This window comes from Chrysochloris asiatica, unplaced genomic scaffold (assembly GCF_000296735.1).
Source record: "Chrysochloris asiatica unplaced genomic scaffold, ChrAsi1.0 scaffold00113, whole genome shotgun sequence".
Lineage (NCBI taxonomy): Eukaryota > Metazoa > Chordata > Mammalia > Afrosoricida > Chrysochloridae > Chrysochloris > Chrysochloris asiatica.
The window spans coordinates 3,092,700-3,201,251 of record NW_006408631.1 but is presented as its reverse complement, the minus strand read 5'-3'; the positions used below and the strand labels follow the sequence as shown (position 1 = coordinate 3,201,251).

General features: G+C 38.9%; 1 protein-coding gene across 2 annotated transcripts; it reads left to right on the top strand.

Moving 5' to 3' along the window:
* Positions 1-2,838: 2,838 nt before the first annotated feature.
* Positions 2,839-82,307, top strand: GMPS (guanine monphosphate synthase). Of its 2 annotated transcripts, XM_006867951.1 has the most exons (16): positions 2,839-3,199; positions 28,830-29,011; positions 35,412-35,526; positions 45,296-45,393; positions 50,946-51,049; positions 54,256-54,449; positions 54,679-54,844; positions 56,816-56,967; positions 57,429-57,602; positions 64,080-64,185; positions 67,179-67,294; positions 69,797-69,922; positions 75,065-75,180; positions 78,950-79,080; positions 80,821-80,993; positions 82,186-82,307. In XM_006867951.1, the coding sequence occupies exons 1-16, from the start codon at positions 3,173-3,175 to the stop codon at positions 82,285-82,287; spliced, it is 2,082 nt and encodes a 693-aa protein (XP_006868013.1). In that variant the 5' UTR covers positions 2,839-3,172; the 3' UTR covers positions 82,288-82,307. The 2 variants fall into 2 exon arrangements, with proteins under 2 accessions (XP_006868013.1, XP_006868014.1); XM_006867952.1 differs by lacking the exons at positions 28,830-29,011; positions 35,412-35,526 and having other exon boundaries at positions 2,964-3,199; positions 82,186-82,304.
* The last annotated feature ends 26,245 nt before the right edge of the window (positions 82,308-108,552 follow it).

Sequence of the window (108,552 nt, the reverse complement as noted above, 5' to 3'; positions counted from 1 at the left end):
ACAGGGTTTCCGAGGGTGTAAATCTTTACGGGAGTAGAAAGCCTCATCTTTCTCCCGTGGAGCCGCTGGTAGTTTCGTACCTCTGACCTTAAGGTTTGCAGCCTGATTCATAACCACTACGCTACCAGAGCTCCTTTTAGAGGAGGTAGAACAAGGGATATCATTGGTGACACCAGACAGATTTTGGCTGATGTCTCTGAAAGCAGAGAATACCAGAAAGAATTTATTTGTGCTTTATTGACTATACAAAGGCATTCAAATGTGTGGATCATAACAAACTATGGATAACATTGCTAAGTATGGGCATTTGAGAACACTTAATTATGCCATGAGGAACCTGTACATAGACCAAGAAACAATCATTCAAACAGAATAAGGGAATACCGAATTGTTAAAAATCTGGAAAGCTGTGCTCCGGGACTGTATTCTTTCACTATACTTATTAAACCTGTATGCTTAACAAATAATTTGAGAAGCTGGATTATATGAAGAACATGACATCAGCATTAGAGGAAGAATCATTAACAATATGAACAAGATACAACCTTGCTTGCTGAAACCTGAGGAGTTGAAGTATTTACTGATGATCAAAGACTATACAGTCTTCAGTATGAATTGTACCTCAATGTAAAGAAAACGATAATCCTCACAATTAGACCAATAAATAACATCATGATAAATGGCGAAAATATTGAAGTTATCAATGATTTCATTTTACTTGGATCCACAATCAACACTCATGGAAACAACAGTCAAGAAATCAAATGTGGTATTATAATAGGCAAATCTGCTGTATAAGACTTTTTAAAGTGTTAGATAGCAAAGATGTTACTTTAAGGTCACCTTACTTAAGTGTTGGTATTTTCAATAGCCTCATATGCATCTGAAAGCTGGACAATGAATAAGGAAGAAGACAGAAAAGAATCAATGCTTTTGAGTTATGGTGTTGGTGAAGAATATAGAATATACTATGAACTGCCAGAAGAACAAACAAATCCGTTTTGGAAGAAGAATAATGTATTACTATGGACATGTTGTCAGGAAGGACCAGGCCCTGGAGAAGGATGCATCATGCTTGGGAGAGTGGATTGTTAGTGGATAAATGGAAGACCCTCCAGAAGATGAACTGACACAGTGGCAAGAACAATGAAATGGGGTCAAACATAGTAACACTTGTGAGTTTGGGCAGGACCAGGCAGTGTTTAGTTCCACTGTACATACAAGGGACCGCCGTCAGAACTCTACTCTATGGCACCTAACAAAACAACAACATGGTGCGTTGTTAGGGAAGCCAAGTTTCAATGACAAAAGTTCCAGGAAATGGATTTACTGTATTAAGAATCCATGATAAATATCAGCAACTACTGTTGTTAAGTGCTGTCCAGTTGATTCTGACCCTGTATAAGGTTTCCGAGAAGCGCTTGGTGGGTTTGAACTGCTGACCTTGTGGTTCAAACCGGCTTGGGGTCCAGTGCTCATCCACACAAGGACTCCAGTGACTACTACAATGTATTTAAATGAGGCATTATTTGATACACAAAAGTTTTAGCCAATCCATAATGCTGGCACATCACATTCTAATTTGTGGTGTATGTTGAGGTAAGTTGAGTCTTTCTTATTGGTTACTACCTGTTCTCTGGATTGTTCATACAGCCCTACTAGGAGAATCCACTATCCATGGCTTTGGATGATTCAAGTATCAGTATTTCAACTCAAAAAAAGGTAAGTCATATACTTTCTTTAAATCTGAGTCGTGTTAGGGCCTTGAGCCTTTTGTTCACGAACTATTTTATTAATAAATCGTCAGTCATTTTCCAGATTGGTTACCTTCTATACAGAGGGGTACATTATCGCACTGAACCTCAGTTTCCTCATTTGTAACTTCAGTTCTACCTCATTACATTCACCGGATTGGTTGGAAATTTTCAAAGAGTTGTCTCAGTCTGGCTCTTTAATTTTTAGAGTGAAGCAAATGGTAACGGTATTATAACAAAATACTTTCAAAAGACTTTTTTTTTTTTTTTTAACATGAAGCTGGTTCAACTGTTAAAATTTATAAGTACATTTTATACTCTCTTCCTTGATTTAGACCTTAAAGTGACCATGTTCAATGTAAAGTCTCGTCTTGATGGGGTGCCAAAATGCTGGAGAAACTGCACACCCTTCCCCAAATACAGTGCTTTGTAAACAGAATTTTAGGACCAGTCCAGAGCCAGCTTCCCACTTCCAAACCTCTTATTAGAAATTTACCTGTGTGGCGCGCTAGGATCAGCACTCAACTGCGAACCACAGGGTTAATGGTTCAAACCCACCAGCTGCTCCTTGGAAACCTTAAACAGGGTGGCTATGAGTCGGAACCGACTCGAGGGCACTTAGCAATAACAACAAGTAATAAAATCCCATACTGACTTCCCTTGAGTTGTGACTATTAAACTGAAAAGCCACTTGGGCCTTCCCCGTGTCCTCTAACCTAAGATGAAGCTGTGCCACCAGCTAAGAGCTCCCACAGCGTTTTGCTGAGAGGAGGCCGCTCTTCAGCAGCGTCAGCCAACCTTTCAGCGCTGATAGCTTTCAGGCGGGCCAATAGCGAACTACCTCCGGCTCGGTGGCGGGGGCGGGGTCGGACGCCTTGCGCCCCTCCAGTTAACGGCGGACTGCCCCTTGTGGGGCGGGGTGCGTACAGCTGGGTAGAGCGCCCAAGTCTCGCTCGCTCTCTCTTTTTTTTTTTTTTTTTTAAAACGGGCGGGCCTGCTGGAGGCGGGGCGAGGCAGATTTCTTTTCTCGAGGGCGGGTCTCGGCAACGGGGGCGGGGCCGAACGCTGCGGGCCCCTCCTCCCTAGGGCGGGCTTGTTTGGCGGTCGCGTTGGCCGCGGCGGGGGTTGCAGAGGCTCGACTCTAGCAGAACGGGCTCTGGCTCCTCCCAGTGGCCGGCAGGGGCGGAAGCAGGAGGCGGGGGCAGCGTGCGCGCTGCTGGTCTCCTCTCCCGCGGCGCTGGGGCTCGCGCTCCGCGGCTACTGCTGGTCTCGGCGCTTCCCTGGCGGCCCGCTCCTTCCTTCTCCCGCCTGTTCCTCGATCAGGCCTCCCTCTGAGCCCCGGTCGGCGGTGGCGATCCCGTCAGCTCCCTCCCGCCCCGTCTTATACTCTCAGCACCGCCACCCCGACCCCTTCCTCGATGGCTCTGTGCAACGGAGACTCCAAGGTCAGTCTCTGGCTGGGGTTGGGGGAAGTAGATCACCTCTCCACCTCCCGGGGGAGGCGAGACTATGGGCCCGAGGAGCCACTGCACGGGGCTCACTCCGGCCCCCACCCCCAGCCCGTCACGTCAGCGAAGCCCTGCGGCCCGGGCAGCGGCATGTTGGAGAGTCCCTGGTCGGGGCCTGTGACTTGTGTTTTCCTCGGGAGCGGGTGCTTTGTTGATTTTTGTCTGCGTGCGGGGGTTCCTGCGCTCGCCAGGCTACGGGCGTCGGGGAGGGCGTCAGCTCCGGGCCGCCGAGCCGCTGGCCCCCGCCTGCCCCGCGCTGCTATCGGGCGCCGAGCCCGCGGAGAGCGGCCGGAAGGTAGGGGTAGGAAGACGAACGGGTTTCTGTGTGTGTGGGCTTCCTCACCTTTCACTCCGTTTCTCTAGGAGGCAGGTCCTTTCGTGGAGACCTCGGGGCCCGCGGCAAGCAGGGCCTCGTGCAGAGCGGCCGAGCTCGCGTCTTCCCGCCACCCCATTTCCCGCCCGCCCCACGGCGCGGCCCTGTTTGCCTCTCCATGTCAGCCTTGGGGTCCATGGCGGCCCACGTGCCTGCCTGTAACTCCATTCCTGGTCAGCACCCTTCGCGAGGGTCGCTCTCCCCACCCCTCTCTTTTCCTGGGGGAAACGGTCAGTGAGAGTGTGCCCAGGCCCCGCCCCCAGCTCTTCGGAACGTGCTGGTTTTCGGGGGCACCTGCTAGCCGGCTCGGGGGACCCTTCCCGACGTGAGCCGCTGCCACCTCGCCTCTGGAGGAGTCGGGAGCCCGGGGGTGCTGGAAAAGTTGCCAAATTGAAGTGCAGAGTGGAGAGAGCACGTTTGGACTTCTGTTGGCGCTTCCCGTCGCTTTTTTTCCTTTAGCTCCTTCCCATGTCCGGGTTGTGAGACATCTTGCTTTCACGTCTATATGAACGTTTTCGTTGGTCTGGAATTTTTTTCAGATTCTCTTAAAGTCAGTTTTGTCTTAGGGAAACGGCACGGTTTTGAGTTGCGATTTACATGAGCAAGGCGTCTTCTTTTTACATTGTTTTTGGCCCGGCTTTAGGAAAGTACTTCATCAAATTTCATTCCGGTGTGTGGAACTAAGGTGTGTTAAGTCAGATGGTAGTGCCGTATTCAGGCAGGATTTTAATAGTCTCTTAAAAGGTGGTTACCATGTGTCACGTCCTAGTGCGTTCTCTCTGGGAAAGTTTGCTTATTACATGGTAAGCTTTCCAGTTGTTAAGTGTCGTCAAGTCGAATCTGACCTATAGCGACCCTGTATAGGGTTTTCAAGGAGCAGCTGGTGAGCTTGAACCGCTGACCTTGCAATTCAAACGGCTTTGCAGTCCAGCGCATTAGCCCATAGTATTTATTAAACAAGATGTATTCTTGTTCACATACTCTTTTTAACTGAAGAAACCGACGCTCAGATCAGTTGGAGTTCTTTCTCAGGATTAGAAAGCTTGAAACTTGCTGACCTCATACAAACTAATGTACACTTCAGTGTATAGCTCTTTCTTGCACTGTACTTGTGAAACTTTTTTCTTTTCCCTTTAATTTTGAGCCTTAAACTCATTGGAGAGATTCATTTTAGTGCTTTCCAAGTCATCGTAGAGGACACAACTATGGTATTTGGAGAACTCAAAACTTAATTTACAGACTTTGAAAATAAGTGGGCATTTGAGTGTTTTCATAAATTGAAGTGACAGAAAATACAACATTCAGTTGCCAAATTTATCTGTCAGGCATCTATATAGCATACAATTTTTTCCTAGGAGGTACTTTTTGTTTTTGTTTGATTGATTTGGAATATTTAAGAGAAACTTGGTAAATTTGATACATTTGAGCCTTAGGTTAATTGCTGGTCAATTTCATTTTCTTTCACGGTCCTTTATGTTTTCTAGAACAAGTCAGCATGTTTTTTGACGATGCAAACAATTAGATGTTGACCAAGTTCTGCCTTCCCTGAGATATTCTGATTAGGGTTTTTTATTCAGGTGGTGGTTGTTGTTAAGTGCTGTCCATCAGTTCCAACCCATAGAGACCCTGTATAGGGTTTCCTAGGAGTCACTGGTGAGCGGGAACCTCCAACCTTGAGGTTCAAACGGACTTTGCAGTACAGTGCGTACACCCACCGCGCCACACCAGCACTGGGGGGTTTATAATGGTGTTGTATAAATAATTGCATATGATAATTACAGAACCTTTTGTGGATTCTAATACTGCTAACATTTTAAGTTTCCTGTTGTTAATTGCCCTGGAGTCAGTTCAAACTCATAGCCTCCCTGTTTAGGTTTCCTAGGAGTGACTGGTGGGCTTGAACAGCCAGCCTTGTGGTTAGCAGACCAATGCCAACTACAGCATCACTAAATTAAAACTTTTGAATTGAGTGGAAATATAACACGCTATTTTTATTTGGCTATTTTGGATCCTTTTGTGATAAACTTCTAGTAAATTTTCTTAAAAGGTCAAAGTTGTGTTTTTTTGTTTTGCCTCTGATTTTGTACTAGCTGTTGAGGTATCCATCTAGAATGGAAGAACTGCTACAAACAAAAGGGCTGATTTTTTTTGTATTATGTTTTTTAAGTTGGAAGGTCTTAGAAATTCTTTAAAAACTGCAGATGACTTTGCCTTTAGTGTGGGTTAACTTGTCAATTAAGAAAAATTGTTTTAGAATTAAAAAAAAAAATGTTCCAAGTACTTGGTGCATTTCTAAAGGCTGTTTAATGGATTATATTCCAAAGACTGCAATTTGATGTAATTAATAATAATTTGCTATGAACAATAACATTTTCCTTTGGTGGTGTGGTACTTAAAATCTTTTTGTGACACTTTCTAACCAAATACTTCTCAGAGGCTCAAAATGAATGAGGGCTTCAGGATTGATAGCAGAATTTTGAAGTACTTTGTGAATCAACAAAAAGTAATTGTTTCATAGAATTTTGAGTCCTGCAAGGAGCTCTGGTAGCGTAGTGGTTATGATTCGGGCTGCGAACTTTAAGGCCAGCAGTTCGAAACTACCAGCTGCTCTGCGGGAAAAAGATGAGGCGTTTTGCTCCTGTAAAGATTTACAGTCTCGGAAACCCTGTACAGGGTCGCTATGGGTCAGAACCGTCTCGACGGCACTTAGCAACAACAACAACATAAGATAAATCTGGGTTATTTAGGATATTTTCAGTGCTTGAACTGTGGCACAGAGATATTTTGGTGTCTAAAATAAATATTTGCAAGTATTTTCTCTGATACTGTGGGTTGTCTGTTTACTTATTTGTGTTCTTTGACGCACAAAAACTTTTATTTTTTGTTTGTTTTCAACATACTGTGTTCAAGGTGGAAATTTACACAGCAAATTAAGTTTCCAATCAATAATTCATACATAAATCGATCCATGACAGTGGTTGCAATCCTGCGATGTGTCAACATTCTCTATTTCCTCCCTGGGGTTCCTTGCTTCCTACCCTCTGATTTTACCTGTCCTTCCCGGCCTTCTCATCTTTGGTTTTGAGAAAACGTTGCCCTTTTGGTCTCTTTTGCCATTTCCTGTGTATAATGGTGCTGTGGGTTAGGCATTGATCTGTTAACTTCAGAGTCACCAGTTCAAACTCACCAGCAGCTCTGCAGGAGAAAGATCAAGCTGTCTGCTCCTGTAAAGAGTTACAGTCTTGGAAACCCTATATTGGGTTGCAGTGAGTTGGAACTGAGTCTGTTACAGTGGGTTTAGTGGGTTTTTTCAGGGCAGTTGTCTTCGGGGTTTCCTACAGTTCGTTTCTGACCAGTCTAGTCTGTTAAGTTTTTTTTTACTTGAATTTTGTTATACACGTTTTACTCATCGTATCTGGGAACTCGTAGTGTTGTTGGTTACAAATCAGGCTGCAAACCGCAAGATCAGCAGTTCGAATCTACCAGCTGTTCCGCAGTAGAAAGATGAGGCTTTCTGCTCCGGTAAAGATTTACAGCTGTTTGAACTGCAAGGTCGATAGTTCAGGCTTACCAGCTGCTCCTTGGAAACTCTATACAGGGCGCTATGGGTCAGAACCGACTCCACGGCACTTAACAACAACATATATGTATTGTTGTTGTTGTTGTTAAGTGCCGTGGAGTCGGTTCTGATTCATAGTGACCCTGCACAGGGTTTCCAAGGCTGTAAATCTTTATGGGAGCAGAACTCCTCATTTTTCTCCCGGGGAACCTCTGATAGTTTTGAACTGCTGACCTTGAGGATGGCAGCCCGAATCGTAACCACTACGCTTCCAGAACTCCATATATATATGTATGTGTGTGTATATATATATATATATATATATATATATGTTGTTGTTATGTGCTGTGGAGTCGGTTCCGACACATAGTGACCCTATACAGGGTTTCCAAGGCTGTAAATCTTTACGGGAGCAGAACGCCTCATCTTTCTCCCGTAGAACAGCTGGTAGTTTCGAACTGCTGACCCTGAGGTTCGCAGCCCAATTCGTAACCACTATGCTGCCATATACATATACACGTATATATTCACATGCAGCATTGAGAGTAACAACATGATAAATGAAGAAAACAACATGATAAAAGAAAACAACACGATAACAACATGATAAATGAAGAAAAAAAAATGAAGTCAAAGACTTCATTTTGACAATTAGGGAAGCATCTGTCAAGAAATCAAATGATGTATATTGCATTTGGCAAATCTGCAAAAGACATCTTTAAAGTGTTCAAGAGCAAAGATAATCAGTTTTAGAACTAAGGTGCATCTGGCCCAAGCACTGGCATTTTCAATAAATTCATAGGTATGTGAAAGTTGAGCAGTGAACAAGGAAGGTTATAGAAGAATTAATGCATTTGAATTATGGTTTTGAAGAATAGTGAAAGTATGTACTTATAGAAGAACAAATAAATCTATCTTGGAAGAAATACAGCCAGGATGCTTCTTGGAAATCAGGAGAGTGAGACTTTTTGTCTCTTGTACTCTGAACATATCATGAAGGACCAGTTCTTGGAAAAGGACATCATGCTTGGTAAAACTTGGAGGGTCAGGGAAGATCCCCAACAAGATGGATAGACACTGGCAGCAAAAGTGAGCTCAAAGGCAACAACTGTGATAGTGGTGCAGGGCCAGCAGGTAGTGTTTTATTCTGTTGTACAGAGTCAGCACTGACTCAGTTGCACTTGACAACAACATATAGAAATATCCACTACCATACCTATATAGGAGTCCTGGTGTGGCACTGGACTGCAAGGTCGGTTTGAATCACAAGGTCAGCAGTTCAAGCTCACCAGCTGCTCCTTGGAAACCCTATATAGGATCCATATGAGTAGGAACAGATTCCATGGCACAACAATACCTGTATATAGGAGTCCAGGGTGGATAAGCACTGGACCACAAGGTCGGCAGTTCAAATTCACCAGCTGCTCTTTGGAAACCCTATACAAGGGTCACTGAGTCGGAAATGACTTGACGCTACTTAACAACAACAAACGCACACGCACACATATACACACATATCTGGTAGCATAGTGGTTACGAATCAGGCTGCTAATGTCATGGTCAGCAGTTCTAAACTACTAACTGTTCTGCGGGAGAAAGATGAGACTTTCTGCTCCCGTAAAGATTTATAGCCTCAGAAACCCTGTACAGGGTCACTATGGGTCAGAACCGACTCCACGGCACTTAACAACAATATCTTTCTCCCGCAGAATAGCTGGTAGTTTCAAACTGTTGACGTTGAGGTTCACAGCCCGATTCGTAATCACTGCGCTACCAGAGCTCCATATATATGTATACATATGTGTATACGTATGTGTGTCTGTGTATTGGGGTTCTGGTGTAGCACTGTGGGCTAATGCATCAGATTGCAAAGTCGTTTGAGTTGCAAGGTCAGTGGTTCAAGCTCACCAGCTGCTCCTTGGAAATCCTATACAGGGTTGCTATGGGTCGGAATCGACTCAATGGCACTTAACAACAGTACATATATGCATGCAGGTGTAGTCCCATAAGACCTCTCTCACCTATTTAGCATACACATATACCTATGTATTTGTTGACAGGTTACTGTTTGTTATTACTATTGATTCAGGATTGTATATGTTATAGCATTTACTGCACCATCCTCACATTTATTGTTATATGTGAACCTGTTGTTGCAGCCACTGTGTCAGTACATCCTATTGTGGGGTGGGGGTGGGAGAAGCTTTCCTCTTTTTCACTTACCCTCTACCTTGCCAAGCACGTTGCTCTTTTTCAGGGACTGATCTCTTCAGATAACATGTACAAAATATAGGAGGTAAAGTCTCACATCATTGATTCTAAGGAGCATTCTGATTGTACTTCTTCCAAAACAGATTATTTGTTCTTTTGGCGGTCCATGGTGCTTTCAGTATTCTTCACCAACACCATAATTCAAATGCATAAATTCTTCAATCTTCCTTTCATTGCCCAGCTTTCATATGCATGAGGCCACTGAAAATACCGTGTTTGGGTCAAGTGTGCCTTAGTCCTCAAAATTGGCATTTTTTCTCTTTTAACATTAAAAAAGTCTTTTGTAGCACTTGCCCAATGCTATACATTGTCATTTGATTTTTTTATTGTCGTTTTCAGGAGCATTGGTTGTGGATCCAACTAAAACAAAATCCTTGACAACTGCAATCTTTTTTCCGTTGATATTGATGTTCTTTGTTGGTCCGGTTGTGAGGATTTTTGTTTTCTTTACATTGTGTTGTAATCCATACTCAAGATTGGGTATTCTGTGGTCTTCTGGTCTTCAGCAGCAAGTGCTTCAGAACCTTTTGACTATCTGTAAGCAATGTTGTATCATTTGCATATCATAGGTGGTTAATGAGCCTTCCTTCAATCCTGTTGCCCCATTCTTCTTCATATAGTCAGGCTTCATTTATTTTGCTCAGCATGCAGATTGAATATTGTGAAAGACTACAACTCTGGCACACACCTTTCCTGATTTTAAACCATTCAGTATCCTCTTAATTCTGTTTGAACTACTGCCTCTTGGTCTATGTACAAGTTACTCATTGGCATAATTAAGTGTTGGAATTCCTATTCTTTGCAGTGTCTTCTGTAGTGTCTTATGATCCACACATTTCAATGTCTTTGCATAGCAATAAAACACCAATATCTTTATGGTATTCTTTGCTTTCAGTCAAGATCTATCTCATGTCAGCAGTGTTCCATATCCTTTACTGAATTGGTCTTGCATTTCTGGCAGGTCGCTGGCAATATGCTACTGTAACCATTTTTGAATTACTTTCACCAAAATTTTACTTGCATGTGCTATTAATGATGTTGTTTGGAAATATCTGCATTCTGTTGTGCCACCGTTTTTGGAATGGGCACAAATATGAATCTCTTTTCAGTTAGCTGGGCAGGTAGGTAGGTGTCTTCCAAATTTCTTGGTATAGACGAGTGAGTGCCTCCAGTGCTGCATCAGTTTGTTGAAATATTGTAGTTGGTATTCCTTCAGTTTCTGGAGACTTGTGGTTTTTTTTTGCTAATGCCTTCAATATAGCTTGGACTTCTTCTAACACCATCAGTTCTTGGTCACATACTACCTTCTGAAATTGTTGATACCTTTTTTGTGCTGTGATTCTGTGTATTCCTTCCAACTTCATTTGATGCTGTGTCATACATTATTTTGCACTTTGTTGTTGTTGTTAGTGCCTTCGAATAGTGACCCTGTACAAGGTTTCCATGGGCAGCTGGTGCGTTTGAACTGCTGACCTTTTTGTTCGAAGTCCAGTGCTGTTCCTACAGTGTCATACCAGGAGTAGTCCATTTTGCTTACTTGTTGATGTGGTTCAAACTGACTGTGCAGTCCAGTGCATTAACCCACAGCACCACACCTGGATGCTGTAGAATCCTTTGCCCACAGATTCCTTTAATATTCAGTGTAAAGCTTGATTTTTTTCTTCAGTGTTTTCATTTTGAGAAATGCTGAATGTACTTTTTCCTTTTGGTGTTCTAAGTCCAGGACTTTGCACGTTTCATTATATACTTGACTTTGTCTTCTTGAGCTGCCCTTTGAAATTTTCTGTTCAGCTCTTTTACTCTATCATATCTCTTCCCTATGTATTGGTTGCTACAAGTTTCAGAGTCTCTTCTGACATCCATTTTGGTTTTTTATTTCTTTCCTGTCTTTTAAATGACCTTTTGCTTTCTTTATGCGTAACACTCTTTTAAAAAGGTTTTTATTGTGTGAAAGTTTACAGGGCAGATCATAAGTTTTATATTCAATAAATCATACATCTTGTTTCATTACAATGATTATAATCTCCTCCATGTACCATCAGTTAACAGTATTTCTCTCTATTCACTTTAGCTCTTTTTAAAACAAAACAAAAACCACTCAGGCATGTATGATAATTTACATCACCGAAGGGCACATTCTGCAAGTCTGCCTCCTGGCTGCCAGCATTTAGTCCCTCTCTTTCCATGAATCTAGAGTCCTCAGGTGCTCCCTCTCTCCATGTCCCCATCTCTGCCTCCATCTCTGGTATTGCTGCTTCTCTGGATAGGGTCCTGCATTCTGCTTGTGCTCTTCTCTCTTGATGGTCCTAGGGTCCTTTATTTCTGAACTGTAAGATTAACTACTCCCCACTCCCCTGTTTTTGTTCCAAAACTTCTACCTTTACAATTGCAACACTCAGTTAGTCACAGTTACTCACTATTGAGTCATAAGATTTCCATCCCCATCTCTTTGAACCCGACCCATCTAGACAAGATGAAAATGATTCAGTGGGGACTCCTTTTTGCTGTTGTTGTTGCTGCTGCCGTAAAGTTGATTCCGACCCATAGCGACCCTGGACAGAGTTTCCGAGCCTGTAAATCTTTACGGGAGCAGAAAGCCTCATCTTTACGGCTGGTAGTTTCAAACTGCTGACCTTAAGGTTCACAGCCCGATTCGTAACCACTGCTCCCCTTTGAAACCTTATACTTTGAAACCAATCACTTTGTGCCTTTTGCACCCCCTCTTTTTAGGTAGCCAGTGTCTAAGTTGCTCATCCCTATCTACCCTGTGTACAGAGGGGATAGCATTGATACTTGATGTGAAGACTGTTTCCCTCTCTGTTGTTATTTAGAGTTACTACCTCCATGAATATAAGTCAAGATCATCAAATTGTAGCAATTTACCCTCATTTCCTTTATCAAAAACTGTTCTTTTTTTTCTTTTTTTATCTTCTTTAGTCAAGTTCTGATTATCAGTCTATAGAGGCTAGGTCAATCGAGGCTAGGTCAAATGGGTGCTATCTGCAACTTTGGGCGTTCTTTTGTGCCTCCTCTCACTTCATATCAGCTGGATGCTTCACTCTCAGCTTTAGTCCTCTGTGGCTATGTCCTTGTCTATAGGTTCAGGTGTCCTCAGGTCTCACCACACTTTGGACCAACCAGCCCTTCCTCTTCCCTCTCTCATTTCCAGGTCAACGGGGGTCTGTGGAACGTGACATCAGCCCATTTCTTCACTGCCGCCTTTTCCTGTCTTCTACACACCAGTAGACCAGTGTGGTAGTCAGCAAGCTTACATGCCTGCTCATGTGTTCCTTTTGAGTTTCAGTCTTAGAGGGGAGTTTGTCCTGAAGGGACTTGATTGCTTGCCTTGATGGCTTCCCGGCAAACAAATTGCTTGTTCTTGTAGCCAGTCATACTGCCATTTTTGTATTGGATTTTTCTTTGATGATCTTTCTTTGAAGATGAATCTTCTGTCACTTTAGCTGTTTCACGCTGGTCTGCTAGTCCTTTCTAGTGGGAATGTCCCACCTCAGAAGGTTTTGGATGGGACTCAGGATTCCACCTAAGGTCTTATACACTACAAAGGCTTCACAAGAGGCCTATTTCACTGGGCAAGTTCTAGAACCCCTTTTAAGTATTCCAATCAGTTATAGGCAGAAGATGGGCTTACAAGCTCTCTGTAATCATGTTTCCTGACATTCCTTTCTATCCCACTCAGGTTTCCTTTTTACAATAGTAGGCAAGGGAAACCAATGTACATAAGATGGTCATGCATCTTATATTATTTCCCCTCTTCAAACTATGCCTTGATCTCTGTATCACAGAACTCTGTTGTTCCAAGGTTGAGCATGCATTACTATTTACCTCTGTCCCATTTAGCCCATGCAAACCTGTCTCAGTGTTCCCGTATCTACCTCGTTCTCCCGCCCCCTGCCCCTTCTTGTGTACTGCTCTCCCCAACCCCCGAACTATGTATATATAAGGCTCTTGATACCATCTCACAACTACTCTTGTTTTGTCATTAGTGTTCAGTACATTAAGTCTACTTGAGATGGTCTCTGAATTCAAATGGGACATATTAATGGTCGGTGTTTGGTTCTCTTACACTTGATTTAATTTTCTTCAGCTTCTACCTGAACTTGCATATGAGCAATTATGGTCTGTTTAAGTCTGCCCTGCCTTGCTTTGGCTGATGATATAGAGTGTCTCTATCATCTCTTCCCACAGATATAGTTAATTTGATTTCTGTGTACTCCCTTTGGTGAGGTCTACGCAAAGAACCTTTTATGTTGCTGAAGGAAAGTATTTGCAATGAAAAAGTCATTGACCTTGAAATATTCTGTCATGTAATCCCCAACATAATTTCTATCACCAAGGTTATATTCTCCAGCTATGGATCCCTCTTTTTTGTTTCCAACTTTCACAATCCAGTGAGTCGCAAGTAATTATCAGTGTATTTTGATTGCATGTTTATTTTCATACTGTAGAAGTTGGTAGAATTCTTCAGTTTCTTCATCATCGGCTATTCCTGAAATGAAGACTTAACTACTTCCCGTTTTTAGTTGCTTCATTGCTGTATCTTCATTTCTGCATTGCCCCTAATTACACTCACAAGTAGACCCAGGTGGTCACCAACGAGCATACAGCTCACCAGTTCCCTTTAACTTTCAGCCTTGGTGGTGGTGTGCCTTGGAGTCAATTCCGACTCATACCGACCCTGTACAGGGTTTCCGAGGCTCCTTACAGGAGCAGAAAGCCTCATCTTTCTCCCACGGAGTAGCTGGTGGTTTCTAACTGCTGACCTTGAGGTTATCAACCCGATTTGTAACCACTACGTTACCAGAGCTACTACCAGAGCCCCTACTTTCAATCTTGTTGTTGAGTTGATACCAACTTACAGCAACCCTATGCACAACAGAACGAAACTCTGCCGGATCATGGGCCAACCTTACAGTTGTTGCTGCTGTTTCCATGAGTGTTGATAGTTGACCCAAGAAGAATGAAGTCCTTGACAGCTTCAATTTGTTTTCTTCATTGATAAAAATGTTGAATCTTAGAAGGGATTTTATTAAATGTTTATAAAATGTTTCAGTCTGAGGGGAAAGCAGCTTCTGCAATCGCATGTAGCCTATGTCAGGTGGCCAAGGTCTACAGGAATTCACCCTGCCAAAGGCCCAAGATCATATGCACATTTGTTGTTGTTAGGTGCCATAGAGTCCGTACCGACTTGTAGAGACCCTATGTACAACAAAACGAAACACTGCCCTATCCTGGGCCAACCTCACAATTGTTGCCACGCTTCAGTCCATTGATGCTGACACTTTGCCAATCCATCTCACTGTGGGTCTTCCTCTTTCTCTCTGACCCTCTCTACCTTACCACACATGATAGATATCCTTCTCCAGCGACTGGTCCCTCCTGACAATATGTCCAAAGTATGAGAGATGAAGTGTGGCCGTCCTGGCCTCCAAGGAGCACTCTGGCTGCACTTCTTCCAACATAGATCTGTTTGGTCTTTTGGCAGCCCATGGCACTTTCAGTATTGTCCTCCAACACCATAATTCAAAAACGTCAATTCTTCTGTAACAACAGTTTTAGATTCGAGAGTGTCATAGCAGCTCTTGATCTGTTGAAGAAACCGAGGCCACTTGGAGAGGTGAAGCAGAGTTTCAGATTTTATTAAGCTGGCTGGCTCAGAGGAGCTAATTTTTCCAGATTCTGAGTGCTGAATAAAGGGCACTGCAGACTTATATGGGGTCAGAATCGGGGAAGGATTAGGTTACGGACCTGTTTGAAGACAGTTGGGAAACCAGAGGATTGGTCCTACTAAGTAACCTGATTAACATTCTAGCTTGACTCCTGGGAGGAGAAGGCAGTGAATGTTTTTACCTTTTCCTGTTCACTTCTGTGGTATTTCCTTATTTACTGTTCAGCTTTCGCATGCATATGAGGTTATTGAAAATACCATAGCTTGGGGTCAGGTGCACCTTAGTCTTCAAGCTGACATCTTTGCTCTTCAACGCTTTAAAAAGTTCTTGTGCAGCAGAGTTTCCTAATGTAATGGGTCATTTGATTTCTTGACTGCTGCTTCCATGAGTGTTATATAGTTGATCCAAGAAGAATGAAGTCCTTGACAACTTCAATTTTTTTCTTCATTGATTAGAATGTTGAGCCTTAGAAGGGATTTTATTTGATGGGCCAACTTTTCTTGGCTTGTTACTTTCAAAGAAAACAGCTTGCTTGAATCTCAAAAATAACCCAAACATTCTGGCTGTTTTTTCTCTGCTTTCTTTCAGTTATGAATCTCCTGTTCTCCTAGTACTTCTGGGTTGGTCTGCAGATTTTTTCAAATGCAATTGTTCCAACTCTGAAGGCTCTGGGTAGGGCTCAGGATTCCACCTAAGGCCCTGTGCTCCCCAAAGGCTTAAAGCAAGAAGTCCATTTTTTCCAGGCAATTCTAACTCCCCTTTTAAGAAAAAAAAAAGTCAGGCTTACAAAGTCTCTGTAATCATAATTTCTAATATTCATTTCTATCATACGTGTATGTCTGTTTTGCAATAATGTTAAGTGTCATTGAGTCAGTTCTGACCCATAGCAACCCTATTGTATAGGGTTTCTGAGGAGCAGGAGAAATCACAATAAAACTTTTAAAACATTCAAGTGCAGTCTTTGTTTTCCTTTGAGTTAATACTATTTATGTGCTAAAAAATGGAAGAAATGAGGAGGTACGAGAGTTGAACAGAAAATTTCAAAGGTCAGGTCCAGAAGACAAAGTCAAATACTACCACAAAATGTGCAAAGATCTGGGGGTCAGAAAACTAAAAAGGAAGAATGCGCTCAGCATTTCTTAAGCTGGAGGAGCTGAAGAAAAAATTCAAACCTCGACTTCCGTTATTGAAGGATTCTCTGGGCAAATTATTGACTGATGCAGAAAGCATCAGAAGAAGACGGAAGGAATACTCAGAGTCACTATACCAAAAGGAAATGGTTGATGTTCAGCCATTCCAACAAGTAGCACATGATCAATAGCCAATGATACTGAAGGAGGAAGTCCAAGGTGCTTTGAAGGAATTGACAAAGAGCAAGGCTATAGGAATTGATGGAATCAGAATTGAAATATTTGAAGAAAGACGGCACTGGAGGCACTCACTCATGTATGCCAAGAAATTTGGAAGACAACTATCTAGCCGACTGATTGGAAGAGATGCGTATTTGTGCCCATTCCAAAGAGAGGTGGCTCAGTGGAATGCGGAAATCATTGGACAATATCTTGAGCTCTGGTAGCATAGTGGTTAGGAATCGGGCTGTGAACCGCAAGGTCAGCAGTTCGAAACTACCAGCTATTCCACGAGAGAAAGATGAGGCTTTCTGCTCTCGTAAAGATTTTACAGCCTCTGAAACCCTGTACAGGGTCACTATGAGTCGGAACCGACTTCATAGCATATAACAACAACAAATCCCATGCTAGTAAAGTTTTACTAAATGTAATACAGAAACGGCTGTAGCCATACCTTGACAGGGAACTTCCAGAAGTTCAAGCTGGATTCAAAAGAGGTCGTGGAATGAGGGATATCATTACTGATGTCCGATGGATATTGGCTGAAAGAGAATACCAGAAAGATGTTTTACTTGTGCTTTACTGACTATGCAAAGGCTTTCGATTGTATGGATCATGACAAGCTATGGACAACATTGTGAAGTATGAGTATTCCGAAACACTTAATTGTGCTCATGAGGAATCTACATGGACCAAGAGGCAGTTGTACGAACAGAACATGGGAACATTGAATGGTTAAAAATTGAGAACGGTGTGAGACAAGGTTATATTCTTTGACCATACTTATTCAAGCTGTATGCTGAGGAAATAATCCGAGAAGCTGGGTTCTATGAAATACGTGGCATCAGGATTAGAGGAAGACTCATTAACAACCTGTGACATGTAGATGATACAACCTTGCTTGCTGAAAGTGAAGTGGACTTAAAATATTTACTGATGAAGATGGAACAACACAACCTTTGGTATGGATTACATCTCAATGTAAAGAAAACAAAAATATTCACCGCGGGACCAGTAAACAACATTCTTTTCAATGGAGAAAAGATTGAAATTGTCAAGGACATCCTTCTTCTTGAATCAACTTGTTGCGAAAATCTTGAAGAGCAAAGTTATTGCATGAGGCCAGAGTGTCAGCTCAAGCCCAAATCACTCTGAGCCCCCCAAGTAAGGAGGGGAACAGGGTTTTATACAAAAACACAGAGTGGTTAAAACAGACTTGTCTTGTTACCTGTTGTGGAAAATTCCAGCAGACCCTTATCCTGTAAGTGGGAGTAAATCCACCAATAAACCCTTATCTTGTTTGTATGGATGGGCTAAGTTTTTATCCTGTTTTTCAGGTGTCCTTGGGTCATTCTGACCTGCACTGTATTTCTGTAAGAAGTTTCTTATTTTTCCATAGGGTGTGGTGGTGGGGTGATTGGGGGGGGGGGGCAGGGTGAGATGGGGCTGAAATAACTAAGTGGATATCTAGTTTAAATGAGGGCTGTTAGTTATGCTATAACAAACTGTCACACTCATGGAAGCAGCAGTCAAGAAATCAGACGATGTATTGCATTGGGCAAAAAAACTGCTGCACAAGACCTTTTTAAAGTGTTGAAGAGCAAAGATGTCAGATTGAGGACTAAGGTGTGCTTGACCCAAGCCATGGTATTTTCAATAAACTCATATGCTTGTAAAAGCTGGTCAGTGAATAAGAAAGACGGTAGTGTAGGACCAAAGAGAAGAATCCATTTCGTATATAAGCTTTAGCACGTCCTCTAGCTCCAAGAAAATAATATATAGCCAGGCAGCTCAAGGCCAGAGGCCAGATGTTTTCCTTTATCCTAGCCTAAGAACAAAGACGACCAGTCCTGACCAATTAAACTGTAACATCTCATAGTTTGCCAATTGTTAACCAATCCAAAGATTGTAAAGCTGAGAAACCTGAGCTGTTTAAAAAACTCTATAAAAACCTTGCAGACAAAAGTTTGGGGCTCTTTCCCTATTCCGCTGCGTCAGATAAGGTTAGAGACCTGGCTCGAGCTTGAATAAACAACCCTTATGTTTTTACATTGGTGACGGTTCCTGGGTGGTCATTGGGGACCCTGAATTCTGGGCATAACAGAAGAATTGATGCATTTGAGTTATGGTGTTGGAGGAGAATATTGGAAGTGCCATGGGCTGCCCATAGAACCAACAGATCTTTGTTGGAAGAAGTGCAGCCAGAGTGCTCCTTGGAGGCCAGGATGGCCACACTTCATCTCTCATACTTTGGACATATTGTCAGGAGGGACCAGTCGCTGGAGAAGAATATCATATGTGGTAAGATGGAGAGGGTCAGAGAGAAAGAGGAAGACCCCCAGCGAGATGGATTGGCAAAGTGTCAGCATCAATGGGCTGAAGCGTGGCAACAATTGTGAGGTTGGCCCAGGAACGGGCAGTGTTTCGTTCTGTTGTATATAGGGTCTCTATGAGTCGGTATTGACTCGTTATGGCACCTAACAACAGCAGTAACAACAACAAATGTGCATATAATCTTTGGCCTTTGGCAGGGTGAATTTCTGTAGACCTTGGCCACCTGACATAGACTACATGCGATTGCAGAAGCTGCTTTCCCCGCAGACTGAAACATTTTATCCCATTCTCCTTTATTGTTTCTTTTATAGAATGAGTGCTGCCATGAGTCTGGAGCCCTTGCAACGAATCCTTTTCCTGATGCCAACTGCAGAAACCATGTGGGGACCATGTGTGACTTCCTCTTACTTCATGAGGGGGAAAGGGAATCAAATTCAAAATCAGCCCAAGGTTCATTCCAATAAAGCCTGGGCAGACATGCCTCTTCCCTATATCAGTGCCTTTAAAATTAGTCAGACTTGAGTATCAGTTTAGAAAGCTTATTCCTGTGATTTTGCGTCTCTGGAACCCCACTCTCTCAGTACCACATGTCTTAGGCTGGGTTTTCTAAAGCAAAACCAGTGAAACATACATGTGTGGTGTGGGCACTGTAGGATATGTCCTGGATTGAAAGGTGGTTTGAGTGGCAAGCTGTTCAAAGTTATGTTCTCCTTGGGAAACCGTATACAGGATTGCAGTGAGTCAATTTCTGCAGAGAAGTCAGTTGAGATTTTCATAGGGATTGCATTGAATTTGTAGATCAATTTGGGGAACATCACCATCTTAAAAATATTAAGTCTTCCAATCCATGACCCATGATGTCTTTTAAAATTCTGACAACAATTCAAATGTCATTTTTATAAAGTATTATACATATATTTGTACATTCTGGTAAAATTTATTTCTGTTTTATTTTTTCAAATGGTAAGTGGGATTGGTTTCTTAATTTAATTTTTGAGTTGTTCATTGCAAGTGTATTGAAATACAGTTGAGTTTTGTATATTGGCCCTATATCTTGAAAGCTTGCTGAAGTTATTTCTTCTTTTTTTTTTTTTCTTCTTCTCCTTTTTCAACCTGGAATCTTGGTGTGGCACCTGTAGGATAAGCACTGGACCACAACAGGGTTGGAAACCCTATATGGGGTCACTGTGGGTTGCAATTGACTTGACAGCACTTAACATCAACAACCTGGTGTGGAGCTGTAGGATAAACATTAGAGACAGACTACAAGGCCAGCTTGAACCACAGGTCAACAGTTAAGAACTCACCAGCTGCTCCTCAAAAACCCTACAGTGGGTTGCTAAGAGTCAGAACCAACTTGAGAGCACTTAAAAACAACAATATTGTCTTTTTATTGTATTCTTTAGAGTTCCCTTTACCTGTATAGGATTTCCAAGGCTGTAATTCTTCATGGGAGCATAAAGCCTTATCTTTCTTCCGAAGAACAGCTGGTAATTTTGAACTGTTGTCTTTAAGGTTAGCAGCCCGACTTGTAACCACTATAGTACCTGTCTCACCGATTGACTTGTTGTTATGTGCCATGGAGTCGGTTCCAACTCATAGTGACCCTGTACAGAGTTTCCGAGGCTGTAAATCTTTCTCACGTGGAACAGCTGGTAGTTTAGAACTGCTGACCGTGAGATTAGCAGCCTGATTCGTAACCACTGTGCTACCAGAGCTCCTTAGTACTTGAGTATTTAACCATTTGCATCATCTCCAAAACAAACAAAACCAAATCACACCACACCTACTGCCATAGTCTATTCAGACTATGTATAGGATTTTCAAGATATTAAATCTTTATAGAGCAGGCAGCCTAATCTTTCTCCCAAAGAGCTTGAACTGCCAACCTTGAGTTGCAGCCCAAGATCTAACCCACAGTGCTACCAGGGCTCTTTTTTTTTGCATTACCTATTGTTGTAAGGAGTTCTAGTAGCGTAGTGGTTACGAATCGGGCTGCTAATCTTGGAAAGCCAATGCAGGGTCACTTTGAGTTGGAACCAACTCCATGGCACATGTTGTTAAGTGTCCTCAAGTAATTTCTGACTCCTAGTGAGGGTTTTCAAAGAGCAGCTAGTAGGTTTGAACTGCTGACCTTGTAGTTTGAATTCCATTGCTTATCCTACAGCACCACACCGGGAGACTTTGTAAATAACCTAGAGAATCCTAATTATAATTATGTTAAGTGTTGTTGGTTGAGTTGGTTCCTACTCATAGTGACCCTGAATAGTGTTTCTGAGAAGCAGCTAGTGGGTTTGAACTGCTGACCTTGTGATTGGCAGTCTGGATCTGGTTTGCTAGTGCTGCTGCACCAGGAGTCCAATTATGATACTGGATACGTTTTTGTTTGTTATTAGATGCCGCCTTATCAGGTTGAAGTATTTTTTTAATTGTAAAAAATCATTTATATACATACACATACATACACACATACGTATATATGTATATATATATCATGATATTTGACAAGTTAACATTTTAACCAAATTTACATGCATAATTGTGATAAAAATGATAATCTTGTGCAACCATCATCAGTCTCTGTTGCCAAGTTTTTATCACCATAAGTGGATACTTAATTCTTCCTAAATGCTATCTCCTTTCCTTCTTCCCTAGACCCCTAATAAAGTTTGGTCTTTACACAATTGCCTGTTCTAGATATTTTATAAATTGGTTCATAAAATATTCTTTTGTTGTTGACTACTACTTCACTCTGCAGGTTTTCAAGGTTCATCCACGTTGTATCAGGAGTTTGTTTCTGTTTATGACTAATATTTCACGTATGAATATACCACATTTTGTTTACTCATTCATCATTTAAGGGACATTTAGGCTGCTTTCACCTTTTGGATATTTGTGAACAGTGCTACAATGAACATTTGTATACATATGTTTGTGTTATTGCTTTCAAGTCATTTGGGTAAATAAAAACCTACAAATGGAATTGTAAGGCTACATGGTTAACTTCTTGAGGAATCATCAGATTGAGGAATCATCAGGGAGCAACAAAATATGGGAGGAAGAGTGGGATGGATGGAATTTTCTCAACAGCACTTAATGACAACATACGTTGTAGTTGTTATGTGCCATGGAGTTCTCTGACTCATAGCGACCCTGTACAAGGTTTCCAAGGCTATAAATCTTTGCGGGAGCAGAAAGCCTCATCATTCTCCCGTGGAACAGTTGGTAGTTTCAAACTGCTGGCAGTGAGATTAGTAGCCAGATTTGTAACCACTACGCTAAGGACAACATATATATATATATATACCACAAATATATTAGTTTGAAAGAGGATATTTGTACATGGATAACCACAGGGAGGAAGCAGGACAACTGTTGTTGCTTGGAGGGGATTGTAGTCATTGAAATGAAACAAAGTGTATAATTTGTTGAATGTGAAACTGATGAGCTTGTCTAGAAACCAACTCAATTCACAGCAAAAAAAAAAAAAAAAATGGGTGAAAAACCTTTTTACAATAGTTGTACCATATTGCACTCCTACCAACAGTGGATCCTGGTATGGCACTGTAGGATCACAAGGTGGTGGTTCAAAACCACCAGCCATTGCTATGAGTAGGAACCGATTTGATGACAGTTAACAACAACCAACAATGGAGGAAGGTTCTACTGAATATTTTTATAATGGGATGTTGAATTTTGTCATAGACTTTTTTTGTGTCTAATGAGATGAGCCTATGTTTTTGCCACTTGATCTGTTGGCAATTTTTATATTTATATTTTATATTAAACCAACTTGCACTACTGAGGTAAATCTCAGTTAATGGTATTTAGTTTTTTTCTTTAATGTTGCTGGATTTGGCTTGCTGATTTTTTTTTTTTAAGAATATTCATCTCTATTCAGAAGAGATATTGGTCACAATACAAATGGAAAGTCTCTCAGGACAACTAAAGGTCAATATTAAAAAAAAAACAGCGACAAAACTTGAAATAAACTATGAGGAGTTTAATGAACAGAATTAATCAGACTAAACATATTTCAGAACTTTTAGTATTTTAATAGTATATTAACAGTTATTACTGAATGTTTGTTGTTAAGTGCCATCGAGTCGATTCCGACCCATAGTGACCCTGCATAGGTTTTCCAAGGAGCAGCTGGTGAATTTGAACCTCCTGCCTTGCATTTCAAATTGACCTTGTGGTGTAGTACATTAACTCACAGTGTCACACCAGGACTCTAGATTTGGCATATAGGCTGGCATAAAATGATAGTAGTATTCTTCAGTTGGCTAATGCTTTTTATTGAATGGGAAAGCCAACTATAATAAAGCTTAGAGGAATTTAAAGATCATGAGGTAAAGAGCTTGTACTTGATTGTTTTTTTAGCTAGCAGTGCCAAATTTTCTTATTTTAATTTTAGAACAGGTGACATAATTATAGTATTGTATCAACCAAAAACATATTGCCTGAATTTTTCTAGAAAGTTGTATTTTAGATTAATTAAAACACAAATTACAAAATGTTTCAAAATTGATGTTAGAAATTGTGACCCTGGGCTGAATTGATTTTTCCCTCCAATTTGAAGAGAAAGCCGATACTGATTTGTGGCTTTATAATCTTACCAAGTGTTCTTATTGTACAGAGCAAACCCATTAGAACTAGACTTAGTTTACCTGAAAAGATGGAATTCCTCTGGTGCTTTTATGGTTTTGGTGTATATATATGTTTGTATTTGTTGTGGGGAGGTGAGGGTGACTGGCTGTCTGAAATGGCTGCTAAAAACTAGTATCAGAGTCTTTAATCCAGACTGAATTGTTTTTAAAATTTACTGATTTAGATAGTAAATCAGACTGTTCATTATGCTCAGGAATGCTGCCCACTTAAAATTGAAAGATGCTATTGGCATCTTACAGTAGGTAAGATAGAATAGGATTTGGAATGACTTTGAAGGAACCATGAGAAACAAGGCTAATCAGAAGTATAAATTCACTTCCCCTTAAGGTTCATAGTTAATATTTCAGGTTTCTTCATTGTGAATTTTTTTTTGATGATAGATATGATTTTATGGTACTGTTCATTCATACTTGGTGGTACAAAGGGTCATGGTATAAACAAAATTCTTATGAAATTAAAAAATATTCTTGGAATTGGTTGTGATATAATATTTTATACAATAGAAGCTGACATTTTGTCAATTGAAACAGAAGGTGTATAGTTATAAAAAGTATGTGTAAATGGTTTACCAGACTGCTAAATTTGAATGTTAAAAAAGGTACCTAGTAGTATGCTATTGTTCGGTGTGGTGTAGCCCGACTCGTAGCAATCCATTGTACAGCAGAACAATGTACTACCCAGTCCTGCAGCATCGTCACAATTGTTATATTTGAACTCATTGTTACAGTCACTGGGTCAATCCATCTCATTGAGCTTCTTCCTCTTTTTCATTGAACCTCTACTTTACAAAGCATGACGTCCTTCTCCAGGTACTAGTCTGTCCTGATAACATGTCCAAAGTTTCATTGTGAATTTTTGACATAAATACTTCTTGAGCTTAGCAGAAGGTGTCAACTGAAAGATTTCAGATAATAACCAGAACTAAGTCCTTCATAAAGTTTTAAAATAGGCTGCTGACAAAAGTGTGAAGGATTACGCTTGTCCAGTCACACCATTAGGTATAGCAAGTATGTCAGTTTGTCATACTGTGGTGGCTTTTATGTTGCTGTAGTGCTGGAAGCTATGCCACTGGGATTTTAAATACTAGCAGGGTCACTCATGGTGGACAAGTTTCAATGAAGCTTTCAGACTGAGACAGATTAGGAAGAAGAGGCAGACTACTTCTGAATGCTTAGCCCCTGAAAACCTTATGAAATATCAGTGGACATGGTCAGGTATAATGCTGAAAGAGGTGCCTCTTAGGTTGGAAGGCACTTAAAATACTACTAGGGAAGAGCTGACATCTCAAAGTAAGAGTTGTTAGTGCCGTCGAGTCGATTACAACTCATAGTGACCTAGTAAAGGGTTTCCAAGGAGCAGTTGGTGAGCTTGAACCGGTGACCTTCCGGTTCAAACCGACTTTGCAGTCCAACACATAACCCATGATATGGATGGAGCAAAGCTTTCGGAGCTTTCATTTGCTGATGGGGCACAGCTGATGGAATGTATGAAGTATGAATCTAGAAAAATTGGAAGTTGGCAAAATGCAATGCAATGCATAAAGATAGATATCCTAGGAATTAGTGAGCTGAAATAGACTAGTATTAGCTAGTTTGAATCTGACAGTCATATGGTTTACTATGTCAGAAATGAACAAATTCAAGAAGAATGCATAGCAGTCATCATCAAAAAGAACATTTCAAGATCTATCTTCCTGAAGTACAATGCTATCTGTGATAGTATATTATAAATATGCCTACAAGGAAGACCACTCTCCTAGTGTTATAAAGTAGGATAAACACTGGATTGCTAACCACAGGGTCAGTGGTTCAAACCACCAGCTGCTCCTTGGAAACCCCATAACAGGGTCTCTATGAGTTGGAACCGACTCCATAGCACTTAATAATAACAACAAAAACAAGGAAGACCAGTTAATACCACTATTATTAAAATTTATGCACAAACCATGGAAGCCAGTAATGATGAAATAGAAGAATATTAAATATTACCAACTTATTTAGTTTGAAATAGATCAAACATGCAATCAAGATGTGTTATTAATTGGTGATGGGAATGTGAAGGTTGGGAATAAAGAGGAAGGATCAGTAGTTGGAAAACAGCATTGGTGATTGAACTGATGCTGGAGATGGCATGATAGAATTTTATAAGACCAATATATCTGCATTGAAAATACTTTTTTAAAAAGCTTTTAATGTTTCATTGAAGTGATTACAATCCCCAACATGCATCATTCAACAGTATTTGCTTCTAATTCCCTCTTTTTTTTTTTTTTTTTTTAAATTAATGTATACTAAAACATTCAGGAATATACAATCATTTAAACAACCCAAGGACACATTCTACAAGCCTGCCTCCTGCCCTCCTGTGCACACAGCCTTTCTCTTTCCTGAGAATAGAATCCTCAGCTGCTCTATCGCTCCATGTCCTCATCTCTGTCTCCATTTTTGGTGTTGCTGCTTTGGTGAATAGAGTCCCACATTCTGCTCACGCACTTCTCCCTTGGTGGTCCTAGGGTCTTCTTTTCCTGGAATGTTCAATTAAACTACTCTCCCCTTTATGGTAGCAAATACCTTTCTTAAATAATATAAAAAATGACTATACATATGAACCTCACCAGATGAAGAATCAAATGGACTACATCTGTGGGAAGAGACAGTGAAAAAGTTCAGTATCGTACGCCAAAACAAGTCTAGGGACTTACTATTGCACAATCAATTGCTCACATTCAAGCTCAGGCTGAAGCTTAAAAAAAAATGGGAAAAAAATTTCACGAGATCTAACACATGATCCTTAAGCATACCCCATCTGAATTTAGAGACCATCTCAAAAACAGATTTGATGCTATACTCTCCAGACACTAATGTTGCTGTGGTTATACTTGGATTTAGCAAAAATTATGAAGTTGATGTTTTTGAGTCCTCGAAATTTATACAATATTGTGATGTTAAGTGCCATCGAGTCGGTTCCGACCCATAGCGACCCTGTACAGGGTTTCCGAGGGTGTGAATCTTTACGGGAGTAGAAAGCCTCATCTTTCTCCCGGGAAGCGGCTGGTAGTTTCGAACCGCTGACCTTAAGGTTCGCAGCCCGATAGGGAATGTGTGTATATGTGTGTGTGATAAGACTAATGGCAGTTTTGAAAGGAGACTGCTTTCGTATTTCTTGTACTAATAACATTCTCTAAGCTGCGTGTGTGTTTGATTCGATTTTTCCAGATTGTTGAATAGCCAGCCATATGATTAAAACTTTCCTTTTTGTGATTTGAGTGTTTCTGGCCTGTGGTTAGGTCACTTTTATAAACCTCATTTGTAGTTAGCTACCATTATTGCATTTTCTTTATGGTGGGTGGTTGTAGTGATAATGGTATCTTAGGCAAGGTCTGCAGTTCATTCATTTTTAGTAGGTAAATGGAGATGGACGAAAAGAGTTGGCTACTTAAGTATGAAAAGGTAAGTTTTACATCTAGAGAAAAAAATCACCTGTAGTCTCATCACTCAGTTCATTTACAGTCATACATACTTTTCTTTTTCATATGTGTGCATATGAACCTTGAAGTTCAAATGGCTTTGCAGTCTGGCGCATTAACCCACAGCACCACACCAAGACTCCATATATATATTTTTATATATGGTGGTGGTTATGTGCCGTGGAGTGTGTGTGTGTGTATGTATGTATGTATGTATGTATGTATGTATGTATGTGTGTATATATATCTATATATATATCCATCTATCTATCTATCTATCTATCTATCTATCTATCTATCTATCTATCTATCTGTCTATCTAGAGCTCTGGTAGTGAAGTGGTTACGAATTGGGCTGTGAACTGCAAGGTAAGCAGTTCGAAACTACCAGCTGCTCCACGGGAGAAAGATGAGGCTTTCTGCTCCCGTAAAGATTTACAGCCTCGGAAACCCTGTTCAGGGTCTCTATGGGTCAGAACCGACTCGATGGCACTTAACAACAATAACTATCTATCTATTTTTTTTTTTTTTCCCTCTCTCTCTCTTTATTCACTATTGTGTCACATGAATGCTATCCCCATCTCCTTTCATCAGCTCCTCGGAGACAGATTGGATATTAATCAATGGAGATTCTACCTTCCTCTGCACCCTCTTGATCTAGGCTCCCTCTTGAAAGCTTGTAAGCTAGTCACTTCTTGCCTTTGTAGCACCCCCATTTTGGGTAGCCAGTGTCCAAGTTTCCCATCCCTGCTTACCCTGTATATTGAGGGGGTGAACATATATTTAAAAAAATTTTCATTATGAACTTAAAATTTAAAATAATAAAACAAAATAGACTAATTTTGTATGGTATACTTCTCCAACTTCTGTGATTCAGTAATACACGACCAGCTTTGTTTGATTTATACACACCTCGTGTGGCACCGTGGGTTAATGTGCTGGACTGCAAGGTCGTTTTGAATTGCAGCTTCGGCAGTTCAAACTCAACAGTTGCTCCTTGGAAACCCTATACAGGGATGCTATGAGTTGGAACAGACTCGATGGTACTTAATAACAACACTCCCTCTTGCATTATTTTGAAGCCTGTTCCAAGTAAATTTTTCAACACCCATAATTTAAAATTTTATATTTTGTCAAATTGTTTTAAAGAAAAGTTATCAGTGTACATGACGGGAGAAACAAAAATCGGTGGGTTTGGATTAGATGAATATGTTTTATCATTTTCCTCAGATAGTAGAAAAAGTTCAGTATGGTCAATTTGTAGTGGGATAAGCACTGGACTGCCAGTCACAGGGTCTGCAGTTCAGACCCCTTAGCATGATTGGAAACCCTATACATGATTGCTATGAGTTGGAACCAATTGGACGACACTTAACAGCAATAGCAAAAATAAAACATTTAGTGTCCTCATTAGTACTTCTCTTTTGGGACTGTATGAGAGTAGGACAGCTGTATAATTTATTGTCTGAACTGGGACACTTTCAGGATTGAAAGGGGACACTATTAATAATGCCAGATTAGCAGGTATAAACCAGGAATCTCTTTTGGGAAAATTAGTTCATATGTTCATTCTGTTAATTAGGTAATGCACATGTACTACTCAGTACCACATATATGGTTCTGTCTGTCTATATAACTAACCTAGTCAATAAATGGTAGTGCTTATTGAATTAATTGTTTAACTATGTGGGTATATATTAACATCTTCCTTTTGAAAGGAGTGTTTTGAATTGGTAACTTAAAAAGTCCTAAGTTAATACTCTTTGTTTCTATGGTTTGAGAGTAAATAGTAATCTATTATTAAAAAAAAAAATTCTGAGTTTCATAATTAAGAACCTATTTGTTGGATTATTTTCAGCTGGAAAATGCTGGCGGAGACCTTAAGGATGGCCTTCATCACTATGAAGGAGCTGTTGTCATTCTGGATGCTGGTGCTCAGTATGGGAAAGTCATAGACCGAAGAGTGAGGGAGCTGTTTGTGCAGTCTGAAATCTTCCCTTTGGAAACACCAGCATTTGCTATCAAAGAGCAAGGGTTCCGGTAGGCTTTACACAAAAATTTTTTGAACACACTAAGCTTAAATTATGTGTTATTTTATTATTTATTTGCTTGAATACTGAATTTTTTGTGTGAAAGTAAGCTATTTAACTGTGAATGTAAGAAATTGCTCCTGGGCTCTAATTTAAAAAAAAAAAGAAGAAAGAAATGGAACCTGTCACTTCAGAAAGTTACCATAATTTTAATTGAATAGCAATAAGAACTTAATATTTGAGTATTTTGCATATTTACTGGAGTTATATATAGCTATTAATTATCATTTAATTCATTCATCCCATAGCTTTCAATCAAAAGAAAATATACAGGAACTTCAGTTGTTATTTTTAAGTGTTGTTGAGTTGGTTCCAGCTCATAGTGACCCTGTATAGGGTTTCTGAGGAATAGCTGCTGGGTTTGAACTGCTGGCTGACTTTGTGGTTTGCAGTCCATTGCTGATCCTAAAGTGCCACACCAGGAGTCCATGACTGGGAAGCAAGAGACTTACCTTAACATAGAATTTTCCTAATTCCACAGCCTGTGGTTTTAGAACAAGTCAAAATAGTAACCAGTATATGCAGAGGTGGTTCTTTTAACAGACATTTCTGATGAAAGCTCTATCTTCTCATGGAATTCATGTTCTTTATTTAAGATGCTTAGCAGAAATAAGCAACTTCAGTTTCTATCTTTAACTGACTTTTTTTTTTATGTTTTTTTGTGAATTATGTATTAGTTTTTACATGGGAGAACATTAGCTTTACATTCATCCTATCGTATATCGTTTCATTGCCATGGTTACATTCTCCTCCATGCATCATCAACCAACCAAAGGGTATACCCTACAAGCCTGTCTCCCTCTCTGGGTCTAGAGTCCCTGGCCACTCCATCTCTCCACATCATCATCTCTGCCTCCATCTCTGCGTCACTGCTTCTCTGGGTAGGGTCTCGCACTCCGCTCTTCTCCCTTGATGGTTCTAGGGACTTCCGCTCCTGGACTGCAGAGTCAATCACTCCCCTCCTTTTGCTACAAAATGTCCACCTTTACATTTCCAACCCTCGCAGTCAGTTCTGATAACAATTATTCACCATTGTACCAAAAGGGACCTATCCCATCTCCTTTCATTAGCTCCGCCCAGACTACAGATTGGATACTACTCAATGGAGATTCTACCTTCCTCTTTAACTGACTCTTGAACCCTAATTTTAGACATGCTCTCTGATAGCGTAGTGGTTACGAGTCAGGCTGCTAACCTCAAGATCAGCAGTTCGAAGGTACCAGCTGTTCCATGGGAGAAAGATGAGGCGTTCTACTCTTATGAAGAATCACAGCCTCAGAAAGCCTGTGCAGGGTTGCTATGAGAGTATAGTTTTTTGTTTTTGTTTATTTTTTTATAAAACTGAACTTTTTTCCCATTGGAAAAATAAATGTAAAAGAAATTTTCTCGAGTTCATACACATACATTTTATTCTATAATTTCTTTGTTCTGAAATACAGTAAATTGGAAACGAAAAAAAAGTTCAAAATGAACTGTGTTCTAGTTTAGGATGGAATCCTGGTGTGGCAGTATAGGATATGAACTGGACTGCTAACTGCAAGGTCAGTGGTTCAAACCCACCAGCTGCTTCCTTTAAAAACCCAAACTCACAGGGTCAGTATGAGTTGAAACTCATTTCAGTACTCCTTTCTGCAGCATTTTAACAATCAAAACACCAACAGTTTTAAGATTAACATAAAAATAGTTGTCTCTTAAATAGAGCAGCTGAGGACTCTGGATCATGGAAAGAGAAAGGCTGTGTGCTGCCAGCCAGGTGCTGGTGGCCAGGAGGCAGGCTTGCAGAATGTGACCTTTGTTTATTTAAATTATTGTATATTCCTGAATGTTTTGTGTACATCCCCAAAATAAAAAAAAACAGAGGGAATAGAAAGAAGCAAATACTGTTGAACGATGATGCACAGAGGAGACTGTAATCATTGCAATGAAATGATTAGTGTAAAACTGATGTTCCCCCATGTAAATTATCACTCAGTTTACAATAAAAACTTCCAAAAAAACAAAAAAGTTGTCTCTTAAAATATAGAATTCTAGAGTAGGATGTGTGCCACTATTGTTTACTCAGTTCATCTGTTTTGATTCACTAGTGAGAACCAACCTTAGAAGGATCAAGGAACTGTGAAAGGAATCTGATCTTTGTCAAATCCAAACTCTACCATCCTCCCCTATCCCCCAAAGAAACAAATGCCAGTCAAACAAACAAACAAAAAAACCCTAGAAAACTAACCCCCTTGAATATTTCAGCACAGGTAGTCAAATAACTTGGTAGTGGAAGTCCGTTTTTTTAAATTTATGGGGTTTTTTTGGTCACTTTGCTTGTACCTGATCCAGTTTCTAAGCCCTGCTTGAGCCTACAATTTCATTTCTGTAGTAAGGGAGTAGAGGCAGTTCCTTTATTATGAACTTTTCATTCTTAAATCTTTAAATATAATTTGTATGTAAGTTGGAACACTTCGGTACAGTTCATATCTAATACTAACTAAATGGTTGTCTTTGAATTAATTTATGGTATAGAGAAAGTTGATTTGATCCATTAAGTCCATAGTTAAAACTCACCAGCTGCTCCTTGGAAACCATATACAGCGTCACTATTAGTAGAAATTGACTCAGCAGCACTTAACAATAACAGCATGACTTTCTATATGGAGTCATGATGTGGTGCTACACGTTAACATGCTGGACTTGCAAGATCGGTGGTTTAAATTTACCAGTTGCTCCCCTGAAACCCTATACAGGCTTGCTAGGAGTTGAAACTGATTTGATGGCACTTATCAACAGTTAGCTTTCCATGGGAACCTTGCTGGCTCAGTACTTAAAGCACTCTACTGCTAATAGAAAGGTGGCGGTCCAAACCCATCAGTCACCCTGTGGAAGAAAGATGTTCCAGTCAACTTCATAAATATTACAGCCTTGGAAACCTTATGGGGCAGTTCTACTCTGCCCTGCAGTGTTGCTGTGAGTCGGAATCGAATTGACAGAAAATAACAACAATTATTCAGTTTCACGCACCCACTAAAGCCAGTAATGATGAAGTTGAAGAATATTGCCAACTTTTTCAGTCTGAAGTTGATCATACATTTAGTCAAGATGTGTTGATAATTCCTGGTGGTTGGAATGTAAAGGTTTGAAACAGAAGGATTAGTAGTTGGCAAATACAGCCTTCATATTGAAAATGATGCTGGGGATCACATGATAGAATTTTGCAAGACCAGTGACTTATTCATTGCCAGTAGCTTTTTAAAACAACATAAAAAATGACTAGACACATGGACCTCACTAAATGGAATACACAGAATTAAAATTGACTACATTTGTGGGAAGTTGTTGTTGTTGTTAGGTCCCATTGAGTCAATACCGACTCATAGCAAAGAGACGGGCGAACAACTCCATATCATCAGCCAAGAGCTGGTCAAGGGCAGATTATGGATCAGACTGTCAGTTGCTCATGTGCAAGTTCAGACTGATGATGAAGAAAATTAAACCAATTCCACGAGAGCCAAAATATGACCATGAACATACCCCACCTGGATTTAGAGATCATCTCAAGCACAGATTTGATGAATTAGACACTAATAACTGAAGACTAGAAGAGCTGTGGGATGGATTTATCTGTCAAGAAATCATATCTGTTGCACAAGACCTCTTTAAAATGTTAAAGAACAAAGCTGTCATTTTGAAGTCCAAGATGCACCTGACACAAGCCATGGTATTTCTAGTAGCTTCGTATGTATGTGAAAGTTGGGCAATGAATAAGGAAGATCATAGAAGAATTGATGCAGTTGAGCTGTGTTGGAGAGGAGTATTAGAAATATCATGCACTGCCAGAAGAATACAAGAACAAATAAATCTGTATTGGAAGAAGTACAGTCAGATGCTCCTTAGAAGCCAGGATGGTAAGACTTTGCTTTCTCATACTTTGGACATATTAACAGGAGGAACCAGTCCCTGAAGATAGATGTCATGCTTGGTAAAGTGGAGGAAGATTCCTCACTAGATGGACTGGCACAGTGGAAGCAATAATGGGCACAACCGTAACAACCATTGTGAGGATGGTGCAGGACTGTTCTGTTGCTCACAGGATCCCTATGACTTGGAACTGACTCAGTGACACCTAATGACAACAGCACTCCTATCATGAGTCCTGGTATGGCACTAGCACTGAACTGTTAAATGCAGTGACAGTGGCTCAGACCCACCAGCCATTCCTTGGCAACCATATATAGTGTCGCTATGAATCAGTGACAACAAAACAACAATAGCAGTCAGACCACATTTCCTTTTTAATAGTACTAAGAGTATTAGGAGTCCTGGTGTGGAGCTGTAGATAAGTTCTGAACTGCCAACCATAAGGTTAGTGGTTCAAATTCACTAGCTGCTCCTCAGAAACCCCGTGCAGTCTGTCTGTGAGTTGAACTGACCAGAGGTCACTTAATAACAACAACAACCTCTTTATTAAGCTTGATGTCCTTCTCCAGGGACTGGTTCCTCTTTGACAACATGTCCAGAGTATGAAAGACAAATCTCCACATTCTGGCTGCAGTTCTTTCAAGACAGATTTTTGTTTGTTCTTTTGTTAGTCCATGGTGCTTTCAATATTCTTTGCCAAAACCATAATTCAAATGCATCAATTTGTCTACAGTCTTCTCATTTCACTGTTCATCTTTCACATGCATATGTAGCCATTGAAAGTACTATGGCTTGGGTCAGGAGTATCTTGGTCTTCAAACCAACATCTTTGCTCTTGAACACTTTAAAGAGGTAGGTTTTGTGCAGCACATTTGTGTAATGTAATATGTCATTTGATGTCCTGACTGCTGGTTGCATGAGTGTTGATTGTAGATGCAAGCAAAATGAAGTCTTTGACAGCTTCAATCTTTTCTCTGTTTATCATGATTCTTGTTGTTGTTAAGTTAGGTAACCAATAATTAAAAGGTGAGTTGTAATCCAAATTTGTAAGTAAGTAGATTTGATTAGAACTTGAAATGCATTTTCTTTGAGAAACATAAGTCAGGAGTCCTTCAAACTCTTAAACTGAAATTGATTATGAGGTACCTTAAGTTGAATAAAGGAGTCTTGGTGGTATACTAGATTAAGCATTGGACTACTAAGTGCAGGTCGATGGTTCAAACCCATCAGTCACTCTGTAGGAGAAAGATGAGGCTGATAGCTCCCACAAAAATTTACAGTCGTAGAAACCTTAGGGAGAAGTTCTGCTCTTTTCCAACAAGGTTCTCTGTGAATTTGAATCTACTTGATGGCAGTGGGTTTGGTTTAGTTTCTTGGAGAAGTTGAGTTAGAATTTGAGAGTACCTTACTTGTAGGACTGATAACTGTAAGGTCAGCAACTCAAACCCGCAGCCTGTTGGAAACTATAGGGTCAGTGTGAGTTAGAACTATTTTGACAGCACATAGAATAAGTTTAGTAAATGGACATACAGGTATGCCTATATCGTGTGAGTGGGAATGTATGGCAAACTGGAGAGGCTGTGCAGTCTGAGAGTGCCAGAGCTCATGAGGGTTCCAGGTAGGAGTGAAGGTTCCTTGTTGCTAGGTCCTCTCCCCTTTTTTCCCTTTAGGAAAATGCAGAAATCTCAATTTTTATATGAAATCATTAATAAGAAAATGTTTCTTTTAGTAAGGACAAAGTGGCCAGATGATGAAGATAGGCCTCAAATTTGTAACTTCTTTTATAATAGTAGTTGGACTTATTAAAATGCTCTGTAAATTGTAATGTAGCTAAGGTACTGGCCTGAGTTCTCAGGCATATGGAGCAAAATCGATGTTGGTTACCTTTTGTGGGTATTGTGTTAAACAGATTTTAAACAGGCAAAGTTAGGTCATCTGTAGTTCACATTCTGCAATCCTTTGTTGTAGGGTATTTTACTTTGAGCCATCTGAACCTTTAGAATTTCTCCATGTCATCCTTATGTGACTTGTTTTACTTAACACAATATCCTAGGCTCCTAAAAGAACTGCATTTCCTTATCTCCCTTCAGAACTGCCATTTCTCTATTGATGGAGAAAACATTTTCAACAAATACATGCCAACCTTCCCTGATATAAACATTGATAGTTACATATTTGGAAGTTTATATTTACATATTTAGAAGTGACATTTGAATTGATAGACTTTCAGACAGTACAGTATTGCAGAGTAGAAGCAATTAAGTTTTGTAGGAAGGTATGAATTAGGTGTGTTAGAACCTCGATTTGTTCAGTATACCAAAAATATAACAAAATCACTGAATATGTATTTGTGTCTTTCTCAGTGGTGGTACAAGAGAAGAGGACTTAGACGTTGTAAAAAATCAACATTATTGCCATTGTTTACTGACTCTTTCTTAAACCCACAGTGCTATTATCATCTCTGGAGGACCTAATTCTGTGTATGCAGAAGATGCTCCCTGGTTTGACCCAGCAATATTCACTATCGGCAAACCTGTCCTTGGAATTTGCTATGGCATGCAGGTACTTCTGTGAATTTGCTTGAGGGTTGATTTACATTTTATTCTGTATGTCACTCCTGTTGGTAATTTCTGCCTCTAAGATATTTAGAGTATCTAATTGGTATTTTAATTGATTATGAATGACTGCATTAGTATAAAGGAGTCCTGGTGGCTGCTAACTGATAAGTTGGTGGTTTTAGCTCACTAGCTGCTTCAGGAGAGAAAGATGTCATGGTGATCTGCTTCTGAAAGGGTTACAGCTTTGGAAACGATGGAATCCCATAGAGTCGCTCTTAGTTGGGATTGACTCAATGTCAATATGTTTGATTCTTTTTGTTGTTTGGGAGAGCAAAACTGATCTGATGGAGGAATCTCTTCTCAGAAAACTAGCTGCTACTTCATACCACAAAACACAGTCCATTAAAAAAAACCTTGGACTTTCAACTTAAAAGATGCAGAAAAAGTAGACAGAGCGTCTGTACCGGTTTACCCAGTTCTCCAATTGTTCACAATTTGAACCATTTACAAATTAAGTTGCAGATGGGATGTTTAATTACTTGTTTTATTTCCTAAGTCCAATTTACTTTCTTGTCGCCATGGTATAGCATAGTGCTGTAGGATAAGCACTGGACTGCAAACCCACACGGTCAGCAGCTTAAATGTACCAGCTGCTCCGAAGGAGACATTTCTGCTCCTGTAAAGCTTTATAGCCTTGGAAACCCTATTCAGGATTGCTGTGTGTTAAATCATCCTTTAGTGAGTTTGACTTTGATTTTTTAGGTTCACTTTTCTACAAAACTATAATACCAAAATCAAACCCATTGCCAGTGAACTGATTCTGACTCATAGCGACTCTATAGGATGGTGTAGAACTGCCTACTTTGGATTTCCGAGGGTGCAGTCTTTATAGAAGCAGATTACAACATCTTTCTCCCTCAGAGTGGCTGTTGCATCTGAACTGCTGACATTTAGGGTTAGCAGCTTAGTGCTTTAACCACTACATCAGCAGGGTTCCTTTAAAACCTAAATGATACAACCATCAGAAATCAGAAAGTTAGAATACATTCAATGTTAGTGTCTATTCCACAGGCTTCATTCAGATACTAGTTTATATTAATGCCCTTTACAGGAACAGGATCTAATCCAGGATCGTGTATTGCATTTCATTGTCAGATTATTTTAGTCTGGAACAGTTCCTCAGTGTTGCATGGTTTTTATGGCCTTGACAGCTCTTAGAAATGTATAGGCCAATTATTAGGTATTAGTTGTTAAGTGCCATCAAGTCGGTTCCAACTAATGGCAATCTGCTATAGAGTTTCCAAGGAGTGGCTGTTGAGCTTGAACTGCCGACTTTGCAGTTCAAAGTGACCTTGCAGTCCAGCACATTAACCCACAGCGCCACACCAGGACTCCATCATTTTGTAGACTGTCTCTCAATTTTGGTTTGTCTGATGTTTCCTCATTGTTAGATTCAGATAATATATTTTGGTAGGAGGTGTGGTGCTGTAAGATAAGCACTGGGTTGCAAATTTTAAGGTCAGTGGTTCAAACCCACCAGAAACCCTATATAGGGTCATTGTGATTCGGAAGCAACTCAGCAACACATGCCGCCACCACCACCACAACCGAAGTGATGCTATGTATGCCCTTGGAGCACCTCATCAGGAAGCATACCATTTAAGTGCCAGTACCCACAATGTGCCCTTAGATCATTTGTTCCTCCTCCTAAGGTAGTCTCTGTCAGGTGTCTATAATGGTGGATTATGATAATTCAGAAATATTTTTGAAGACTGCCTTGTATAATAAAGTTAAAAAAAAAAACAAAAAACAACCCAGCAACAAAAACTACAAGATACAAGGACTTGAGGTATAAGGTATTTTTCTTGAGTTAAATGTTTAGAAATCTGTTTTGATTGCTTTAATACCATCTTTGCTTCCTTTAATTTTATAGTTCTTGCTAAGTACCATTGAGCCTGTTCTGTGGGTTTGAACCACTGACCTCGAAGTTAGCAGTCCAGTGCTTATCCTATAGCACCACACCATGACTGTGTTGTTGTTTTTTTATATAGCATAGGTGTATCAAATAAGAGAATGTGATTCTGGAATAAGATGATACTTTGACAGTTACATTCTAGATTCTCGCTTACCAAAGAATAATTTTATTAATACGTATTTACTAAGGAAGTTGGAATATACAGTGTCAAAGAAAAATGATCAGTGATTACTTTTTAGTTAAGACACAATTTTTAATAATGTATCTTACTTAATGAGAATACCTAAAAATTAAGTAGCTGGGAAAGGATTCACTAAATTATAATTAATGAAATGTGTGTCATTTTGTTATGGAAGTCTTGTTAAAACCAGAAGCTAGATGCTTATTTTTTTACCTTGGGGGTTTCTGTTATAAGAATAGCCAAATATGTGGACTTGAACACAGATCTACTTGCTCATTTTATGAATTGACCTTTTTTTCATTTGTCTACCTTTTGGCTTTAGCTGTACTAAACTGGAAGGAGAGGACAGGTCTAGATAAGAAGTGGAATTGATTTAATTATGAGAGTTTAATTGACCAAAATGGAATAGATGTTAATTAAAATAATCAACTTTTAGATTTTCTCTTAGGCTTCCCTTAATGAACCACTGAACTGCATGTTAATTTTCAGTGTTTTGAATGTATGGCTTAGTAATAAAGATGTTATATTCACTTCTTCCAATTATTGAGTTGTTTTAAGCCCTTGGAGGCAAGGATATAATTTAAAATTTTACTAAGTGGTCAAAGCTGGATGAGTTTTTAAATTTTAAACAATCTAATTGAAATTTATGCTTTAGTATGAAAAAGGGAGCTTTTAAAAAGTAGATAGTGATGGATCAATATAGTTTCCTCTTGCTGACTCTGAGGCTTCCTGAGAAGGAAGGAAATCTAAATCAGTGCTCATGTAAGAATGTGAATGCTTTTGCTATCCTGTTCTTAATGCAAGAAGTCAAAAACATCTAATCACTGGCCTTGAAACAGCAATGTCAAATTTAGTTAGTTTCTTGCTATTTATTTGTTACGGTCTTCTACTTTGATTTAGAAAAAACATTGTTTACTAAAATTATGTAAAAGACAAAATATATAACATGGATATTTTCTACTCTAGGCAATAAAGAAACCTCTTATAGTAAAAGTATTTTCCCAATTTTTAATAGTTTATGAAAAGCCTAAATAGCGATTATGAATTTGACTTCATGCGAACACAGAATTTTAGTGGTTACGAATTGAGCTGCTAACCTCAAGGTCAGCAGTTCGAAACTACCAGTGGTTCTGCAGAAGAAAGATGAGGCAGTCTGCTCCCGTAAAGATTTTCAGCCTCGGAAACATAAGTAGCCTTCTGTTGTTAGGTGCCATCGGGTCAGTACCGACTCATAGTGACTATGCACAGCAGAACGAAACACTGCCCGATCCTGGGCTAACCTCACTATTGTTGCCACGCTTGAGTCCATCGATGCTGCTACTTGGCCAATCCATCTCGTTGGGGGTCTTCCTCTTTTTCTCTGACCCTCCACTTTACCAAACATGATATCCCTCTCCAGCAACTAGTCCCTCCTGACAATATGTCTGAAGTGTGAGAGATGAAGTTTGGCCATCTTGGCCTCCAAGGAGCACTCTGGCTGCACTTTTTCCAACACGCATCTGTTTGTTCTTTTGGCAGCCCATGGCACTTTCAATGTTCTCCGCCAACACCATAACTCAAATGCGTCCATTCTATGGTCTTCCTTATTCGCTGTCCAGCTTTCAAATGCATATGAGGTAATTGAAAATACCATGGCTTGGGTCTGGCACACCTTAGTCCTCAAGCTGACCTCTTTGCTCTTCAATACTTGAAAAAGGTCTTGTGCAGCAGATTTGCCTAATGCAGTACATAGTTTGATCTCTTGACTCCTACTTCAGTGAGTGTTGATAGTTGATCAAGAACAATGAAGTCCTTGAAAACTTCAGTCTTTTGTCAGTTGATAAGAATGTTGTTTATTGGTCAAGTGGGTGAGGATTTTTGTTTTTTTACATTGTAAATGTTTTCAGTCCTCCTCACTTTCAGCAAGCAAGGGTGCATCACCTGCATATCTCAGGTTGTTAATGAGTCTTCCTCCAATCCTGATACCACGTTTGTCTTCATAGAACCCAGCTTCTCGGATTATTTGCTCAGCATACAGGTTGAATAAGTATGGTGAAAGAATACAACCCTGTTGTGTACCTTACTTAATTTTAAACCATTCAGTGTTCCCATGTTTTGTTTGAACAACTACCTCTTGGTCCATGTACAGATTCCTGATGAGCACAATTAATAGTCTGGAATACTCATACTTCGCAAAGTTGTCCATAGCTTGTCATGATCCACACAATCAAAAGCCTTTGCATATTCAATAAACCACAGGTAAACGTCTTTCTAATACTCGCTGATTTCAGCCAAGATCCATCAGACATCAGCAATGATACCCTCATTCCATGGCTTCTTCTGAATCTGGCTTGAACCTCTAGAAGTTCTCTCGATGTATGCTTGCAGCTGTTTCTGTATTACCTTTAGTAAAACTTTACTCGCATGGGATATCAAAGAGATTGTCTGATGATTTCTGCGTTCTGTTGGGTTACCTCTCTTTGGAATGAGCACGAATATGGATCTCTTCCAATCATTCAGCCAGATAGTTGTCTTCCAAATTTCTTGGCAGAGATGAGTGAGTGCCTCCTGTGCCCCCTCACTTTCTTGAAAGATTTTAATTTTTGTTCCTTCAACTCCTGATACCTTGTTCTTTGCCAATTCCTTCAGTGCACCTTGGACTTCCTCCTTCAGTGTCATTGGCTCTTGATCATATGCTACCTCTTGAAACAGTTGAACATGAACCATTTCCTTTTGGTACAGTGACTCTGTATATTCCTTCCATCTTTTTTTGATGCTTTCTGCATCATTCAATAATTTGCCCAGATAATCTATCAGTAATGAAAGTCGAGGCTTGAATTTTTTTCTTCAGTTCCCCAGCTTGAGAAATGCTGAGCATGTTCTTCCTTTTTGGTTTTCTGACGCCAGATCTTTGTATATTTTGTTGTAATATTTGGTCTTATCTTCTCGAGCTGACCTTTGAATTTTTCTCTTCAGCTCTTGTACCTCGTAATTTCTTCCATTTGCATTAGCATCTCTACACTGGAGAGCAAACTTCAGTGTCTCTTTTGACATCCATTTTGACCTTTTCTTTCTTTCTTGTCTTCATAATGACTTTTTGCTTTCTTCATGTATGATGTTCTTGATGTCCTCCCACAACTTTTCAGGTCTTTGGTCTTTAGTGTTTAATGCATTGAATCTGTTCTTCAGATTATCTCTAAATTTAGGTGGGATATATTTCAGGTCATATTTTGGCTCTTGTGGACTTGTTTTCATTTTCTTCAGCTTCAGTTTGAATTTGCGTATGAGTAATTGATGGTCTGTTTCATATTCTGTCCCTGTCATTGTTTTGACTGCTGATATGGAGCTTTACCATCCTCTCTTTCCGCAGATGTAGTCAATTTGATTTCTTTGTATTCCATCTGGCGAGGTCCATGTGTATAGTCGTCTCTTATGCTGTCTAAAGAAGGTATTTGAAATGAGCAAATCGTTGGTTTTGCAGAATTCTATCATGCGTTCTCCAGTATCATTTATATCACCGAGGTCATATTTTCCAACTACTGTTCCTTCCTCTTTGCTTCCAACCTTTGCATTCGTATCACCAGTAGTGATCAATACATCTTGATTGTATGTTTGATTAATTTCAGATTGAAGAAGTTGGTAGACTTCTTCTATTTCATCCTCACTGGCTTTTTTGGTTGGTGTGTAAATTTGAATAATAGTTGTGTTAACTGGGCTTTTCTGTAAGGTGCATGGATTATATCACAGACAGCATTGTACCTCATGACTGATGTGGATGTGTTCTTTTTGACAGTGAATGCAACACCATTCCTCTTCAACTTTTCATTTATGGCATAGTAAACCATGTGGTTGTCAGATTCAAAATGGCCAATGCCGGTCTATTTCAGCTCACCTAATGCCTGAGATATCAATGTTTATGTGTTCCATTTCATCTTTGACAACTTCTAATTTTCCCAGATACGTACTTTGCACATTCCATGTACATTCAATGTACATGAGCCCCAAAGGCCTCACTCTAGTGTTCTCCTGCTTATGGTGTTTTGGTATTTTAATCATCTTCACTGTCTTATATACCGCTTTCATCCAGTAATAAGTGAACTCTCTGCTACCAGAGAACCTTTTCTAATTGCATTCTGGTGATTCTGTGCCAACAAGGAATTCTGTCCTACTCAGTTGCCTTCTTTATCTCTGTTCCTTCCATCTACTCATCAAAAGAAGTAGAATGTTAGCAGAACTTTAGAAGTTTCCTTTATGGCTCTCATTGTTCACATTCTCATTTCCCATCAGAGATAAATTCTTTCTTGCATTTTGTTATATATATGTGTGTACCCCTGAATAATGCATTATTTAGTTTTGTCTGATGTCTTGTGTAAATAAACTCTTATGTATTATTATTTTAAACTTTATTGTGAGTTCAGTGATGGTTAACAGACAAGGTCATAAGCGTTACCTTCATCAAATTGTATAGTTTGTTTTATCTAAATGCATATGTATTAATGTATTATTTTTATAAAACATTAGCTTTGAGATTCATTCACATTAATCGATAAAATTTTTAGTTATTTTGCTAGTGAATATGTTGCTTAGAATAAAACATCCATTGATGAACCACTGTTAGTGTTGCTGATATTTTTCCAGTTTATTAATAAAATCAGAAGAACTACCATGAACATTTTTTATACCTGTCTTGATGTTTGTACATAATGAAGCTTTGTCTAGGGTAATCAGGAATGGAAATGGTAGGCCATTATGCACGTCTACAGTTTAATCAGCATACAAAAAGTACTCCTGCTCTGTATCGTTGTTAACTCTTGGTCAGATTTTGTGTGTGTGTATATATGTCTATCTTTCGTTGTTTTTAGGTGATGTCGAGTTATTGTGACTCAAAGCGATCCTATGCACCACAGAATGAAACACTGCCTGATCCTGTGCCATCCTCAGAATTGTTATGTTTGAGTCCATTGTTGCTGCTGTCAGTCCTTCTTGATTGGGGGCCTTCTCTTTTTTGCTGCCCTTTCACTTTTCCAAGCAAGTGTCCTTCTCCAGCAAGTGGTCTCTCCTGACAACATATCTGAAGTACTAGAGACAAGTGTCACCATCCTGCCTTCTCAGGAGCATTCTAACTGCACTTCTGTCAACCCAGATTTGTTTGTTATTCTGTCAGCCCATAGTACTTTTCTATCTGAGGAAGTGTTAATATCCATCCTCCCCCCCAATATTATAAGATTCATGTTATTTGTACCAGCTTTACAGTAAAAGTCAGTTCATGACTTTTACCCATTTTTATAAATTGAATTGTCTGTATGTATTGTAGTTTTTTTATACATACTGAATGCTGAACTTTGCCAATTATTTATATTCAACATACTTTCTAGATTACAACTTGTGTCTTCACTCTTTTATTTATGGGTTCATTGGCTTCTTTATACTTCCCTAACAAGATTTTGTTGAATTATATTTATTAGCAGAACTTTACCCCCGTTCTAGACTAAACTAAACCTTAGTGTAAAAAGTTGACATATAAGACATACAAAAGAGCAGATGGTTTGATTTAGGTGGTAGACCTAGAGTTGTTAAGTGCTGTTGAGTTGGTTCCAACTCATAGTGACCCTTAGAGGGTTTCTGAGGAGCAACTAGTGAGTTTGAACTGCTGACCTTGTGGTTCAGTCCGACCTTGCGGTTGAGTGCTTATCCTAAAGTGCCACACCAGGACTTCTGACCTAGAATACTACCTGGATTTCTTTGAGATTATCAGGAATCCATCTGGAACCATTTTCTTAAGTCAAAATGGAATATTTAGAAAATAATAGTGTGTTGTTTTACTATCCATAAAGTTTTCCTTTCCTCCTCAAACATACCTTTAGCTGGATGTTCAACTCCTTGCTCCTTCAACCTAAACAACATAGTTAGGAACCAGAAAATACTCACTAAAGTCATATGAGCAGGTTAAGATAACTAAAGTATGCTGCAAACACGTTAGATTTGTGGAGGCCTTCATTTTGACTTTTTGGATTCTTTGTTTAGAGTACCAACAAACAGGGCTTCAAACCCTTCCTTCCCCAGGAGAATTTGTATTTCCATTCCAGATATACTGAATCTGAATTTTCAGGTGATTCTTATAGCTATCTCAGGTATACTTTTGTAAATTTAAGAATCACCTGGGGGATCTTGTTACACTGTAGATTCAGATTCAATATATTGAGTGGAAATGCAAAGTCCCAACCGGGTGTTAAACCGTATCAAACCTGTTCAAAACCCTTCCAGCATCTTTGGTTATTTTGACCTTTTGGCTGTCTTCTAATTGCTTTTGTTGTGTGCTGTTTAGTCGGTTCTGACTCACTCATAGCAACCCTGTATAGGGTTTCCAAGAGCAGCTGGTGGGATCCCCTGCTATACTTGTAGTTACCAGTCCAGTGCTTACCAAAGTTTATTGTGAGTGTCTGAGAAGAGAATACAGAAGACACCATTTGTTGCTGGTTTTGAAAAATAAGCCACAAATAATTCTAAGAATAAACATTTATTTAGCTTTGTCTGCTGAGTGTTGGGTCTACCTGCATGAATCAGTGATTATAGCAGATATCTCATGACACTTGTTAAGTGCTGTCGAGTCAGTTCCGACTCAGAGCAACCCTGTATAAGGTTTTCCAGGCTGTAAATATTTGTGGGAACATGAAGACTGAAGCCTCATCTTTTCTCTCACGAAGTAGCTGGTGGGCTCCAATCACTGATCTTTGTGAGTACAATACTAGCTGTAGAATATACATACCAAGCTGTATACCAGTGCAAATTTTATGTTTGCAAATATGTTGTACATTTTTATTTGGTATAGGGCATTAGAATATATGTAAATGATGAAAAGGAAAGGTAGAAAGTTGATTGATACAAAGATGGGAAGAGTGAAAAGACCATTTGAAATAGAAGACTGTAGGCGCATGGGAGTTGAATATATGAGTTTAATTGAAAGTAAGATTGTTTTGCTTATCCTGTTTCCTTCCACAGCATGGCCTCCTGCAGGTTTTAAGAGACAATTCTTTTGTAGCCAAAGATTAGTTTGGAGTAATTTGTACCTGTCTAGCTCCAATTATCCTTTAAAATGCTTTAAAATTAAACTCAGATATAAGTATTAAGGCAGGGTCTATTATTAGCAGAGGAAATTAAAGTATACTAAGTGGAACATCTGTCTATGGTTAATACAAATTAATCTCAGGTCAGATTTCAAATCCAGTTTTGTTTATAACCAAGCCTCCTACTAACTAATTAGATATGATATTGCCATGTTATCTGAGTTTATTAAGAAGCTTCATTTGGTTTTTGAGCACATATAGTAGGTATCCTTAAAAAAAAAGTAATGGTTGCTATGTGCCATGGAGTTGGTTCCGACTCACAGCCACCCTGTACATGGTTTCTGAGGCTGTAAATCTTTATGGGAGCAGAAAGCCTCATCTTTCTCTGTGGAACAGCTGGTAGTTTCGAACTGCTGACCATGAGATTAGCAGCCTGATTTTTAACCACCGCGCTACCAGAGCTCTTTGGAAAAAAAGTAATATAGACTTTAATCATTCCAACAAAAAGACTTTTTTTTTTTTTGTTTAAGGCTATTTTCTGTTAACATCTATGTATTTTTTTCTCTTTGAACAGATGATGAATAAAGTATTTGGAGGTACAGTGCACAAAAAAAGTGTTAGAGAAGATGGCGTCTTCAACATTAGTGTGGATAACACTTGTTCATTATTCAGGTATTATCCATATTTTTTGATGAACAAATATGATAGTGGATTAACTAATTTAAAGTTGCTGCTGCTAACCATTAAAATTGGACGTTCTATAATTAGACAAAATTAAGGCTTCAGTAGTAACCACAGTGTAATGATCATATTTGTCTCCAGTTGAATGCGAAGTCAGCCGAGGACAGTGATGTGAATTAGTAACAAGGAAAGCACTTATTAATTAATTTGGAGATACTTGCGCAGTCTTGGAACCACATCTGGGATTGCAACTGCAGTGCCAACTTTTGTAGTTTTCCCTTTTTGGTGGAGTGTGATTCTATATATTAGTGTGCCAGATACGGCAAATGTGTATTGTTTTAAATTAGCCTGTGTCTATTTTGTGTTTGTGCGTTACCTTTTTCTCCCCCATTTTCTTGCTGCTAACCTAGAGAGCCACCTGAACTCATAATTATGTGTTGCATTTCCCTCCTCCTCTACTTGTAGTGCCACCACTCATCTATCAGTTTGTTGTACTGTGGTGGCTTGTGAGTTGCTGTGATTCTGGAAGCTATGCCGTGAGTATTTTAAATACCAGCAGGGTCACCCACGGTGGAAAGGTTTCAGATGAGCTTCCAGATGAAGACAGACTAGAAGGATGGAAAGACGAACTACTTGTGAATATTTAGCCACTGAAAACCTTACGAATAGCAGAAAAACACCGTCAGATATAGTGCCGGAAAATGAGCCCCTCAGGTTGGAAGGCACTTAAAATGCGACTGAGGAAGAGCTGCCTCCTCAAAGTAGAGTTGTCCATGGTGATGCGAATGGAATAAAGCCTGTGGGAGAAAAGCCCATGGGACCTTCATTTACTGATGGGGGCACAACTCAAAATAAATAGAAGCAGCATAATAAATATAAGCAGCTGTAAACATCCATTAATAATCAGAACATGGAATGTACAAAGTATGAATCTAGGAAAATTGGAGATTGTCAAAAATGAAATAGAATGCATAAACATCTATATCTTAGGCATTGTTGTTGTTGTCAGGTGCCATCGAGTCGGAACCGCCTCATAGCAACCCTATGCACAGCAGAACGAAATAATATCTGATCCTGGGCCAACCTCACTACCGCTGCCACACTTGACACCATCAATGATGGCACCTGGCCAATCATTTCATTGGGGGTCTTCCTTTTTTTCTCTGACCCTCCATCTTACCCAGCATGACATCCTTCTCTAGTGACTGTTCACTCCTGACAATATGTCCAAAGTATGAGAGATGAAGTTTAGCCATCTAGGCCTCCAAGGAGCACTCTTGCTGCACTTCTTCCAAAACAGGTCTATTGGTTCTTTTGGCAGTCCATGGCACTTTTAGTATTCTCCTCCAACACCACAATTCAAAGGCATCAATTCTTCTACGATCTTCCTTATTCACTGTCCAGCTTTCGCATTCATTGAGGTTATTGAAAATACCATGGCTTGGGTCAGGCGCACCTTAGTCTTCACGCTGACATCTCTGCTCTTCAACACTTTAAAAAGTTCCTGTGCAGCAGATTTGCCTAATGCAATACGTCGTCTGATCTCTTGACTGCTGCTTCCGTGAATGTTGATAGTTGATCCAAGAAGAATGAAGTCCTTGACAACTTCAATCTTTTCTCCATTGATAAGAATGTTGTTTGTTGGTCCAATGGTGAGGATTTTTGTTTTCTTTACATTGAGATGCACTCGTAGGCATTAGCTGAAATGGACATGTATTTGCCGTTTTGAATCTGACTACCACATGGTTTTCTATGCTGGTAATGACAAAGAGGAATGGTGTTACAGTCATTGTCAAAAAGAACATATCCAGATCAGTCATGAGGTACAATGCTGTCTGTGATAGGATAATATCCATGCACCTACAGAGAAGACCAGTTAATAACCACTGTTATTCAGATTTGTACACCAATCACTAAAGCCAGTGAGGATGAAATAGAATTCTATCAGTTTCAATCTGAAATTGATCAAATACGCAATCAAGATATATTGATAATCACTGGTGATTGGAATGCAGATGTTGGGAGCAAAGAGGATCAGTAGTTGGAAAATAAAGTCTTGGTGTGATAGAAATGGTGCTGGAGATTGCTTGATAGAATTATGCAAACCAATGATTTGTTCCTTGCAAATACCCTTTTTAAACAGCATAAGAGACGACTATACACATGAACCTCACCAGATGGAATACACAGAAATCAAATTGACTACATCTGTGGAAAGAGATGCTAGAAAAGTTCCATTGTTGTTAAGTGCTGTCTGGTCGATTCTGACCCTTAGCGCAAGTTCACGAGAGCCAAAATATTATCTTGAATATATACCTGAATTTAGAGATCATCTGAAGAACAGACTTGAAAGATTAAACACTAAAGACCAATGACGAGAAGAGCTGTGGGATGACATCAAGAACATCATACAGAGAGAAAGCAAAAAGTCTTTTAAAAGACAAGAAACGAGGAAATGTTAAAAATGGATGTCAGAAGACTGAATCTTGCTCTCCAGCATAGAGATACTAAAGCAAATGGAAGAAATTATGAGGTACAAGAGCTGAACAGAAAATTTCAAAGGTCAGCTTGAGAAGACAAAGTCAAATATTACAATGAAATGTGCAAAGATCTGGAGTCAGAAAACTAAATGAGAAGAACATGGTCAGCATTTCTCAAGCTCAGTGAACTGAATAAAATACTCAAACCTCGATTCCGTTACTGAAGGATTCTCTGGCAAATTATTGAATGATGCAGAAAGCATCAAAAGAAGATGGAAGGAATACATAGAGTCACTGTACCAAAAGGAAATGGCTGATCAACTGTTCAAGAGGTAGCTTATCATCAAGAGACAGTGATACTGAAGGAAGAAGTTCAAGATGCATTGAAGGAATTAGCAAAGAACAAGTCACTGGGAATTGATGAAATACAAATTGAAATCTTTCAAGAAAGTGAGGTGGCACTGGAGGTACTCACTCATCTCTGCCAAGAAATTTGTATGAGAACTATCTGGCCAACTCATTGGAAGAGATCCATATTGTGCCCATTCCAAAGAGACGCGACCAAACGAAATGCGGAAATCATCGGATAATATCTTTGATAACAGTTACAAGTAAAGTTTTACTAAATATAAACGGCTGCAAATATACATTGATAGAGAACTTCCAGAGGTTCAAGCCAGATTCAGACGAGAATGTGGAGGGAGGGATATCATTGTTGACATTAGATGGATCTTGACTGAAAGCAGAGAATACCAGAAAGATGTTTGTTGTTAAGTGCCTTCAAGTTAATTCTGACCCATACCTACCCTGTGTAGGGTTTCCAAGGAACAGCTGGTGTGCTTGAACCTTTCAGTTCAAACGACTTCGTAGTCTAACTCATTAGACCACAGAGCCACACCAGGACTCCCAGAAAGATGTTTACCTGTGCTTTATTGACTACATAAAGCCTTTCAATTATGTGGATCATGACAAGTTACAGACAACATTGCAAAGTATGAGTATTCCAGAACACTAAATTGTGCTCATGAAGAATCTGTACATGGACCTAGAGGCAGTTGTTCGAACAGAACATGTGAATACAGAAAGGTTTAAAATTAGGAAAGGTGTGTGACGAGTATGTTCTTTCACCTTACTGAAGCCTATATGCTGAGCAAATAATCTGAGAATCTGGGCTATTTGAAGAAGAATGTGGAATCAAGGTTGGAGGAAGACTCATTAACAACCTGTGATAATCAGGTGATACAACCTTGCTTGCTGAAAGCAAAGAGGAATTAAAATACTATATGTTACTGTAACAGCAATTTTGAGGATTGCAAGACAGGGCAGTGGTACGTTCTTTTATACCTAGGGTTGCTATGAGTGGAAACTGACTCAGTGATACCTATCAACAACAATTATTTTTAGTCTATCTTGTAGATATATTCTTAAATTGACTTGAATTCAAATTATTTTTCAGTGAATGGTTTACTCCAAATTTGACAGAACAGGTATTTTAAAATCCAAGTCTTAGAATATACTTTACCTTCAATAGAATTGTAATTCCAGTTTTTACAGAAAACTGGCTGTGGCTTATTCTTCAGTATTGGGAAAGGGCAAAAGTAGACGATCTGTGTTTTAAAGATTCTCATATCTTAAATGGAATATTAATAATAATAATAGTCTAGGTTTGTTTGCTTGAAATAATTTTACCATCTGAAGCTATTCATTACCAGATACATTTGAGATAAACTGCTTGTTTCACTTCAAAGACAGAACTGTTGCTTTATTTGCTTAAATATTTATTTCTAGTCCTAGTCTTAAAATGCGCTTCAGGAATCTGGATTATAGTTAAAAAAATATATATATTACAAACGACTTTAAAGATCTGGTTAGAGTTAAAAGTTTTGTTTTTCTAGTGCTAAAATTCTGGGAATCACAACCTATACTCATTCTCTAAATAACGATGATAACAAAATCCTAAAGTTATCTATTTGAAATTTAATTTTAGGTTTTTAAATAGTATTTGGTATGATCTGGTCCTTGTTTGTATTTTCCCGTAACAAATGTATTTTCACAGTTGATTTGTTTGAATCTGGGTCTTCGCAATCTGTGTCTAGATAAAGAGCACAATGCATTTGTCTAATGTTGATTACATCTCTTACATTTATAGTAGTCCTCCCTTGTTAAATGCTGTGAATTTTTGGGTTATAGGTTCTGTCTTGTACTAGGTTATCATTGTTTATAGAGCTTATCAGTGGATAGGGTTAGGAAATAATGTGTTGTTTTAGAAAGAGAAAACAAAACCATTAGTGTACACTTTTTTCAAAATAAAATGAAAGATTATAGTTTTTTATTTAACTCTTGATGTGTATCTCCTTTTCTATCTCATTATTCTTTAACAGAAAATCTTAATTCCTGCTTGTATTATTTGTTATAACCTATAATATACAAAGGAATTCCTAGTGGTGTAATGGTGAAGTTCTGGGTTGCTAACTCAAAGATTGGAGGTTCGAACTTACCAGCCAGCTCAGTGGAAGAAAAGACATGGAGATCTGCTTTCATAAAGATTTAACTCATGCTGTCGAGTCGATTCCAACTCATAGCAACACTGTAGGTTATCATCTAGGAAACCCTATAGGGCAGTTGAAATTGACTCTGCACATTACAATACAGTACGCAAAAACCTATACAATCCATACTATAGTTTAATGGTAACTATCAGCACTACAACTATTATTGGTAATATGAATGAAGTGTAAGATCTTTGAAATGCATTCTCTTCTTAAGATAAATCCCAGAAGAGAGATAATATGGAAATTGTTTTAAAGCCTCTTGGTTGTCTCTTTTGGTGTGTGTGCTTATATGTATTTCATATATTTATGTTTCAATTTAAAATTTTTACATTGTGTTTTTTAGATTTATTTTAATTATAATAGAATGAATTTAAAATCTAGCAAAATTATTACTGTGGACTAAATTTTTCTGTTTTTGACGTACATATGACAACATCTATTTCTAAAGCAAAAACTATTAATCATGTCTATAAGATCTTTGTGTGTTACATTTTAATTTTTGAATGTTTAGGGGCCTACAGAAGGAGGAAATTGTTTTGCTTACACACGGAGATAGTGTAGACAAAGTAGCTGATGGATTCAAGGTTGTGGCACGTTCTGGGAACATTGTGGCAGGTAAAAATTTTAAAATTTTATGGATTTCTTTAAAAACAAATATCAAGTGTCCGAGAATGTGTTTCTCTTTGAGGGTACTGATTTTGCTTTTCTGTGTTTCTTTTTTAGTGTGAAGACACTCTAAATGTGGGTAGAGTTAATCACTAATATATGATGGGAATTTGATATCAGAAGGATTATGTTGTTGTTGTTACGTACCATAGAGTCAGTTCTGACTCATAGTGACCCTGCACAGGGTTTCCAAGGCTGTAAATCTTTATGGGAGCAGAACGCCCCATATTTCTCCCAAGGAACCGCTGGTAGTTTCAAACTGCTGACCTTGAGGTTGGCAGCCCGACTCGTAATGACTACGCTACCAGAGCTCCTAGAAAGATTATCCCAAAGTCATTTATTTATGGTTTTTCCGTGAAATGACTTGGTAAAAAATTCATTCTAACATAACATTTTCAAGCATATACCAAAGCTGTAAATGCCTGCTTTTTATGCCTTTCTTAGGTATATGCTTTATTATAGGCATGTGTTTTATACATGCGTGACACCAGACAAAGCACCCAGGACTTTTCCGTTAACCCCAGGGGTTTATAAACTATGACCTGTGGGTCAAATTCAGCCTGCATCTGTATCTCTGTGTTCAGCAGTTTTTACAGCTGTTAAAAGGTTAGTTTTTAGAAAAGCAAAAACAGATGGTATGTGACCCACAAAGCCTTAAAGTATTTACTGCCTAGCCATTTACAAAAAATTATCCAACTTCTGAGTTTTAACTTTTTTGCTGTTTAAGTTTCTGAGGAAGAATTGTTTTTTTTTTTTTTTTGCAGTTTGAGATTTTGGCTTGCTTACTGTGTAGCGCTATAAGGATAAGCACTATACCGCTAGGTTGGTTTGAACTGCAAGGTTGATGGTTCAAACTCACCAGCCCCTCCTTGGAAACCCTCTCTCTGGGTCTCTTTGAGTTGGAACTGACTCCGTGGCACTTAACTATACTATAAATGTACATAATTACTATTCCTAGTAATCAGGAGAAGAGAAAAGTGAGGTTATCAATAAAGTTTGTTTAAAATGACAAATTTTAATAGTGAAAAAAGTTTGTCATACTAAACCAAATTCAATTATTCTATTTATAGTTACTTAACAGACTAATATATTCATATTGAAATTATCAAGAATAGTTTTCATGCTGAAATGATTTTGCTTCATGTAAAAAGATCAACAGTTTATATAGATTTTTATGTAAAGATTAGTTTTTGTATTTTTATTCAGTCATCATATATTTGAATGTTGCTGTGTTCCAGATTGAGTCCTAGTGTGGCGCTGTAGGATAAGCACTCAGCCATAAGGTTGGTTTGAATCGCAAATTTGGCAGTTCAAACTCACCAACCGTTCCTTGTAAACCCTATTACAGAGTCGTTAAGAGTCAGAACTGACTCGACGGCACTTATCAACATGTGCCAAACACAGTTCTATGTACCGGGAATAAGTAGTAATGAACAAAGCAGACAAAAATCCCTTGCTCAGCATTCTAATTGGGTGGTGACAGACAATGGATAAATAGCAGCAATTGCCATATGTCAGATGATGTGTAACTGCATTGAAAAAAACAAGTAGAGGAAAGAGGCCGAGTATTGGGGAATTTGTATATGATTGGGGTGGTTTCCATTTTGTATAGAATGTTCAAGGGAAATATTCCTATGAGATGGCATTGTACCTGAAGGAAGTTAGTTCTGACCTCTCATCATATTTTGGGAAAGAGCATTTTGGGCAGTTGAAATAGCAAGTGCACATTTCTTGGTTGAAACATATTTGAGAAAAGAGCAAAGAGACTATTGTGGTTGTAACAGAGTAAAGCAGGAGAATGCAAAAGACAAGGTCATATAACATGCAGTGCCTTTGAGGCCATTGTAAACACTTGGCTTACTTGTAGTGAGGTAGGATTTTGAACAAAGTTGAGACATGATTTACTTTCAGAATCACCTGGCTATCGTGAGGAGGAAAGTTATAAAGGACAGAAGCAGATCAACTTGAAATCTATTGTAGTAACAAGGAGAAACCCAGAGGTATCTTGTACCAGGGTAGCAAAGGTAGAAGTGGTGAGGGGTGATTGGATTCTGATATATTTTAAAGGGAGAGACAAAGGATTTGCTATTGGAGGGGGATAGAATGTAGAGTAAAGTTTTAACTTAGATTATTTTGGTCTAAGCAACAGAGGATGAAGTTTATATTTATTTACCTGTTAGGAAATACTGCAGGAGTTTACTGTGCATCATAGACATTAAATCAAGGTGTTGAGCAGGTAGTTGTATATATGAGTTTGGACTTTTCAAAGAGAAACTACACTGGAGAAGTAAATTTGGGGCTTTAGTAGCATATGATGGAATTAAAAGTTGTGAGGCTATGAAGTCACTGAAGAATGTTTAGAGAAGAGGTTTGAGAGCTGAGTATTGGGCCACTTCCATTTATAGAGTTGGGCAAGATGAATAAGAACAGCCAAGAAGATTCAGATACTAAACTATCAGTTTAACATTTATAGTGGTGGTGGTGGTGGTGTGCTGTTGAGTTGGTTCTGATTCATAGTGATCTTGTACAAAGTTTCTGAGGCTGCAAATCTTTTTTTTTTTTTAAAGCTTTTATTGTGTATTGAGTGACTGAAGGATTACATGGAAAATCACCATTTTTACATTTAGTAAATCATTGTAATGATTACAGTCCCCTCCATGCACCTTCCCCAGCCAACAGCATTTACCTCTATTACTATTTTCTTTTTTTTATGTACACTTACCACATTGTAGATACATTATTTATTTTAATTTCCAAAGGGCACATTTTACAAGCCAGTGAGGCTGTAAATCTTTACAGGAGCAGATTGCTTCATTTTTATCTTGAAGAGCAGCTGGTAGATTCAAACTGCTGGCCTTGTGGTTAGCAGCCCAATGCATAACCCACTATGCCACCAGGGCTCCCGCTTAACATTTATTTGGTTGTTAAATGCTGTCGAATCGGTTCTGACACATAGCGACCCTGTTGTATAGGTGCAGCTAGTGAGTTTGAACCACTGACCTTGTGCAAACCCACCTTGTAATCCAGTGCTTTATCCCACAGTGCCACACCAGACTCTTAAACATTTATATGTGAAGGAAATTGTAATTATTGAGGATACTGTTTTTTTTTCAACAGGAAAAGAAAAATCTAATTTCTGATTTTTCTCTATTAAGGTATAGCAAATGAAACAAAAAAATTATATGGAGCACAATTCCATCCTGAAGTTGGCCTTACAGAAAATGGGAAAGTAATACTGAAGAATTTCCTCTATGATATAGCTGGGTGCAGTGGAACTTTCACTGTGCAGAACAGAGAACGTGAATGCATACGAGAGATCAAAGAGAAAGTAGGCACATCAAAAGTTTTGGTAAGCTTTTGGAAGTTTGCAAATTTATGTCAATAATGTTAGAACCCAGAGTTGGGATTCCTAAACACAATCCTCAAATGTTTACTGGGTAAAATATATGCTTTGTGAGTTGTACTGCTTTACAGTGCTTTTTCAGCTACCATATATATATATGCCTTTGCTACAAACAGTGCTTGGAGGAAACAGTTTTTGGTTTCAATTTGATTTTTCTTTTCACTTCACTTTGTAGGTTTTACTCAGTGGTGGAGTAGACTCTACAGTTTGTACAGCTTTGCTGAATCGTGCTTTGAACCAAGACCAAGTTATTGCTGTGCACATTGATAATGGCTTTATGAGAAAACGAGAAAGTCAGTCTGTAGAAGAAGCCCTCAAGAAGCTTGGAATTCAGGTCAAAGGTATTGATAAACTCAGGCAAAAGGAACTGACCTGTCAGGATTTGTTTAATCGAACACATTCCCTTAACTAGTTAACAATTTTTGCAACCAGCTGATGGTTGAACTTTTTTTTTTTTTTAGTTATAATTACTTTTGACTCATGAAGAGCCCCAAGTTTTGAAACTTTTGATTACTGCTATACTTTGAAGTCCCTGGGAGGTACAAATCGTATTATGTGCTTGTCTGCTAATTGGAAGGTTGGAGGTGTGAGTTTACCCAAAGGTATCTTGGAAAAAAGGCATCTGAGAAAATCGGTCCTTGTAAACGCCATGAAGCACAGTTCTACTCTGATACACATGTGTCAGAATTGTCTTGATGGCATTTAAAAAAAAATAGATCATTTTATTGTTGTTGTTGTTATGTGCTGTGGAGTTGGTTTTTTTCAGCTACTATTCTATTCTGTAGTCATTTTTTTTTTTTTTTTTGATTAGTTTTTCCTACCCTATTCTATAAAATTCATGTATGAATGAGAATACTTAAGCTTTCCTATAACAGGTGTAGTAGATCTACATATTGTTTTGCAAACAGAAAGGCTTATGAAAAGGAGTTAAATGAAGAGTTGCATGATCTCTTTTTTAAAAATAGGTCACCAGTAAACTTCTTAGTGGTGTTGGAGAGGCTTATGGGCATTTCAGGGATCAGACTAAGAAATAGATTGCATTTAGTTTGGGTTTTGTGATCTAAATATGATCTGTAGTTGTTTCTGTGTATAAGTTATTGTTAGCCATTTTACTATAACTCAGGATTTTAAAAATACTTAATTCATTCTTGAAGGAGTCTTCACATTATCAAAGTGTGAGGCCTTATACAAACCTGGATCTGTCCCAGGTAACTAACATCATAGCTTAGAGGAAGCAAAAGCCTTGGTGTTGGGTTGGGAAGCTAACAAAAAGCAAGCCTGTTTGTGCTGTAGAATTCTAGGAAACCTTAGGAATTGGAAGCATTGAGTTCCTTTTGAAGAAGGAAGTCTGTGAGTAGGTCTAAAACAGGAATTTGTTTACAATCTGACAAACAGATCTTTTTCATAACATAGGAACAGACTGCAACTATCTATTTTTCCCTAGCAGAAGATTGCAGGCTTATTCTCCAGAGAGGCTAAAAAGGAGGTTCTGGACTTGAGTATACCAATACCAGGAGTAGTTGAGTGTGGAAGTGAAAAGTAGTACTACGTTAAACAGTCATAGTTAAGTGCCTTTGAGTCAACCCTGTATAGGATTTCTAAGGAGTGGCTGGTGAGCCTGATCGCTCATCTTAAGGTTCAAACCGACCTTGCAGTCCAGCACATTAGCCTATAGTGCTACACCAGGACTGTAGGATTAAGTAAAAATCAGTATACTGAATGATTGCCCCCATGCCTTTCATTTGCTGTTCAAGTACCTAAATAATGATAAGCAGGAGATCGGAAATGTCTTCTCTGGGGTAATTGACCAGTTTGGCTGTCCCATAGTAAAATAGCCAGCTGTCTTGACATCTTACGGTGAAACCCATCAATTATTAATACCACATAGATTAGTCAGATTATATATGTAAAAGGGCAGCCAAGGGTTGCTGGATTATGTTCATAAGCATCAATACTTTAAAAGACTAGCCAGTGTTGCAGTTTTTAAGACTAATAGCCCTGTTTGTGAATCACTGCTTTTTACTCCGTTGGGCTGTGCTTCTTGGTGTTGTCTTGGTGTTTTGGTGAAACACTGAACAGAGAAGAAATAGCCAGCATATTTTGTAATATCATATATAGCCTTTGATCATTAAATATCATGGGATTTTTTGAAGAACAAAGTTTATGAAATCTGTTTAATTATGGTTTACTGCCAGTTCTGGAATGTGTAGACAAATGTAGGAGAGATCAAAGGATATACTTTTTCTTCTATAGTTTTACCTTTTACTTATTATCTGTTAATTTAATATATATACTTTTCTTCTCTTCTCCAGTGATAAATGCTGCTCATTCTTTCTACAATGGAACAACAACTCTACCAATATCGGAGGAAGACAGGACCCCACGCAAAAGGATTAGCAAAACATTAAATATGACTACAAGTCCAGAAGAGAAAAGAAAAATCATTGGGGATACTTTTGTTAAGGTATCTTTCTTTTTAATATCTTAACTGTGTACTATTTTTGGTGAGAGTTTTTCATGTCAAAGAATATCTCCTTGTCATATCATATAATCAAATTTTCTGACTTATTTTTATTTTTTTCCTTTTATCTTTGGGTGACAGTTGTACTGTATGTTTGTATAATATTGATTAATGGAAACTTTTATGTATAGTACGTGTGTTGCAGGCCCTTTTAACTGTTCAAGAATAGGTGTTTTTAAAGATCAGTTCTTTTTGAGTATTTCAATCTCTTAAAGTAATAAATTGCATACCTTCTTGAATTCTGTTGAAACACATTCTTGAAGTATTTTATTTTGGCAACTGGCCGATATCTCCTGGACTTATTAAAAAAAAAAAGCTCTTAGAAATTTAGCTCAAAATAGAAAATGTTTCTGTCTTAAAGATTAATATGTTGAAATGCTGTTTTACTCTCTTTGATGTAATAGATTGCCAATGAAGTAATTGGAGAAATGAACCTGAAACCAGAGGAAGTTTTTCTTGCCCAAGGTACTTTACGGCCTGATCTAATTGAAAGTGCATCCCTTGTTGCAAGTGGCAAAGCTGAACTCATCAAAACCCATCACAATGACACAGAGCTTATCAGAAAGTTGAGAGAAGAGGTAAAAAATGTTGAGGACTTTTTCATAATGAAGAATTTCCCTTTTCTATAATCCCCTTAACTTTCCTTCCTTTTAACACTTTTATTCACATAATATTCAATTCACTTATTTAAAATGTACAATTCAGTGCTTGTAGGTGTATTCATAGGATTTGCAACCATCACAGTATAGTTGTAGAATATTCATCACCCTAAAAATGAAATTTGGTAGTGATTAGCAGTCATATTATGCCCCTATACCCCAGACTTCAACAAATCATCTGGCAGTTTTTCGTACCTTGGTGGTTTGCATATTGCTTTGATTCTGGAAGCTACTATTTTACGATTTTAAATACCAGTACTTACAAATATTTTATCACTGAAAACTTTATGAATAGCAGTGGAACATTGTCAGCACCAGAATATTGGGGTCCACTGTGGGCTAATGTGTCAGACTGCAGAGTCATTTGAACTGCAATGTCAGTGAGTGGTTCAAGCTCAACTGCTCCTTGGAAACCCTATATGGGATTGCTATGGGTTGGAATCGACTCTACAGTACAGCCAGAATGCTGTTTAGAAGCCAGCATGGCCAGACTTCGTCTCTTTAACTTCGGCCATTTTGTCAGGAGGTACCAGTCCTGGAGAAGGATATCATGCTTGGTAAATGGTAGAGGGTCAGTGAAAAAGAGGAATATTCCCAGTGAGATGGATTGGTACAGTGGACATTTTACCAGGAGGGACCAGTCCCTGGAGCAAGCTAGCATGCTTGGTAAAGTGGAGTGTCAGTAAAAAATAAATGGATTGGTACAGTGGCAGCAGCAATGGGCTCAAGTGTAACGATTGTGAGGTTGGCGCCAAGACTGGCAGTGTTTTATTCTGTTGTACATATGGTTGCTGTAAGTTGGTACAGATTCAACAGCAGCTAGCAACAACAAAACAACAACTCCCAAACCCTGTTGTTGTTAAGTGCCACCAAGTCAGATCTGACCCATAGGGAACCTGTATAGGGTTTCCAAGGAGTGGCTGGTAAGCTTGAACTGCCGACACCTTGGGGTTCAAACCAGCCTTAAAAGCCCTGCAGTGCCACACCCTACAGTTTGTCACTATAGAGTTCCTATCCTGGAAAAGAAACCTTACAATATGTGGTCTTTTGTGATGTTGCTCTTTTCAGTAGCTTAATGTTTTTGAGGTGCATCCCTGTTGTAGCATGTACCTTAATTCTATTTATTGCTGAATAGTTTAACATTGTATAGCTGTACTGTCTTTTATTCATGAATATTTGGGGGTGTTTACACGTTTTGGCTCTTAGTAATACTGCTATGAACATTTGTTACAAGCTTTTGTGTTATGTACTTTCCATTTTGGTTTTATACCTAGAATTGCTGGATCATATGGTAATTGTATGTCTAATATTTTCATGAACTGCCAAACTTTTTCCAAAATGGATTTACCATTTTACATTTTTGTAAGCAGTTTTTAAGGGTCCTAGTCTCAGCATCTTTACCAACTCGTTATTTATTTTCATTTTAGTCATCCTACTGCTTGTGAATTATCTCATTGTGAATTCATTTCTCTGCTGGCTAATGGTGTTGAAATCTTTTCTTGTGCTTTTAGTGACCATTCATGTATCATTCTCCTTTTAAAAATTTGGCTTACTTAACGTTTTATTATTGAGTTGTATTGGTTTCTTACATATTTTGTTAACAAGACCCATTATGTCGATTGTCTTTTTACTTTTTTTCCTATTTTAATTTCGAAACTTTTTCATATTTTCTAATTGCCTTATATTGTAATGGTTACTTGATCAGAGAAGGTGTGTGTTTTAGTTACCCAGTGCTGTAATAACAGAAATACCACAAGTGAATAGCATTGACATACACATTGTTTTCTCCTAGCTTAGGAGGCTGGAAGTAGAATTTAGGTTGCTGACTCAGAGGGAAGGTATTCTTTCTCTGTTGGCTAAGTGGGAAGATCCAAGTCTCTTTTGAGCTTCTGCTTCTAGACAATCTTCATGTAACTTGGAATCTCTCCCCATGGCTGCTTCAGTACTTGCTTATTTAATTTCTTTCATAGTTCAAAAGAGATGGTCTTAAAACACACTTTATACTAATTCAACATCATTAATATGACAAAGACTGTTGATTCCCAAATGGGATTATAACCACAGGTGTGGTGGTGGTGGTGTCCACTGGAGTCTGTTTTGATTCACAGCGATCCTGCATAGGGTTTTTGAGGTTGTAAATCTTTACTAGAGCAAAAAGCATATTTCTCCCTGGAGCAGGTGGTAGATTCAAATTGCTGAGCTTGTGGTTAGCAGCCCAACTTGTAACACACTGTGCTACCAGAGCTCCTTAATCACAGTTGTGGTGTTGTACTGTGGGTCAGTTTTGACTCAACAGTGATGCTGTATAGGGTTTCCAAGGCTGTAAATCCTTATAGGAAGTAGAAACCTTCATCTTTCTCCCACGGAATGGCTGGCAGTTTTGAATGGCTGACATTGAGGTTAGCAGCCCAACTTGTAACCACTACGCTACCAGAGTTCCTTAACCACAGGTATGTTGTTGTTGTTGTTGTTGTTAAGTGCCACCAAGTCAGGTCTGACCCATAGGGAACCTGTATAGGGTTTCCAAGGAACAACTGGTGAGCTTGAACCACCAAACTTCTGATTCAAACGACTTTGCAGTCTGGCGCAGTAACCTACAGTGCCACACCAGGACTCCAACCACAGGTGGTGTTGTTAAGTGCTGTAGAGTCTATTCCGACCCATAGCGACCCTGAACAGGGTTTCCAAGGCTGTAAATCTTTATGGGAGCAGAATAGAGGTTAGTGTTTACAACACAACTTTTGGGGAGACATAAATTCATAATAGGGGTAAGGTAAGTTTGCCCTGATCTATTTATATTTACAAGGTTTATTTCAAAAGGTGTTTTAAAGAGAACTAAGAAGACTGCTAGAATATTTGTCTTAATTCTTCTTAACCACGAGGCGAAAATGAAAGATGTTTTTTACTAAATACTTTTTTCTACTATGTAATGAAAGTTCTTATTTTTATATTTCTTACTGAACACTATCTAATTTGGTAAAGTATAAATTTCTAAGTGTGTTTTCTTGGTGTAGCGCTGTAGGATAAGTACTGCACTACAAGGTTGGTTTTAATGGCAAGGTTGTTGTTATTAAGTGCCATCGAGTGGGCTCCGACCCATAGCGATCCTGTGTAGGATTTCCTAGGAGCATCTGGTGAACTTGAACTGCTGACTTTGCAGTTCAAACGGTTTGCAGTCTGGCACATTAACCCACCAGCACCACACCAGGACTCTGAATGGCAAGGTTAGTACCTTGGAAACCCGGTACAGGGTCACTATGAATTTGAACCTACTCTACGGTGCTTAACAACAATGATATTCTAAAGGATCCCTGGTAGGGTAGTGGATTACAGTCTGGGTTGCTTACCATAAAATCAGCAGTTTGACTCTATTAGTCATTCAGTGGCAGAAAGATGAGGCTTTATGCTGTTACAAATTTACAACCTTAGAGACATTATAGAGGTTCAGTAGGAGCCAGAGCTGACTCTGGCATACTACTATCAGCACCACCACCAATGATGTTCACAGGTTACAGTGACTGTTTACATTTTTGTTTTTGGTCTTCATTTTGAAAACAAACTAGTTGAAGCATTCAGTCTTTTTTTTTTATAAAATTTTTATTGTGAATTGAGTGAAGGTTTTCAGAGCAAGATCATTAGTTTTACATTCAACAAACCATACACTTTGGTTCACTATGTGGTTGCAATCCTCTCTATGTCCCAACAGTTACCTCTATTCAATTTAACTTTTGCATTCCTCCCTGTGGCTCCCACTACCTTCATCTTTCATCTGCTAACCTCCCTCTTGTATATTGTTTGCTCTGTTACCCATGTTAACATGTGTCTACTCTCTAGCCCGTGAATAATCCCCCCCCCCATAACTATCATAGTTACTTGTATCAAGAAATCCTTTTTTTCTTACTTTAAAAACATTGGTCTTATACAATGTTTGTGCTTTTGTGATTGACTAATTTTACTCATCATAATGTCCTCAAGATTCAACCATGTTGTGAGGTGTTTCACAGATTCATCATTATTCTTCACTGTTTTGTAGTATTCCATTGTGTGTATGTACCAAAGTTTAACAGTTTCTCTATTGATGGGCATTTAGGATTTCTCAAACTTTTTGATACGTCTCTTGTAGACAGCATACTGAAGGATTTTGTTTTCTTATCTATTTTGTTCTTTATGTGACCGTTTTAATAGGTATGAATTGATTGTCAGTTATCCGTGTGTTTTTTGTGATGCTGCTGAATTCTTTGTTCCACATAATTTTCTGTGCCGAGTTCCTTTTGTTTGTGGGATTTCTTTTTATTTTCATTTTTGTTGTGTTTAATAAATCTTTCTGAGTTTCTTCTTCTTTTTTGTTTTGATGTGGAGGTGTATTATTTTTGTCTGAGGTTACCCTGCAGTTTATTTAATTTTTTCCTGCTTAAAGCAGTCTGTGTTATCTTGAAATCTCCTTTACGTCCTTGCCATTTGGAGTCTGTATCTACACTACTCCTTCTTTTTTCTCTTTAGTTGACTTCATTATACATTGACATCTCTGGTTCCCTGTTTTAAGTCTTAGAGGTTTGTTTTACTTTAAATACTACTATATCTGGATTGAGTTCTGGATCATGCTGTCATGTATGGAAATACTCATGTTGTTTGCTATTGTTGGTTTTTAGTCCAAAGAACACCCTTTAGTATGTTTTGTAAAGTTGATCTGGTCATTACAAAGTGCTTTAATTTTTGTTTATCAGGATATAGCCTAATTTACTATTGTATTTGAGGAGCAACCTTGCTGGGTATACAATTCTTGATTGGCATTATTTTTCTTTCAAATTTTTATATATGTCATTTTATTGATTAGAAATCCGACCTTAGTCAGATTGGTTCTCCTTTATAGATAATCTTTTGTTTTTCCTGAGCCGCTCTCAGGATTCTTGCCTTGTCATTGGTTTTGGAAAGTTTGATTATGATTTGTCTTGGTGGTTTTCTTTTGGGATTGCTCCTGGAGTTCGTTCAGCTTCTTACATGCTTGTCTTCTTTCATGATGTTAGGGAAGTTTTCTTCCAATAGTTCTTTGACAATTTTCTAACTATTCTCATAACATGTTAGTATTGAGAGATATCTCTTCAAGATCATCAGTTTAGATTTACCTTGCTTTGCATCTACTCCTTTGCCATTTCAATGTATTATCCATTTCTGAGATCTTAGTATTAATGGTTTGGATTTCTAATTTCAGGTTTTATATTGTTTCAAAATTTGCATTTATTTGGTCTGTATGCTGTCACAGTGTTTTCCTGAATTCATTTAAAGTTTTTATTGTGTTCTTGCTTTCTTCAGTCTTCTTTTGATCCTTTAAAGGTAACTAATTTTCTTAGTTTTGAATTGTTTTTCAGTTCTATTACCTTTTCGTTCTCAGAAATGTCTACTGTCTCTTTGTCTTGGTTATTTGTTTGAGCCATTCTTTCTTGTTTCTTCATGTGAGCTAAAATTGTCTGCTGTCTCTGGGGCTTTGTGGAGTTGTATTTGTAAAAACCTGTGAGGGGACGGAGAAATCTCTGGGGATCTCCTGCAGTTCAAGGAGTTCACAAGGTAGTTGTGGAAGGGATGTGACAGCAGAGCTCCTGGCCCTAGATGGAGTTCCTATTGGCCTCAGTGTTATCTATATTCAGGGCACTCAATCTAGAAGTAGTTCTTGGGGACCCTTGAATAGAGCTGGTGTCAATGTCATTTAGGACCACAGAGAAGCTGGGGGTCAAGGTGACTGGTTCAATGTTTATCTGGTGGCTCTGTGGGTTATGTAGGTCTGGAGACAAACCCACCTCAATCCAGGCACCAAAACGACACACCAGAGCTGTACAGACGGCTCCCAGTGCATGCTGGCATGGCTTCCAACCATGTGACTTCTACCAACCGGAGAACGGGGTCTGTGCTGGGAGTGGATGAGGGTGGGAGCTTGCCACACTTCTGTTCACCAGGGATGCCTGGGGAAAAAGAAGAAATTGCACCGTTTTTGTCACCTGTGCTAATCTGCTCTGTCAGGTCTCCCTCCGTTGCTAAGGCTGCTACAAGATGGTCGAGCCTTGTCTGGTCAGGTGTTCACCACTCAGTCTCCTCCTTTTGCCTTTCCTGCTCAGCCTCTCCTCCCAGCAGGCAGTCCACCTACCTCTCTTAACATTTCTTCTGAAGTTCAACATGCCAGAATTTTCATCTGTGTCGATTTGATTTTTATTTTGTGTCCTGTATCTTTGTTGAAGAGAGTCAGTGTAGCACATCTGCCTAGTCTGCCCACAATCAGTCACTTTTATCTTTTTTAATCCAAGGACAAAGGAAAACAGGAAAAGCCAATAATTTATTATTTCTCTTGTGTTTTCTGTCATGTTAGCTGCTGATTTCTACAGATTGTCTTTTTGTTCCTCCTTGCAGGGAAAAGTAATAGAACCCCTGAAAGACTTTCATAAAGATGAAGTGAGAATTTTAGGCCGAGAACTTGGACTTCCAGAAGAATTAGTTTCCAGGCATCCATTTCCAGGTAAAGAAAAGAATTTAATTCATTGTGGTTTGTCATGTTACCTTCATGTTGTAGAAAATCAATTCAGGTGATAGGTGATACTGAAATAATTTGTCATCTCAGAAATTATATAACATGAAAGCATTATATAAAAGAAAGCGTGAATTGGGAGTAAGAATTCTTTTTATTACTTACTATAAATAATTAGAAGTCCTGGTGTGGTGCTGTGGGATAAAGGACTAGCTTTCTAGGTTCATTAGAACCACAAGGTTGTTAGTTCAGTCTCATCAGCCACTCCTTGGAAACCCTATACAGGGTTGCGCTGAGTCGGAACTGACTTGAGGCATGTAACAACAATATGTAATTTGGAGTGCTGGTGTGGGATTGTTGGAAAAACAGTCGACTTCAAGGTCTGTTTGTACCACAAGATGGGTGATTCAAACTCACCATCTGCTCCTTGGAAACCCTATACAGGGTTGCTGTGAGTTGAAGCTGACTCGATGGCACTCAGCAAAATCAACAATATATACTTTGGACTCCTGGAGTGGTGCTGTAGGATAAGCACTGGACTGATAACTGCAAGTTCAATAGTTGAAACCCATGAGTTGCTCCTTAGAAACCTGATGCAGGGTGACTGTGAGTCAGAACCGACTCAAGGGCACTTAATAGCCTATATACTTTGAAGGAGCCCTGGTGGCGCTGTGGTTTAGGGGTTGAATTACTAACCACAAGGATGAATAATACTACCAGCCGCTTCATGAGAGAAAGATGAAGCTTTCTACTCTTGTAAAGATTTACAGTTTCTGAAACTGTATATAGGGCCACTGTGAAAATTGACTCGCTAGCATTGGGATTGTTTTTGGAGGGAGGGGTTTGGGATATACTTTATTAAATGTGCATTTTGTATAGTTCTTGTTGTGTGTTGTTGAGTTGACTCCAAATCATAATGATCCTGTATTGGGTTTCTGAAGCTGTAAATCCGTATGGGAATGGAAAGCTTTAACTTTATCCCATGAAGTGTGACTGGTTTATTTCAACTGGTGACCTTGTGGTTACCAGTCCAACACATAACTCACTATGCTACCAAGGCTCCTGGTATTGTATTTAAATACTATATCATCCCTGGGAGCCTGGTATGTTGTGTGCCATCAAATGAGAAAAGAGAGCAGGATTTTAATAATTACCATACATTTCTTAGTCGTAGAGCTAAGATTTGTATGCCCTGGTGTGGTGTTGTAGGATAACCATAAGGTCTGCAGTTTAAACTCACCAGAACTGGAAACTATGTAAGGTGGCTATGAATTAGAACCAACTCAACAGCATTTAACAGCAACATTCCATGATGTATTTTTTTGGAAGAAGTAAGTATTAAAGCTTTTTGTCTCTGAGCTTATCATATGACTGACTTGTGTGAACCATTTCCTTACACAGTGTTGTATATAACTAATTCATAATTAAATAGAAAAAATACTCTTTTAAAATAGTAATGTTGTCACATAGAAAGTTTAATTAGAAGAGATAATTGTTAAAAGTTAGGAGTTGGAGTAATAACCAGGACTTTGAGCTAGCTCAGGAATTTGCCGCTCCACCCCAGATATAAGGAGCCCTGGTATGGAAGTGAATTATGAGCTGGGCTGCTAACCACATGGTCAGTAGTTTAATTGTACCAGTTGCTGTGTGGGAGAAAGATGAGGTTTTCTTATCCCATAAAGGTTTACAACCTTGGAAACCCTATGGCTGTGTGCCATGGAGTCAGTTCTGACATAGCGACCCTGTACAGGGTTTCTGAGGCAGTAAATCTTTATGGGAGCAGAAAGCCTCATCTTTCTCCCGCAGAACTGCTGGTAGTTTCGAACTGCTGACCCTGAGGTTCACAGCCCGATTCGTAACTGGTACACTACCTGAGCTCCTATACAGGGTCATTATGAATTGGATCCAACTCGATGGCACACAACCACCCCCATTCCCACCTCAGTTATACTGAATCAGAGTCTACATTTTAACAAGATCTGTAAGAATCACCTATAAATTCTTATTCAGTGCATCTGGGGAGCAGGGGTCGGGAGGGGGGGTGGGGGTGGAAATGCAAATTCTCAGCTGGGAGCCAAATTGGAATAAACCAGTTCAAAATCCTGGTCCTAACTTTAATCACAAAGTTTTTATTGGCCAAGTCTTTTATTTCAGTTTCTAATTCTTTAATAGTGATGAGTTGAGAAAATGGCCTAAATAAACACAGCACACTAATAGCTAACGTTTCTTTCGTCCTTGCTACTTGCTAGGAACTTCACCAAACATTTTACATATATCGACTTTTATTTTATCCTCAATGAAAACAACTATTATACTGCTTTACAGATAAGGAAACTTAGCTCAGAGTCTAATTTGCTAAAAGTTATGCAGTTTATGGAGTCCTTGTGTGACACTGTAGGGTAAGCAGTGGACTGCTCACCACATGGTTGGCAGTTTAAACCCACCAGCAAGTCACTCTTTGGAAACCCTGTACAGGGTGGCTGTAAGTCAGAACTGACTCAATGGCACGTAACAACAACTTGCAGCTTAGTAGGTGTGGATTCAAGCCCCAGTAATCTCACTTCTTAGTTTGTACCCTTCACCACCACGCTACTGCCATAAACACTTATAAATGTTAATTATATACGGACTTCTTTACATTTGTGTATATTTGAGAATTTCCTTAATGAAAACTTTAAAATAGATAGGCATATATTATAAATTACAAATATTGACAGGAGAATTTTGTAACATCATATATTGCACTATCAAAAAGTAGAGGTAGAAATCATTAATATTAACAGAATTGAAGCATTCTGAAAAAAAGATAAGTTGGATGGGAAACTAATAGCTACGTTCAAAATACTATTAAAGAAACTTTATGATGGCAGATGGATTTTAACTTTTTGAAAGATTTTATATTTTGAAAATATTTATATTTAATATTAAATGTTTACATTAAGCATAAAGTTAATATTGAATACCATTGTTATTCTTATCTTTAGGTCCTGGCCTGGCAATCAGAGTAATATGTGCTGAAGAACCATATATTTGTAAAGACTTTCCAGAAACCAACAATATTTTGAAAATTGTAGCTGATTTTTCTGCAAGTGTTAAAAAGGTTGTAATTTGTATTGAATTATTGTTGTAGCCTTAAAAAGACATGTTATGCTAATCACTCCAAAATATTGAATGGATTCTTGTTATATTCTCTTATTTATTTGTTTGTTTGTTTGTTTGTTTGTTTATTTATTTATATTGTTTTCAGCAGTGACTTTATTTTTCTTATTGTTGCTGTTAAATGTCATTGAGTCAGTTCTGACCCATAGCAACCCTATATAGGGATTCCAAGGTGCAGCTGGTGAGCTTGAACCGCAGACCTTATGGTTCAAGTGGAATTTGCAGTCCAGGGCATTAACCCACATTGCTATACCAGGATGCCAGTGGATTTATTTGAGGTTTGTTATTTCAGAAGTCAGAATATTATGACTGCTGAAGTGACTGTCAAGAAAGTAGTCAACAGATATGTAAGTGCAGATGTGATTCCAGCCACACAATAAACTGGATATCCTGAATTCCTTTAAAATGCTACGTAAAGAATTTTAAATCCCTCTGCATGTGTACTGCAAGAAAGTAATAGAAATCCTTTGAACCAGAAATTAATTGGAAGCTTAACCTGCCAGCTGTTCTGAGGTCAGCATATGTTAATCCTATATGGTCTAAAACTTTGTTTTAAGAATTCTAATCATGCTTAGGTGTCTGAATATGAGAGCTTGGGTTCATGAGGGGCTGGGAATTGGATCGGAAATCTTTACTTTGACTCCAAATTGAAGTTGAGTGGAAAAGCCTTCTGATCTGGGGCCTAAAATTCGTAGTCTGCATGATCTGAAAAAACTGTAGCTAAGAATTTTAATTTAAATGACCTAGGTTGATAGTGCTTCCAAGAATTAGGAAAGAAGTAATTAATGTAAATTTTATTGGATTATCTTCAACAGGGCTCCAAAGAGTTTTCATAATAGAGTTTAACGAATGTGAACTTTACAGTAAAAATTTACAAAACAAGTATTGAATTAATGTATCATGAAGGAGAGTTAGTGCTGTCATTAACAGAACCAGACCTTCCTTCAAAGACATTGGTGGTGGTGGTGGTTATGTGCCGTAGAGTTGGTTCTGACTCATAGTGACCCTGTACAGGGTTTTCGAGGCTGTAACTCTTTACGGGAGCACAAAGCCTCATCTCTCTCCTGTGGAACAGCTGGTAGTTTTGAACTGCTGACCTTGAGGCTCACAGCCCGATTCATAACCACTACGCTACCAGAACTCCCTCAAAGACATTAGATACTTGAATTAGGAAACCAAGACTATAAAGTACATAGATATAAAAGAAACTATTTGTTATAAGAATAAAATGTAAGCCACTAAATGAACAGGCAGATTTGGAGAAAAGCAAAAACAATTGAGTCATAGAAATGAAACATGGTGTGGTGCTGTAGGATAAACACTGCAGTTTGAATTGCAAGGTCAGCGGTTCATATCCATCAGCTGCTCCTCAGAAATCCTATATAGCGTCAGTATGAGTCAGAACTGACTCTTAACAATAGGGAAAATTCATTAGTGTGGAGAAAGATGTAAAGAAATTGTCTAAAAATTGTAACAAATCACCAAAGAGAAAATATGGATAAAAGAACTTGAGGATACAATGTGAAAGTAGACTTAACTTGTTTCTCAAAGGAGATGATAGACAAAATGGTAGAATTTCTTCAAACTGTTGAAAGTCATGATGCCTTAGATTCAGGAAATAATAACGCATTCCAAGCAAGATACAGAATAAATAATTCAACACTTTAGTGAAAGCAGCCACCGATTAAAGATAAATTACCTAAAAAGAATGTCTTACTGTAAAAGGAACTGTAAAAACAAGAATACTTTATGATACTAAGCGAAAATAATTGTCAACTGCTATTAGATTTCTGACTAACTTTCTTTTAAAAACTAAGTTAAAATAAAAAGCATTTTCAGATAAGGTTTTACTAACAATACACAACTTAAGGAACTAAAAGCTGTGCTTCTTAATCTGACTGTGAATTAGACTCATTTAGTCATCTCTTGAAGTATACTATGCCTGGGTCCCATTTTCTCAGAAATTCTTAATTAAATTGGTCTGGAATGGGATTTGAGCAGCTCAAGTAATGTGAATATGCTATGCAGTTAGGATTGAGAACCATTGTTTTAGAAGATTTATTTAAGAAAAAGCAAAAATATTCCAGGAGGAATGTCTGATGTACAAGAAATGTAAATGGCAAATAGATAAAATTGAAACAATTACTGTGTAAAACAAAATAATGACCTGATTTTTGTTATTTATAAAAAGAAGTGTAACTAGGTATAGCTAAAATAGCATATAAGCTAAAATAGTGGTTGGTTTTAGTTAAATTATTCAAAGATGCTTTTATTGTTTGCAATGCAAACCGGCAACTGACAAGTAAAAAAATGGTGGTGGTGGTGTGTTAAATTCATATAGAATATGATAAAAGATATTAGAGGTAAAGTAGAAGATTTGATTCAGATGAGGTAATAAATACTTCATTTTTGAAATCTTAAGGAATCTCTTTGGTTTTCTCAGCCACATACACTGTTACAAAGAGTGAAAGCCTGTACAACAGACGAGGATCAGGAGAAGCTTATGCAGATTACCAGTATGCATTCACTGAATGCCTTCTTGCTGCCAATTAAAACTGTAGGCGTGCAGGTGAGTCATGACAAGTCATTCATCTGTGACATAACTTTTTGCTGTTTTCTTTTTCCACTAATACTGAAATAGAAATGACTGACGTGGAAGTGGCTGATGTAGAAAAGTGACATATAAAAGTATATGGGTCAAGTTTAGAAAAGTAAAAATGGAATATTTTCTACCATGGTAATGTTTTTGGAGTGAGTAAACTTATAAAGAACTAAATATCCATACTGAGATATTGCAGTTTGGAACATATATTAACTATAACAACAAAAAAGAGTGAAAAACATTTGCTATAGTTGATTTGAAATATCCTGTGGCTCTACAGTATTTAACTGCAAGGAAGCCCCTAGATGAACATGGTAATAAGCTGTTTAGGTTTTGTTTGTTCTCAGTTTATATTCTCTACACCACTGTTTCCTGCTGCTTAATATGTTCTTGTGTTGAACTCTGTGGTGGTTTATAATCAACATTTTTTTATATTTATAATTCTACCTTTCCTATTGTAAAAGCATGTGGGAATAATGTAGTTCTCATTTTAAAAATAGTATTCATACAATGATCACATTATGTTCTCTTTTATGTGATCTTCAAATGAGGTTCTGGGAAGTAAAGCTTGGAAAGGTAGAAAAGACTAAGGTTTCTTTTCTGTTGTTTAAAACTGATAGTTAAGTGGAAACTACAAAAGTTATAATTCAACTCAATATGATATATAGTATGTTTCTAATGGCTTCTCATAGTGAAATGGAAATTAATTCTTTACTGTTTTAGAAGCTTAAACCTTAATAAATAATAAGCCTATTTTTTTCCTTAAGTACAGGAGTATGAGTTGTGCAGTTTAAATCCCTCTTTTCCTTGAATGCGTGTAGATTTGTCTATAACAAAACAAGACAAAAATTATTTTCATAGTAAAAACATTGTCATTAATGAAAATGATAAAGCCAGTTCTGATTACAGAGCTCAACTCCCCCAATCCACCTTTAAAGCCCGCATACAACCTATGTGCTAAACTTCTTTAAAATTAATATTAAAATAACTTAGAATTTTAGAAATTTCATTTATATTCATTCATTTTGATACTTGCTATAAATTGTGAGGTTGACCTAGGACTGGGCAGTGGTTCGTTCTGTTGTGCATAATAGGGTCACTATGAGTCAGTACCGACTCGATGGCACTTAACAAGAACAACATAATATATACAGGTAGATTTTATCCTGTTGTTAGCTGTAGGTGAATTACTTTCAACTTACAGCAACTCTGTATGACAGATAGCAGTGTACCCCATAGTGTTTCCTAGGCTGCAATCTTAACTCCTGCTGTGGTGCTATAGGATCACATCTATACTGCGAACTGCAGGGTTGGCAGTTCAGACATACCAGCTGCTCTGTGGAAACCCTACACAGTGTTGCTAAGAGTTGGAACTGACTCAATGACACTTAACAACAACAACAACCATCTTTACAGGAGCAGCTGCCACATTTTTCTCTCAAGTAGTAGTTCTTGGGTTCAAACTGTCAAAATTTTGTGCTATTTAACACACTAGTTAAGTTTATATGTGTGCCTACAGAAACGTTTATTGTAAAAAGAAACACAAGTGGGTTGATTATAGATGCGTATTGTTGTTGTTGGGTGCCTTCGAGTTGGTACCGACTATGCACAGCAGAACAAAACACAGCCTTGGTCCTATGCCAACCTCACAATTGTTGCTGCCACTGTGCCAGTTCATCTCTTCTTTTTCTTTGACTGTCCATTTTACCAAAAAGTAAAATGAGTGGTAAACTATGCTTGTTATTAAGTGCCTTTGAGACAGTTCCATCTCATAGCAAAGCAACCCTGTATGTTGTTGTTGTTATGTGCTGTCGAGTCAGTTCCGACTCATAGTAACCCTGCACAGGGTTTCTGAGGCTGTAAATCTTTCTCCCGCGGAATCCCTGGTAGTTTCGAACTGCTGACCTTGAGATTGGCAGCCTGACTTGTACACTACACTACCAGTAGTTTCTTGACCCTGTATAGGCTCTATGAATTGATGGAATACAAATTGAAAAATTTGAACAAACTTATGTAGCACTGGAGTTACTCATTTATGCTAAGAAATATGGAAGACAGCTACTGGCCAACTGACTGGAAGAGATTCATATCTGTGCCCATTCCAAAGAGAGGTGATCCAATAAAATGCAGAGATTTTGGACAGTATGATTAATATTGCATGCAAGTAAAATTCTGCTAAAGATAATACAAAAAGAGCTACAACCATACGTTGACAGAGAAGTTCCATAGGTTCAAGCCAGATTCAGAGAGGATGTGGAGTGAGGGATATCATTGCTTGACTTCAGATGAATCTTGGCTGAAAGCAGGGAATACAAGGAAGATGTGGTTTATTGACTATACAAAGGCTTTTGATTGTGTGGCTCATGACAAGCTATAGCAAACATTATAGAGAATGAATGTTCTGGGACACTTAATTGTGCTTATGAGGAGCCTGTATAGTTGTTTGAACAGAACATGACGGCATTGTTGTTGTTGTTGTGAAGTGCCGTCGAGTCGGTTCTGACCCATAGCGACCCTGTACAGGGTTTCCAAGGGTGTAAATCTTTACGGGAGTAGAAAGCCTCATCTTTCTCCCGCGGAGCGGCTGGTAGTTTCGAACTGCTGACCTTAAGGTTCGCAGCCCGATTCGTAACCACTACGCTACTTCCAGAATCATAGCAACACGCATGCCACCACATTAGAACAAAGTAACAGATGAGACGTTAGATAGATACATATGATTACCATTTTCCTCCTAACTGATAATAATGAACACCTAATTTTTCCATACTTTTTTTAAAAAAAGCTTTTATTGTGAATTGAGTGGTAGCTTACATGGGAGAACATCAACCAATCATATTTTGTTTCATTGCAATGATTACAATCCTCTTCATGCATCTTCAGTTATCAGCGTTTGCTTCTTCTATTCCCCCTCTGTGTTTTTTTTTTTTTGATGTACACAAAAACACACAGGGATATATAATTGTTTAAACAACCAGAGGGCACATTTTGCAAACTAGCCTCCTGCTCTCCATCCTCCTGCACACATCCTTTCTCTTTCTGTAAAGAATCTATAGTCCTCAGCTGCTCTTATTCTCCATGTCATCTCTGATGTTATGCTTCTCTGGTTAGGCTCCCACATTCCACTCATGCTCTTTTCTCTTGATGGTCATAGTGTCCTCTGTTCTTGTTAATGTAATGTAATATTAACTACACCCCTCTTTTTGTTATACAACTTCTACCTTTACAGTTGTGACAATTACAATTAGTCATGATAAAAATTACTCACTATTAAATCAGAGGAACCCTATCCCCATCTCCTTTCACCAGACCAATCTAGACAAGATGAAAACTATTCAGTAGGGATTCTGCCTTCCTCTGCACACACTGAAGCTAAACTCCTCCCTCTTAAAAACTTGTAATCCAGCCACTAGTGAGCTCTGGTAGCGTAGTGGTTACGAATCGGGCTGCGAACTTTAAGGTCAGCAGTTCCAAACTACCAGCCGTTCCACGAGAGAAAGATGAGGCTTTCTACTCCCGTAAAGATTTACACCCTCGGAAACCCTGTACAGGGTCGTTATGGGTCGGAACCGACTCGATGGCACTTAACAACAACAACAATCCAGCCACATAGTGACTTTAAAGCCACTCCTCCCTTTTAGGAAGCCAGTGTCTAAGTTGCCTGCCCCTGTCAACCCTTTGTACAGAGGGGCTAGGCTTTTTAACTGCTGTCTCAACTTTCTGTTTGGTTATGGCTTTATTTAATTAACCATTTCAGGGTTTTCACTATTATAGCCATTTCAGTAAGAAATATCCTCGTTCTTTGAACAGTTACTCACCTACTTTTGTAGGATGACTGATGCACATTTAAAGTATGGATAAACACTTAATAAATTAGTATCCAAATACTCTGAATTGTCATGTTCTCATTACCAGACTGCAAAAATGGCACCAACCATCTCTCTCACAGCGCTCTGTGTAACTGGGTGTGATAATTCATTACAGTGGCCACACAGAAGGCAGACACCATACTCACAGTTATGGAGTTTATTAAGGAAGTTAACAGGTTTCAGTGTAGGATCAGAAAATGTTGAGGATACACATCATTGGTCAGGACAGATTCTTCTGTGCTGTGCCCACAGGCAGGCTTCTCTCTGACCCTTGGCCCCTTGACAGGCAGTGTTACACAGGCAGTGTTACACAGAGCACTGCATTCTGCTATAAACCTCAGCCTAAAGGTGTTCAGCTCTAGCTCCCTGGGTCAGCAAGCCTAGTTTCCCAATTAAGTATCTGGAGGCATCTTGTTCCATAAGCAAGCTTCCTGCCTGAAGGCACTCAACATGTTCTGCTCTGGGAGGTTCACTGCTCTGTCTCTTACTCTGGCTCTAAGTTTGGGGGCTGCCACTCCTCTGACCCTCTGGTATCATACATCTGTCTTCTGGTTTGAGGAGATTCAGCACACAGGAATCTTGGGGTCCAAAGGACACACTCCCCTGTTGGCTCTTCTTCCTTATTGGTAGTGAGATTCTCTCCTTTGCTAAACTTGCTCATTTTACACCCAACACGATGTCAGAATTGACTAATCACAATTAGCCCTGTTAACAGTCATTCATAGTTACAGAATGCATAAACATCTTCTACCACCTTTCTTATTCAGACTCATCAAGAAAAGTTGTTTGGTGGTTGTTTATAAAAACTATTGCTAGAAGAGACATTAAGTAATTCACTGCCCCACATTGACATTGTAGGTATTAGGTATTTAAATTTAATTACTCTGTTACTTTTTAAATTGATTTCAGTTTAATTTGATTAAATAATTTGATTAAGTATATTTGTTGGGTTATATATTACCAGTTTTATTAATTTATTTCAAAATTTTATTTCCTTTTGAAAGAGATAAGTGTTATGAAATTACGTCTGAACTGATTTGGTAGAATTTAATAAGGGGTTTTAATTTGGGATTCAGTTTTATCATTGGAGATAAAGTATGCAATGTGTGTTTTTATTCAAGTACTAAATTTCTGTTCAATACGACAAATTACACTTTAATGGTGTACACAAAATAATTCATAACCCATCTTTTATCTTCAGTAAAGGCATTAAAAATAATTGATTGCATTTCTGTTTCAGGGTGACTGTCGTTCGTACAGTTATGTGTGTGGAATCTCCAGCAGAGATGAGCCTGACTGGGAGTCTCTTATGTTCCTGGCTCGGCTTATACCTCGTATGTGTCACAACATTAACAGGTGAGTTCTGGAGTGGGGGAAGGGGTAAGGTGTAGTGGACAGATGTGTTTTTATTTTTATTGTTATAAAATTACCTTCATCCAAATGTGGCTACTGGACTGTAAGGTTGGTTTGGACTGCAAGGTCAGTTTAAACTACAAGTTTAGTGGTTCAAGCGCACCAGCTGCTCCTCGGCAACCCTATACAGGGTTGCTCTGATTCGGAACTGACTTGAAGGCACTTAACCCTTTAGCTAATGATTTACCCATCTTTTCCCATATTCACCCCTGGTAACTATCAAAGAAAATTTCTTTTAGTGCAAAAATTATTTCTTGACTTTTTTTTTCTTGTGAATTGTGTGATAGTCTACATGGGAGAACATCAGCTTTACATTCATTCCATCATCCATCATTTCATTGGCATAGTTACCATCCTGACCATGCATCCTCACCCAACCAAGGGGTGTACCCTGTAAGCCTGCACACTCCCACCCACCACCACAGTCCTCAGCCCCTTTCCATCTCCTGATCCCGAGTCCCCAGCCACACCATCTCTTGACGTCGTCTTCTCTGCCTCCATCTCAGGCCTCACTGCCTCTCTGGGTAGGATTCCACTCTTCGCTCTTCTCCATCGATGGTCCCAGGGTCCTTTGCTCCTAGACTGAAAAGTTGATCACTCCCCTCTTTGCTACAAAATGTCCATCTTTAGATTTCCAACCCTCACAATGAGTCCTGATAATAATTATTCACCATTGCATCACAAGAGAGCCATCTGTATTTCGTTTCATCAGCCCTTCCTGGACAGGCTGGACACTATTCACTGGAGACTCTACCTTCCTCCACGCCCCTTGGATCTAGGTACCCTCTTGAAAGCTTGTAAGCCAGTCACTTCCTGCCTTTGTATCCCTTCCCCCATTTTGGGTAGCCAATGTCCAAGTTGCCCATCCCTGTCTACCCTTTGTGTGGAGGGGGTGGGAATAGTTCTTGCAGCAGGGATTTGTTTCCTCTTTTGAGCTACTGCATTCATAGGTGTAGGTCCTGTTTATAGAATTGCATCAGATGACACTTTTTTTTTTTTTCCCTCTTCTTTCTTCTTCGGGTTGAGCTCTGTTTATCCAGTCATTGAAGTCCAGTCAAATGGGCATCATCTGCAAGTGTTGGGTGTTCTTACGTCTGTCCGGCTTCTTTTTATCGGCTGGCCGCCCCGCTCTCCACTCTAGACCTTGGTGGCTGTGTCATTGATTCTGAGCCCATGAGTCCCCAGTTGTTGCCTCACAACTGGCCGACCAGGTCTCCCCCCGGGTTCACAGTATTTTGCTGAATGATGTAGGGTATTTCTTGACTTTTTATAATGGTGTTTTCATGCTATATTGGTTATTTTGTGATAGACTATTCCACTCAGTATAATGTTTTTCCATATTATGGGTGTATTTTGCAGATTAATAACTTTAACATTGCATAGTATTCCATTGTGTATATGTACCACAGTTTTTAAATGTCTGCTTGACTTCCATGGTCAAGTGATGGGAGTGCAGTCATTAAGACTTTCTCAAGAGAACTTAAGGTCTCAAATAGAGAAGCACCTTTAATACATTGAAATTGTGAATTGTTAGCTTCCTTAAAAATGATACATTTGCAGTTGCGTCCATTAAATGGAGATAATTATCTTGGTTAAAAACAGTGGCTCATAGTTAACATTCTCTGAAAACACTTAATACCTAAGTTTTTATAGATGATATAGAACATTTTCTTTCCTTCATTTTGACTCGATAGCTTTTATAGTATGTTTTTCATGCCACAGCATTCTGACAGTGTCATCCATCTTTTTCTTTTGCCTAAGGGTACTAAACCAGATGACTATAGTTTTATATTCCTATTTTCTCTCCTGCCTTCTGATCCATTCTTGCCCCTTATACTCCCTCCATAATGGAGAGGAAAAAGACCTTACAGCCAACAAACAAAAAACTGGATGTTTTAATATGAACCTACTAAGCCCTTTAAAGAGTCTCATTGGGCTCTCTATATCTTAAGTCAGGGTCCTTTTGGGAATTAATGGAATTTAACAATATTTCTGTTTTTCTAACTTTTTTCATAATTTGCATGATGGAATCCTTGTTCAAGGAGGGACTGTTGAATTTTTACTATTTTATACAATTGTTAAAGGAGCTCTGGTAGTGTAGTGGTTATGAGTCAGGCTGCTAACCTCAAGGTCAGCAGTTTGAAACTACCAGCCTTTCCATGGGAGAAAGATAAGGCTTTTTGCTCCCGTAAAGATTGATAGCCTCAGAAACCCTATGCAGGGTGTCTGTGAGTCAGGCACTACCACCACCAAACAGCGTGAGGTGCGCTGTAGGATAAACACTGGACTGCAAGGTTGGTTTGAACCACAAGATTGACACTTTAAACCCACCAACTGCTCCTCAGAAACCCTCTTCGGGGTTGCTATTAGTTGGAACCAACTTGATGGCACTTAACACCACCACCAACATATAATATGAAAGATGATGTGTTTCTGTACCTTCTAGTGATTACTGTTGTCTGTAAGAGATAATAAGGCAGAATGAACAGGTGCATGGCATTCTCTTTGCTGATTGCTTTCTCCTGTAAGGATTGTTGATGAAATCTAGGACAGTAGGACTGTATATTGTTTAGAAGTGTGACTGACTTTCTATGCATGGGAAAAAAATATTCCCTTCTGTAGTATGTTTGGAGTGAGGCAGTGAAGCAGGTAGTTGTGGCAGTGATTGTAATCTGATACGATTTTTTGGGGTATATTTTACCCTCTAGGTACATATTAAGAAAGTAAGAACAGAAAGCATTATTAAGCTTTATCATGGTTATGTACTTGCATAGGTGCTTCATGCATGCATATCCTTTACTTTGTTTTGTTTTAAACTGTGAGATAGTAGTTACCAAGGTAGATTCATTTTCTTTACTAAAGACAGGACTATGCAAAAAAAAACCCACCCTAGATCCCTGCTAGCTGCAGGAGTTAGGTAATGCTCAAATCTCAGCCTTGACTTCTTCTTGTTTTGGGGTGACAGTGGTGGAATAAGGCCCTGTAAACCAGTGGCAGGCAAGATATGCCTCGAGTTAGATTTGTTGTGATTGTCTGATCCCGATTTCTTAGGTTAGATTCCAAACCCTACTTTCTTTGAACACTTCTGTTGTATCTTCATTATCTTTGAGGTATATCTACTTAAACCAGTAGTGAGGCATGCCTTTTAGAAGAAAGCACTAGGAGATCTAGTCCTCTTTCTGAGACAGTCTTAGTAATGTGGGGATGAGATTCTCTCTTTGGGATCAATGTTTCCCAAGGTGGGTGTGAGGGTAGGGGTTGGGGGTTAGTTAAGTTTGCAAAATTAACTGTAACCTCATCCTGGAGATTTCTAGTACGAATGGACACATTTTAGTTTATTGAGTCTTGTCATAAAAAAAATCTGCTTATTTGTTGAACTCAATATTATCAACACAGGTAAAAGTGTGAGAGTCACATATGAAGGTGTCTCAAAAAATTTGTGGAAGAAACTGAAAGGTAATGGAAAATTTCCATGAACTTTTTGAAACCCCTTCATATATTCTATTTTCTGAGGCACAACTAAGAGGACATCCTTGGAGGAAGGTTCACATCACATAGATCATCCTGTAGTACTATATCCTATCCTCCCCATTTGGGAGTTAAAGTGGGTTGGAGAGGGATCTAAGAATAAATGGAAAGAATATTATTCTATGTGCCTTGCTTTTCATATTAAAGTGTAACTTCATTATTTTTTTCATTTATCCCCTTTTAGAGTTGTCTATATATTTGGCCCACCAGTTAAAGAACCTCCCACAGACGTTACTCCTACTTTCTTGACAACAGGGGTGCTCAGTACTCTACGCCAGGCTGATTTTGAGGCCCATAACATTCTCAGGGAGTCTGGTAAGTTGGTCGTTTGGTCTCTTACTACTTGCTGTAACTACGTTTTTAGAAGCTTGGCATTATAACTTCTAGCAAAGAGATGTACCCGTTACCTTTAATTTTTGGATGTTTGCATTTTTATTATTTAAATCTATATATGCTTCTATTGGACTCTTGGTATGGTGCTGTAGGATCAGCACTGGACTGCGAACCATAAGGTCAGCAGTTCATACTCACCAGCTACACCTTAGAAACCCTACACAGGGTCACTATGAGTTGGAACCAACTTGATGGCACTTTTAACAACATGGTTGTATGATGTTACCTTCTAAATAAAATTTACTTATTCCTTTTGAAGGACTTGTATGTTAACATGTGTTGAGGGTATTTTGAGAAGCATGAATTATGATTCCACTGACTATTGTGTTATATACATATTCTGGAAGACTATATTCAAGTACGTGTAGATCTTTCTTGATCTGTATCCCTTCCTCTGCCACACCCAGCTCCCCTCTTTTCCCACCAGCCCTACTAAAATGCCTTGCAAGTTAAGCTATACCTCTGAAAGTCCTCTAACACAATAGCTTTTGTCTTCTGTTATTTGTGAGACTTGTGCTTCAGACTTTATTTTTATAGTCAGATAAAAAGTTTTGCTTTTTGTCCAGTATATGACACTTCTTCTTTTTTTATTTTTAAATGACCTATGCCATGAACACTAGATTTTGCTGGAATCTTAGGAAAAAAAGGCCAGGAAATTTAAAAATGTGGTGTCTCAGATTGGGAAGATTGTTTTTGTTTTTTCTCCTCCTTCCACTCTGCTATTTAGCTTGGGTCTCAGGCTGATGAATAAGAAAATTGTCAGCACACTCGTCTTTCTTACACTCTAAAAATACATCCCACTCCTGAGGAGCAAAGCAAGCTATTGCTTTCAAATGACATCAGAGTGCAAGCCAGAACATCCTATCACCTTTCTGCAGCCTGTCTGGAGAGACCTAGAGAGGTCACTGTGCATCGCACAGCCTGTGAAAGATTTCCTGTGTGTTTCCATTTCCTTTCTTCTCCTTCTTTCGTCTCTTACCTTCCAACCCTCACCAAACACAAATAAAAGCAAACTGCCCAGACATTGATGGAACATATTTAGTGAGTAGCCTGTGTAATAGATGCCACTAATGTATAGAGCCACATTATGAAAAGACTGACTACGGTGACGAGAACTCCATGACCATATGGTGTGCTGCCTGTCTACAGCGTTGCTTTAAAAAGATAGTCTATGTAGTTGTCACAATTGTAATTCTCTCTCTTATTTTAATTAGCGATTTAGAACCCCCCCTTTTTTAAATATAAAAAGTAAAACAATTAGACTTTTCCATTAAAAAATAAGTTGTCCTTTGAATTTTTTTATTAAAAATTTGAATATTATATTGTTGCACCTTGAGCCCTAACTCCTATAAATTTAATGACCCTATGCAAGATACTTCCCTCCTGTGGCCACGACTTGGTCACTGGTGTTTTTGCTGTATCTCATGTCCCTGTAGCACATCACTGCAGTGGTCTAATTCTGTGTATTTGTGATGATGCTACTTGACAGTGCTATTGGAGTAGCTGGAGACATTGCCTGGCAACAGTTCTGACTGTGGTGTGTGTGTGTGTGTGTGTGTGTGAGGTTTTAGATAACTCTCTGAGAGAATTTTATCCAACAGGCTAGCATGCTTTTCCATGATTGGCTCTATATAATACTGTATGATAACGTTCTTTCTCTAGGATATGCTGGGAAAATCAGCCAGATGCCGGTGATTTTGACACCATTACATTTTGATCGAGACCCACTTCAGAAGCAGCCTTCATGCCAGAGATCTGTGGTTATTCGAACCTTTATTACTAGTGACTTCATGACTGGTATACCTGCAACACCTGGCAATGAGATCCCTGTAGAGGTAATTTATATAATTGATGACTGTTTTATAAACATTTTAAAGGCATTGTACATTTTATGATATGGTGATATTTCTGGTGTTGGTGTTCTTTTCAGAAGATAGGCTTTTATTTTTTATCTCCACATATTCACTGTTTAATACAGTGCAGCAGAAAAAAAGCCTTAAATATAATTGTTATTGTTGTTAAGTGTCGTTGAGTTGGTTCTAACTCATAGCAACCCTGTATAGGGTTTCCAAGGAGAGGCTGGTGAGTTTGAACCACCAACCTTGTGGTTCACACCGACATTATGGTCCAATGCTTATCCTGCAGTGGTGCCCCTCCAAATGTTTGATTACTGTGTGGAGAGTAACCAACTATATGTAATGTATAATTTTATCCAGTCCTTTTAACCTCTGCTTTGTAAGTAATATATCCTAAGTAAAGATGCAAACCTTAGGATTGAAGAAGAATTTATTAGAAATAGGTGAAATTTGATGGTATTAAGGCCAGATACTCACGAGTTTCTGCATGCTCTGTGTATTAACAGTTATATTTTTGACCTTCATCTCCTGTTTCTGTTATTCCTCCACCCTCTACTAGCGAAAGGAGCTTTTTTTCATCATTCCAAAATGGAAATCAATGTGAGCCTTTGAGTTGGGCCACTGCTCCAGTATTCTGATGTGTAAAGCTCCGGTTCCAGCTGGTCTAGAGAATGTTGCTCAGAGTTTGCTTTCCCAAATCTCTGGCCAGTCAAGTAACCGGTATTTTTCTGTGTCCCTACATACTTGACAGTGATTACTATGACCTCTGAGTTGTATGTTTACACCACAGATAATTTGAAACGCATTGGCTTAACCTAAACATATGAAATCAGGTGTTTGACTGCCACAGCAATGTCACATTACTATGAATGCTTCTATCTTTGTACACGTTTGTATGTAACTTGTTGTGGAGCAGTAACAAACACAGTTCAGGGACGCGCACCTGCGCTTGCCTACCACACTTTGAGTAGTACTAAGTGTAAGTTGTTAATGTCTTTTGTTGAGGGAAATAGATTCACTACATATGATTAACTGGAGACAATCCCATATACATAGAACACAATAGTGAAAGCAGTGTAGTACGTTTTAATTTGCAAGTGTAAGCCCTTTAGGATTGGTTGACATGCCGTAGATCCTGGCTGTACTATTTACAATCTTTGTTTTGTAACAGGTGGTGTTAAAGATGGTCACTGAGATTAAGAAGATTCCTGGTATTTCTCGAATTATGTATGACTTGACCTCAAAGCCCCCAGGAACTACTGAGTGGGAGTAATAAACTTCTTTGCTATTAAAGTACTGTGTGCAAGTTTAAATTGATTATAAACCATTCCCACAATTGACATGTAGAACTGTGAAAAGAGTTACTGGAGCTGCTACATCACATCTGAATTCTGTACAGGAAAAACCTACTATTTAAGAAAGAACTCTGTTGGGATAACTAAAAGGAGAGTTTGTACGGGTAAACAATCAAGGCACCATTGCCTACACTCAGATCAATTGATACTTCTTTTGCCTTTTCATCACTTGTTCTTTGTGTATAGACTCACTGCTGTTGTTGATGTCCCTGCACTGTAAAGATGCGTGAATGTGGGTGAGTTTGGGAGTAATAATGGGTTTCTGTCTCCTTGCCAGATTTTAAGAGTTGTTAGAGACACTCACCATTTACCATTGTGACCTAGCATGTATACCTTTTGGAGACTTTGAAATTCCCTCTAAGTAACCATTCCTCCAAAGGGGTGAGGAGGGGAAGATGAGATAAAGGTATAGAAAGGTATAGTTGAACTGTTCTAACTATTTTTGCTGGCTCCTGAGACTACCTTATGGATACAAGCTACCTTATGGAAACCACCAAGAATTTGTTGACATATTTTAGAATATTAGTCATAACCATCTGAGGAGAAACTTTAAGAGGTCTCAGTTTAAAATGCTTCAAAATCATATTTCACCTAGATGCCATGCAGTTCTCTGTTGACTTGTTTATTAATAAGGAGCTGTAATCCTCCCAGATTTTATCAACTTCCACAACCTTACAGAGAAAGTTTCTGGTCTCAGCCCAGAAGTGAGAGTCCATCGTCATGTTGTCTTTGGTCTAGCACATACAGAGTTTAGGAGGAGAGTGTGATCTCTCTTTTTTCTGGTCAGAGGAGCCACTCTTGCAGTTTACAAATGGGAATGTAAAGAGTCCTAAAATGAACTATTGTAATAATTTATAGATAGATTTGTCATCCACTGTTCCCAAGACTTACCAGTCTTGGTCCATGCAAGGTATTTGCTAAGCCTTGTAATCCTTTTTACAAACTGTAACAGAAGATACAAGAAGAGATTCATACCGCCAGTTTCACACAGATCATTTCTAATATTCATTCACTGTCACTTTCAACACATTCATATTGGATTTTCAAGGAGTGACTTGTGGGTTTGACCCACAGATCTTGCTGTTAGCAGTCCATTGTTTATCCTACATTGCCACATCAGGACTCTAACTTTCGTAAAAGCACTATAAAATTAACACGACTCAAACTTCATAAGTTTCTGTTTTAATGTCCTAGCCAAGTTAAGAATGTTACTATGTTTTTCCCTTAAAAATTCCATCTCAGTTTGTGTTCTCTTATCTGATCTTCAAGGTCTTTTCTATTAGAGACACAATTTTGTTTGGGATTCAGTGATACATAAATTAAAAAAATGAAGCTTGACAAATCTTTTCATTCAGGCTGGCCCGGAGAACAAGAAACTCTGGTGCTGGACCAGCAAAAGAAAAGTTCCTGTTCTTAACTGGTTATCTGTAGTCAAGACAAAGGAATATTTGACATCTCTATCTTTATCCTTAGTACTGGAAAGATAGTTTCTCCAAAACATACTTTGACATGCCATAGTGAAAAGTTACGTTTTCTGAAAGTCAGAGATTTCCTAATGCTTAGTACCTTTTCCTTGCAAAGCACTTTGTTCCATTCAGTGTATATTAACCTTCACAGTATTTCATCTAAGCAGCTGAGAAAGTTAAGAAAATAAGCTCAGTTTAGGAGTTTTTGCATTTTGGAAATAAATGTCAGATTTCCTTCATTCCAATGGTCCTTTTATTTTAAAAATTCATTCTGAAACCTAGAATTATAATCTTATAGGATGATGATTTTTTTTTAATCTCTAAGAGGAGACAATGGATTAAATTTACATTTAATCCAGCCCTAAATTCTTATTTTAGAACAAGATAAACATAAATTGTGTGTTGTGTTAATTCTGACTATAGCAACCCAGTGTGACAGTCGAATTGCTCCCCCTTTCCCTCCCCAGTTTGGTTTTCATTCTTCTGCCATCAGTTGTAACCCAAAGGCAAACATTAACATGCACTCTAAGATCAGGTCCATAAGATCTGACCACTTGAGAACCTTTCTCTTGCTGTGACCATGACATTTGGGTAACACCTATCAAAGGGCTTCTGATAACAGTCTCTCTACTTTGTATTTTGGCTTTGAGACTAATGCAAGTTAATGTTACCATTTGCATACACTTAATTAATTACAGGAGCTCTGGTAGCATAGTGGTTACGAGTTGAGCTGCTAACCTCAGGGTCAGCAGTTCAAAACAATCAGCTGTTCTGTGGGAAAAAGATGAGGCTTTCTGCTCCTGTAAAGATTTATAGCTTTGGAAACCCTATACGGGTCATGAGTTGGAGGAATCCGACTCCATGGCACATTACCATCACCAACACCAATTTTGGTAAAACTGGAGTTTAGGAACCCAAGACCATTTGATACTTCATGTTGAATAGATTATGCTCTTAAGGCAATAAAGGAAGTTCTCATGTAAATCAATGTTAATGATAAGTATACTCCCAAAAATTAATCATCTCTTAAAATGACTAATTATTTTCTGGAGATAACAGTATCTTTGCCACTTTGTATGCAATGTTATACTCCTCTTTTTCTTCCCATCTTTCCCACTGTTTAAATCTCCCACCCCCTCATACACAGAACTCTCATTCGAATGTGGTGAGAATGCATTTTAGTATTAGCTCAGTGGATGCTCCTTTCATTGGCCCAAATTCAGAATGTAAGGGAACTGAATATAGGTTGTGTATCTCCACCCTGGGAAAGCACCCCTTTTGCTCATCCTGAAGCAGTTAACCACATCGGTGATCTCTCTAGAGCCTTAGCAACCGTAATGCTGTGGCTCTTGTATTCCTGAACATTTAATTTAATGCCAAGTGAGATTTGGAATCCCTCAAAGTGCCGAGATGCTACATTCCAATCCCAGTCTTAAGTAGTGAATAGGTCTGCATATTTGATAACTCTCCATCCATTTTGTCAGTGGCTCTCAATCCTAAATGCTTATTGCTATTACTTGAGTTAAAGGCATTGTCTAACCCCATAATTAGATTCTTTGGGTGAGACCCAAGCATTGCCAGTGTTCAATTCCTCTCAGGTAATTCTGATGACATACAGTTGAGAACCATTGGCTTGTGTTCTTTTCTAAAATTAGTGATAAATGTATCTGTTGTATCCAATAATGGCAGAAAACTCTTACTAGGACATACTTACAACTGCCTTGTTGAAGCCCTTTAGCTAAATTAGTTCAGATCCAGGTACCAGACTTTGGAACAGATTCTGCCCATAACGCTAAGGGCCTGTAGTATTATTTAGGGCTGCTGATATAAATGTTGCTTCTCTTGAGAATGATATAATAATTGTATAGGTTTTTTTCTTTCAACCTCTTTTTTCCTACTAAAGAGGTAGTTAAAAAGGAATCCTTGTCTGTGTTGCATCTGCCTCTCCAAATCTGACTCTTGCTAGGCCATGAAACAGCCTGAGCAATTTACTGTAGCAACTTGGAAATCTTTCTTAGCAGAATCAATTGGCTATCATTCTCTAGAGAGCTAGGCGTCACTTGTCTGAATTGGATTCGAGCAGCACCATCTATCTTCATTTACCCATAAGGAACTTGGTTCAGTGGCTCACTTTGTGTCATCTTTTAACATTGTTAGGGGCTCTTGCTTAGCAAAATCATGAGACTGGGAATTTGGCTATTTCTTGTGTTTATTAAACTCATTAGGTCCAAAATCATTTGAGTTGTCCCGAAATCCTGACCCTTGAGTAATCCAATGAAGAATATACATTTAGAGAAAACAGAAGTTTTTATAGGAAATTTTTCTTTGCATCTGCCATCCCCATTGTTACACAATTACACTGTTACATGAAGATGTGAATGTAAACCCCTTTTGAACAGTCAATAAAGACATATTTTGTTAACTGGACTAAGTGTAAATGATTACTCATGTTTTTGATGTATTCTATGTGAGTGGCAATAATAGCATAGCTTAAGTTAATGTGAAATAACTTTATCCTTTCTGTATTCAGTATATACCTCAAAGGGGGAATGATGAGTTTTTAAATTTGTTGCTGAAGTCAGTATTCATGAGAAAGAAGTTAGAGCAAAAAGGGAGAGACACTGTTAGGATATATGAGATATGAAATGGCAATATACTGTTAGGAGTTTCTGTAGACTGTTTATAGTCTGTTTCCTTTACACATATAAAAGGGTATCAAGTGTTTTACTCAGAGTGTTAACAGTGGACTTCATGGGCATAAAGCATTAGATAGCTCCAATGAAATGAGTTAGCTAAATGTATGTGTGTATATGTTTACAAAATGAAGGTCAAAAGCAAATAAAGTCATGTATTTATATTTATATATGAACACATTTATTTCTGACTTCGTGAATATATTTGATCGTATCTGATCTCAATTTCTTAAGACATAATTTACCTTTATTAATTTGATCTGTAAGTTGAGTCCTTTTTGTTATTTGGAACATGTTACCAGAGTTGTTCAATCCCATCAAATAAACGTTATTAGTGAGTCACCAATATGAACATTGAGGGAAATAGCCATATTTAAAAACTGGTTAACCACAACAGTGTTCTTTCATGTTTCCTTTCTAATCGGTGTCCTGGTCTGGCCTTCTGCTCAAAAGACTGGACATTCGATAACAACTGTATTTTGAAGTTTTTATTGTTTTAACATGCTTGAAAAATTAAATTGTTATATTGATGTCCCACAAATCATTTTTTAAATGCCCCTTTTTTCAAAGAACCACATTTCACTTCAAAGTAGGTAAATTATTGTTAAAGTGCCATCTGACTTATAGTGACCCTGTATAGGGTTTCTGAAGCTATAAATCTTTGCAGGAGCAGAAAGCTTCATCTTTCTACCTTCAAATTGCTGGTGGGCTTGAACGGCTGACCTTGTGGATTGCAGTCCTATAGACTCACCACACTCCCCAAGTAAATTGTTAGTAAATTATTAGAATATAGATTATATCTTGGGGAAAAGCAGCTTAGAGTCCCACTTGTTACTCAATTAGTGTATCAAATTCGAATCCTCTTTTGTGTTTCAGAATGTAGGATCAGCAGCAGTGGATTGCGAACCACAAGGTCGGCAGTTCAAACCCATCAGCTGCTCCTCAGAAACCCTATCCAGGGTGGCTATGAGTCGGAACCAACTCAACAGCACTTCACATCAATTTCATATGCAGTTTTATAGTATTTACTGTTTATTGTTAGGGGCTGTTAGGTTCAGTTCTGACTCAGCAGCCCTGTACACAACTGAATGAAACATTGCCCAGTCTTGTGCCATCCTCACAATTGTTTGAATCCATTGTTGCTGTCACGGTGTCAGTCTGTCTTTTTGGGACGAGGGGTCTTGTTCTTTTTCATTAACCCTTCACTTTAACAAGAATGATGTCTTTCTCCAGAACTGGTTTCTCCTGACAACATATCCAATAAGATTAAATCTTGCCATCCTGGCTTCTAAGGAGCATTCTGGCTGCACTTCCAAGACACAAAAGTTTTTCTGGAAGTCCATGCTACTTTGAATATTCTTTGCCAATACCATAATTATTCTCAGGTCTTATTCATTGTCCAAAGGACCTCTGGTAGCGTAGTGGTTACGAATTGGGCTGTGAACCGCAAGGTCAGCAGTTTGAAACTACCAGCTGTTTCGTGGGAGAAAGATGAGACTTTCTGCTCCTGTAAAGATTTACAGCCTTGGAAACCCTATACAGGGTTGCTATGAGTTGGAACCGAGTCCACGGCACACAACAACAACAAAATTCATTGTCCCTGAAAATACCATGGCTTGGCTCAGACTCACCTTAGCCCTCAAAGTGACATGTTTGCTCTTGAACACTTTAAAGACATCTTTTGCAGGTTTGCAGTAGATTAACTAGGATGTTTGATTTCTTGACTGCTGTTTCCACTTATTAAATGCCCTCTAGTCGGTTCCGACTCAGCCACCCTGTATAGGGCTTTCAAGGTTTTAAATTTAGGCGGATGCAGAAAGCTTCATTTTTATCCCATGGAGTGGCTGATGGGATCCAATTGCCAACCTTGTATGTATCCTACAGAGTTGCATACTCAGTCCAGTGTTAAACCTACAGAGCTGCAATATTTATCTTGGCGGGGAGGTATATTTGTTTGGGGGAATTGTATTTTTATTATTTAACTATATTGGCGCGGCGCTGTGGGTTAATGCGCCAGATTGCAAAGCAGTTTGAACTGCAAGGTAGGTGGTTCAAGCTCATCAGCTGTTCCTTGGAAACTATACAGGGTTGCTATGGGTTGGAAACGCTCGACAGCATTTAACAACACTGAATTATATAAAAAGGTAAGTTAAATATTGCAACAAAATTATAGAAACCTTAAAAAATATGGGAACTTAATCTTGATGCCCTCCATCTAGTTCTATTCACTTCTGAATATGATGTTTCCAACTCTCTTAACCCTTCCTTGTGTGGTGCTGTAGGATAAACCCTGTACCACAAGGTTGGTTTGAACCACAAGGGCAGTGGTTCAAACTCACCAGCTGTTGCTACTCAGAAACCTAACAACAACCCTTCCTCAAATTCTGCCCTCTAACGTTTACACCATGTCAAAACAATTTGGCATCCTTGAGGGACTCAGATTATGTTCCTTTTGAATGCTCTTCAAGTTTTGGGAACATAAAATCTGAAGGGGCAAGAGCAGGACTGTAGGGTGGGTGGGGTAACATTTCCCAAAGAAATTTTAAGGTAGCCATTGCTACCCTTGATGAATGAGCAGGTCTTGATAGGAAAAAAAAAATTTCTTGACCTTTTTCTCATCAATGCAGTGTTTTCACTTTCTTAAAATTACTGCATAATAAGCCCCTGTGGTGGTCCTGTGTCCTTTAAAAAAAATCTGTAATGATTACTTCTTTGTAGTCCATAGTGAGACAAGCATATTGAGAGAACCTGTCTGTAGGCATCTACTAACTGCGGAGACATCTTTAAATACATTTTGTTTGGAATAAACCTGTGCATGGATGAACTGGAACCTAGTAGCAATAGTTTTTGACTTGCCCTGATGGTCATTGTTTAACACTCTGAAATTGTGGGAAAGTTTCAAGTACACACAAAAGTAGAATAAAAGTATAGTTACCACTTCTCCCAGGTGCATATTCCGAAGCTCTGGTGGCCTACTAGTTTAAGTGCTTGACTGGTAACCAAAAGGCTTCCTTAAAGATTTACAGCCTCGGAAGCACTGGGGCAGTTCTGCTCTGTCTTAATAGGGTTGCTATGAGTTGACATTAATGGTTTTGGTTTTTCTTCTATTCCTATTGCTCAGATGGAATAATTAGAATGATAGCATTTTCTTAATGTTTGAGCTAACCATATAGCACGTTGAGATTGCCCAAAAGTTGATAATAAGTGCCCAGAGATTTTTAAAAAATGAGCTATTTTGGCATTTCTTTCTCCATTTAATAATTTAGTGTTTATGATGCCGCTTTAGCTGTTTTCTTTCAGCAGTGAGTTTGTTTAAAGAGAAACTGTTTAGCTAAGAGATTCACCACTGAGTAGAAAACATTTAGGGATTCACTGTTGAATGGAAAACATTTTGAGTGAACTTTTTAGTTTGTTTTCTGGCTAGACAGTTAAAGTACTTGACATGAATTCAGTATAGTTCCCACACTTTCTCACTTCAGTGTACTAATCTTTTTCATAGAACCCCTAGACCAAAAGGAGTAGCTAACATTTACACTTAGTAGTAGTACTTGTGTTCTAACAGACCCCAAGTATTTATGTTCTAAATAATATAGTAACTGCTTGGACACAAATGCATTGAAAGAAAAGTAGCTTTCATTTTTAAATAACTAGTTAAGTACTAATGGAATGTGTGTGTGTTTGGCACTGCACAACTTATAAAACCTTTAAATCAAGTTGAACGTTTATACACCTTTAATGGCCATGGTGATTTTTTTCACAGCACAGTTGACCCTTGAACAATGCGGAGTATGGGACTTAGATCTCCTGCACAGTTGAATTATGTACATATTACTATTGACTCCTCCAAATTTAATAGCCTATTGTTACCAGAAGCCTTACTTAAAAACAACTGATAAACACATGTTATATGCTGTTCCCATATGGCAGCTGTATTTTCATAGCAGATAAACAAATATTTAACAAAAAGCCAAAGGTTTTTGTTCCTGTGGTGTAGCTGCAGCAACAACTTCATGAATTTCCTTTAACATTGGCTTTTTTCACTTACTTGAAATGGTGGGCACCCACAGCTGCAGACCGGAGTCTACATATCAAGCAATTCAACTTTTCCTTGTAATGCTGCTTGAGAGCATTTCCAGCATCACTAGTGGCACTTCATATGCTTCCCATAAAAATACACAAGAACCATGAGATCACTTTTTACTGCAATGCCCAATTTACATGGAGAGGAACTGCTCAAACAGAAAAGATTTGGGTCACACAGCATTGAAAAATCTGTGTATTAGTGAATTTGCACAGTTCAAACCTGTGTTCTAGGGTAAACTGTACTTGCTTTTTATTACAGCAGCTACTGAAAACCCAACTCGAAAGATGGATCTTGAAAATCAATACAGCACTAGCCTGTGTTGAAACTGCTGGTTCACCGCTGGAATGCTGCATCAGCCTAGGCTACCTTGGTGTGTATTCTGAGTACCATGGTGTCTGTGTATCTCGTTTTTATTTTTCTTAACTCTGAAGGATATGGTTAGAATACACTTATATCCCTAGTATTGAAAGAGTTGTCTTTCTTGGTTTGACATGTTAAGTGCCATCGAGTCAGTTGCAATTTATAGTGACCCTGTGCAGAGTTTCTGCGGTGGTTTTGAACTGCTGACCTTGTGGTTAGCAGTACAGTGCTTATGCTAGCGTCACACCAGGACATGTAAGAGGTGGAATATTTAAAAAATATATATTCAAGAATCTCATCTCTTCAGATGGAGGAAAAATATTAAATATGCAAGTTTTGAATATGTCTAGATGCAAGTTTGAAGTATGTTTTTATTCATTTTAGAGCTTGCTTTGTTAAATAACTTATTACCACTGAGACTTAAAACGAGCCCATGCTTTTTTCTGGTAGCATAGTGGTTATGAATTGGGCTGCGAACCTCAAGGTCAGCAGTTCGAAACTACCAGCTGTTTCACGGGAGAAAGATGAGGCTTTCTGTTCCTGTAAAGATTTACAGCCTTGGAAACGCTATACAGGGTCACTATGAGTTGGAATTGACTCCACGGCACATAACCACTGTTGTTAAATGCAGTTGAATTGGTTCTGACTCATAACACTTTATAGGGTTTCCAAGGAGTGGCTGGTCAAACAGACCTTGTGGTTGAGTGCTTATCCTACAGTGCCACACCAGGATGTGAATAATTTATAAGATTTAGATGATGCCAAATATACTATGTAGTTAATTTTTGTTGTTGTTGTTGAGAATATATATATAGCAAAACATACACTGATTCAACTTCTAGTTGTGCCATCTTTATCACCCTCCTTTTCCAAGTGTTTTACTCCATTAACACAACCTCACTACTGCCCCCTAAATAGAAAATTTCTGAGGGAAATTTTCTACTCATTGCAAGGAAATCCTCACTTAAGCTTCAGTGAGCCACAAGCACTTAAAACCCATGAACTTTCAGATTCTCTTTTTGATTGTCAGGATTCTTCTATAGATTCTTTGATCACAATATTCACTAATGGTAGTCGGGCACCGTCCAGTTATTTTGGTCTCATGGTGAAAGAGACAGTTATTCAGGGAACTAGTTTGCCACACATCCATATTCTTGTATTCATTTCTCTCCAGGTGATTCATGACCAATTGTGTCTTGCATGATCGCTTGCAAGCTTTTATTAAAACCCAGGAACTTTTAATGAACTAGGAGGTTGAACTGAAAAATGAAAACATTAATAGACAAATTAACTGAGATTCCCATGCAGCCATGGCCCGAAACCTCAAACTGACATACCAGATCTCTCTCTCTCCTGATTCTGGTGATGTGTGGAAAAAATGAAAAAAAAAAAAATGTGGCCTCTCTCAATCTCATAGTTGAGGAAAGAGAAGTTTGCAACAATAATAGTTGTAATAAGTCAGAATGTCAGTAATTATAGAATAAAATATTCAGACAATGATTTCCATAAAATAACATGTGCTTGGGTTGCCATGATATTCAAGCACTTTGTTGTCTCTGGGATTGGAGCTGAATTTTAGGAGAAGGATATAGCAAAATGTAAAGTCTGTAAATAGTCCAGGTGGATGGAAGCAGAAGGAGCTAGAAACAAGTAAACTTTGACCAGGTTGAGTGGTTTGATAGGATTATGGAGTTGGGAAAGAATTGTGGAGAGACATGATTCAGCCAAGAGATGGAGCTTTGTCCAGTTGGGAGTCTGTACTGGTAGTGTAGTGGTTACAAATCCAGCTGCTAACCTCAGGGTGAGCAGTTCGGAACTACCAGCTGTTCCGTGGGAGAAAGATGAAGCTTTCTGTTTCCGTAAAGATTTACAGCCTCAGAAACCCTGTACAGGGTCACTGTGAATCGGAACTGACTCCATGGCACATAACAACAATTGGATGATCCAAAAGAGCTGGAAAAGCTTTACTCTGGCAGACATAGCTATCTTGTAAGAAAGCGGCACCAGCCCTCTACCCTTGTTGAACATAAGGTCTCCATGATAATCCATGGGGATTCCAGTCAATCACTAATATTTTTGTATGCTGTTTATATCAAGACTGCTTCAAGTGACATCATGTACCTTTGAGAATATCCTTTAGTATGGCTTTTTTGTTGTTTTTAAGATTTTATTGTGTATTGAGTGATAGTTTACATGGGAGAACATCAGTTTTGCACTTATCCTCTCATATTTCGTATCATTGCAATGATTACAATCCCATCCATGCATCACCATTTAACAGTATTTGATTCTATACCCTCTTTTTTTTGATGGGCACAAAAATGCTCAGGAATAATATAATCATTTTAACAACCAAAGGGCACATTCTGCAAGACTACCCCCTGTCGGCCAGCACACAGCCTTTCTCTTTCCATGAGTTTAGAGCCCTCAGATGTTCTATCTCTCCATGCCATCACCTCTGCCTCCATCTCGGGTCATTGCTTCTCTGAATAGGGTCCCACATTCTGCTCATGCTCTTCTCCCTTGATGGTCCTAGGGTCCTCTGCGCCTGGACTGTAAGATTAACTACTCCCTCCTTATGTTACAAAACTTCTACCTTTAGAGTTGTGGTGATTGCAATTCATCATGATAACAATTACTATTGAGTCATGAGGATCTTATCTCCATCTCCTTTCACCGGACTCATCTATAGTTGTTGTTAAGTGTTGTTGAGTCAATTCCGACCCATAGCGACCCTGTATAGGGTTTCTAAGGAGCAGCTAGTGAGTTTGAATCGCCGACTTTGCAGTTCAAACTGCTTTGCAGTCTGGCGCATTGACCCACAGTGCCACACCAGAACTCCAGACCCATCTAGATAAGATGAAAACTATTCAGTGGAGATTCTACCCCCTGTATTCTGAAACTAAACTCACTCATGAAAACTTGTAAGCCAGTCACTTCGTGCCTTTATAGGCCCCACCCCAAAAAAAACACACACTGCCTTTCCTCCCATTTTAGCTAGCCAATGTCTAAGTTACCCATCCCTATCAACCCTGTATGTTGTTGTTGTTGTTAAGTGCCATTGAGTCGGTTCCGACCCATAGCGACCCTGAATAGGGTTTCCGAGGCTGTAAATCTTTACGGGAGCAGATCGCCTCATCTTTCTCCCGCAGAGCAGCTGGTAGTTTCGAACTGCTGACCTTCCGGTTCGCAGCCTGATTCGTAACCACTACGCTAAGGGTATATGTTTGATCCTGGATGTGAAGACTCTTTTTCCCTTTTGGTATTTTGAGCTACTACATCCATAAGTATAGGTCAAGTTCATTAAATTGTAGCAATTTACACTTGTTTCCTTTATCTCACTTCTTTATCTTCCTCTATTCGAATTTTGATCATCAAGCCATTGAAGCTAGGTCAAATGGGTACTATCTGCAAGTCTGGACGATCTTTTGTGTCTCCCCTAACTTCATATCAGCTGGACGCTTCACTCTCAGCTCTAGCCCTCCATGACTAGATTAGTGTCCATGGGCTCAGGAGTCCCCAAGTCTCACCACACTTTGGACCAACCATCCCTTCCTCTTCTCTCTCTCATCTCCAGGTCGATGAGAGTATATGGAATGTGGTAGAACGCAGTCCATATCTTTATTGCTGTCTTTCCCCCACTTCCATTCACAAGTAGACCAACATTGTCACCAGCAAGATTACATGCCTGTTCATATGTTCCCTTTGAGTTTCTGTCTTGGAGGGGTCTTTGTCATGAAGGGACTTGATTGCTTACCATGATGGCTCCCTGGCAAACAACTTGCTTGTCTTTGTAGTAGCCAATAATATGGCTTTTGACACCCTGTATTGCCTGGGTTTTGCCCATCAATCTAGCTTTGCTTTGTCCTTTTGCAGCCAGGTTAATTTACTTGCTGGTTCCCTCATGCCCCTTGCTGTTTCTCCCCTTTGCCCTCACTGCTTCCCTTGTTTGGAGTGCCTGTCCCTCATGGCCCACAGCACACATCAAATCTGCCCTTAAGACTCCTTTAACTTGAGGATCTCTGTATATTTCTCAGTCCATTATCAATACTGTAGAATTCATGGCATCTTTCCCAGCTCCTACTTTTGAGGAATTCTGTGATTTTGGTTCACCATTTTGTTTAAATGTATTTCTTTCAATCAGATTATAAATTTTTTGGAAAAAGTATCAGTGATTTACTCTTTTTTGAGATGGCAAAGCCTGTTAATAACTAACTGATTCAGAAAGTATAAAAATGGAATGAGCATATTTACATTGAGGCACTGTAGGACAAACACTGGATTTTAAGGTCAGTTTGAACAGCAAGATTGGTGTTTCAAACCCACCAGCTGCTCCTCAGAAATACTATACAGGGTAGTTATGACTTGGAACTGACTCAGTGGCCCTTAACAACAACAAAATTAGTGATCAAATTCTTCAAATGTCTACATTTAAAGAAAGACCTGCAATCAGAGGACAAGGCTTATTACTTCTAAGGAATAATTGTCTAATCATAGAATTCCAAGTATTAAATACATAAATGAAGCAGCTAATCTTGGGCAGGTAGGAAACCAGTTACATTCCCACCCCCCCCCCCCCCCCCCCCATGTGCAGTGTCAGCATTTCTACAGCCTTAATTGCAATGCAGTGATTAAGAAAAATAAAAATGACTCTAGGCAGACAGTCTAGTTCTTTGGAAAATTCTGTTTGTATTTTTAATTAAAATATGGTTGTTTGGAAAAGAGCTTATAATTATTGGAGATTTGCTCAATCTTATCTTTTAATGAGGTTAAGGGCCTCCTTGTCTGGGAAACAGAAAACCACAGAATTCAAATAAGTGGGCTGGTAATACTGACTTCAAACGTCTGAATGGGAATGGTTTCCATGGTGCTTATGTTTAAACTGTTAAATTGGTAGTTTAGGTTTCATTTGGAGACATTCTCTGGACATATTGAAAGCCACAAAGATAGCAGAGTTTTAGAAAAGGTAAGGCAATTAAATCTCAGGATTTTAGTGTAATTTTTCAGCTTTTGTTACAGCAGGGGAACATACTTCATTACAAAAATAAAGAATAGTGTGTATCTTATGAAGTACCTGTTTTGAGCATCAATACACTGCTGAGCATACTTGAAGCAATCTTATTTTGGGTTTTAATGGTAAAAGGGAAAGAGATTTATTATTCATCATAATTACTTCAAATGGTTTGCTCTTGTTTTATACAATATGGGAAAGATGTACATAATTTGATATTTATTATCCAAGTTAACAAGACTTTATTCATGGCAGTAACAATTGATTGGACATCTGTTCTCTGCCTGGCTTTGCTAGACAGAACTCTGGAGGCTGCATGTTTGATTCCTTTGACTTCATGTTCACACACACACACACACACACACACACACACAGAGTTTGTTTTCTGAACATCTTGTCGTGTTTTAGATGAGAGTTTACACAGCAAATTTGGTTCCCATTCAATTTATGCACAAATTGTTCTATGACATTGGTTGCTATCCCCACATTGTGTTGGCACATTCCACGTTCCTGACCTACCTTCCCCGTTTCCATCCTTCCAGATTCCCCTGCTCATCTTTGCCTTATCATCTTTGCTTCTGGGAGAACGCTGTCCATTTGGTCTTACAGAGTTGATTGTTCTAAGAAGTACATCTCTTATGGGCAATACTATTTATTTTATAGGCCAATCTATTATTTAACTGAATGGTGACCTCTGGGCATGGCTCCAGTTTTGGCTTACAATCATGTCTTAGGGATATAGTCTTTCCCCCCCCTCATTTGCAATGTGATGATGATGATACCTGTTAAGACTTGCTGTGAAAATGAAATAATTTGTTTTTGATGAAGCACCTAGTGCAATTCTGTTACATAACAGGTATTTAGTAAAAGACAGTCAATATTTACAGGATTCGTCTATAGATTCTTTGATCAAAATATTCACTAATGGTAGTCAGGCACCGTCCAGTTATTTTGGTCTCATGGCAAAAGAGACAGTTATTCAGGCAATTAGTTTGCCACACATCCATGTTCTTGTATTCCTTTCTCTCCAGGTGGTTCAAGACCAATTGTGTCTTGCATGTTCGCTTGCAAGTATGTGCACATTACCTGGTCCATAAGTAACTTGCTTTTGTCTCATATGACCCTATGCACTCCCTGCTATGACTGACAGGAATAGAGTAGGCCACTTGTCCAGAGACTAGCCAGTATTTGAGATGTGACCTGAAAAAAAGGTTCTGCCCAGGTAGAGATTTAAATGAGGGGATTCTGAAAGACTGGATTATGTTGGTGTGAGGTTATGTGTAAATTGGTCCAACTGAGGAGCGGGGATGTTGAGAGGGACTAGATTGAGATGTTGACCACAGTTCTTAGTTCTTCCAAAGGTGTGAGTGATTCCTGTTCCTTGTCACCAGAAGACAGGTTGTTTGTGTGGTATGTGATTGTCTTGCCCCTACCTCTCCTCTTAGGGCGAGGACAGTCCAACTAATTAGGCCAGCTCAGGCAGAGTGCAGAGTTGAAGTCTGCCATGCTTCTCCAGACATTAATCCTGAGGAATTGTCTACAGTGTGATCTTCGGGTTCTGTAAGCACAGAGTTGCCATGAGTAGGAACTGACTCGACAGCACTTAGCCACTACAATGATACTTGTGTGGTGCTGTAGGATAAACACTCGACCATAAGGTTGGTTTGAACTGTAAGGTCAGCAGTTCAAACTCACCATCTGTTCTTCAGAAACCCTATAAAGGGTCGCTATGAGTCAGAACAAACTCAACAGAACTTAACAACAACCTGTAATTGGCTCATTGAATTACACATGTTATTCAAATTTCACTAGTGTTTCCATAATGGTGTTTTTCTGTTCTAGGATCCCATCCAGGACACCACATTACATTTATTGTCATGTCTTCTTAGCTTGTGACAATTTTTACGGCTTTCCTCATTTTAGATGACCTTGACATTTAAGAATACTCCAAGTTTGGGGACTAGGACTGGACTTCAAGAGGGGACGAAAGTATCCTCTATAGCTGACCTGGTGTGGCGCTGTGGGCTAATGCATCAGGCTGTAAAGTCATTTGAACTGCAAGGTTGGTGGTTCAAGCTCACCAGCTGCTCCTTGGAAACCCTACACAGGGTTGCTATGGGTTGGAATCGTCTCAACAGCACTTAACAACAACATAGCTGGCCTATGCTGTAATACAGGACTCCTGGTGTAGCACTGTTGGATAAGAATTGGACTATGAACCACAAGGTCAGTGGTTCAAATCCACCAGCTGCTTCTTGGAAACCCTATACTGGGTCACTGTGAATCGGAACTGACTTGATGGCTCTTAACAACAACAACAACAACAACTATGATATAAGCTGGTCCAGGATTGTATACAAATACATATAAAGTATTTTGTCATAATATTCTAGAATTTAGGAAATTGCAAGGTGAGAGAGTTCCATCTCATATCAACCCTGTATAGGGTTTCCAATGGATAGCTGGTGGGTTTGAATCATGGACCTTGAGGTTAGCAGTCCAGTGTTTATCCTACAGCACCACACTAGGACTTCAAGATAGGAATATTATTACATGAAACATAAACCCTGGATCTTAACACCTTTGAGACCGTTCAGTCTACAGAGCTTCCCCTCACCCCTGTCCCCATTTCGAATTAAGAAAGCAGAGAGAAAAATGACTTCGCTGCTGTATTTTAAATAGCAATTTTGACCTTCGGCAGATTTAACCAGATTTTTGAAATTTCTAAAGCCAAGATGATTTTATTTTTGAAAATGTGTTGTCAAGTGTTTTATTAGTACTTTGCTCACTGAACTTTAGAAAGTGTCAAGATTTTATCTGTATCTTTTCTCTTCAATACTCTTTCCTATTTCTCCTTTCTTGGACTGTCTTCCTTATGTACACTTGACAGATGATGCTTATTTAAAAAATTATTTCCACATATTTTTTGAAAAGTATGTTTTCTAGGTCTTACTTCAGCTGAGCATTTTACAATTCTCTTTATAAAGGAAAACCACTAATTTGACTTTAAATAATTTTACATTACTTTTTGTAAGTTTATGTAATGTTTCACAAGCATATCTTTAGAACTATCTAAAGATGATCATAATAGAAACATTAAATAGAAATTTTAAATAATACAAATTAGGAAGAAACCTCACAACCCATCCAAATCAAACAGGGTTTATGCATTATTTAGTATACATGTAGCTATTGAAGAACTTTATGTGCTGGTGTGGAAAACTCATATATAATACTTATATTTTAAAATTGCAGATATCATTATATAAATGCACAGGAAAAGAGCTGTAAACTGTCTAGTTACTTTTAGAGTAAGTCAGGGGGAGCTGGAGATTGAAACGTCATCAATTTATTGTCTGTTTTTCTGTATGCTAGAACCGCTCATGAAAATCATATATTATTGCTATTCCTGTATTACTATTTTTAAGCACACACTAGGGAGAAATTGGCCCTTAGCATTAGTGTAGGAGGATTGAATGTTATAAATGTCAGGAGAAGCTTGCCTTCATCTTGAAATCCTTTCTCCTGCTCCTTATTCAGAGCAGGGTTCTGGTGCATGCAACATTCTCCTCCACTGACCTCTAGCTTCTCAAGATTCTTCTTTGGGATGTCCTACCTTGAAGAAGCTTTGTGTATGTCTGGTTTATTGCTTAATTTGCTCCCATGAAAATTTGTCTGCCCCTGTCCTTTTCTATCAGAATTTTTCACCCTAGTAAGTGAAAATGGGAACAGAGTATCAATAAAAACCTGCTTTAAAAGGTGTGGAAGTCCAACACAAATCGAGTAATGTTGTTGTTAAGTGCCGTTGAGTCAGTTCCAACCCATAGCAACCCTGTATAGGGTTTCCTAGGAGAGACTGGTGAGCTTAATCCGCTGACCTTCCAGTTCAAACCAACTTTGCAGTCTAGCGCTTTAACCCACAGCACCACACCAGGACTAGTATATGTACATAGTAGACCAAGAACAGTATATTAAAAAACGACCATCTATTAGGAGATGATGCTATAAATTATGAAATTTCTTCACTCTTAATAAATTCCTTCAAGATGTTTCATATTAGGGTTTACTGTTGCTCTATAAGGCCCAGTACTACCCCAAAACACAAGTTGTTGTTGTTGTTATGTGCCGTGGAGTCGGTTCCGACTCATAGCGACCCTGTACAGGGTTTCCGAGGCTGTAAATCTTTACGGGAGCAGAAAGCCTTATCTTTCTCCCGTGGAACAGCTGGTAGTTTAGAACTGCTGACCCTGAGGTTCGCAGCCCGATTCGTAACCACTACGCTACCAGAATATGGATATGGCATTTTCTCTGTCCTCTGTACCTTGCAGTGATACTATTGAACTTCTTTCTGTCTAAAGGCATTTCTGAGGTAGTCATGCCATGGGATGACATGTCATATACTCTGTAATGACTGGAAGGTTGGTGGCTGGGTTTTGGGGCACAGGCAATTCAATGTCTTTATTCCAGGAGGGCCAGCTGCTGGCAAGTTGACCTCAGTGTAGGGTGGAAGCCAAGTCTCTGCCCCATTAGAACCGCTAAGCCCTGGGAAGTGGCTGCCACAGTTTCCGCCGGCCTTGTTCACTTTGGAGCTTCTCCACAGCAGGCTCCCTTTCCTATCTTTATCAGGCATGGGATCCTGAGTAGCCAAATTTTTGGATGTATGATCCCTCCTTACTTCCAGCCACTTCTTAATTCCTCTGAAACGCTGGATACTTATCTTCCAAACAATTTACAGTTGCAGTACTCTAAATATTAGTTCTAAATAGTGACCTACAGAGAAGTGAGTGTGTCTTATTTATATTTAATATCCAGTACTACCAGCTGCTCTGCGGGAGAAAGATGAGGCTTTCTACTCCCTTAAGGATTTACACCCTCGGAAACCCTGTACAGGGTCGCTATGGGTCGGAACCGACTCGAAGGCACTTAACAACAACAACAACAACAAGGCATGATGTGGTTGTAAAAAGAGAAAATAGCAATTAAGGTAGGAGAGAATGAGAAAGAAGACATGTGGACCCCATCACATGGAATACACAGGAATAAAATTAACTGCATATATGCAAAGAGATGATGGAGAAGCTCAATATCATCAGCCAAAACAAGGCCAAAGTCTTACTGTGGAACAAACCATCAATGTGCTCATATCCAAGTTCAGGTTGAAAGTGAAGAAAAGTCTACAGGAGCCAAAATATGACTGTGAATATATTCCACCTGAATTTAGAGACCATCTTAAGAATAGATTTGAACATTAATGACTGAAGACCAGGTGAGTTCTGGGTTGACAACAACATTTTGCATGAAGAAAGCAAAAGGTCATTAAAAGGAAAGAAAAGGTCAAAATGAATGTTAGAAGGGACTCTAAAACTTCCCTTTAACACAGAGTAGCTAAAACAAATTAAAGAAATGATGAAGTAAAAGAGTTGAACAGAAAATTTCAAAGGGCAGCTAGAGAAGACAAAGTACCATGTTAAATCGAAATGTGCAAAGAACTTGGTGTAAGAAAACCATCTTTGCACATTTCAAATGAAAAAATGTGTGTGGGGTGGGGTGGGGAGAATTAACTCAGCATTTTTCAAGTTGAAAAAATTGAACAGAAAATTCAAGCCTTGAGTTGCCATATTGAGGGATTTAATACACAAATATTGAACAATTCAGGAAGTATCAAAAGAATATGGAAGTAAGGAGGTGGGGCTTGATGGTGGCTAGGATGGAGATGCTGTGAGGTTCAACATCAGCAATACCATAGAATACCAGGCAAAGCAGATTCAAGGCAGAGCTCCAAAACTTGGAACCACATAGGTAGGAATATTTAAAAAGTTTGAAGGCTTATAGCTAGTGGAACTTGTAGCGAAAGTAAGAAATTGTGTACTTTTGAATTGGCTGGGTTCAGCGGCTGGAGCCGACAACTTAAGCAAGCTCAAATGGCAAGACCAAGCAGGGGAGCAGTCACACCACGGAAAAACGCCGCGGGAACCCAGAGCAAAGGTAGACAATACACTTTGTTGGTTTTGCTTTGTTCTGATTTTCTTTTTTTAGGTATCTGTTCATTGGCCCCCCACTGTTTGTGCACCTCCATTATGATGACTAGAGGGGGTGCATGAGCGAGTGGACACCCCACACCCTCAACACTGGTGGATTCTTAAGCCACACATGTGCACAGATACTCTCAGCCTGAGAACCGGCCCTGAACTGCTTTTTTTTTTTTTTTTCAATACAGAAAAGCCAGAACGAGGGGTGTGGAGAGGGAAAGAGGGTTTAAAAACAAAACAGGATGAAAATTTAATTAAATCCTGAGGTACAGCATAACAACCAACAGTGGCATTTTGAAATCTCTCAGGCAGCTTTGAAGGCAAGAAGCTGAAAGAGGACATTAAAGTCATACTCATATTAGGCTACAGATTTTTTTTTTCTTCTCTCCCTCCTCTCCTGTTTCTGTGATTATAGACTACAATATCCACTCAAAATTATTTTCCTGTTTTTTTGTTGTTTTTTTTTGCTGTTCCTGTTTTGCTGTTTTATGCTTCCTCTTCTACCTTTGGGGGGAACTCTTTCTCTCCCTAAATTACCCAAGAAGAGACAGCAACTGCTGCCATATGGTCAAGCAATAATCACACTGTATAAAACACCAAAATCCAGGCATGAACCAACTGCCATATACCTGGGAGGCAGACAACACCTGTGAAAGTTACTCTGAGTTAAGCAATAAGAAGAGGGAAGCAATAAGAAAAGGGTATCCCGCATCCTGATCACATCTACCTGGAAACAATCAGAAAACATAAAAAATACCAAAACACATACTCAATTAAGTATCAAGGCCACAGATAACATGTTCAAGAAACAAAAGCAGATGACCATATCAGCACACATCCAGAAATAAGATAAAATGTCTGAGACAAATGACCTAGAGGTAGACCTGGTCTCCATTCTGGAAGGAGGGTAGGCCTTGGAAATGCCTGAAAGAATTCAGAAAAATGATTATAAACTGTTTCAAAACACTTTACAATGGAGCTGTGAAGTGCCATCAAGTCAGTTCTGACTCATAGTGACGCTGTATAGTGTTCTAAGGAGCGGCTAGTGGATTTGAACTACCAACCTTGCAATTCAAACCAACACTGCAGTTGTGTGCTTATCATATACTTCCACACCAGGACTCCATACGTGATGCCTAAGCACTCAAAAAATATCCATTGTACAAAAACCTGCCCTGGATAGGTTTAACTTTGAAAGATGTATGCCCTTCCTGGTGTTTGGAGAACCAACTTGACTCTGTTGGGGTAAAGAGAAGGCCGTATAACTCAGAAGGGAACGGTAGGCCTTGGGGTGCTATGGCTAGAAGCAGTGTTAGATACTTGCCAGTTTTACTGACACTTGGGATAGTGACACCCTAGCAGCAACATTAACTGAGAGCATCAAGGGGAAATGATGCCCACATGGCCCTGGGGAGACAGTCCTGATAGTCATGGTGAACTCCAGGGCATAAAGGGTCATAGAGGGTCACAATATTAAGGATGAAGCAAGGCATAGCACATAGCATAGAGGTGATCAGAAGAGCCTGAGGTGAGCTCCCGGTAGTATGAGTCAGCCAAAGGCTACACAGATTTTGTCACCATGTCTTAGAACCAACTTGATTTGGCATCCCAAGATTGCCATTTCTCAGACTGATGGTGAGAAACAATCTATTGTGTGAATAAGGTATGTTAGAATCAAACCCAATAATAGGATCCAACATACAGATTCCCCTGGCATTGCCCCTGGGTAAGGTAGCATGGTGAATATTATTCTAGTCTCTGTTTCTGCATCTTCAATTACTCATTCGTTTGCTCTTTGATTCAACTCACAGATGTGTTGGAGCCGTCTTTGACCAGATGGCAAAAACTGACTGCGTGAGCATTTCTTTCAAACTCTATGTTCAGTAGTGTGTTGACAGCTTGAAGCTGGCTTTGGTGGGACTATGTACATCACAGATATGGGCAAATGTTATGAATCCAAATCTTTTGTCTTCGGGAGAACTTGTTGAATATTTACCAGCACACCACTGTGTGTGGTGGAGTTGTGAGTAGTACAGTGTACAGCATGGATCCCAGAGCCAGATGCCTTGGTTTGAATTCAGGCTTTGCCAATTCTAATTGGCCAAATTACCTAACCCTTCTGTGATTCAATTTCTTCATGTGTTAAATGGAGATAAAAAGGTCTACCACAGAGGGAATTTGGCATGAATAAATGTCACTATATGTAAAATGCTTGGAAGAGGACATAGCACATAGAGAGCATAGACGCACTCACAGGTCCTGTGGGAGATAGTGATTTGCTAGTGCTCATTGCACATTTTCACTTTAAAATGAATGTGTCTCAGAATCTCAGCTGCTGGATGCCTGTTCCAACAATGGCTGGGGATAAAGAGTTCTGCTTGAATATGCTTCTTCCTGTGGACCCTCCTGAGCACTTCTTTGCCCAACCTTGAGAGCAGTGCATTGCATAAGCATTTTCAAGTCAGAATAATTACCCCAACACCCTAAGATACAGTGACTTGGCTTGCAGTGCTTTTTAAAATTTCTTGCTTTCTATACAATAGGCTAAGTTATACTTACAACTAAGTGTTCTTTTAAAAATAGGGAGCCTATACTCTATTTGGTGATGGTGATGATATGCTGGGACGTCAGTTCTGACTCAAAACAACCCTCTATAGGGTTTCTGAAGCTGTAAATCTTTGTGAGAACAGAAAACCTCATCTTTGTCCTGTGGAATGGCTGGTAGTTTTGATCTGCTGACTTCAAGGTTAGTAGCCCAACTCATAACCATTATGCTACCAGAGCTCCTTGTACTGTTTGCAACTTTCTGAGGAAGCACCATACTGTTTACCAGAATGGTTGGACCATCACTCTGGATGCAACCCACCAGCAATGTAGGAGAGTCCCAGTCTTTCCACATCCTCACCAGCATTTATTGTTCTGTATTTTTTTGAACTTTGCTGTTATTGCTGATGTGAGATGATAGCTCACTGTTGTTTTGATTTACATCTCTCTAATGGCTTGTGCTCTGGTAGCGTAGTGGTTACGAATCGGGCTGCGAACCTTAATGTCAGCGGTTCGAAACTACCAGCTGCTCCACGGGAGAAAGATGAGGCTTTCTACTCCCGTAAAGATTTACACCCTCGGAAACCCTGTACAGGGTCGCTATGGGTCAGAACCGACTCGACGGCACTTAACAACAACAACAACAATGGCTTGTGATCATGAACATTTCTTCATATGTTTGTTGGCTGCCTGATCCTTGTATTCTGTTTGGAAGAACAAATTCAGTATCCAGCATTAGTGGCACTATTTAATCAGGGAGCCCAATTGTTTCATTATTAAGAAGGACCAGGAAGTGAGTGAATATGAGGAAAAAGCACTGTACTAAATGTCAAGAGTTGAATTCTGGTTCTGTTCTTGAGATGAATTTAAATATTTGGTGATTGAAGTAACCCATATAATCCTAACGGGCTGTTTCTGTCAGGAAATGTTTTAAAGAAAATCACCTAAGTGAACATTCTAGTTCCTTGAATCAGACATACTCATTTTAATTCAAGAAGCAAGGCACTTTACAACAAACTTAAATAAGAAATCTTTCCTTTCAGGAAATCTTAGATTGTAGTCCATTAGCAATGCAGCCAGTGAAGTAAGAAAGGATGGCTGTGCCCTTGAGTCTGTAAGAAAGGGAGACAGTTGAGGGGGAGTACTGGGTCCTGCTGTCCTGGATAAAGTCTGGTGACAACCCTTAGAAGATGACTTGGTAAAGGGGACTGGAGCTGGGACCTTCTCCCTCTTGAAGAAATTCCGATAGTTAAAGAGAAGCAAAGACCTAATCTAACATTAGAATCACTCAGTACACAGATCCCAACTGGGGGAGAGTATTTATACAGACAGGAGTCCTGGTGTGGTGCTGTGGGTTAATACACTGGACTGCAAAGTCGGTTTGAATCATAAGGTTGGCGCTTCAAGCTCACCAGCTGCTCTTTGGAAACCCTGTGGGTCCGAACTGCCTCGAAGGCACATAACAACAACAACACACAGACAATGTGAGGAGCCCCTAGAAATGTGTAAGAGGCAGTGGGTAAGACACTTTTTATTTTCCTTTTGTTAATGTAAGCAATTTTCTTCTCTATTTTTATATTTCTCCCATTTTTGAAGTCTAAATGATTATTTCTGTGCTCTTTTCCTTCTCCTTTTGTGATTGTTAAGGTTTTATGTCAACTTGACTGGGCCAGGATCCCTATGGTTTGGGAGTTGATAGTTAACTCTCTGATGATTGATTCTGAACAGGCATAGTTAACTCTCTAATTGGCTATGAGATGTTTTCCATTGGGAACCTGAGACTCTATAGTTGTGAGCCAAAGTTTTCCTTGATATAAACTTCACTTTATATATGTTGTTGTTAAGTGCTGTCGAGTCGGTTCCAACTCATAGCACTTAACAACAACATATATAAAGGGTTTCCATGGAGTAGCTGGTGGGTTTGAACTGCCGACCTTGTGGTTCACAGTCCAGTGCTGATCCTACAGCACCACACCAGGAGTCCTTTCTTTATATATATAAATATAAGTTTCTTATATATAAGTTTATACCTATACATAAGTTTCACTGGTTTTGTTTCTCTAGAAAACCCAGCCTAAGACACATTCTTTTAACTCTCTCTCCCTTATCTCATCTCCTTTCTTCTCCCCCTTTTCTTGTAGTAACTTCATTTTGGCAACATTATGTTAATTTCTTTGGGTTGTTTGATGACCTGAATTAATAAAGTTTCGTATTTACACAGTGATCAACCAAGGAATATGTTATGCAACATTTGTGTATCTAAATAGTCCCACAAAGTAATTACAGATGTTTATTGAGCACTTTTACTATGGGCTGGACATTATATATCTCATTTAATTCTTAAAAATTATATAATATGTATTTCTATGATCTTCATATTGCAGATGACAAGAGTGAGATTTAAACAAAGGGACCTGTCTGAGGTCACACAGATAGTATGTTGTAGTACCAGCTTTCAAGTTCAGGACTCTCTAAATCCACCAATTGAACTTACAGCCACTATAGATGGGCTGTTAGGCACAGGAAAGAACAGGACTCCATGTTCATTTCATTTTTATTAAGTAAAATCTGTCCATCCTCTTTTCCATTTCTGCTTGTAACATTGAGCTCTACAGACCTTAAAAAAAAAACAAAACAAACTTTATTAAGGTATTATTTTGGTGAATTTTGAAATGGTACAAAATCATGTATTTATAGCCACAATGAAGATACAGATAGGTCCCTTATCCTAAAGGAACTCTGGTAGCGTAGTGGTTACGAATCGGGCTGCGAACCGCAAGGTCAACAGTTCAAAACCACCAGCTGCTCTGCGGGAGAAAGATGAGGCTTTCTGCTCCCGTAAAGATTTTCAGCCTCGGAAACCCTGTTCAGGGTCGCTATGGGTCGGAACCGACTCAACAGCACTTAACAACAACAACTTATCCTAAAATGTTTCCTCCTGCCCTCTGCAGTCATTGTGGTTTTCTACAGGTCTGCTCAAGTCTTCATTATTAACAGGGAATCTGAAAAAGAGAAGCAGGGGCTATCTTCTGCAGTTACTAAGAGAGAGAGAGAACTTTTTATGTCATAAACCTTGCTAAAATATTCTGCTTTGGTAAGACTGAATTCAGTAATAGTCACAAGAATAGTAATTTTATTCTATAGTGTAAAATGGAGACTTGGAACATAATCATCACAATCTCCAACAATTTGTTATAGTCTTTGTTGAAATAAATCTGACCTTGGAGGTATCCTTTGAATAAAGGGACTTTAGTAAAGGTTAAACATAATGTTGCTGTGTACTAGAAAATAACTTTCAAAAGAAACCTGCATTGGTTGTGTTACTTGGTACTTTAGTCTCAAGATAACAGTATTGAAATGGACCCTCTGAATTGTTAAACATCCTAATACATGTATTTTTTCTTAGTCAAAGCAGAAGAGAGTCATTGTACCTTTATCTCTTCCAACCTACAGTATGGAAAAATAAAAGCCTAGGGTTCTTATTTAATAAACAATTTGGGAGTTTTTGTCTCATTGTAATTGACCAAACTCCAGGGCAGTTAATGTGCAGGTCTAATGCTAGCGTAGCAGAGGAGACAGGCCTCAGGAGACACTGGATGTGGAGCCAGGGACTCTTGCAGAGAAAGGGCCATGGTGGTGGTGGGGTGAGTGGGTCTGACCACTATGGCTACTTAAGGTCTTTTATTGAGCCCAACACAATGTATGAAATTAAAATTGTATCCAGTCTAATAGAGATACCTGAAATGGCAGACATTCTCAGTAAGCCTTATTTATTGAGAATATACTTGTTGAAAGAATAAGTGTTCAGCAATTAATGGGAAGAAGTCCAATGACTGATAAGCACAGTAGTTGACAGCCACTGGCAAGAAATGACCTTGTTGAATCACGTGGCACTCAAAACTGTTGTTGTTGTTAAGTGCCATCGAGTCGGTTCCGACCCATAGCGACCCTGTACAGGGTTTCCGAGGGTGTAAATCTTTACAGGAGTAGAAAGCC

Excerpts from the sequence above, each read along its gene's own strand:
- GMPS (XM_006867951.1), top strand. The coding sequence starts at position 3,173 with ATGGCTCTGTGCAACGGAGACTCCAAG. Across the intron at positions 51,050-54,255 it reads TTCTGGGAACATTGTGGCAG|GTATAGCAAATGAAACAAAA; the intron begins GTAAAAATTTTA and ends TTCTCTATTAAG. Across the intron at positions 57,603-64,079 it reads TCAGAAAGTTGAGAGAAGAG|GGAAAAGTAATAGAACCCCT; the intron begins GTAAAAAATGTT and ends TCCTCCTTGCAG.